The sequence below is a fragment of the Carassius auratus genome, chromosome 7 (genome assembly GCF_003368295.1).
Source record: "Carassius auratus strain Wakin chromosome 7, ASM336829v1, whole genome shotgun sequence".
In the NCBI taxonomy this organism is placed as follows: Eukaryota; Metazoa; Chordata; class Actinopteri; order Cypriniformes; family Cyprinidae; genus Carassius; species Carassius auratus.
The window spans coordinates 5,231,881-5,350,378 of record NC_039249.1 but is presented as its reverse complement, the minus strand read 5'-3'; the positions used below and the strand labels follow the sequence as shown (position 1 = coordinate 5,350,378).

At 37.2% G+C, this 118,498-nt stretch overlaps 6 protein-coding genes and 1 pseudogene across 10 annotated transcripts; 5 read left to right on the top strand and 2 right to left on the bottom strand.

The window, feature by feature from the left end:
• Positions 1-9,223: 9,223 nt before the first annotated feature.
• LOC113105644 (telomerase Cajal body protein 1-like) lies at positions 9,224-22,388 on the bottom strand. 2 transcript variants are annotated; one of them, XM_026266843.1, is made up of 11 exons: positions 22,157-22,388; positions 21,196-21,463; positions 19,658-19,799; positions 19,451-19,546; positions 19,253-19,361; positions 18,165-18,253; positions 13,169-13,392; positions 11,770-11,981; positions 11,525-11,628; positions 11,290-11,433; positions 9,224-10,631 (listed from the first exon to the last, which is right to left on the bottom strand). In XM_026266843.1, exons 2-11 carry the CDS (start codon positions 21,410-21,412, stop codon positions 10,412-10,414), a joined length of 1,557 nt encoding a protein of 518 aa, XP_026122628.1. In that variant the 5' UTR covers positions 21,413-21,463; positions 22,157-22,388; the 3' UTR covers positions 9,224-10,411. The 2 variants fall into 2 exon arrangements, with proteins under 2 accessions (XP_026122628.1, XP_026122627.1); XM_026266842.1 differs by having other exon boundaries at positions 21,196-21,445.
• A 1,063-nt stretch (positions 22,389-23,451) lies between these two features.
• On the bottom strand, positions 23,452-50,620 carry LOC113105641 (GRB10-interacting GYF protein 1). 4 transcript variants are annotated; one of them, XM_026266837.1, is made up of 26 exons: positions 50,380-50,620; positions 46,164-46,732; positions 45,940-46,003; positions 43,695-43,824; positions 38,472-38,567; positions 38,144-38,258; positions 37,950-38,058; positions 37,544-37,737; positions 36,148-36,374; positions 35,943-36,063; positions 35,559-35,738; positions 35,322-35,467; positions 34,774-34,933; positions 34,445-34,659; positions 33,482-33,585; positions 33,292-33,392; positions 33,117-33,187; positions 32,911-33,036; positions 32,485-32,670; positions 31,104-31,273; positions 30,141-30,301; positions 29,759-29,922; positions 29,631-29,678; positions 29,395-29,527; positions 25,039-28,506; positions 23,452-24,795 (listed from the first exon to the last, which is right to left on the bottom strand). In XM_026266837.1, the coding sequence occupies exons 3-25, from the start codon at positions 45,972-45,974 to the stop codon at positions 28,439-28,441; spliced, it is 3,060 nt and encodes a 1,019-aa protein (XP_026122622.1). In that variant the 5' UTR covers positions 45,975-46,003; positions 46,164-46,732; positions 50,380-50,620; the 3' UTR covers positions 23,452-24,795; positions 25,039-28,438. The 4 variants fall into 4 exon arrangements, with proteins under 4 accessions (XP_026122622.1, XP_026122624.1, XP_026122625.1 ...); XM_026266839.1 differs by having other exon boundaries at positions 32,485-32,667; XM_026266840.1 differs by having other exon boundaries at positions 34,493-34,659.
• Positions 50,621-50,840: 220 nt separating this feature from the next.
• LOC113105642 (mitochondrial fission 1 protein-like) lies at positions 50,841-54,340 on the top strand. Its single transcript, XM_026266841.1, has 5 exons — positions 50,841-51,096; positions 51,514-51,646; positions 51,766-51,842; positions 52,213-52,318; positions 53,507-54,340. Exons 1-5 carry the CDS (start codon positions 51,052-51,054, stop codon positions 53,605-53,607), a joined length of 462 nt encoding a protein of 153 aa, XP_026122626.1. The 5' UTR covers positions 50,841-51,051; the 3' UTR covers positions 53,608-54,340.
• Positions 54,341-59,199: 4,859 nt separating this feature from the next.
• On the top strand, positions 59,200-62,432 carry LOC113105277 (claudin-15-like). The gene is made up of 5 exons (XM_026266332.1): positions 59,200-59,617; positions 60,457-60,621; positions 60,782-60,863; positions 61,643-61,750; positions 61,918-62,432. Exons 1-5 carry the CDS (start codon positions 59,401-59,403, stop codon positions 62,006-62,008), a joined length of 663 nt encoding a protein of 220 aa, XP_026122117.1. The 5' UTR covers positions 59,200-59,400; the 3' UTR covers positions 62,009-62,432.
• A 1,182-nt stretch (positions 62,433-63,614) lies between these two features.
• Positions 63,615-71,638, top strand: LOC113105640 (dnaJ homolog subfamily C member 3-like). The gene is made up of 13 exons (XM_026266836.1): positions 63,615-63,702; positions 63,936-64,085; positions 65,051-65,161; positions 65,751-65,875; positions 66,008-66,082; positions 66,206-66,349; positions 67,691-67,872; positions 68,137-68,256; positions 68,756-68,861; positions 69,022-69,142; positions 69,217-69,349; positions 69,477-69,625; positions 70,405-71,638. Exons 2-13 carry the CDS (start codon positions 63,989-63,991, stop codon positions 70,539-70,541), a joined length of 1,500 nt encoding a protein of 499 aa, XP_026122621.1. The 5' UTR covers positions 63,615-63,702; positions 63,936-63,988; the 3' UTR covers positions 70,542-71,638.
• Positions 71,639-71,931: 293 nt separating this feature from the next.
• Positions 71,932-75,081, top strand: LOC113105639 (cytochrome b5 domain-containing protein 1-like; annotated as a pseudogene).
• A 1,357-nt stretch (positions 75,082-76,438) lies between these two features.
• Positions 76,439-114,705, top strand: LOC113105638 (chromodomain-helicase-DNA-binding protein 3-like). The gene is made up of 40 exons (XM_026266835.1): positions 76,439-76,781; positions 78,840-78,970; positions 79,294-79,461; positions 80,203-80,327; positions 80,405-80,643; positions 81,474-81,601; positions 81,680-81,809; positions 82,583-82,758; positions 82,960-83,214; positions 84,214-84,417; positions 84,502-84,719; positions 84,790-84,921; positions 85,049-85,139; positions 86,319-86,510; positions 86,598-86,798; positions 87,021-87,158; positions 88,460-88,581; positions 88,772-88,945; positions 89,099-89,240; positions 89,433-89,564; positions 89,890-90,007; positions 90,855-90,979; positions 91,140-91,371; positions 91,507-91,676; positions 92,604-92,781; positions 94,044-94,130; positions 95,421-95,506; positions 95,905-96,038; positions 96,164-96,308; positions 97,081-97,246; positions 97,326-97,480; positions 98,913-99,147; positions 99,242-99,376; positions 99,626-99,754; positions 103,352-103,460; positions 103,740-103,872; positions 107,049-107,244; positions 109,516-109,679; positions 110,403-110,529; positions 113,771-114,705. Exons 1-40 carry the CDS (start codon positions 76,616-76,618, stop codon positions 113,974-113,976), a joined length of 6,294 nt encoding a protein of 2,097 aa, XP_026122620.1. The 5' UTR covers positions 76,439-76,615; the 3' UTR covers positions 113,977-114,705.
• Positions 114,706-118,498: the final 3,793 nt, after the last annotated feature.

Below are 118,498 nucleotides of genomic sequence, written 5' to 3'. Positions count from 1 at the left end.
GCACATAGTTTTTTTTCATACAACAATTTACAGTGATAATATCTAGTATACTGTATTTGAATCAGTGGGTAACTAACAATACACACAGCACATGCTAATGTAATTAAAACAGGCCTACCAATAACAATGTGTAAGCTGCTTCAGGACATTATTACATATTTAATATGTTATTCTTCAGAAATGTCACTCACTACAATGTAAAATATGATTAAGGGTTTTAAATATTCAGAATTATGTTATCTGACAAACTATTATTTCAACATAGTTTTACATGCAGACAGAGAAAATATGCTGTACTCACTTAAATCTTACAAAACTGCAAAGATTAAATTTTTTTTTTATCTTTATTTTTCAAAAGAAAAGCATTTATATAACATACCGAGGGAAAAAAAAATCCCCGATTTGAAGGTTAACACATTTTCTGTATACGACTTTCTTTTAAACATTTTTCCACCCACCACCCACATAGGGATATAACAACAAAGATTAACATTTTAATATAAGATTATAAAGTACACTTTTTACATAACCTACTGGAAATTACAGGTATAATATACATACAGTAATATATGCAATTTCCCCTATTTATCATGCAACTGTCAACACATTTCATAGCTATAAAATAGGTTGTAAAGATTTCAATCTAGGGACTGAGGAAGATGAACGCATGAAGGAAAGTATATTTTAGATGTTTTATATAATTTCGAACCACTTTCAAGCGGTTGCAAGTGCATCAAATATATTTTCAAATGACAAATATTCCTAAAGTTACTAAAAAATGTTAGACAAATGCTTAAAAATGATTTTGCATGTACTGCAGGGCATGGCAAATACCCAGACGCTGTGACGTGAGCCTCACAAGATCACAGTTAGGAGGTGATCTCATCAGTCTGTGTCGCAGTGTCCATGAGACCTGGCTCTCTCCCCAGTCTGCGCAGCTTTAAGAGGTAATCAGAGCGGAGGGAGGAATCTGTCAAGTCCACAAACCGCCTGTAACTGGCCTGCACCTTCTGAAAGACAGCAAGAAGATGGAAACACACAAACATGCTGATTGCATTTCAGTTAGACAGGTGGATCATCATAATGACAAAAGTTGGAAACGTCTTCAAGACAAAGGTCAAATGTCAATACTGTTGTCTATTGCGGGGAAACAAACTAAGCTTAATAAGAACCAAACATCAGAGGACGTGCTTGCACCGGAAAAGAGAAAGTTCTGTTATTCCGTCATTTTATTGCAGGGTGTTGCAGATGCTGGATTTGAGCGGGTCCCCTTTTTAGAGCTGTTCATTTATTCATGATGACCTCATTACAAGAGCTGACCTTAAACTCTGCTTTATACCGAATGCGCTCCCTGCAGGCCTGCTCCAGACTGTCCCGCAGCTGCTGTATCCTGGAACACACACACTCCGTCATGCACCATTTCAGAACATTATTCAAAAGAAAGTGAGTGTTGGTGAAGACAACAAAATCTATATATTCTAGGATTCTTGAAGAAAAGGGAGAAAGCATACATATACAAAGAGAGAAGCTAATGAAATTTACAAAAGGTGGGAAGGAGAAAGAGAATAGCTGAGATGCATCACAACAGGAAGCTGGGGTGAGCAGGAGGGGTGTTTCATGGGTATTTTTACCTGTTTTGTAACTCGTATATCTCCTCTTCATGTCTGTCCTGTAGAGCCCGTTTCTCTCTTTCTGCCTTCATGTCACACTCCTCACGAATACTTCTCTCAGCATCCTGCACACACCTCCTCACACACTCCTGAGAAGCAAAGAGCAAGGTGAATGAATCACAGCTCTACTCGAGTCAGATTTTAAAGTTTGCAAATTTTGTTTCTTCAACTATTTACATATAGTAGTTAAATCAGTAGAAACTGTTGATTATTATTGATTTGCATACAACAGAACCTTATGCAAATGTTCAGTATGCACATCATTGACCCATGCAATGCTATTCGTTATTTAAAACTTTATGGAAGCATTAAGGTGCTTTTTGGTGTCCAGTACATAACTCATTTGCCTTGATAACATAAAACTAACCCAAAGGTTGGGGGTTCGAGTCTCGTACCGGCAAGGATTGTAGGTGAATGGTCATATTAGGAAATCCGCCCCTTTAAGAAAAGGCCATCCCCTTTAGTGACATCAGGACAGCAACAGATTTTTTTTTGTGTGTGTCTCTTTGGTGGGAATTTCAACAGCTGAAGTAAGTTGGTGACTTTTCAATTGATAAATTTTCTTCTTCTGAGTTTGCTTACTTGCTTCTCCAAAGCTTACCATGTCCACCTAGTCTGCATAAAATTTGCCAGAAGGGATTAGAATACACTATTTTCTAAATATGTTTAAATTTACCAAACTGTGTTCAACAACCAGACTAAATATTTATCTAGTCACAGTTTGTTGTAAGCCATGCTCATTGAAGCTCAAAGTGTCAATGAAAACATATTTAACAGTAATATATATGTCCATGACAGGGTGGACATATCTTATAGTTAATGATTCAAATAATGGCCCATAATTTTCAAAAAAAAAATATTAACAATAAACAATAAAAAATGACATGACATAAAGCAAATGGGAAATTAAAACCAAAATTTTTGAGTATTGTGAGGGTTGAAAGGCACTCTATGGTGATATTTACCTGGGAATTCAATAAAATCTTCTCATTTTATTTAAACACAATTAGCTCCATCTTACAGCAGCCAGGTTTAATTTAATATTGAAACATTACTGTTACAGTGTTCATTCATTCTGTGAACATCCACTTAATTTATGATATAAATCATGAATAATTCCCTGGAATGCACTAGGAATATTTCATTTTTCTCCCCCAAATCCTCCTGTCTTTCCAGGTTTGTTTTCACACGGATGCTGTATAATTTAATTGTTAAAAGATATTACTATAATAATATTGCTGCGGATAGAAAGGAGGATTTTTGGGAGTTATTCATGGTATGTTGAAAGTAATTTGTTAATGCTTTTACACTTTTAAATTTCCTTTTAGTGATCGACGGTTAAAGGGTGAGTTAAATAATGTCACCTCATAGTACCCAGTTTTTAAAAAACTTATTATTGTGTTATAAGGGTGAACTTTTTGCTGATTGTTAAGTATAAATGGAAGTTACTCCCATAATTGGCGCAAAGTATCATGGTGCGTAAGAAAAAGATGGATAGACCTTGTGTAACTCTGTCCACCTTTTCTGCCCTGTAGTCTTTGCAATGTGTTCAAGCACAACTATTTGTCCCAGACACAAGAGACGTGAAGCGACAACACAGTCGGCTTACTTTGCAGCTATAGTGTGTCACATCCTTTACGAAGCTGGCCTTAAGGCAGGTCATCCCAATGTAGGTTTATCTGATTAATCTATACTGTGGGAAGCAAACGTCCAATAACAACGACAGACAAACTAGACCACAGACACACACACCTGTGTCTCTTCTCATACAGTGTGTATTATTTTCCCCTTTGTTTCTTTGTGCTGCTGTTCTTGCAGCTTCCTGCAGGCCTCCCCTACGGCCTGGACCTTCTCTTCCTCCATCTGAGCCCTCAGGCTTTCACAATGAGCTCTGAACTGGGCCTGGAGCTCCCGCCTCATTTCAGCCTCCAGCCTGTCCCTTGCTCGCAGGGCCTCTCGAAAACTGGCCTGCAGACTCTGGGGAAGAAGTGATGGAGAAGAAATACAGGGGATAAAAGAGAATAGGGAGGACAGAGAAGGATGAATCGAGAATGGGAGAGACGAATAGATGATGAAGATATTGGGATGAACCCGGAAAGTGGGAGATGGAGAGGTAGAGAGAACACAAGGAGACAGCGGGCGTTAGGGAGGGAGAGAAAGAAAAGGACGGATGATCAGTGTTGGCAGGGCAACTGTACTGGGCTTTTGAAGAGGAGAGTCATCTTTGAGTTTGGCTGTTGCTTGCTTTCCCTGGAGAGCAATTACACAAGCAATTACACCCTATTACAAAAGCTCTTCTCATTTCTCTGACACAATGGCAAAGCTTTGACTGCTACTGGCGTTGGAGTAGCAACCGGATCATTCATTAAATCTGACACTCAGATGCAACGAGGAGAGAAGTTAAGGATTATGCTGCTGCTGGACAGGGAAAACGAAGCCGACTCTTTTTATCAGAAAGTTTTAATCAAGTCCTAATAAAATCTCTCTGGACCGCTCCCCTGGAGACTGAAATATGGCTTTTTGAATTCCAGGAGACAGAGTTTTACAGTCTAATATGTCTGTATTAATTACTTTTTTGACATGGTTCACTTGAGGATTACAAATATTCACCTCCTCGTGGAGTCTAAGGGCAGCGTGTTTCTCCTTCTCTGCCAAATGCTTTAATTCCTCCATTAAAGTCAGGGTGCTCCTGTCCAATTGCAGTCTGTAAACTAATTTTTTGGTGGTCCTCTGTTGTAGCATTGAGAGATGACCATGGACTGAAACAGTTCTGAAAGAAGACATGGCTCAAACACGAAAATCAATGTTTGAAACAGATTGTAATCTTCAAAAATACATATGGCTGTTAAATTATATATGTTATACTGTAAATAAAAAAAGATCTTATGCATGCCTCATGAGGAAATGTCTCAGATGCACATAGGAAAGAAAAAGCATAACTGTTATCTCTAATATCTCACTCGTTTATCCTGGACACTGACAAGATTTAATGGAGAGCAAATGAAAACTTTGGTTTAAGTCTTTCCACATGTCCCTCCTGTGGAAAAAGAGCCACATGTCTCCTTCTAGAGTTTCAGAATGAAAAACTTTCAAACTGATATGCCAAGATACCAAAGTAACAGGATTTTTAGAAATATTTCTCATCAAATTCTTCCAAGACTAAAGTGTGTAAGGATTTTGTCCACATTAATTTATAGTTCTTTACAGGTAATGCTAACAACATTCATATGTGTGTAAACTTATTATTTATTAACACAATTAATACATTAATGAAACATAACCAAAAATGTGATATGGATAGTTCACCCAGAAATACAAATAATGTCATGTCGTTCCAAACCTGAATGATTTTCTTTCTTCTGTGGAATATTAATGAACACATTTATGAAAACTCTTTTTTTTTTTTTCAGTCAATGGGGTCCAGTTTTGCTTTCGCGAAAAAATGCAAAGTGATGCAAGTTGAGGGTGAATAGAATTTGCATTTTGGGGTAAAATATTCCTTTAAGACTTTGAGTGAAATGTCTTTTTGAGTTTTGAAAGACCAACTTCTAAATAAAGTAGACTTTCCTTGGGGTGAATATATATATATTTTTTCTTTCAAATACATAATCTTCCTTCTTGTGCATGAGTATAATTTTTGACCTCTCTTTTGACATTTCTGTATTTGTTAGAAAAATGTCCAGTTGCAGACACTGTGGTAGTAAATGGCAGAATCATTAGGCTGGACGTCGTGGGGAGGTTGATGACGCTGATTGCTCTGTGTTTTGTTATGGTTGTCCAAGGCAGAGAATGTTCTGTGCCGTCCTTCAGAAAGAATTCAGATTATACTACTGGAGGAAAACCTAGATGTGCCCTGGTACGTTCTAATGAAGGCTTGAAGAGACCATATGTTTGTGTCAGTGTTGAGTACTCGAGACTCGGACTCGGTCTTGGACTCGGTCTCGAGACCGTATTTTAATGGTCTCGGTCTTGTCATGGACTCGTGTGCATTTTGACTCGGTATTGACTCGGACTCGAACATATTAGGAATTGGACTTATGCCCGAGTCCACTCGAGTCCCAATCAAAATATTTCATGATTATTACTGTATTTTAATGTTTCTTTAAATTGATGTATGTTTGAGACATCCAATGACCGGTGATTTTCTTTTGACTTGAGACGTTATGCCAGCGACACACTGGATGCATATGGCGCAAGCGTCTCAGCTGCGTGGCGTGTCTGTTTTTAATTCGGCTCCCATGTTAACAGGTTAGAGCTTGCAGACTGCCTGCGTGAGACGCGCATCCCAGGCGCAGCTCGAGCCGCGCGGAAAACGCGTGCATGCTAGAAATAGAACCGACGCCTATTTTCACGCGAACACGCGCGTGTTGGAAGCGTTTCCAGGCAAAATAAACTAGGAAAATATGTTTATATGTCACTTGTGTCATATAAACACAAATACATATTAATTCATGACATTTTGATATTTGAAAGTCTATAGGTTGGCATAAGTTCAGATATAAATGTAATTAAAAAAAATAAATAAATAATTATCGATTTTCAAATATTGCACCTGTCAAACATACTCTGTTTTGCAAGAGCCTGGTTTTTCGGCGGCCTCTCTCTATGTCACCTATAACAGAAGCACGCATCAGGCACGCTTCTGGTGTGTAAAGACACAGAAAACGCGAAGCAGCCACCACGCTTCTAGCACGCAGCAGAGACGCCACGCAGCCAGTGTGTCACCGGCCTAAGTTACCGTCCTGCCATCCGCCTGTAGTGATCCCGCTTTCCAGAAAGCCACATTGCTACATTATTTCTCTCAACTGTGTTCTTTTTACAAAGTAGGACAAAATGGTCACAGAAAAAAAAAACAAATATTGTTTAATTAAATTATATAATGAATACAGACACACTGAGACTGACTGTCTCAACACTAAACATCTCCCTCCAAAAAAATGTCTGACAGAAGGCATTGAACTTATATGGCATTTCAACCAGCTTTCTTCCCCTGGCACATACACACTTTTGGATGAAATTTTCCTGGACAGTCAGTCGGCTCTTGTGTGTATGCCCTCCATAACTAAAAAAAACTTTGACTAGTGTGTATTTTACCCTGCATTAAAACCCACCATCCTGTGAAATTAGCATTAGATTATCCATTGCTGTTACAGAAAGTGATGAAATGGTAACTGTTGTCAGTCCCCGCTTCCTCTGCGCCAGTAGAGAGTGTTTTTAGTCTGGGTGGATTGATCATGAGACCACATCGTGCTCGGTTGGGTAGCAGGATGGTCTCCTCACTTATTTTTTTGAAAAGTAATTATGCCCATCTTTAATCTTCATAACATCTAAAGTGCACATAATCCAAGACATTTTCAGGATATTAGCAGTCATTAGTTAAGCTTCAAGGTTAAAAGTTATGTAAAAGCTGTTACAGTTGAACATTTACAGGTATAGTGGTACAGTAATGTTACTTGTACTAGAAGTGTTATGTAGAATTACAATATAGAGTCGTACAGTAATATTATGTGTACTAGAAAGGTTATATGGATGTGTATAGTGGTACAATGATGTTATGTGAAAATGAGCACTTAATATTGACAAGTGACAATTCATAATTCTAATAAAATTACCTTTACACCGAATACTATGTGGCCCTTTTACCCTTTATTGTTTCCATCATACATTTTACATACTCTTGAAGATTTCTTTAGGTCTTGTCTCAGACCCAATCTCTCTGGTCTCGGTCTTGACTCGGACTCGACCCTTTCTGAACTCGGTCTTGACTCGGACTCGACCCTTTCTGAACTCGGTCTTGACTCGGACTCGACCATCTCTGGACTCGATCTGGACTCGGACTCGAATGAGCCGGTCTCGACTACAACACTGGTTTGTGTAGTATTAAGACTACACTCACCCAGAATGTGTGTGTGGAGCACTCTCTGTGTGCTTAGAGTTGTCCTGTTCACCATCTTCTCGAGAGACCTTGTGTCCCACATTTCGTCTTCACAAACACTGCACCCTTGGTCCACACAGAAGCACCAGAGACTGGCTCTTAAAAACTCACAATTTCCTGCCCTCCACCACGTCTCGTTCCCTTTCGGGATTTGTCTTTTCTTTCAGCTTTTGACTTGCTGATGGTCGCTTAGCAACATGGACAACAAAACAACAGACTGTGCTGCTTAGCATTCAAGAATGATTTGATCCAAGATCAAGATTTGAGACAAGATGCCTGCCAGCGTGTGTGTGTGTGTGTGTGTATGATTGTGTGGAAGTGTTTTATGAGCAGCCTCCCACTGCGCTAGTCATTTGAGATGTTTTGCTTCAGGGTTCATGCTCATTTGTGGGTCACATTTTGTGCAATATGAAGAGCACAAAATGGAATATAATGCCCAAAATGGAAGTTCACAGTTATTTGGAATCCGAAAGATGTAACAGAAATATTCTGAAACAATAAATTAAATAAAAATAAATGAAATTGAAAAGCTAAGACGTACTAAAAGAAAAAAAATATTTTTAATAATAATACATTTATAGAATTAAATGAGTTTTACATTTTCTAAAAACAATATAACTGTTGCGTGCCCATGCAAAAGTTGCTGCCATTATGCTAGCTGTCCCTATGGCAAATACCCACTGGAGTGCCACAGGGCTCAGTACTTAGATCGCTTTCATTCTCCCTTTACATCAAATCAGTTATCCTCACCTCAAACAAACAGGTATCCTCTTGAAGTTGAATCACAGCATATCTGGTATTAATGCCTGGAAGAATGCCCATCATGTGAAGCTGAATTTATCAAAAAAATGCTGTTCATTCCTGTGAAGAACAGGCTTTGCCAAGACCTCATCATTCTCTCTTTTCACCCACACAAAAAGCAAAGAACCTTATTACACTCAACAACTGCCTGTCATTTGTACCCACGTACAAGTCAAGTCACATTTATGCTTTATACAATACAGTTTCGAAGCAGCTTCACAGTAATAAATAGCAAAACAACGTCAAACGTCTTTAAAATTTAAAAGAAATTATTCTGTGATGCAGAAAACAGTGTGATTATTGAGCGCAAGTCAGTTTAGTGTTGATTCAGTCCAGTAACTGTCAATGCTGCAAAATCCATCCATAATTAAACAAATTCAATTCAGCTGTAAAGAACTTATCAATAACCATACCAGAAACATCTAATATTTTTCAAAAGTTTCTCCAGCATAACATCCAGTCAGACTTTTTCTTAGACGAAAAAAAAGTCCACTTAAACCCTGCACAATCGGCTGCAAGCTTGCAATCATTTTTTGAAGGAAATTCCCACTTAATCCAATAAACAACAAAGTCTCTGCCATACATATTTTTCTTTTCTATTTTCTAATCTATTTGCTATCATATTGCACATAATACAGAAGAGCACATTTAGAGTTACTTCCATTCCACTATGACTTTTAGATTTAAAACTGAATATCCACATGATATCATTAATGTACACAGCACAAATACAGGAAGTTACACACCTAAGCCTGAGCAATAGTAATAGTGATTACTACTGCCTTTAAAAACCATTAATTACAGAAACACTGTGACATTTTAGATTTAAACATGTTTATTAATATTTTCAGCCACAAAGTGATCTAGCTGTTGCAAATGGTTCCTCTGAGCAGAAGAAACCAGAAGCAGACTTGGATGATGTGGCTTACAATCCACAGAAACAGTACAAAAAAAGGTTTGCATTACACATTTGTACAAACAACTGATGCTTTCAGCAGTGAATGTAATGTGATACTCAGCACTCTGACTAGAACATGTTCGGCAAGCCTCAAACATTCAAACCCACTGCTTTAAAGAGTAAATTACAGACATACATGCAAGATAAAGCTGTAAAAAGTGTACATTTTTTAAAAAATGCACACCATTGTGTCAAGATGACAGCTAACATTAGAATATGCAAAGGCTCTTTCTCTCCGACACATACACAAACAAACATAAACACAGGTTATTACAAAAGGGAATGCGCAGCCTCAGCTAAAGAATCAAGGACCACTGAGAGGCAGGAAAACAACCACACACACACACAATGAAGCAGATTACTGGCTTACAAAAATATATTCACAGCTGCCCACTGTAGCTCTATAGCACATTTAACATAAGATAAACTGTCAGAGTCAATCACACACAGCCTTCCCATAGTCAAAATCATCTCATACAGGGATTAAACCTGCTCCTGAAATAACTCTTCTGTGTTCACTAGCAGTCCTTAAAGTAAGTCCTAGACAAGGCTCAACGTGTTTCCTGAAACCGGCTTTACATGGTGAAAGGAAAACAAACCCAATGCAAATCGCAAAGGCTCCAATGCTGCATCAGAAACCTGAGAGGCATCCCACTCCAGCGACGTCTGGGCATCCTGAAAGCACTGCTGGTAAACAACGTAAACATCAATTTAGGTCCCCGTCCAAACAAAACAAAATCTATGAATGAATTATTCATATTTCAGATCAGTGTCCCAAGTGATGGGAATAATAATTTGCTGTCAAGACGGTTTAAATTCAATGGACTTTGAAGGATTTCACTCTTGATTGTTACACATTCACTGATTGAGGTTTACAAACCCAGCAACATGCAAAGAACAAAAAACCTGCAGGATTTTAAAAAGGGACTATTCTACAACTAAAATCGATGCAGATTTACAGTCTCACCACTCTTCACCTAAACAATCATTATAGGTTTGGCAGTAGATTACGGGTCATCAGAAGTGATGATTAGCAATCAAAAAGATCTAGCTCTCAATAACTGCTGGCTCCTCCTCCTGGACCCTCTCATTGGTTGAGCCCAATGGGCCGGCCCACCACAGCACCAGAGCATTGTCCTGTCGAACACTGTTTGATGACATCACATTCCCCTCATCCGAATCAGACTCAGATTCCTCACTGTCAGACGGCCAACAGAACTTACGCTGACCACTGGACGAAGCCACCAATGGCATGAAAGGATGCACGCTGTCGAAAAAAAAGAAATATTTACTCATATGCATTGAATTATTTAGCAGGTGCTTACGCTTTTTGTGTTAAAGATGCCATGCTTTCAAATTGATCGTAAGTGTCCGTAAAGACATTTACATTACAACAAAAAAGAAATGCTCTTCATTTTTTAACTTTCTATTCTTAAAATAAATAAACAAAAATTATATATAAAGCAGCACTACTGTTTTCAACAGTAAAATTAATATATATAAGATTTTTTATCAGATTAGCATATTATAATTTCTAAAGGATCTTGGAGTAGTGGAAAACAGTTATTTTTAAACTGTAATAATATTTGGCGAAATCCACTCCAAGCATAAAAGACTTCTTTCAAAAATGTTTAAAAACCTTACTGACCCCTTGTTTTCAACGGTAGCGCATGAATGCCAGATGAACTGACAATATGCTTTTTAAGTTCTTAGTACATAGTACACATTAATAGTTTCTCTAATTTTAGTAAATGTATTTCAGAGAAGACTAAAGGCTGGGTAAGGGACAAACCCAAAATAGAGAAATTCCAAATCAAACTTAACCTTTTAGTACTCCTAAAATTGGGAAAATTAATTACAGAGCCACAATATAAAAGGTGAAGTTTTTCCATTTTATAAATGTTATTTAAATTCTGTAATTATACCTGATGCCATTAGTGCAATTAGTGTGCGCCTGAAACTGCAGCGCAGGTTGTAGTGTCTCCTCGTTCCCATCAGGTGGCGCTGTGAGGGTGTCCCACACCGACACCACACCATCTGTGTCCCCACTCAGAAGATATCGGCCAGATCTATTTCAGACACAAATATCAACATCAGCAAATCATAAATGCATCTAATTACTGTGCTGTCCTTCGAAGTAAACTGGTAGATCTCTCTTACTGGTCCAGGTCAAAGTAGATGCGCTGGTTTGTGTTGACGTTCCTGTGCATGGAGAACAGAACTTGTCCCGGATCTCTGAGGTCCCAGCAAAGGATCTCCGAATCCTGAAAGCAGTGACACATAACATTAGCTGGAAATTCAAAACATGCAACCAAATTAGAGCATTTTTGATTGGTGGATGCATCTGACATACTGAATTTAGCCATATAAACCTGTAGAAGTACAGCACACATGAGCCCACTGACCTTACGGCCGCCCGTGAACAGGTGATAGCCGTTGGGTGAGAACAGCAGGTGTGTAAGTCCTCCGCGGTGTCGAGCGGGCAGCAGAGCCAACAGAGAACCGTCCTCACATGAGTAGAGACCGGCCGAACGAGAGTATGACCCACAGGCGTACATGGACTGACACGAACTGAAGGCTATACAGGAGATAATGCCAGTCTGACCCTGTTTCTTGACTTCAAAAAGTTACGAGCGGGAAGAAAAACAGGAACAACAGTATTAAGATCAGTTTCATATTAGAAAACCATGATAAATCATTGAATAATGAGAAAGACATTTTTCAAGACAAGGAGAAGCTGTCTTTACTTAGTTGAAGCTCACAACTAATTACTACAGTATGTATAATTACTATAGAATTATTAATATAAGACAATGAGAATAGAATTCATCTGATCTGCAATCACTACTGTGCAAAAGTTTGGAGTTTATGTTTTTGAAAGCCTTTTACGTTCACCAAGCCCGCACTTATTTGATACAAAACAAAGCTGTAAAAACATGAATAAATTACAGTTTAAAAGTACTGTTTTTTTATTTGAATATATTTTAATGTCACTAGTCTTTAGCGTCACATAATCTTTCAGAAATCATTCTAATATGCTGATTTGAAATTATTTTTTTTCCTCATCATTAATTAAAAAGGTTGTGCTACTAAATATTTTTGGGGAACTGAGATTTTTTAATGAATAGAAAATTCAAAAGAACAGCATTTTTTTGGAAATGGAAATCCTTTGTGACATTATAAATGTCTTTACTGTCACTTTTGATCAATTAATCAATTAAGTGCATCCTAAAAACATTAAAGAAAAGATTATATCTATCAGCTCCTCTGTAACAACTTGGCATGTAGTTCATCTAATCAGAACATATCAATTTTACAATATCACTGAGTTTTTTTAATTTTTTTGTAAATAAAATGTTTATGAAAAAAAAAAGTTTCTTTCATTTGCATCCATTTAAAATAATATAATACAATATAAACACTAGGTGGTATCTTTCAACCCTTCATCAGTCTGAACAAAGATCTTTCAAGTCAAATCCAGACCATTCATTAATTACAATAGCAGTGTTGAAACACCACGAATGAGTCAGTCACTACAAACACCCTAAGATAATTATATCCACAGCTACTGTCTCGATCAGAGGCATGCATGCCGTGTTAGCTTAATGGAGCCAAATATGTGTTTCCAGTCATGAATGTGTTTGGAATGAATCCACCCAAACAAACAAAAAGAAATGAAATGGGATTACAGGCATTCCACAGCCATGCCAGCCAGCCAGCCGTCTTAATGACCCCGATTAACGAGCGTTTGAAGAGTGAGAGTGATTGATGTAGTGGTTATTCCTCTACAAGAGGGATCCTCACCCATGGTGGGCCTCTGCTCGCAGTCTCTCCCAGGACGCTCGGTGTGGAAGACCCTGACGGTTTTGTCAAAGCCGCAGTAGAGCTGTGAGCCGTCGGGAGAGAAACACAGCGAATGGGCCGCTGTCAGCTCATCCAGGTGGTTGTAGGGGCGAAAAGATGCCCGGAGGTCCCCGTAAAACGCATCCCATATGTGGACGGGGTTGTCTCGGCTACTGCTGGCAATGCTGAAGGGAGAAGAAAAGAAGAAAACTGGATTATATGGCAAAATCTTAAAACTTTCCCCCAATGAAATCCATTGTTTTGGGGAAAACAAGAGATTGCGACATCAGACTTGACAGTCAGACTGGCTTTCTTTCAAACTCACAACACAAAAGACCCATTCACAATAGATCATCCAACAAATGAAGAGCCAAACAATTTGAAGTGAAAGACGACATCTACTGCTAGATAAAAAAAAAAAAGAGGAGGCATATGAACACATGCCATTCAAAAGTTTGGAAAATCCCTATACACGAGGTTTTTGGTATATCAGAATGAATCTTTATTCATTTGTGATGACTTTGCATTGATAATGGACAATACAACGTATTAAACCCGTTTTTAACCTAAATTCAAGAACAATGAAATTAAATACTAGAAAAATCCTATGTTTGTAAATCATCTCTGTGCTTTGGGATGGAATAAAACAAAACAATGCAAGTTCTCATGTGAACATTTAGGGATCATACAATAAAAACAATGCTACTATTTTACTGTAAAACTGATACATTATCGGGGGGGCATAATCACTAAATTCAATCTAAACACTTGGAAAATGATCAGCATTTTTTTAACCACATTATTACAATGCGGTCACATTAATGAATGCAAAAAAAGTAACAATTTTGCCACCAATTTCAATTCAAACAGAAAGCTGCTTGTTTTTAAAGTAACTTATGTGTGCTGTGCTTTATACATTATCAATAAAAGACCTTTTATGTCTAAATTTAGCTAATATGACCACACATTTAAGTTTATTCATATTCCAAAACAAGTTTATTCATATTCCAAATTGTAAGAATTGCTACTGAAATGACTTAATTTTGTGTGTGAAAATCCATCATAGATACTTTATTAAGCGTTAAAGTAAGTCATCACCATACACTTCCATTAAATTAATGCTAGTCAACCGGATATTTATTAAGTTTTCTCCACTTGTGTTTCACAGAATAATGTCAAATGGATTGGGAATGACATGAGGGTGAGGAAAATGAAGTCAGAACTTCTATTTTTGGGTGAACCATTTCCTTAAGTGCAGATCCGTCGTTTGGTCTCAACAGGAGGGCAACATAGTTTAAAAGTGTGTAATGAGAAACTACCCCAAAATGACTCGAGTCGAGATGGAGGAAAGAAGATGACCTGAATACTAAGCACCTCCCCTGGAGGGAACGGCCAATCATAAGTCAGAGATAATGATCAACCCCTGTGGACACTCAAGCTGCTCTTCAGCCAATGGCAGCGGTACGAACGCCGAGAAGAGCTTTGCTCGGAAACTGCTGCGTTTCATGATGCTTCAGAAATACCTGTAAACAATATCACTACAACCAGACGCAAGATGACAGATTATTACTGAGCATGTCTCGTCTTGACTCCTTTAACCTCATCCTCTTCATCTTTAGGAGTTCTTTATGAAGTTACAGTTTCGTCCTTCACCCACGACTTGTCATTCCATCATTTTCTTTGTCATTTTCGGTCGCTGCAGGGCGGATTCTGTAATCCCAAACAACGTTTGATCAGAACTGAGGCTGTGTGTGGGTGAAACAGCACATGCCACAGTTAACGAGCCCTCGTTAGTAACCTGCCGCAGCTATCTGTGACGACTGCCATTGATTTGGACTGATTTCTGTTCCATTGCCTTTTGTCACACAAAAAACATAACCATCAAAGAGGACATCATTAAACGAGAACTGAAGCGACAGAGGACTGGAGAGGAAGAATAAGAGACCACTTACTTCCTCCCTAAACAATTCCAGCACTACTTTTAGCAAACCCTAACACACACATAGTTATTTACTGAGAGCTGGGAAAATTAACATGTCAATTTATGTGAAATTGGTAACACTGCATCAATTTTCACCTCTTGAGGTAGCCATGCTATTGTCTTTTTTTCACTACCTTAAGTAACAGTACATGACCAAACTTATTGTATTAATTGTAAAAATGAATGCACAAAATCAATCAATGGAAAAAAATTCAGCTGACCGAACACTGACAGAGGCAGTGTACTATAAAGCCTTTAAAGTTGTCCAAATGAAGTTCTTAGAAATGCATATTATCAATCAAAGAATTCAGTTCTGATATAATTATGGTAGGAAATGTACAAAATATCTTCACTGAACAAGATCTTTACTTACATTACATTTATGCATTTAACAGACGCTTTTATCCATTTTTTTACCAGTATGTGTGTTCCCTGGGAATTGAACCCATGACCTTTTGCGCTGCTAACGCAATGCTCTACCACTGAGCCACACTAACTGACTTGATGCTAATGATTTTTGGCATAAAAGAAAAATCAGTAATATTGTTGGCTATTGCTACAAACATACCCCAGAAATTTAACACTGGTTTTGTGACCCAGGGTCACATTTATTGTAATGCGTTTATAGTAATATTGTTTTAAGATCACTTAAAAGTTATAATTTTTTTATATACTGCAAATATTAATAAATAATAACACATATGATAATTTGTTTATGCTTGTTTTTTAATTACACTGGTATGTTGATGTTGCAATCAATTATTTAACTTATTCTAACTATAACTAACTGTTATATGTGACCCTGGAGCACAAAGTCACTGGGGAATATATTTTGAGCAATAGCCGAAAAAACATTGTATGGGTCAAAATGATCAATTTTTCTTTTAAGTCATCATCTTCCATGAAGATATTTTGTAAATTTCCTGACATAAATATATCAAAACTTAATTTATGATTAGTTATATGCATTGCTAAGAACTTAATTTGGACAAATTTAAAGGTTGATTTTCTCAGTATTTAATTTTTTTTGCACCCTGAGATTCCAGATTTTCAAACAGTTGTATTCCAGCCAAATATTGTATGATCATAACAAACCATATATCAATATTGTTGATGTATTAATCTTAATTTCGAAAATATTTACACTTAAGACTGGTTTTGTGGTCCAGGGCCATATATATGCAAAGATCGGTCATATTTCAGAGCCAGAACTAACAAACAGTTTTATAAATGTATGCAATCAAAACCACTCAGTCAATCGAGAGGGTTTCACAGAAGGTACAGGAAATGTGAGCAGCCTCAATAAACACAAACTTTGAAATGTACATTCTGGGTTGAATCCAACAATCTCCGCCGGAGGAGGAGACAAGGCTCATCAGCACTGATCATAACAGAAGGGAAACACAGCAATGTTGATCCAGAACAATAGCAGCTTAATTAAACAAAGCACACTCTCTTTAAAGACGTGCCATGTCTCTGGAAAGAATTAACTGGGCCACTTTGTAAACCAGGCAATAGAGATTGTGAAAAATGTGAGTGTGGCCATCAGCAGTGATTAAAACTTGACCATGGTTAATCAGAGAGCGTCCATCTTTTGGGGGAACCTTTGTCTAACCTTTCCGGATAGCCATGAATATCACATTAGTCTTCACTAAGTATTAAGTGTAGTTTTGCAAAGTGAAATGCACCAGAAATATTGGAAAGAGATTCTTTTGATCTTCCTCTAGATCAGGGGTCACAAACATTGGCTTGTAGAGCCTGTTTTATTTTGTTATGAGCTGAATGAGAAGCCAAACACAATTATTCTCTGCAGCACAAACAGAATCAAGGATTCACACGTTGCATATCAATTTGGACACTGTTACACAGGTCCGACTTTGTCAGCAGAACTGCAGAGTAGATAATAGCCTCCGGTTTGTTCTGCTTTTTTCCTCGCCTGCTAGCTTTCAAAACAACTATTGAGGTAAATACGAAAAGAGCAGTATTAATGAACGGTTCAAACCAGCCGGCAAACACAGTCCTTAACAGTCCCCTCACAGACCACAATGACAGTGATTCTCCAAACAGCATAACTCTTAACACTCTTAACTCAACGCAACAGACATGATCAAAACTAATATTTTGTAAATAGCTACACTAGAGTTAAAAAGTCTGGGGTCAGTACAAAGCTTTTTTTTTTTTTTTTTTTTTTTGAAGGCTCATGTGACAATGAAAATTGGAGTAATGGCTGCTGAAAATGACATTTTATAATACATTAAAACAGCTATATATTATATACTTAAGAATAAAACAATGTTACTTTAAATTTCAATAACACTACACAATATTGCACAATATTGGTTTGCCTTATTTCTGTGATTAGCCATTTTTGTGTATGTGTGTGTGTGTGTGTATATATGTGTGTGTGTGTGTGCTCGTTTTTGTGACATATCAGGACACAACTCTGTATAATGACATGGGTATGACACAGGTATTACAAGAAGAGGGTGACTTATGAGGACATAACCCATGTCCCCATTTTTCAAAACGCTTATAAATCATACAGAATGAGTTTTTTTGAGAAAGTAAAAATGCACAAAGTTTCCTGTGAGGGTTAGGGTTGGTGTAGGGCCATAGAATATACAGTTTGTACAGTATAAAAACCATTACACCTATGGAATGTCCCCACTTTTCACTAAATCAAATGTGTGTGTGTGTGTGTGTGTGTGAAGACTTCAGATGCAAAAACCTCAAAAAGTCAAATCTAGCTATTTAAATGCTTTATTTTCAATTATTAAAGTGCTTTATTTTCAAAAATGTCCAATGCTATTTTCATAGAAGCCTGATAAAAATGCCAATTTAAAATAAAAAATCTCAGATAGACTCACAATACATAAGGTTTAAATAAATAAAACGTGTTTAAAAAAAAAAACTGGTCTAGATGCTTTTAACTGCTGATTTAGGATACCTTGAAACAGGACAGACAGAAAAACTCACAAGCATGTGTCTGGGTCCATAGACGTCATCTTCGGGAACCAGCAGTAGTCATAGATGGTGTCTCCTTCAGCCATCTTCAGCACTGGACTCTGAGTGCACACAAACAGAAACAGCATTACAAGCGCATATTCTGCGTACAGAATATCAGACTGCTTACTGATTTATATGCATTTCAAGGGTTAAATAAAGAAAAAAGTGATTTTTTCACTCCAAAATGTAAATCCTGTCATCATTTCCTCACCTTCAAGCGGTGTCAACCCTGTATAAGTTGATTTATTCTGTTGAACACAAATGAAGATATTTATTTAAAAAAATAATAATAACAAATAAAAAAAGCTGATGTTCCCCATTGACCTCCATAGCATTTCTTCCCACTATGGAAGTCAATAGGGAACATCAACTGCTTAATTACCCACATTCTTCAAAATATCTTCTTTTGAGTTCAACAGAAAAACGAAACTCATACAGGTTTTTGATTAACTTGAGGGTGAGTAAATGATGAGAGACTGAACTATTAAAGTAAAATCTTTCTTTAAATCGTGTCACAAGCCATTTATAATCTTGAGCATTGGCCTGAAATCAGTTCTACAAAGGGAACTGATCTTAGCTTAGTATTTCTACTTATACAGGTGCTTCTCAATAAATTAGAATGTCGTGGAAAAGTTTTTCATTCCGCTCAACTTTCTGTTAACATGCTTGGATACAGCACTCTGTGAACAGCCAGCTTATTGGCAATTAATTTTTGAAACTTACGCTCCTTGTAAAGGGTGTCAATGATTGTCAGAGACCATTTTGAAGGTTCAGGAAACCTTTGCAGGTGTTTTGAGTTGATTTGCTGATTGGCATGTCACCATATTCTAATTTGTTGAGATTGGTGGGTTTTTGTTAAATGAGAGCCGAAATCATCACAATTAAAAGAACCAAAGACTTAAACTACTTCAGTCTGTGTGCACTGAATTTATTTATTACATGAGTTTCACAATTTGAGTTGATTTACTGAAATAAATGAACTTTTCCTCAACATTCAAATTCATTGAGAAGCACCTATATATAAATACACATGACGAGATATTGTAGAAGAGGCTGACCATTTCAGAAAGCATGTCCCAGTGGCTGCTGTACAGCTCAGGCGGGAGGTTATACACACGAAGAACATTATCAGCGCTGTTTGAGACAATGCAGGAACCATCCGGAGCCCTGCAGAGAGACGTCATGAAGAGAGACAGACAGTGATACCGTTTACTCTATACAGCCATCAGAAACAGCTCGCTTTCATCTCTGCTCACCATTTGCAGCCTCTGAGGTAATTCTCAGCGGTGTGAGTGTACTCGGCCCAGGAGCCCGTCAGCATCTGAGGGCTCTGGCTGAAGTCGAGGCCCTGACTGTGAAGACAGCAAAGAGACAGCACCGAGCAGCTGAAAATATCCCTGTCTCACTGCAACTGTGTCACCATGCATTTGTTCCTACCATGTTCTGATGAGCTGTACACTTACCAGCTCTGCTCTTGTGAATTGTACTTCTCAGGCTCATCTGCTATGTCCTCCTCAGTCGGTCTGAGTGTTTCTCTGTCCCCATCTCCTTCAATGTCCTCAGGCCCCATAGCCTGTCCTGTTTCATCAGTCTGATGACAGGCGACTGACAGAATCAAAATAACACAGACACCTTGGTTGACGAGTCAAGTAAGAGGCTTACTTGTGGTACTTTATTTACAGGATTTAGAAAAGCACATTTCTTTAAAAAAAGAGGAAAATACACAAAAAAATCCATTAACATTTCCTCACCTTATAGATCTGAACACATTTGACATTCTTCTTCCATAGATAAGAAAGAAATGAAGTATGTTGCATGATATTGTTCTTTTCCAAACAATTGCAATAAATGGGGAATGAGGCTTTCTAAGATTCAAAATCTTGTGTGAATTTGAAGTTCTACAACAATCTTCTCTGAAGCTGCAAAGCTCTATTTCTCTATTCATTGAGATGGCATAGAAAAGAGATACGAAAACATTTCAGTACAGGTTTGAAGTTTCATAACTTTTTAATGACATTTTAGTTTTTGCATGAACTATAACTTAAAAGGTGTGCAATAAAGTATGCTGTAGTTTTTTTATTTTATTGTGACAAAATGTCATTTTTTGTGTCAAGTATCTGTTACTTAATTCCTCTTAACAGGTTACTAATTTAATTTAATTAAACATAAGCCAATGTTAACCTGTGTGTTTGTAATAGGGTCAGGTTTTTTTTTTTTTTTTTTTTTTTTGTGGATCCCAGGAACTAAATAATTAAACATACCCCTTTTTTTTTTTTTTTTAGAGTATATACTGTACATTCATTTTTCCAGTATTTCTAATTTCACGTATAAGCAATGGCCTGATTAAATGTTGTGAAAACTGAAATTGTTTTCTAAATATTTCATATTCTGTCATGATGTAGACCTCATATTAGTAGATTTATAAATCTGTCACATCATATTTTATATTGTAAAAAAAAAAAAGACTCTTAAGATCCATCTTTACTAAAAAACAAACAAACAGCTAAATTAAATTATTTCTTCTGGGGGTTAAAAAGTCCACAACCAAATCCAATTATATGCATATATTTAAACATTAATGCACCAGTCCACTATTCTCTACTTTAATGTTTCCTGACTATCTGTGATTAAAGGCACATGTCATACTGTCCATGTGAACAACATTCAATGGCATTCACTTGATAAACCATGTAAAAAAAATTAAAAAATAAAAAGAGCCCTGAACTGTTTAATCACATTTTATTTCAGATCCAAGAAAAATAACATCACATCCAAATTTCTGGAAGGAACCGGCAGTTCACTTGCATAGGGCTGCCTAACTACAAAATTGAACGCATATGAAGAACTAAAGGACAAGCTCCATGTAATTCTTTAAACATGGCAGTAGGAGTACCGCATATGGAGTTTATATCACATATTAAGACATCAGAAAGGCATATTGACAGTGTGCCAAACAGGACGTTATAAAGTGCTTTAAAAATAAAAAAGACAACGTCCTCACCTTCCTCTGAAGTCGCAGCTGCACCATGGCTCCCACATGTGTCTGCTGAAGGCACCACAGCCATCTGTATCATTTCTAACTCAAGACCTACATCTTCCTGCTCCAGTCGAGGCTGTTTTGCTGCTGGCTCTTCTCCTTCTGCCTCACGAGGAGGTTCCCCATCAGCTTCTGTGTCGTGTCCTGCTCCACCATCACCGCTCTGAGCTGCACCGGACATCACGTTTTCAGGGGGATCTCTGTGTTTAGTGCCCTGCAGAACATGCACAAACTATATAATTTCAGTTGTGGATTTCTCATACAGATTACATACAGTGGCACTGAGGGCTTAACTATCTGACAACAACATGCAATAAAATAAAAAATTACTTTGTATTACATATTATTTATATTAGAATCAGTAAAATCAGTGATATCACTTACAATAATATGAAACCCATAAATTCCTTACTAAATTAATAGTTTCTGCTATATGCATATCAAAATTTCAAAAGAAAATAGGCTATCTTAGGAGTACTTTAGAAAATAATGTATAATTTATAAACGATAATGAATAGTGATGCGTCAGGCAGGGAATCTTTTACTGTTTTATTGCGTGTCTGTGTATATATAATTATGTTTACTACAAAATTACACAATTTTACAAAACACATTTAATATAAACGTTGTAAAGAAACATGTATTATTGACTATAATAAGAGGTTTTTTTTACAATAAGTTATTTTTATACACAGACATATAATGCATAATTTTACATGTATCCTATATTTATACAAGGTAATTCGTTTATTATCTCCAGAAACCACAAATGCTAGATTACGTGGAGCTACTGTCCTAATGAAACTAATATTCATATTCTAACATATAAGAAGTTTGCAGGGTTTTGTGGTTGCATTCTTAAAATTACTAATGTTTTTCAGTGGAACAGCATTTTGAATCGTCTAGCCAAAAACAGTGACTCTACCTCTTGTTTCTTTAATTCGTATCGGTCGTGTCTTGTGCTCTGGATCTTACAAAGCAGACAAAATTCCTCAGTGTATGTGATTTACTAAATCCAGATGACAGTTTCCGAGCATCTCGACCATAAACGCGTTGGGTTCATCCTACAACACACAGGAACTCATGCGCCGTGTTTGTAAGCGCAGGGCGCCGCCATTGTTGCATAGTGTGGGTTGCCAGGTCACTTGACTCTCGCGATATTTGCGTCATTCTCCGCTTCTACAACAGTGTTGCCAAATTAGCGGTTTCCCCTACTTCAAAACTCTTGCCGCGGATTGTTTTTCACGTCCGCGGGTTGAAACGACATAAATAACGTGATATTTAGCCTCTGAAATGCGAATTTTACTGGAGATTCCCCATGATTTTTTTTTACCAGGGAACTCCCCTCGAAACGCGATTGGGCTAGTTTTGTGTAGCAATTGGGCGGGTTTTGTTGCGGAAACCTGGCAACCCTAGTTGGGACCCCTCGGTGGGCCACCTACTTTTACTTCACTATATTAAAATTAAATCCTAATATAATCATGACAAATTATATATCGTTGGAGATGTCTAAGACTCCTAAATAGATATTTTACCAATCTTTTTTGTAAAAAATTATGTAGGAAAAGTAATAGATTCATTTATGGCAAGAGTGCACCTCAAAAACCCAACCTTTGTCAAGAAACAAAACAAAAACAAAGTCTTCTTTGTTGCCTTTTTCTCTATTACACTTTAGAAATCATCAGAAATTATATATCACTTGAAAACATAAAATATCAAAATCCATCATTTAAAACCCATTTTAAATTCAAACATATCATTACCACGAAAATGGTACATCAAAATCACATTACAAAATGTCTTCAGTCATGAATTATAAAAATGTAGGTTTGGATCATGCACTTTCAAGTCTACGTTCAAAAATGCAAGTGAGAGTTGACAGGATAAACAGAAATATTAGAAATTCATGAGTTTTCCAGGAACAACTTAGGCTAAGACATAATAATAATAAAAAGGGTTACATTTATATGTTGATTACTATATTTCCAACACAGTATTTAATTAAAAAAATTTAATCAGTATTTCAGTTATTTAAACGTTTTGTAAACTGTCCTTCGAAAAATGCTTACTATTATATACCCTCACGTGAGAAGCAGACATGTAATCAGTTGTTATATAATCGTACATTTGACGTAAAGCAGGTTTATGAAGGTAGAAAAATGACCCCCTATTTATTTATTTAGTCAAATGCTAAATAGAGAAAAATGTCCACACAAGTGCTTCTTTCTGAAGTATTTATTGTTTTTCTTCAAACAAACCAGAAACCCCAAAAAAACTATTTACATAATGAATTTTCAAACATTATTGTCAAAATGGTTTCTTATGACCTTTCTTGAATTGTTGCATATCTGGAAATTTCAATGGACATCCACCTCAGATGCGTGTGACAGCAGTGATAACTAGTATAAGATCTTATGATTTCGAATCAGCCAGTTATGCAGTTGATCACTTGTTCACACAGCTCTGTGACAGTCAATACAGTATTGTTGCTTCACACACTGAATCAATAAATATGTCTGTATTTTTATCATCATTAACATTTTAAAACATGGATTTTTGCATACCAGTCAAGACATTCATCTGACCTGCAACATCACACAATTAATCATCTTAAAAGGGCAACACCGTACTCACAGAGTGACAGCACCCCCAACCAACAGATCCCATCCTCTTTCTGATCTTTAGCTCAGGAACAGTTGAAGCTGACACTCAAGCACGTGTTAGTAAAAGCACTTCTACACAGCCACGCTGATTTTGAGCTCAAAAATCAAAACATCTGGCACAATGCTGACTTGGAAACTTTTTTTGCATGGACTATTGAAAATGAAAAGCATAAGGGTGTATCCTCATAACAAGAATTAATTACACGTCTTTTGTGGGGATCATTTGTAATGTTATAGAAATCATTTCGCAGGTTCATAATGTTTCAAGGGTTTCTTAAATAAAAATCACACGCTATTATGTCACTAGAGCTAGTCTCGATGACAATTAACACTTTTTTTTTTTGTTTTACTCATCTTAAGTGTGCCTTAATAGGCAAAACTGAACTGTTAAGGCATGTCATAAAAGAGAAGAAAAAAAATCAAACAAATCTGAAACCAAACAGAGACAGGGAAAAGGTTTTGGGGTTATATACATTATTTACATGGCAGCCAGAGATGAAGTGTAGTAGAACTGTGTTAAGTCATGTCTGTGTGTGTGTGTGTGCAGGTGTATTTCAGTTATTAATATGTGTGTGTGGTGTTTGGCCCTGGCTGCACTATTCTGTGCAGGTTTGAGATCTCATAGTTCGCTCTTCCAGCATTCACAGTTCACTCCCTCCTCCTAGCAAGGAAACACGTTCCTCGGAGTAGACCGAATACGGTGCAACGAAACTGCAGGTCTAGACCTCCTCCTGGGCTTTTAGTCCTCGTCATGCACTCATCTTTTCACATGCTGTTTGAAATTCCTGTCCTTGGGATCTTTCTCTGAAGGATGAGGACAAGAATTAAGGGGGAGGTGGAGACGCAACACGAAACACTGGAGAGTCTCCGTCTTCATCCGAAGATGTGGAACAGCAAAGATCTAAAAAAAAAACACAAAAAAAAAACACACATCACATAATTTAAGAAAAAGCTAAACAAATCAGGAGTAGATCTAAGTGTAAAAACTTCTCTAAATGTTCTGGGGGTTGCCAAGTCTTTTCTTATAAGTAGAACAAACCTTAACCTAAAGTTGCTCAACAGTTATTACTTTTGAAAGGGATAGGGGATGAAAAAAATCAATAAATGGATGAACATATATAACCAAACAAATGTATGTTATTACCAAACAGACGGTCTTGTAGCGCAGTAACCACTTCAAGACAAAGGTGAAGTTCAGCCATGCAGTCAGCAGGTGGCGATAGAGCTGACGGAGCTTATTGGTTCTCTCTCTCCAAAACAAAAAAAAAAAAAAAAATTGTCCTCCAGTCCTTTTTTTTTTTTTGTCTCCATAAATATTTTTCAGTCATCAACTAAATAATTCCAATCCACAAAACAAAAAAAACAAAAAAAAACATTTTGCATTGGCTAGCACCCTGGACCAAGCAGTTTAATCCTTTTTACATAACGGAGAACACTGTTGAGTGAATCTGTTCTGAATCTCCACATTGTAACCAAGTTTGGAGACTGTATGTATAAGTCATATATATCAACATTGTTCAGTGAAAATCCTCCACGGGGAAAATTCCAAGGATTTTTCCAGAAGTCCTAATGTGTCTGAAACTTCCCTTATCCATTTACGGTAAAGCTTGTGTGGCGTTGTTCTCAAGCAGACCGAGAAACAACCACCAGAAGGAAAATTAGTTTCATGCAAGGGCGTCGAAATCTCTCCAAGAGTCCATCTGCTGACAGAAAGCGGGCATCTTGCGTTCTGTCTGCGCTCTCCGAGCCCAAGTGAAAGTTCCTCACAGTTTTAAGCAAAGGAAAAGTGCATAGAGGGCATCAGGGCAGTGCTAGTCCCTTTGTTATCTTTATGAAGACACCCCACAGAGAAGGAGGGGAGGAAACCAAAAAAAAGAAAAGAAAAAATACAATAAAACGCGAGGAATTATCAAACAGATCTGAGGTCACACATATGCTCTTTTGTTGTTCTTCTCATCAACACCCATCACAGATATGTCCATCCAAAATAATCCACAAGCAAAAAGTTGACTGGGTAAAAGGGAAAAAATGTTAAAGCATTCAATATGCATCTTACAGTACAAGTACCAAGAGGTCTTGATTTTTGTCTTCTTTCCAGGTACATAAAGCATTTCTTCTGTCTTGATCAATTTGATTCCATTACAAAAAAAGATTAGTCAAAGGTAAACAAACGAACAGAAGTTCGGTAAACAAATATGGTCGCCTTTCCGAAACCCTTTCTGTAAGATAAAGGTAAGTGAAATCTTTGATGTAATTCCATTACTTGTGTTCCAGCGATCCAAGTTTGTTTCAGTCAGCAAGTTATATAGGCTGCGCTCATATCCACATGCAAAGGAAGGGTCTGACGTCATGCCATTAAAGTCTCAACTGCAGAATCGCATATTCAATCATCACAAAAATAAAGGGGAAAAAGCACCCACAAATGTCTGGGTGGTTTGTAAACAACCAAAACTCCAGTATGGAATAGAATATCTTTTAAGTTCTCATTTTCATAGTCAAAGTCTGTATGAACAGGATTGTAGAGGCAGTGTGTTATCGATTTCGCTCCGGATGATGTCCCGCTGAATACGCTTTAATATCCTGTGTTGAGCAACTCCATCGACACAGTTACATTTTTGGAATACATTCAACATTTCTTTTTTTTTTTAAGAAGAAAAATAAGTACACAAATGCACTTCACATGGTGGCAACTGAAAAAAATCCAAGGATAATTTTCTAAACGAAAAAAAAAAACAAAAACAAGTAGCAGCCCCAGGTGCTCTTCCTTTTGTAGTCCAATACTTTGCTTCTATTCATAGATTCATATATAAATCATATATAACATTAAAAGAAAAAATAAATCACCATCATTGTCGTCGACAACAACAATGAACAAGTAACAAAATATACAAACATTTTGTGCACCGCTGAGTGCACTTGCACAGTTTGTTGTGATCTTTTTTTTTTCCTTTTCTTTTTTTTTTTTCAGCCAGAAATAGTCAAAACCTCAGTCACTCGAGAGCAAGAGAGTGGACAGAAAGGCAATGTTAGGTCACATCCTCCAAATATCAAACATTTTTCATCCAAGCATCCCCAGGCTACAATAGAACTGTACAGAGATAGGCTCTTGGTTCAGAAGCATGGGAGGCATGTGGGGGCGGAGCCTTCCAAAGGAAGCCACGCCCCTTTGCTAAAATATAATGTCTCAATGGCAGCAATGACGTCTAATCATTCGCCCTTTAGTTCTTAGGCACACATGTGGGGACAGAAACACACACACACACACACACACACACACACGATGCAATGTATGTACCACAAGTAACCAATTCCTAAAGGTATACAAGATTGAGCTCTTCAACAAGACACAAACAAAACAATGATGCTAACGACACGTTCTTAAACCTCACAGAGGCAAAGATGAAGCAGCGGAGGCAGGAAAACAGACGTCTCTTGCACTCCCCACCATAAAAACTAAAGAGTGCTGGTTGGCGTAAAATGGGCTAAAGCTTTTGTGTTTGAATCTAGAGGTTTCTTAGTTGGGGAATGGAAGGGCTGGTGAAAGAGGATATGTTGTGCCGTTGCCCCCCTCTTTCTGTCTTTCTTTCATTCATTCGTTCGTTCACATACTGCACATTTACAAGAGGAGTAATACACACAGTTCCTCTTGTACACAAGCATTCACATTCACACATTCAGTTCATAAAAAAAGAAAAAAGAAAAGAGAAATCACTCTGTATGACGAAATGGCCTGTTTTGATCATACGTCTAAGTAAGCGATTTAAAAAAAAATACATTGTGCAGACTGGTATGTTTTAAACGCGCGCACACACTCTCTCTCGTTCGTCTCAAACAAACATGCGTGTATAACATACACGATCACAAAAATATTCATCTCTATTATGTCTAACGCTTTTTTTTTTCTTTTTAAACTTGCATTTTATTTGAGTGCAAATCTTCAAGTTTTATAATCAAAGTTTTTTTTTTGAATATCTTTGTTTTTTAATAGAAACTTTATATATACGTATATAAAAAACAACAGTGTTTGTCTTTAAAGAGAGGATTTGTTTTTCTGATAATGTCTGAACTGAAACACACAATGGTCCCCCAATCGCCACCATTTCCTCCCAGCACAAACTCCAGTTCTGATTCAACACACACACACACACACACACACACAGTATATATATGTGGTAACATTTCTGAAGCATACCACATAAATATACAAGTAAATCTTCTGGAAAAAAAAAAAAAAAAAAAACTATCTTAATAAAGTGCATTAGTCTGAGTGTAAGGTGCTTAATGCTGTAAGTGCCAGAACTTTATCACCCCCCCCCACCCCATCCCCGAAAACACACACACAAAAATAAATTCACACCTGCTCCCCTTCCCTGTTGAATTACATTCTTCTATTCCCAGAGCAAAACCCTCCCGCCCCTAAACTGATCCCTTACTCCCGGCTTATGCCCGAACCCCTCTCCCTCAAAGCAGTGCACATTCGACTTGCGGAGTCTGATTAGGTGGACCCGCGGGTTTAAAGGCCTCGTGTAGCTATTGCTGTGGATTCAGTAATCCTCCACCATCTCCATCTCGTTCAGACCATACCGATCAGGGCCACCGTGGAATGAGTACCCTAAAAAGAAAGGGAGAGTAAAACTAATTCAATTTCAAATACAGTAGAAAGTTTTCCCTAGAGGACGCATGGCAAATGAACAACAAATCAAACAGCCAACAATGAATCAAAAGTGCACTACCATTCAAAAGTTTGGGGTTGTTAAGATTTTTTAAATATTTTTTTTTAATTAGTCTAAAATTATTTGGTCAAAAACCGAATAATTTTTTTTTGTGCGTGAGAAATATTAATACAGTTTAAAATAACATTTCTATTTAAATATATTTTGAAATATAATTTATTCCTGTGATGGCAAGGCTCCAAATTCTCCAAATATGCTGATTTGGTGCCCCAGAAACATTTATCATCAATGTTAAAAACAGTTGTGATGCTAAATATTTTGTGTCAACAATTCAGCATTCTTTGATGAATAGAAGAGTAAATGTGTGGGGGTTTATATAATTTTAAATCTGATCACTGTCACTTTTGAATTAAATGCATCTGCCAAATTTTTTAAATACCTTCCTAACCCCAAGCTATTGAATACTAATGTAGGTTTTCATTAATGAAATGCTCTGTTTAACTATGAAAAGTTCATAGTTAAACAGAGCATTTCATTCCAGAGCAAAATTTAATTTCACAAACAATAAAAAAATGTCTCATTCCTCTAAAATGTTCCTTTAGAGCGTGTTATAAAAAGATGTTTGGAAAAATGCAATATCATATGATGCCATTTAAGACTTATGCACAACATTACACAGCAAGTTCTAAGCAGTATGCGTTTAATTCACTAAAAGTCAATGTTTTTCAAAGTTTTCAAACGTCTACTAAATGCATGAATTCATGAATAACCAGCTGACAGGAGTCATTTGTAAGTCATGCTGTAAGCAGAAGAGGAAAATAGGTTACCTAAGATGCTTGGGTCAGAGTGCAGCATCGTGGGCTGTTTCTTCTTCAGCTTTGCTGCCTGATCGTAGACCACACCCCCCTTCCCAGAAAACATCGACTGCAGGGCACTGGGGTTCATTCCACGTAGGTTATCCTAACAGACAAAAACATTGTGAGGCATAATCTGATAAATGACAACCCAGACTGGCTTCTGCCCTCTGTGTCAAATAAATCCCCTTTTCTAAATCCACTCATACCTGCAGAGGGATGTTGTTCATGCTAAGTCCAGCCATCTCTTTGGAGAGCTATGAAAGAGGCCAGAGAGTTGTATTAGGAGAAGCAAACAGCCGTGCACAATGACTCTATATCGTCCTGTCACACACACCTGCTGCTGCTGTCTCTGGTGGTTAGCTTTCTGTTTGGCACGGCGCTCCAGGAACTGTCTGGCGAACTCTTTGGCTTCGACAGTGTCGCCCAGGTAGGAGCAGATAAAGTTCAACACCTCATACGGGGACTCCACCTCCTTCAGGTACGCCACAATGGTAGGCACTGTGAACACAAACACACACGCTCCCATATCTGCTTTAGAAACTCTCGAGCCTGCTAGGCTAACAACTGTGTGTTTGTTTCTACAAAAGTCTAAATCACTTTCCACCATAATCCTCAGCTCCAGCAGATGTTGTCAAAAGAGAATTTGGACTTCAGATTATTTTTTAATAATGAGATGAAAGCTGGTGCATGCAAATCCTAAAAGAGAGATGTCTCACCGTCCTGGGAAGAGGAGGAGTTATTGGCGGAGGTGTTGAGAGCATGCAGCATCTGTTCACACCAGGTGGTGAAGCCATCCTGAGACTTCATCCCCTGCAGGAGCTTCAACAGCCGCTCCTCCTCCTCAGTGTGTTTACGGCCTCTCATCATGTACTGCTCGCTGTAGAAACACACACACACACACACACACACACACACACACAGTTCAGCTAGAAGCACTTTAGCATAGCGCTAGCAAAGCCAAGGTCATGAGTTTGATATACTTTATAAAATATAAACAAGAACATTTTTTTCCATGACCTTTCTGATTATTAATGATTATGGTATAGTAGGGGTATGACGAGACACTTTTCCCAAAAATGGTATTTTATTCAAATGAAAAACACAAAATGCAAAAAATTATTTTGAAATCAAATTGTACTCTATGAAATTAAATGTCTATTTTAATACATTTTATGCAGATATAAACAACATGTAAACAATGCAAAAAGGTTTTGCCACAAACTAAACTGACAGGCAAGTAATTGCACAAAAATTATTTAGTATACATAAAAATAAATAAATAAGTCAGTCAAGTTTATAATTCAATAAACTGATTTCCACTTTAATAAAAAATATAAGATTTTTTACACATTTAATTTTCCTCAACTCCTTCTTAATAGAATATACATTTCACATCAATTTATTTAAAAAAATACATTTTTAGGGCCCTATGAAATGTTATATTTTTTTCTCACTATATTATTTATATTTTTCATTGTTACCAAATTGTCTGTTTTAGCATGTCTAATCATTTGAATCCATAACACAACTTAATTTTTTTTTTTTTCTTAAAGTAGCCTTATGAATTTTTTCCCCTCAGAAATTGTGTTGTGTATCTGAAGTCCCACACATCATCAGAATCTTGTGATTACTAGATATTGGTCTATGCCCCTGAAAAGCCGTCAGTGGTTTGTGTTTACCTCAGTGAGGGACTGCTGCGGCTGTTCTTCAGGCCCATGTTGTTGCGAAGTGTGCTCTGGTTCTTGAGAGCCTCGTCCCAGACTCCCATCCCTCCTCCAGAGGGGCTTCCACCACCCACCTTTCCATCCAAAGATCCAGCCGCTCCCCACAACGAAGAGGCATCACCCCACTGTAGAGCGAGGCACCCATGATGGATTTATTTTGATTATCAGGACTGCAAACCAGTGATGTGTGTGTGTTAGGGATGGGCATTCAAATAAATTTTCTTAGTCGATCGTCGGGAGAATTAACGATCGACTATCGATTAATCATTAATATTTTTATAATATAATTAATTATTACATTTTTATAATAAAAAAAATGCAATAAATACAAAAATACAGCGTGTTTTTCCTCGGTGAGACCTTTATTACAAGAATAACTTGTGGCAGACAGTTAAATTATACGTTCAGGCAAACCTAACATATATCCTCCGCGTGCATATGCAGTGCTCTAAAGCAGCGGAACCTGCACGAGCCTACGGATTTTTGTTGAGAAATACCGTATAAGCATGTTGACATGATCTGGTGTCAGACGCGACCGCAACCATGGTGACCGTCAGTCCAGCCGCCGAAAACACCCACTCTGAGGGAACTGACGTTGCCGGGATGCACAGGTACATCATTTGAGTCGTGGCCGTGTTGTACTTATACACGGCATCGCAATGTTTGCAGTTAACTAGTTCGCTTTTTAAATCAAAATGGTCCCACGGCCACGCCACACTTCGCCGTGACATATTCATGATGATTCATTTGAAATAAAAACGGAAGATCACAGATAACCAAGTAGGGTGTCAAATATTGCACCCTGGTGGTAAAATATTTAAATATTTTTGCTTCAAGACTCGCACTACGTAACGCAACCTGCATTAGATAAAAAAATGCTTTAGATTAATCGATAACAAATTAACATGATCGAAGAAATTCTTAACGATCAATTATCGATCGTCGATTAATCATGCCCATCCCTAGTGTGTGTGTGTGTGTGTGTGTGTGTGTGTGCATGTTTTTGTGACATATCAGGACACAACTCTATATAATGACATGGGTATGACACAGGTATTACAAGGAGAGGGTGACTTATGAGGACTTAACCCATGTCCCCATTTTGGAAAACAATAATAAATCATACAGAATGAGTTTTTTTGAGAAAGTAAAAATGCACAAAGTTTCCTGTGAGAGTTAGGGTTGGTGTAGGGTTGGTGTAGGGCGATAGAATAAACAGTTTGTACAGTATAAAAACCATTACGCCTATGGGATGAACACACTTTTCACAAAAACAAATGTGTGTGTGTGTGTGTGTGTGTGTGTGTGTGTGTGTGTTTGTGTGTGTGTGCCTCACCCTCTGCTGCTGCTGGACTCTGTGCTGTTGTTTGTGCATTCTCTCAGCCTCCTGCTGGACATCCAGGAGATTGAGGGGCTTGGTCTTTCCCATCCCAGGCATGGATCCTCCGCTCCAGCTCGACCCGGAGCCTGAGGAACCCTGACGCTGAGTCTGCTGGAGCAACTTCATCAGCAAATCCTGCTGCTAAGAAAAAAGAAAAAGCAAGACATGAAGAAAGAGTTGGAGTGTGAGAGAGAAAACTACACAAATAAATAGCAACTAAAACAAAATTAATCTTAAACTACCATTCAAGAGTTTAAACGAGTTTTTGAAAGATGTCTCTAATGCAACTGCATTTATTTGATTATATAATATTTAATATAATGTCAAATGCATAAAAAACCGAGATGAAAAAAAAAGAATTTTAACACACTGCTGTAATACCTGTTTGCGCCTGTAAAGCTCCTCCTCCTCTCTTCTTTTCTGCTCTTCTCGCCTTTTTTCATCCCTCCGTTTTCTTTCCTCTTCCTCACGCTTGGCCCTGAGTTCAGCTTCTCTTCTCTCTTGTAGCTGGAACACGACACAATGCAGTGCAATGAGTCCAGAGCATTTCCTCAGATCACCAGCAGAGGACATCAGCGGCAACTCACCTTCTGAAGCTGTTCTAGAATTGGACCCTGAGTTGAAGAATTCATTAAGTCCCATAGACTGGCCTCACCGCCTGCTCAAGGAAAACAGAGAGAGAGCACGAAAGAAAGTTTGTTTTCAGATGCAAGCGAGTGAGTAATGAAAGGAAGACTTGTGGAGTGTTTTGTGTGTGTCGACCTGCTGGCTGTGAGGCTGAGGTATGCATGTCCCACATGGACCCTGTATCTGGCACTGACATCGACCTGTTTAACGAAGGCATCATACCCTGCTCTCCACACCTACAAGACAAAAACACACACATAGAGGGTTGTAATACAGTCTGAAGCATACTCAGTGACACAGCAAAGACACACAAACACACACTCACCTGTTGATGAGCTGGAACAGCTGCTGTTGCTGGAGTTGCTGGTAAAGAGCCGTGGCAGCCGCTAGTTCCTGCTGCTTCTTCAGCCGCTCCTGATCCATATTACCCTGATAGACAGAGACGAAACAATTAAGCCATGACAGTGACATGCATTTATTCACGAGAGAGACACACACGAGCACATTTATAAAACACAAGATATCCACATGTTATTGAAGTCATCAAGACGTTTATGCAAACTGTAAAAAACAACAACAATATAATAAACAAAATATCTCTTATACTTTTCGTATTTATATTGATATTTCAACACCAGATCAAAAAGAACCAGTTTTTTGGGGGGGGTTAAGGTTCTCCAAGATGATTAAAAGAATATTATTTTAGCTTAATGGTATTTACTTCATTTAAATCAGTATGATAAATGCAGTCTATAGCAAAAAGTTACACTGCTAAATTTCACGTTATATACAACAACGCAGAATGATTTGTAAGCTTTTACATTTGTTAATGCTCCAAAATAGCAATATTATAGTAATGCAAAAAAAATAAAAAAAATAATAATAATAATATTAAATATAATTTTATTGTATCAGAGAAACAGTGAAAATACTAATCTTCATGGCTATCCTAATTTCCCTGATTGATTTCAAATGTTAAAACAGAGCATTTATTTTAGTAAAACAAATCTAGGACCTACAGAAATATTACAAACTTTTTTGTGTTTTGCTAATTACAAAGTTTTTAATAGTTTGACATTTTGAAAAGAAAGAGTTAACACATTCCACGTGAACAGGAATGCAAATTTAGACAAATGCTTGCAGTGATACACAGAGACAACTTTACAAACACGCTTATTCCCTTTTGAATAAATATGAAAACTAATGGATGAGAAAAAGCTCCCCTAGAATGCAAATGACCCTATGGAAAATGATGCCCAAGCATTCACCCTTCCACCCAGAGACTCACGATTGGCCCCCGGGGTGGGTGAGGGCGAAGGTCGGCTTGCTTCCTCACCAGGAGGGGCGGAGGGGAGGGGCCAGGGGCGAAAGGCACACGCCCCCACATCTTAATGACTTCTCCCAGCGGCTGAAATCCCTCATCACAACCACGTTTAACAAGCAGGTTCATGGCGAAATACCCCGCCTGAAACCATTCACACATCTCCACTGTACTGAAAGGACCTGAGAGACAGAACAGACAAAAAACAGGCACAAAAGAGATGCTATTAACGGACTTTACTCAAAGCACTGCTCCATATGCATGAGTTGACCTCCTATGAGAGAATGCGTGCGTACCCTGAATCTCTCCTTGTGGGTCTTTGTAAAACCATTTCATGGCAGAGTCATGGGAGAGAGGAAGAGCAGAGGCCGTGTTTCTGCTCTCCTGAAGAGTCTGGGTGAAACACTCTTCCTCTAGAGATGTGTCCTGGAGCGCCGCCACCATCTTCTCTGCCTCCTACACACAGAAAATCACCATCAAAAACTCATTTCCACTAAAAGAATGAGAGTGCGCTATAAGCAATGTCATTTATCTAAAAAGGAGACCTATTCTACACTTTTAGTAGCATTTTTTCATAGAACTTATACTTGTTGATCCAAGTTTCTAGACCAATAATAATAATGAGCCATTACTTAAAAAAACATTTAGTTTTAATGTAGTCATAATCTTAATGTTAATCCACATTTCTAGATCAAAAGAATATTATAAATACATACAAAAGTTAATCAATTTAGTCATAATACTGAGCATCTACTAATATAATCAATGCGATCAATATATGCAGATGATATTATTACTATAAAACGTTCTAAATAGCCCATTTTTGCATCAGTTTCTGTGGTACCTGTTGCAGGTGCTTCATGCCCTCATCATCCTCGATATCACCCCCCGGTGGTGGGAGGTCAGTAGCAGCAGAGGACGAAGAGGGAGGCGATGAAGGCAGACTGGAGGAGGCACTGGGGCTCAAATCAAGCATGGCCTCTGATAACACTACAGAGAAGACAATTCACATGTGAAGCATCACCCATCTTCATAGAAATGTACATAGAAAAAAATTATATATATGCATATAAAAAGGTACCTTCACTTGGTAGTTTGTTGGGAATGGAGGAGGCAGGTTGAGGCTCCTCCAGGCCAGAGGGGGCAGCAGAGGGCACAGTCTCAGTGACAGGAGCAGGAAGAGACTGAGGGAGAGGAGAGGGAGGGGAAGGAGAATCCGGTTTCACTTCAGTTTCAGACACTGGAGCAGAGTCAGTGCCATCTGTAGAAAGAGAAAAAAGAGAGAGTGATGAGATCGATGGAAGCAAGTTCGATTTCCTTAAACATATTTTGATTAAATACTTTGTAAAACTTCACAGCAGTGATTAAATTGTATTTGTGCGCAAAATAACTCAAAAAAAAAAATCCTATACATTTTTGCAAGAACGGTGCTTGAAGCGTCTACTTTTTCAATTTTTGTTCCCACCTTTCTCGCTTTTTTCAGCACATGTGCCATTTTTCTTCTCTTGATCAGCACAGTCCTCTTCCTCATCTTCCAATCCCTGGAAATCAAACTCCTCTTCTGGAATTGGGTCTTTCGGGCCCTTCTGAGACAATAGAAGAGTTGAAGAACGCGAAGAAAAGAAAACCACAGATTATAAATCAGTAGAGAGTAGATCTTATGGGTTCACCTTAAGAGACATGAACGCTCCAGAAGAATCAAAAGTTCCCATTTCTCCATCTTCCTCATCTGTGCACCACTCCGGCAGACCATCCCTCTCATCCTCTGCTCCTTCGCTGCCTGTTCTCCGTCGGCCTCCCTCATTCCCTCCATCCCGGAAGTCGAAGTCAAACTTCCTGCGGCGAACTTCACCCGGACCAGCGTGTTCGCGCCAACCGGCAGAGCGAGGACCAGCATCTAGGATGTTGAAAAGTTTGAATATGTAAAAGTGTGAGGATGGTAAAATACAGTAGATCACAAATAATAAACAATTAATGTGACTTGATTATTATTTATTTTCTTACAGATGCCAAACTCTTGAACTTTAGAGCCTGTTTAACAAACCTCAAGCTCCATTTACTTATGGTACACCTCAAGTAATCCAGTACAAAGTGTTTAGCCAAAACAGATGGTTTGTTTACATCTAATAGTAACTAGTGGAGAAATAAAATACACTTTTGGGTGAACTATTCCTTTTATATGTTGGGCCCTATGAAATCAGTTTTATTTTTTCCTAAATTCCATTTTATTTTTTCAAATTCCGTGTTTTTCCATTTAAATTTTCCTCAACTCCTTTTTAATGGTTAAATTTAATTGTATAAATAAAAAACCATGTCTAATTGAAATCATAACACATACATTTTCACAAAAATGTATTAAAAGTTTAACAAAAATAACATGTTTAAGGCCCTATGAAATGTTTTATTTTTTATTCACCGTATGTTTTATTGTTACCCTAGTCTGTGTTTTAGCATGTCTAATTATTTAAATGCATAACACAACTTAATTTATTCTTAAAATAGACTTTATGGGGTTTTTTTTCCCTCAGAAATTCTGTTGTGTATTTACATTTTTCTGGTTATCAAATGAAAGCATAAAACAAAAATTACATTTTTCTTTGAATTATTGAAAATTAAGCATACTTTATTTTTTGGTAAACAAAAGGGATTTACTATTAAAAATAAGACATGGAAGAAATGTTGTGTGATTATTTAAAAAATAATTTTTGTTTCTTTTTAGTAGTAGTAAGCTTTGTACATTCTATAGAACAATAGTACTACATTTCTGGCAAATACTTGTCTTGAAACTAAACCGGACTTTTATTTTGAAGGGTTGCTGTGAATACCTTTACAGTTCTGTGTATGTGATACGACGCTAGTTTTACTCAAATCAAACGGACGAATGCTCATGAAGTGACTCTGAGTGCAGTTCTGGAGATGATGTTCAGGTGTTTACATCCTCATTTAGTGAGACGGCAGACGCTGAAATCACCGCGAGCGTGACGCGCACTTCCGTGTGTGTAATTTTCTGCATCGCGGAAATGATAGGGCCCTATATATGCAAAGTGTAAATGTGTTCTGTGTTACCATCTCTTCGTGCGCCGGTGAGTCTCCAGCTGTTTCCAGTCTCTCCTGTGTCCTCCTCCTCCTGCTCCTCTCTCAGGATGCGCCAGTTGTCGCTATCAGAGCGCATGAACTCCTTTCTGCCACCCGGACCCACTTCCTCGAAACCCAGACGCACACCTTCCCTCCGCAGAGGTTTCTCAAAACGTCTCTCACTTCTGCAGAGCCAAAGGTGACGAAGGCTTATTTAGATGGCTTTTGATTTCTCTAAACAGTCATCCAGATCCAGATTGATAAAAGGATTTTATATCTATCGAGGCAAGAGCTTAAGCAACAAACGGAGGCCACAATAGACTCAAATCATTGTGGTATGACTTACAAAACTACAGAAATAATTTACAATACAATAAAACAAAACAATTAAGAATACCTGTCATCCCAGCTCTGACTGCGATGGATCTCTCGAGCGCTACGACCAAAACCGCCTTCTACTTCCTCACTGCTTCTTTGGTAGAAACCACCCTCTCCTCTCCCTCGACCTAAACACACAGCGTAACAAACCTCAGCATCCTCGCCGATACATGAATAATTTACACGCATGTACACGTAAATAGATAGACTTGCCTCGACCGCCTCTCACAGTGCCTCTGCCTCGACTCACCCCAGCAGGGGCGGCCCCGCCACCCTTACCCATAAGCCTCAGCACAGCCACACTGTTGACAGACATGGAGAAGTTCCTCTGCAAAGAGAGAAAAGCACATGAGGAGTGAAACCAGGACCACAACAAAAACGGTGGAGATATATAAGATAGTGTTTTGGTTTCTGGAATATGTGCTTGGTCCACCTCACCCCACCATTACTTCCACAGGATAGTATGTGTGTGTGTGTGTGTGTTGCATGTCTAATCAGCCCCAGGATCAGAATGCCAGACGAGTAAGTGTGCGCCTCTCACCTGCTCCTCTTCAGTGAGAGGCAACAGTGCCAGTGGCAGCTGAGGCTCATCCTGTAGAATAGCAGCAAACTCTTTATCCTGCATTTCTTCAGGGACCTGAAAACACATACAAGAATGGGACTCGCTCTACTGTTGTAAATGATGGACTCAAAACTAGGAAATGTACATCTGGAAAGAGAAACATTTTAAATAGACAAAGTCTGGACTGTGCACTACCGAGTCAGGATCACTTCTGCCCTAAAGAACTGGAACTATTTAAGAGTTAAGTTTGCGTAATGCTGACGTGGCTTCTTACAACAGATCAACTTTTAGAAGTAACAATCACTATATATATATATATATATATATATATATAACAGGGTATATACAGCAATCCTTAAGTTAAATTTACTACTTTTTAATACCTTTTTCACTACCTTCAGAATATTTTTTAAAACCATCACGACACTGAATTGCAAGTGTTAATCAGCGACCTTTCTATTATTTACACAGATTTTGACATATATAACATACAAAAAATAATAGATTTAGAGACTGATGTTGACAGCATATTGCACATTTATTTCACTTAGTAAATAAAAATAAAACAAATACCATAAAATGTGCAATGGAGAAAATGGATAGACCGAACAATAAGCCTGCCTGTTAGTGTTGTCACGGTACCAATATTTCAGTATTCGGCACCGATACCAGTGAAAATCCACGATTCTCGGTACCAATTTCGGTAACAAAGCAAAACACAAAAATTTGGTAATAAAAAAAAAATAACTTTTTAGCACTAAAAATAAAACCAATGCCATTCTTTATACTTATTTAGAATTGTGTTTAAAGTTTTTCTACAAGTTATATAATTATGAAAAACAGTAAACAAGTTTCACCCAAATTTAATTTGTCTTTTAATTTATCAAATTTAAACACATTTTATGTTTGGTAAATAAAGGGGATTTGCTATTAAAATTAAAACATGGGAGAAATATTGAGATTTATTTTTTTTTTAAATAAAGTTTTTTATTTTTTTGCAACAGTGGTAGCAGTATCACATACGTTTTACTAAATAATAGTAATATTTCTAACACAATGCCCTTATGTAAAAATTTTCTTTTAGGCCTAATGAATGCATATTTGTCATTTTTAAATTTCTATTTGCCCATTAGCTCCGCCCACTACCGGAGAAACCGGTATGTCTTCTGCTTTTTCGAAAGTGAATATGAATAATTCTAAATTAACTCGATTATTTTGACAGGAGAAGACAACAGATGCTGAAATTAATGCAAGCGTCATGCGCTTCAGTCTATGTAGTAAATAAACCTGCACGTCTCTGTCATTCATTAATTCACACAGAGACGCGCAGAACACAGATTCATATTTCAAACAACCTTTGCGGCTTAATACTACAGATACTGGTCCATATGGAGATTTGATTTGATTAATTTATGCTTTCACAAATTCCATGACTGTCCATATTAAAATGTAAGTTTAATTTACATGACTGGATTTTGAGATTCCGTACTGCTTCGCGGAAATCATAGCGTTGTATGCGTCAAGAACCGGGTTTGAACGGGACCTCGGTACTACCGGTCGTTAACCCAGCTATTAGAAAACTTGCATTTGTCCAAGAAGACGACGATGGTTGTCCAGTCATTGAAGATATGCCTTGAAGCAAGTCTAAAATAAAACGTAAGCCAGCCACTTCTGTTGAGCGCGCAGTGTTCTGAGATGATGCCGAACGACCACTGAATATGACGTCAGCATGAGACGGAGACGGAAGATCTTTGATTATGTGCCCAGATATGCTAAAGCCCATATAAACGAACTAACACGAACGCAGATAGAATTTCAATCAGAATAAGACACCTGATAGTCTGGAAAAAATAATACCTAATTTGGAAAAAAATAATACCTCTGAGACCACATTTAACACTTTTAATGGCCTTAAATTTGACCATTTTGATTTATCACTTTTTAATACTTTTTAAAACCCCGCGGACACCCTGTATAAGGATTTTTAAGAAATATAAGGATTTTTAAGAAATCCAGTCACTCATGTAAGGCAACTATTGTGGAAAATTACAAATCTAAAACTGCTTTAAAAGAGAAACCTGAGATGCTTTGATTTATATATGCATATTTATTTATGCATCTTATATATATATATATTAGGGATGTTAACGATTAATCGATGATCGATTAATTATCGATAAGAGATGCAATCGATTAAGGCTATCGATGGTCGGTTAACCGATTCAATGTTGGGCTGCGTGCGGCTCATGCGCACTTAACACGTGCGAGCGGCTGTGAGTGACGGTGACGATATATAAAAGCATCATCATTCATTCACAATGTACAAATTAAGCTTTTAATGTGATTTAAACTTTAAAGTACATTAAAATAGAAACAACATAAAAGTTCTTCAACATTAAATGCAATAGAAATGTAGTTACTAATCATTTCATCAGATAACTGTTTTATATCGTGCGCTTTGCAGGGCTGCGGGACACAGTGACAGGACAGGTAGTCTATTCATTCCTACAACTTGTTAATTCATTCCTACGAATTATTAATGTGGCAATTGTCCATGTTTCATTAATTTTGTTCCCTAAATAACACATGATTTAAGTGAAATAAGGGAACAAATTAATAAATCGAACGAATTCTTAATTCATGAAATGTTTAATTTCCCTTCCCATTTTTACCACAGTAAGAGATGCGAAAACAGTTATTAAAAGCGAAAGATAATAAAATAAACCTGGGAAATTAGAGGGTTAGACTATGAAGATTTAGGAAAAGAAACAATGCCTAAATATACTGAATTTGTGGAAATTCGTGACCAACCGGCAAACCGGAACAAAGCCGCGTAAATGAAGACTATGGGGTCCAAAAGCATGGTCGCGATCTAACATTTTCCAGTTAACCTATTATTCCTCTAATAAACAAAGCTTTTATACCACACTTGCCATAATCATATCTTATCATTTCTAAATAAATAATTGCTGGATTCAAAACAGCGATTAATAGGCGCTGTGACCGACACATTCCTGGAGCATTCAGTTTAAATAGACCGTAGTATACCGGTCCACTCTGCTGTTATGCCAAGGACGTTTTTGCTCATATGAAGAGGATCATCTTTTCCGTCTATATGCGAATGCGTGTTAAGTACAAGCCTAGTTTACATTATAAATAATAGTTTAACATTCAAATACATTGCGAATATGGAAACATTTCGATTTGTGCCGAATGAGACATGAGCAATAACCTCCAAATAAATCTAGCCAAATCCGCGCTCGCTCATCCTCGACTGCACGCATGCACTGTCACGATCTAATGCGCTGAATGCCGAATTTTAAAAAAATCTGACATTTTCTAGGACAGAATCCAGCAGGATCAAATTAATGTGAGCAACTGTGTTTTGGTGCAGCAGCGCCGATGTAGTTCACTTAATGTGCAGCGCAGTCACACGCGCTCCACATTTAGGATAATTTTATACAATAATGTCAGTTGAAAACATCGCAATTGTGCTTTAAAATACAACAACGAGCACCACAAAACCATTTAAAGAGGCGCGTTCAGCGTTCTCCGTGCGGGATTGGAAGCTGTCAACAAAGTAAAATGACCTCAAAAGTATGGCGCGCTCTCTTCATTTTATCAAATGATCATAATCGCATCTATTCATTTTATAATCCTGCTACTAGCATTTTATTCAGACTAAAACCTCTTTAATTCAAGTGAGAAAGCGTTTTGTGTGTGTGTGTGTGGCTTTTGCACATCCTGTCATACCGCTGACTGTGTGCCTGCAATAGACGCATTTTGCAGTATTATGGTTAACGATTAATCGATTAATTGATCGTTAATTTAAACGACGATCGATCATGGAAATAATCGAAATTTGACATCCCTAATATATATATATATATATATATATATATATATATAAGATGCATAAATAAATATGCATATATAAATCAAAGCATCTCAGGTTCCTCTTTCAAAGCAGTTTTAGATTTGTAATTTTCCACAATAGTGGCCTTACATGAGTGACTGAATTTCTTAAAAATCCTTTTCCAACACATTGTAAGTGTAATTACAACAAATATCCTTGCTTGATTAGTGCACACTGAATATTTCTTTTGCAATATAAAAGCATGGTAAATCATTACCTTAAGGCACAGTTTCTATAGTCTATTTTGGTTATAACAGAGCTCTGCCGCCGCTGTTGCCCGCAGAAACCTTTATGACTTGTGTCAGTACTGGCAAGAATTTTTTTGCATTTTAAAGTCAACCAGTGGAAACATGTACTAGACACACACTGCATGTTAAACCTCAGGCCATATGAAAGCCACAAAAGGCAACCTGCTAAAGCTCCCTCAGCACTCTCTGAGCACACAAAACACTTACGGAGTAACATTTACAAACACAAGGTTTGAATTCTAGAAGCATCACAGAGAGATTAACAACGTCTAAATATCTAATCATTCAAATTAAAAATTTAATTTACAACACTAATAAATTGTTCAACCAAAAAGGAAACAATTCTGTCACTCAAAATACTCATGTTTGTACTTTAGCGTTAACCAAAAGAGTTATTTTGCAAAATGTCCAGGCTGCTCTTTTCCATTTAATGGATGTGAACAGAAATAGCCCATAAAATTTGTGAGAGTTACATTTAAAGCTTTGTGTCAAAAACTGACCTTGAATTTAAGCCAATGACAAAAACATATTTAATTGTATACTTATGTATCATTACCACTTCCATTGTATGCACAAATGCACCACGACAAATCAGTATTGAGCTCCACAGAACAAAAACCTGTTTCTAGCAACATAATGGTTATTACATACTTAAAAAAAAAAGACCAATATGTTTTTTTTTAATGACTGCTGTAGATACTAAAGTCCAGAGCAACCCACAGCCAATGTATAACACAATTTACTACCAGCAATTGAGATGGACAAATTTCCTCTAATGAAATCTTAGTAACTAACACAGCGTCAGTAGATTGAATCAACCAAGCAAACATGAACAACTGATGCAAATAATCTGAAAATGCCCAATTACCGGCAGATCAATTGGACTAAAAACACATTTTTTGTGTCTAAACAGTCCTTCTAACATCATTGTCAAGCAGTAAAGCTGTAGGTACAATCAATGCAAAATGAATGTTTAGACATCACCTAGACTTAAAAATAGACCAATAGAGCCCAGAATTGTTTTAGGCATTTTCCCACCTTGTTGTCTTTGACATAAAGTGCTAGCATCTCCTCTCGGCCATAACGGTACTCGGCCAACTTGTACTTTGGCATAGCAGGAGAGGCAGGAGGGGAAGACACACTGCCTCCACTGGAAAGTGCACGGAGCCTGAGAGAGAGAGAGAGAAAAGATACAGCAGAAAAAAAACGTGAAAGCGCCATTGAGAAATATTCTAATTCTGGCTAGCATTCAAAGACAGCCCAGTCAATGTCAACCCTACATCCAGCTTTATTTAGGATCTCTCACTCCCCTTTTACAAGAAAATCATGCATAAGCGTGGGCTGATGCTTGGGTAGGGGAAACTCTCTTAAGAACTAAAAAAAGATAAATGTTATGCCCAATAAATCCACATCAATCAATTTATATATATAGACTACTGTTCCAAAAGTGTTACGAATTTTTAGATTTTTTAAGAAATCAATGTTATTCATCAAGGTGCATTAAATTTGATCAAAAATAACAACAACGACCTTTAGAATGTTACAAAATATTTCAAATAAAATGCCGTTCTTTTAAACTTTCTATTCATCAAAGAATCCTGAAAAAAAGTCATTTCCCACCAAAATGTTTAAATTAAATTACATTTATGCATTTAGCAGACGCTTTTATCCAAAGCGACTTACAGTGCATTCAGGCTATCAATTTTTACCTATCATGTGTTCCCAGGGAATCGAACCCCTAACCTTGCGCTTGATAGCAGCACAACTGTTAATACATCGATAATAATAATACAAAACGTTTTCAAGCACATCAGCATATTACAATGACTTCTGATAGATCATGTGACACTGAAGACTGGAGTAATGCCATCACAGGAATACATTTGGAAAGAAAAGAAAAAAAAAAACGGTTCATTCAAAAACAAAACCAAATCTTACGGACCACAAACTTTCGAACAGAAGTGTATATACTTGTACAATATTTCATTTCAGACAAACCGGCTGGAGTTGCTGTGTCAGATACTGTATATAAGAACCGTGCTTATAGTGTAAACATCTCTGATGATTATATGGGAGAGATCTGGTTTTGTTGGGTGTCAGAATCACCAGAGCTATTGTTGTTTTGACAACTTTACTTGGGGCTGACATTGTCTCGCCCCCGGCATCTGGTGTTAGTAGTTCCTGGTTCAAGCCCAGCAGCTTTGAGGGGCCAGTGCGAAGTTGTTTTTCCTGACTGAAACCACTCTTCTGCGGTGGAAACATGCGAAACGGAACCGGCTGAGGCACCTTGTTGGTGGAAAAGGGGTTTCAGGGCTGTGGCTGGCTTTGTTAACTTTACATAAATAATACCCCGCTGAGATAAGCGGATGAAGGCTTTGAGGAAACATACCACCCCTACATTGTACATGTCAAACTCAGGAATTCACTTTTGTTGGCCGAGGACCAACTATGCACAGAAGAGCCTTAGTTCAGGACCACGCCTAATGGTTTAATTTCTACATAATCGTTTAGTGTGTGCCAAGAGGAGACACAGGGAGAGAAGGGAAGGACGGTAAAGGAAGAGAGCAGTGCTGAGGAAATATCCTTTAAATTGAAAAAACTGAATGGTAAGATAGCATATTTGAAGCTCACTTCATTGAAGTGATTTAGGAAGGAAATGCATTTTCAAAAACTGAGCTTTGAGCTGTGACAAAAGATAAAAAAAAAAAATTTTGTTCAGGATTTCCAATACAACATTTTTCCATAATTTCCAGCATTATTCCTCCAGTGTCAAAGGATCCTTCAGAAATCATTTTAATATTCTGCTAAGGAAAACATGTAATATTATTATTATTATTATCAGAGATAAAAAAAAAAAAAAACATCTGCGCTGCTAAATATTTGAGGAAACTGTGATTTTTCTTTCAGGATTCTTTGAAAAGTAAAAAAAAAAGAACATTACAAATGTCTTAATGGTCACTTTTGATCAATTGAATGCTACCTTGCGGAATAAAAGCATTCATTTTTTTTAAATAAAAACATCTAGCCGACCCCAATCTTTTGAGCACTAGTGTATGAGTAAAAAGACAAAAAATAACAACACTTATCCCTTTGCCTAAAGTAGCTAGCTACAGGAAAAGATAGCATTACTTCTTGCAAATTATTAATTCCTCCAACAGTGACAAAGAATGGAACAGAGAACATCTGTCAAAGGACGGTGATGAGAAAATATTTCGAGGAAAAGAGAAAGGGAGATCTGACAACAAGAGAAGGAGACACGGAAATAGAAAGGATCAGATTTTACCATTCTGGGCCAAAGTTGAGTGTTTCAGCAGTCATATTCTTCCTTCCTTCTCAGAGGTGAAAGTCTACAAACAGAAATACCTGAATGAGAGTATGCAACACACTGCAAGCATACTTCTGTTCATTAGCACACACAGATTCTTTTATTTTATTGCAGTATAATGCACACATGACTGACAGTCATATCTTTACATGTAAACACAGCAGTTCATGTGTTATCCTTACCCTGTCCGGGGGAGTGGCGCAGGCAAGACTAGGCTGGACCAGGTCTGGGTGAGAGGGCTGAAAGGTGTGTGTGTAGTTGTGTGTGTGTGTGTGTGTGTGTGTGTGTGTGTGTGTGTTTCAGAGTAGCCAACTTAAGAGAGAGTAGGGCTATAGCTGCCTTCTTCAGGGTGTGTGTGACGGAGAGCAGAAACACACGGTAAGAGCTCTCTTGTTCACAGCCGATGAAAACAAAAAATAAAAGCAAATGGAAAACAAAACAAACAAAAAAAAAGAAATCAAACCCCCCTAAAATGAGTAATACCTGTTGGACTGCAAAAACTGCAGAGCTTTGATACTGACGTCTAAAGTCGATCGACTACAGGAAACAAACAAAACAGACAAAGAGACAGAAAAAAAAAAAAGAGACAAACTTGTTGATAATACAGCTGCCAGAAGCAGTTATGAGCCCAATAAGCTTCTCTCTTTCTCTATATGTGTGTGTCTTTCGAACTCTTTCTGTCAAATCTGTATGGACCAGGTCCCAGCTGGTGACCCCCTCCTCACGCCGACAATCCCTCTCCCTCCTTTATCTGCAGGAGAAAACAAGAAAACCACATAAAACTATAACATAGTGTGGACTAAATTAGTGCTGCGTCGACACGTCACACTGTTTACATCTCGCGTAATAGCATACTGGAAATGGACAAAGTTGCATTATATCACAAAAACAGAGACAGAGAGAATAAAGTAAGTCTGTGTTGGTGCGGGTTTCGAATACGCGTTAGGGGCCGTTCACATATCGCGCCTAAAAACGCGTGGATAACGCTAGTCGCGACAACTGCCGCTTTCTCCTTTCCAAAGCGCTCGGGCAGTAACGCCCAGGCGGCAAGGTAGTCTCCATTTGTCCGTTATTTATTTCCAAAGATACACGACAATGTATAAAGGGCTCCATTACCTTCTATGTTACATTATGGCCCCGCAGAAACAGTTTTTGTAAAAATAGGCTAACGATTGCATCATAACCACTCGACTCTCTGTCGCACAGTAGAGAAATTACCGTACAGACAGGAGGAGAAGCTTGCAGGCAATTAACTTAATATGGCGTACTGGCGTTAAATTTTAAAATACTACACAAAATAATTAATCAGAATACATACTCCTGCTCACTCACGCCAAAGAACTCCCCGCTCAAGCTAGCCGTCTCTGCAAGATTAACGATGGCACACACAGCTACTAGAAGATTTACATCTGTCAGACAGGTTGCTAACGTCATCAAGCTTAGTTTGAGTCTGGGCGTCAGAAACGGAAGTGCTTCCATTATGAGCGCCCATACCGCGCGCCTACATTGGAAATAACGAACTTGTGAATATGTGAATGGCCCCTTAAAAGACAACAGTCACAGACCACCGAGCTACTCCGAGTCAGATCCAGATCTCTGGAAACCATGTTAAACCATAGCAGAACCCTGACTACATTTTATGGTTTGTGATGCTAAAGAACATTTCATGACGTCTCAGACAACTGTAAATTTGTGGCTACTGTGGTTTAATTATAAACGTGATCATAAACTCAGATTTACCATAGTAAAGTATGGCCTCTTTATTTTTGTATACTGTAAAAACTTCAACCACATTGGTTGAAAATAAAGGTTGAAATATTATAAGTTGTACTTATATTTTTTTGTAAAGTTATCCAAAAGATTCATTAGCTAATCAAAAAAAAAACATTAGATTAATTATTTATTTTAATAAAAATTATCGACAAAAAAAATTATCGTCAGTTGCAGTTCTAGACTAAATGCAAGCTCTTCTGACACCATTCAAACTGAGAAAAGGGGGCACTAGTGTTATTTCAGTATTATATATCCCTGTTCTGAATTAGCTTTTATTTTATGTTGATTTAATTTCAGTTACATTTTAAGTAATCTTTTTATTTGCTTTGGTCAGATTTACTTTTTGTTTAAAATCACCATATTTATTTATTTTATTGCAAGTAAGTTATTGTAGTGCTTCAAATTTAAATGAAAATAAGAAATGCGTCCTTGGCTAATTAAATGGAATGAGTTTAAGGTTTTTGTTTTATTTCAGCTTTGCTTCAATGAACAAAAATATATGTTTTACTAGTTTTAGTTCTCCAGCTTTAGTTCACGATAACAACCCTGCAGCGCACATTGCCCAACACACTCCTGTAACAGTATCCCATCAATTTAAAGGCCAAGTGTGCATGAAAATAACCTCTCTCTCTTTTTTTAAATATTCTGAAACATTTTCTTTAAGAAAAGAAACCACAAACAAACCATGCCTTAGGAAACGCATAGTAAAAAAATAAAATAATGCTCATTTGTGGCAAAGTTTAAAAGCACAGTATATTTTGGAAAGGGCAAGTGTGCAAAATGTGTGTTTTGTAGATAGATTTAAGTGCAAATCTTTCTAGACTGGCATCTGCACAACTAGAATAGTTATTGCAATCAGGATAGTATAGAGATGGAAAAGAAATATCCCAGGGGTTTAATCAAGAGCACCCACAGATATCATAGCAACAGAAATATCTAAGCAACAGAACAAACCGTTGGGAATAAATAGTATTCACTGGGGAGCCTGGCTCTTTAGCATAAAGTACTACATACATTAGAATCTATGTCATCTCAAGAACAATTAAAGACACCTGTAACTTCAGAAGCATTTAGAGAAGCATCAGTATGCCTGAGAGACCTCATAATTAAACTTAAGCATTTGCAACGGCCGTCATGTGAACAGCTGCCAAATATCAGCAAACCGCTCAAGTACGAAGAGATGAAACGGTTCAAATAACTGGTGAAAAATGATTCAGCAATTCTTTTTTATGTCAACAGGTGATCCATGGCAAACACTGAATGCACTAATCAAGCCATGCACAATGACAAATGCATGTTTACTTTATATTAATTATGATTCTAATATGTAATTCCACTAATAAGGGTGTCTATTGTGATTTCATGTGCCATGGTTTAGTATGTTGCAGTCTTGATTCAGTTCACAAAGTCAATATGATGTGTGTGTGTGTGTGTGTACATTGATTGACATATCTTAGTTTTAAAATGCTTTGACTAGTGCATATAGCTAACAATGGGCTACATTGAATAGGTCAAAATTATAGATTTTTCCTTTATGCCAAAAATCATAAGGATATTATGTAAAGATAGTGTTCCATGACGATATTTTCTACCATAAATATATCAAAACTTAATTTTTGACTAGCAATATGCATTGCTAAGATCTACACTTGGACAACTTTAACAGCAATTTTTTTTTTACACCCTCAGATTCCAGATTTTCAAATAGTTGCATATCAGCCAAATATTGTCAGATCCAAACAAACCATATATCAATTGAAATCTTATTTATTCAGCTTTCAGATGGTGTAGAAATAAAAAAAATACCCTTTTATGACTGGTTTTGTTCTCATATTTCCAGTACATTTAAATTTGTAACAATTACTAAGTTTTTGCTGACTTGGAAAAAGTTTAAACAACTTAACGTTACTTGACTAAAATTTTCGATTCGCTCCAAATGCTGTTAACTTATGATTCTCGACTAAATACGAATCGGACCGTTTGCGATTCAGTGAGCTGATGACTCGACAACCGTTCAGACGGATTCAGTCCGGAATCGGTTCAATCGATTCATCGAAAAGATCCGACTCAAAAGAACGAGTCGTTGAAGAATGGGACACAACTACAACCCGTCCCGAATACTCGCCATTAGGCCATTTCTTCTCGATGTATCCTCACGTCGCGACGCAAACGTAATCCCAGAAACATACATATTGTTACATACGCAACATTTCGGAGTTTAATATTTACCGCGTCAAATGAATTGAGCACTGAAGCAGCTCAGTGTTGTTTTAATATTGATTGGATGAGTTTTGAGGGGCGTCGCGTGCATGCGCGTGCACTGCCTGGACACTCCCCCTCCCTGCGCACGCGGCGTCCCTCCAAAATCCACTCCGCGGCTTCCCTTGGCCTTCAACCCGCGGCCACAGCTGCCTTGGATACCAAACATACAAAAAGCCTCACAATTTAAAACAGCAAGATGTATTCCCACACATGCAAGCGCTGGCCCCATAAAGCGCTAAAACTCATTCGCTGTTCGCACACACGCTGTCCTTCCCCTTCCAAGTTTGCATAAAACTTAACGCAACACCCATCTGCCATTAACGCTTCAGACATTCAAGCAGAGAGAGGCACACAGTTGCTGACCGTATTTCTGGAGCTGTCGATGCGATTTCACTGTCCAGTCGCCCCGTCAAACTCGACGATCTTCACTTCGGATGCATGTGCAGTTGTTTGTGTTCTGTGCGCCTCCTCGAGAATCCCGCTCCGTTTTTACGGTTTTTTAGCGCTCTCTCTCTCCCTCTCCAACGGTCGCTGCGTGTTGATGTCTGGTACGCTCTTGTTGTTTGTGTTTTAGGGAAGATGGCCGTCCTACTCGGTCATAACACGTGACCACAGTGTCGCGTTGCTTTGAGAGACGCGCGAAGATAGCGACCTCTATCGAAAGATAATTTTTAAAAAAAGACCGTTGGAAATGGTTTTGTCCAAAATAAAAGCCATGTTGACTAAAGTGTGTGTGAACCGAAACAATACGTGAAAAGAAATTAATAAATTACGTTACACGCACAAAAACAAGCAAATGCTCATAATAGTTTTGCATAGTGGCCGTTATTTATTTATTTTTTATTTGTTTGTTCAACTATAGGTCCTGCCAGCTAGAAACTTTGAACACTTCACATTCTCGCTGCTTTATTTAATTAACAGCGTTAATCAGTGGGCAATTCTGTTATTTATTTATTTATGAAACTGAGTACGTCATAATCACGGGCTTTTACTTTGACAGTTTCGTGAACGCGCTTGTGTGGTTTTTTCTCGAACATGGAGGCGATTCTGTCAGATCTTGTGGCACCAGAAGATTTAAAGGTAAAACATATTATCCTTTTACTTTCATGACTGTAAATCCAAAATGACATCGATGTCGTATTGAGGTATGTAGTGAAATGACTGATATCGGGGTTGTCGGCGGAGACATTTCTACTGTAAGTTACGTTACTTAATCAAAACAACAAAACACTGATGATGACGTATTGTTGTAACTCATAGACTTATACAGAGTACAGTTGCTATTATACGCCTTTGCTTATTGGATAAAATACCACGTATTGTTGTTATCCTACTATCTTACCTATTTTTTACGGAATCAGACGTTTGTCTGCTTTGTTCCTGTTGTAAAAGTTAGTCTGTGGTTATCGTCAGAGGGAGCACGTGATCCTGACATCAGCCATCTACTGATTCAATCTGATTCTCATCAATCCGTGGACATTAATTGTTGTCTTTCAGAGGTTTGAGAAGAAGTACAACGATGAGCTTGTGAAAGGACCCGTTTCCAAAGACACGACCTTTGAATACGCCTGGTGTTTGATCAGAAGCAAGCACACAAATGACATCGTAAAAGGCATTCATTTATTAGAAGGTCAGTTCTTCAGCACGTCTCTTAGTTTTTGGTCAGTTACGTCCTTCTTGAGCTTCAGCTGTTATTTGGCCTGTTCTTGGTTTAGAAACTCTGAAAGTGATTCTGTTTTATTTCAACAGAACTGGTTCATAAAAGCAAGAAAGATGATCAGAGAGATTTCCTCTTCTATCTTGCTGTTGCAAACTACAGACTTAAGGTGCGTTTACCTTTTTACTTATTTTGATATTTGATGATTTTGTCACTGTTAATAATCATTATTTATTTCATGAAGCCATGTGTGGCATCTAGTTAAAAGAATGTTTCTCAACTTTGTTGCTGGAAGCCCTGGAACATTGGAGTTAAATAATTTTATTGTCACGTCACCATATAAACAAGTGTAAATGGTTCAATACATTACCTTTCTAACGTTTTAGTAATATATTTTAAATGTTTCTGAAAGAATTCTCTTATGTTGCATTTGTTTGATCAAAAATATAGTATAAACTGGTCTTAGAGATACTTAGATTGTTTTTAATTGGTTTCTATTAAATCTCTCTCTCTTTACCGCCTTACCATCATACTTTCAGGAGTACGAGAGAGCACTGAAGTACATTCGTACACTTCTGAAGAATGAACCGGAAAATAAACAGGCCCTGGAACTGGAGAAACTTATCAACAATGCGCTAAGAAAAGGTAAGGTACAACAGGACTTAAACCAGGGAAAAAAGACATTAAATGGTCTTTTTAATTAGGATTTTGTGACTACCCTTTAAAAGTTTGAGGTCAGTGTTATTTAGCAAGGACTCATTTATTTATTCAAAAGTGACAATTAACGTTTACGTTTACATTGTTAAAATACATTTCTATTTTTAAGTTATTAAGTTATTTTGTTTTGAACTTTATATTCATAAAATCTTTAAAAAAGTATTGTTGTTTTCAGAAAAATAGTAAGTAGCACAACTGTTTTCAGCATTGATAATAATCTGAAATGTTTCTGGCGCAACAAATCTGCATAGTAGAATGATTTCTGAAGATCATGTGGCACTGAAGACTAAAGTAATGTCTGCTGAATATTCAGCCTTGCCATCACACGAATGAATTCCACCTTTAAATTGACACAAAGAATAATTGCTCAAGATCTAATTAGAATGAGAAGGTTTGATAGGATGACTGCATTTACATGCATATCAGTATTCTGATATTAATCACAGTTTAGTGATTGGTATTCAGTCATGTAAATGCCTCAATCAAATTGCCGTTCTTCTACATTTTTGGATTCCGCAAATTCCAATTCCCACACTAGGAATAAATCAGAAATGTGTTGCATGTAACTTATTCAGAAAAACCACTGCAAGGAAATATATTTGCATGTGCCGCGAAACCTCCCAATTTGATGGCAACATGCATTACAACAGGTTTCATCAGATTCTTCATGATTGCAAATTTTGTGGAATGAGCGTTTCAGGATTCTTAAATTGCTTTGCCATTCTTCATTTGTAAGCTGTAACATCACCGCTTTCTCCTACCAGTCCTCGCTGCAAACTTGCATTCACTATCTCTTCGTTTGCTGAGTTACCAGCACGTGACAGCATGCGCCTTTTGGCGATTGCTTGATTATTACCATTTTATGACAGTGTTGTCAGGCGTTTCTAAAGGCGAGAAGTGGAGGAGTCTTTATTAAATTATAGACTTGGTTATATATTGTCAAACCTGCAACAACCACGTTTATAGAAATATTCCAATCTGTACGTGTATAAACATAAATAAAGGCCTTAAGCTGAATGTAATGTGCATGTAAACAAATCTCAATGTGATAACAGCATAAGCAATAGTGGATTCATCTCAACAAAGAAATCATTTTTTGTACTTGTTCTTTTTCAGATGGGTTAGTCGGCATGGCTATCGTCGGCGGTATTGGTTTAGGTGTGGCCGGATTGGCTGGTCTTATTGGTTTGGCCGTGGCCAAAGGTGCAAAGTCCTAATATGGAGATCCTGATGAGTGTACTGTGGTTCCGTTCCCCTCCAGACTTAATCATTTCTTATAATCACCTAAAACCATAAGGAGGCCTGTGCCTTTTTATTATATATTTTGCTGCCAAGATTTTCATAATGAGCTATCATATTTGACCACATTTCTTTTGCTTTATGATTCTCCAGCTCTTTCTGGTATGTAAAGAGATGTGGGGTTGAAATAAAGTAAAAAATGTTATGCCTTTGCTTTGAAACTTCAACTACAGAGGTTTGCCAAGGATTTGCAGTACAGAATAAGATGTATTGTATGTACTTTTTTGGGGTTTTCTCTTTTTTAATTAAATATATCAATGTACTTACACTATAGATGATCAATATGGAACACTTTTGATAAACTACATTAAAACCTCACATCTGTTAATAAATTAAATTGTGTGCTTACTGAACTTGTAAGGTGTTTTTACATGCGTTGTACATTTGATTTGGAAGTGTCATGCATGACCGTCCTTGTAATGCATTTTCTTACAAGTAATCTTTGTTAGCACCGTCTTTATTACACACTGGTTAACATGTACTGTCAAGTGTTTCATCTTCCCTTCCTTGAGTGTTTCCTGTGTGACTTATTGTAATAATATACTGAAACATCTGCAAAGAAAAAGCACAACGTGTTTTCTTTGTTTTCCACACATTGTTAAGATGAACAAGTAACTGGAGTCAAGTCAATAAATTCAACAAAACAAGGTATTTTAAGCCTGAAAAAGGTTAATGAAGGGATTTTTTTTTAGTTGGATATGCATCGTGCAAGTCTTAAAATTCTTTTATTCCCAGATATTTTGTCTTCAACATATCTGTGAATCAAAGTGAGAAAAACAGATTACTTTAATAATGAATGCAGACTGAATCTTTTGGTTAAATAGTTACTTAATGTCAATGTCCTCCGTGCATCATTAGCTTAAACTCTCTCAGATGTGGGAGTATCTCCAACATTGATTTAAGTCAACAACTATCAGGCCTTGAAAGTAACAAATTAATTGTAAAACATGTTTATTTAAGATAATAGCTGATAAAGGCATTCAATTAATGTTGGGTACATTTCGCACATTATTAAACTAAGGGACTTATGCATATCTTAAGACATCTCAGCTTTACAATGCTGGCTTTAACCTGTTAACTTTCACTCACGTTTTTGAAGATAGACATGAATGTGCATGATACAAACCTAAATTTTTATAATTCATGACTGAAAACATTTTGTAACATGATATTGATGTACCATTAACATGGTAATGCAATGTTTGATTTTAAAATTGGTTTTAAAGGATGAATTTTGAGATTTTATGTTTTCAAGTGATATATAACTTCTGATGATTTCTAAAATGTGATAGAGAAAAAGGCAAAGAGGAAGTCTTTTTTTTAAACAAAGGTCAAAGCTCCTTTTGTAATGTAGATTTCTCAGGGTGCACTCTTGTCATAAATTAATCTATTACTTTTCCTACATAATTTTTAACAAAACATATTGGTCAAATATATATTTTGGAGTCTTAGGCCTTTCCAACGATATATAGTTTGTCAAGATTAGATTAGATTTGATTGTAATATAGTTTAGTCAACGTAGGCGTCCCGTATACGGGACGGGGTGACAATTAACAGGTTGTCATAACTAACATCATTTTATAACGCAATATTGAGGTTACTTATTAACCGGTAAAGCAAATGATGAAATGAAGTCTGATGCACAGGCTAGTCTTTCTTCTATTTGCCTGTCTGTGACTTTGCTGGTGCTATGTTCTATTGGATGTTTCCAAACTTTGCTCATGAGACTTATTGTAATTAGCCATAAAACAAAAGGGAGAACAAAAACAAAGACTCAAGTCAAGCTCCGACTTGGACTCAGAAAAGAAAATGTGCAAAACTGTCACTGGGGCTGTATTCTTTTAAAAGTCTCTATTGTGTACACTTTAGATGCTAATATGTACTTTAAGGTACCCATATTTGCATTTAGGAGTTCATAAGGAACAAGGTTGTACCTTTCAGCTATTGAACCTTAGGATACTTCCTCACTACTTTTTTTCTTGAGCGTGCGTTTCATCCTATAAATAAATATAAAATAAGAAAAAATATAGAATAGAATAAATATTTTATTGATGCATTTATTTATTACAGAAAATCCAAGTAGCCCATCAACAGTACAAGTGTAGGGGCATTTTAGTATCAGTCAAACTATATAAATATTTAATAATAGTTTTTGATTTGGCTCACCTCTTGATGTTAAAGAGACCATAAAATAAAGCCTGGGTTCAATTCTCAGAATCATAATTTTCTTGCTTTCCTTGTTCACACATTAACAATTTGCTTAAAGCAATTACACAACACTCTGTATGTGTACAACAGTCAAGAAAATCTCCTCACAGTTTATTCTTCTTTACAAACATCTATTATATTTGTCCTGTCCACTACCACGTTATACTCATGACTCAATCCTGCTCCTGTAAATCCGCCTTCCTGCAGAGACAACAAACATTTTTCTCCAGTTAGTCTATTGTGTTAGAATTTGTTGACACTGTGACAATTAAATTACGCAATGTCATTTAAACCCAGCAGACTTGGCAAGGATCCTACTCTCAGAAAAACAAAGCTGTCAATGGGGCGGTACCTTTTCAAAAGGTATGCTTTTGTTCATTTATGTACTAATATGCACACTTTAGGTACTAATGTCTACCTTTACCAATATGGACCCTTCAGGTACAAATGTGTAAGTTTTGAAAAGGTACTGCCCCAGTGACAGCTTTTTTCTTCTGAGAGTGAGATCTGAATTAACCCTGCCGAGTTTGCTGTGTGTTAGAGCAGGAAGTGCAAAAAGTCTGTTTCTTAACAGAGCTATTTTATGAGCGCTTCTTATGGTCCCCATAAATGTCAGATCTTTGAAAGTGTCATCATCGGTTTTAGGAGATGCATAAGCATGTGGGAAAACGATTGTGTTTGTTAAAGACCATCAAAGATGACTTATAGCAATAGTCAAGCAAGCTAGTCATAAACCTGACCTTTAAAACCGAGAGCAATCATCTGCTTATCACACGCAAGCGATTCACTTTTATTTTCTGATAGCTCACGTTACATGTGAAAGAGTTAAACATTCATTTCATCTACATATATATTTGTTACATTGACACATTATAAAAAAAAGCAATAAAATATAATTGTAAATGATGATGTATTTTATTGTATGATATTTATGTATGTATTTATAGATAGATAGATTATAGACAGATAGATAGATAGATAGATAGATAGATAGATAGATAGATAGAAAGACCACATCCCAAGTGTTTCCTTATGACAGTGGCATTTTTTCCACATAATTTTACTGTATTTGATCCTTTCTTTTATCATAATTTACAAAGCCATGTATTGCAACAGACTTACTTCCTTTTGCTGGGAATCGATTAACAATTACATTTTTATCAGTAAAAACATCTTTTCTTCACAGATGGCTAATTTTTCGTTAAGCCATTAAACATTAATGGAAGAATCACATCATGTGATGTTTTATTTAAACTTGTCGAATTTGATCTTTGTAGGCCTTTCTGTGTTATCATCATGTGTATAAATCTGATTTCTTGTTAATGTTGACACTGAGATATTTGCCAAGTGTGAGACATGAATATAATGCAATACTTGCTTTAAAATATTGTTTGCAGTTATAGTAATCTTTTTGTAATAAATTGTTTAATATATAATTTGTATAAAGATATGTAGAATCTATTTGTAAATGCTTCATTGGGTAGTAAGATGTATCTCCTTAAAATTGTGAAGTAGGCATATATAACTATGTCACGTAAGTATCTATATATATATATATATATATATTTCAAAGTGAAGATAAACTCATTGTGACATGATACATGGTGATCTAATCCTGGTTAAAAAAATAAAATAAACATTGTGTTCAACTTAATGCACATTATATATATATATATAGATTAGATCGCCATGTATCATGTCACAATGAGTTTATCTTCACTTTGAAATATATATATATATATATATATATATATATATATATATATATATATATATATATATATATATATATATATATATATATATATATATGTATCACCATACTGTGGTGCCGTATGTCCCAGAGTGATGAGACAAAACCAACAAAACCCTTTACAAACGAGGCATTTGTTGCATCAATTGGAGACATAATTACTGATTATAACTGCTGGTTATAACTGCCCCACTTTATAGAAACAGACGCCGGTGTTGTAGGATACTCTCACAGGAAACAGTCCTTCTCCTTCGTAAAATGAATATTTGGGTTGAACTGTTCTGGAACAGTGTTGTAAATACAACTTAACCACTGATTTCTAGTTGTGTCCTCTTTTGGAAGACCAAACAAAGTAGTTTCGCTTTCACTGCGAAACACACAGCATCTCCACAACATGGTGGCCGCAACAGCGAGAATAATAGTTAAGCCTTCTTTCTTTGCGTGAACATTTGGGCGATGTTATGCAAATCTTCGCACCTCAGGATGCAGAGATGTGGGGGTGTGTTAGAACGTGCCGTCTTAGGAGGGCATGATTGACTCTTAACTTTGATAAAGAATATCTCTTTGGATTTGAGACTTTAGTCTTTGCAACTTCACAGATCTTCTTTATGCACCAAGAGCTTGAAACACTCCAAAGAGAAAGAAAACATTAAAATCGCATCATATGACCCCTTTAAGATGAACACAATGTTTATCTCCTCACAATCTTTTCAATGCTCAGTGAACCTTGAATAAACTGTTTAAATGAGAAATAAATGATTATAACAAATTTAACCATAATTCCTGAAGTGAGGTTTCATTTGGTGATTGTGAACGTGATCTAGAGGCCACCTGATGAATATATGAGAATGTGTGACATAGTGTGACAGATACTGAGAAACAGATAAAGGCAGTAGATAAACACTGTCAACAGCTTCTTCAGTTGTTCATTTAATCACTGCACATAGTTCCCCTTTTCCCTCTTTTGATAGTGTCCTCTGAAGACAATTCCATTTAGCTGAACTTCTTAGTAGACTATTAAAATCTGTTATTAATAGGCCAGAGTAATGTTCGAAAGGGTTTCAGACATTTGGTTTACTCACAGCTTGTTTAACTGACATGTTCCACTTTGTAACATGTAAAAGCAGTGCACAAAAATGTTTTCAACAATGATGATATTAAATGTTTCTTGAGCACCAGATTTCAGGAGACTGGAGTAATGCCTGCTGGAAAATAAGCTTCGCCATCACAGGAATAAACACTTACCAACCCCAAAGTTTTGACCATGGATAGTTATTTCAGATATAGACAACAAATATTTTTAATTTGGAGAGAACTTTTTTTTTTTTTTTTTTTTTTTTTTTTTTTTTTTTTTTTTTTGCATTTTCTGTGGCAATCTGTTTGGGTGCAGTCAGCAAATCACACTTTACAGTGTGCAATGTGTTTGAGTCTATGGAACATAAGGATGCATTGCCAGTGAAGGTCAGGGAACGACCATTGGACTTTAGTGATAACCACCTGTTGAGTTTCGAGGTGTAAAATCATGCACACGAGAAGGGAGGGCAAACAGATCCTATAAATGACCCATCGCTTTTATATGTCGATCTCCGTGGAAAAACCGGCTCAGCTCACAGAGCAGCTCGAGAAATTAATAAACCCTGGATATTTCTCAGCCAACGCAGAACACATTAAAAAAAACATAAAGGCTACATAAAGCAGGGAAGCTCAAGAATTACTAAAGTCGATTGTGGATGACTTGTATAAAGCAGTAATGGATCCGGTTGTCGAAGTCGTTGCTTTAATTCTCGGTTTTGTGAGTTGGATAATGGTTGGCGTCACAATCCCGAACCGTTACTGGAAAGTATCCACACTGGACGGGACAGTGATCACCACCTCGACCCTCTACGAGAATCTGTGGATGTCCTGCGCCACGGACTCGACGGGGGTCCACAACTGTCGCGAGTTCCCCTCTCTGCTGGCCCTGTCTGGTAGGACACAATCACCACAATTAATCTTACTAATTATTTCATTATCACACTTGTAGCAATGTGATATCAGCCACCACTATAGATACATTTCATTTAGGTTGAAATGTGGTTACCATTATTTTTCCCCTCACAACTTATTCCAGGTGTTTTGGAATAATTTAAATATATTTTTTTTTATTTCTTTCTTTCAGTAATATATTTGTTTACTACTATTAACTATTTATTTATTTTCTCTGTCAGTCTGATTTAAGCTATTTGTCTTATAAATGCATTTCTTTATTTAAAAATATAGCTATGTTGCGATGTCTGTACATTCATCATTTTCCGTCCAGTAGGCCTAATTATTTTATACACTACTTTTAAATTAATTTGACTTTCCTTCCTTCCTTCCTTCTTTCTTTTATTTATCCTTTCAATATTTAATATTTGTTCATTTATTTGTTTACTGCTATTTACTATTTATGTTTCTCTTTTATAGTTAAATCATTATTTTATATATCTATTTGACTTTGTGCTGTTTATTTACAATTACATTTGCATTTAACACTTTTATTCAAAGCGAAATGAGGACAATGGAAGCAATTAAAAACAACAAAAGAACAATGATACACAAGTGCTATAACAAGTCCCAGTTAGCTTAGACGCAGTAAACGTAGCAAGGGCTTTTAAATAATAAATACAAAGAAAACAGAACATAAAAAAGTATAGAGCAAGCTAGTGTTAGAGGTTTTTTATTTATTTATATATAATCCTAAATATTTTATATCAATACTGAATTCAGATCTTTGAGTAGGTTTGTTAATATTGTAATATAATAGCAGATCTTTCTGTTTCTCCAGGTTATATCCAGGCGTCGCGCGCTCTTATGATCGCGGCAGTGATGGCGGGCACCTTCGGCCTGGTGGCCACCCTCATCGGCATGCAGTGCTCGAAAGCCGCCGGGGACAACTACACACTGAAAGGCAGAATCGCAGGAACCGGAGGCGCATTTTTCCTGCTGCAGGGTAAGACACATTACTAATTAAACTCAAACCTGGACTGAGATCTCTTATTGGTGCATGTGCTTTTTAAGTTATGCTTAAAAGAGTTCTTATCAGATGCGCATTCCGAAAGCTTTATTGCTATTGCATCTGTTAAACTTTATGTTTTTAATCCCATCCAAAGGTTTGTGCACGATGATTTCAGTGTCCTGGTACGCGGCCAACATCACTCAAGAGTTCTTCAACCCGCTTTACCCTGGCCAAAAGTAAGAGCTCTTCTGGAAATGTAAAGGGAAAGGCTGCCACCTGCCGTTTCAACTCACACACAGTCTGAAGTATCAGAGTAAACTAAATTAAACTTTACTATAGGCCTACATGTATTTGGACACTCTCAGAAAAGAGTATACTAAAGCTGTCTTAAAGCTGCAGAAGGTAACTTTTGTAAAAATATATTTTTTACATATTTGTTAAACCTGTCATTATGTCCTGACAGTAGAATATGAGACAGATAATCTGTGAAAAAAATCAAGCTCCTCTGGCTCCTCCCAGTGCTCCTATTGCCATTTGCAGAAATCCATCGCTTCCGGTAAGAAACAACCAATCAGAGCTGCGGCCCGTAACTTTTTTGTGTTCAAAATGTAGAAAAATGTATATAATAAGCGAGTACACCATGAATCCATTTTCCAAACCGTGTTTTTAGCTTGTCCTGAATCACTAGGGTGCACCTATAATAAGTGTTTATATTCGGACTATTTTAGATTGCTTCGGGGATACCGCGGCGGAGTAACCCAGTACCTTTGGTGATTCTTCATAGACATAAACAGAGAGAAGTAGTTCCGGCTACGATGTTCTTCCGCAAGACGCAAGCAGTTCTGTTTATTAACCGCTAGAGCGTCAAAAGTTCCCTACCGCAGCTTTAAATGTTACAAATATTTAACATTAGGTTACTAATGTGCATTATTTATGATCCTGTGTTTGTGTAAAGTTTGACTAAATTTGGTTTGAGTGAAACCTATGCACATGTTGTTTTTGTGGTGTGTTTTAGGTATGAGATTGGAGAGGCTTTATACATCGGCTGGGCCTCTGGTGTTCTTGCCATCTGTGGTGGAGCTTGTCTCATGTTCTCCTGCAAACTGGCCACAGAGGAGAAGGCGTGAGTTTCTTTCACACAATCTCTAAAACTCACTCACATGCTTCTCTTTCACATGCGTTCTCACTTCTCGTTCTTTCATATAAAACATTGAGCCCTTTCTTGTTATTTTATGCATTTGTGCATGTGTTTTGGGGCATGTTTCTTACATTCAGCATCTTCTCTTGCAGTTACTACCAGCCCACACGTGAAACGGTTTACTCAGCGTCTGCATCCATGAGAGAGACACAGAGCACTTATGGAAGAAATGCCTATGTCTGAATGAAGCAATTCTGGTCAATTTCAAGTCCAAACAACATTATATTACATTACATGAATAGTCGACTGTTAATATTCTGTCCGGTGATGTTTTATCAGTGCAATTATGTAAATATGTATAAAGTACCAAACGCACAGGTGGTTTTGTGGTCATTAGTCATTAATCAAGAAAAATGTTACCATGTCGGTTTTGCTGTGCAAAAACACCTCAGAGAACATTATACAGAATGAAATAGTTGAAATTACTTCAGTTTTGTTTAGAATTTTGTTGCCGTTACATAAATCAAGATTTTTAAAAAAAAGAAAAAAAAAAGATTTACAACATGTTAATTATCTTTTCATCATTTATTTGTACAAATGACCCTGTTTTATATGATGTTTTATACAAACAATAAACAAACATTAAAAAAATATATTAAAAAAGCCATTATGTATTGGAGATATTTTATTGTTTGAACCAACACACTATTACAATAATACAACATTTCATATTTTATTGTATTCTTAAAAAACTTTTTTACACTATTAAATAAAATCCTATAGTATTTTATTCTGTTTTTGCAAATTAGTAATAATAGCATGGAAGCCATGGTTACCATGGTAAATACTTGAAAGGGTCTATTCTATTCTAATCTATTCTATTCTGTTCTATTCTGTTCAAAACTTCTTACATTGTTTATAGAGGGTCCCTGATTCATTTACTTCAAATGTTAGTGCTAAGTAAAGAAATAATTTAAAATTAAATAAGAACATGCCATTTAAAAATGTCATCATATATTTGAGAATGTTTTATTGTTCAACAGTTCACAACAGTTTCACAGTTTATACAAAAACAATACAGTATATCACATTTAATTTGATTCTTCTATTCTTCTTCTCACTAATAAAATCCTATGTTAATTTATTCTGATTATACATATTGACAACAGCAATTAGTTTTGGCAATAAAAACCACAGTAAATACTTGATAGGGTCTATTCTAATAAATTATCTTTTATTCAAGCATTTTAGTTTGTTTTATTTATTTATTTATTAATTTTCAGTAATAATGATAATTTATAACTAAACCATCATTTCCATTTCTATTCTGTTCTTTTAAGCTGCATTATATTCCATAATGCTATAAAACAGCATATATTCATAGCAGATGAGAGTATAACAGAATCCAAATGCATTAAACAAACCATGGAATCATATAACAAACATGTTTAACACAGTAAATATTTGAAAACCTCACTGTTCCTAAAGGGATTTAATTTATTTGTATTTTGCAAAATTTAATGTTAGAACTTAAGTGCAGTGTGGTATTTTGGTGGAAGGTTAACATGGGATATTGATAAAGTCATATTCTTTTTTTCAGTTGTGGTTTAATGCTGTAAGAACATAAGGGATAGAATAGAATAGAATAGAATAGAATAGAATAGAATAGAATAGAATAGAATAGAATATTTGCCATGGTAACAACGGTTTCCTTTACTGAAGGCCAGAAGAGAACACACGTTTCCTCACAAGTGATGATGATGGGTCATATCAGCTGTCAGTCCATTGCAGGACGTGGGCGTGTCCGTCCAGTGCGCTGAAATAATTCGGCCAATGGGACGGGACCACGTTTGTCGGCAAACACGGATGTGAGCAGCCAGTCACCGCGCTGAAATGTAGGGCGATTTGAATTGTACACCTAGGAGCTTCACCAAAAAGTAGGTGACCACCAGCTGTTGTGCACGGTCACTGTCACACTGGGCTAAGAAACACCTCGCTATAAATTACAATACACGCAGAGAGACACACGGAACTAGAGTTTCGCATTGCTTTATTCCACTCGGACGTATTTATAATCCGGACAACAGAAACATCGCGTTCTTGCCAAGTGTGCCGGATATATGTCGCTGTTAGGATGATCTGAGTGTAAATACCTGTTCTGTCCTATTAGGCGTTGTGAATCCCAGTGGAAAGACACACGGTTGTATATCGGGGGAGTGATAAATGAATGTCATGATGGATTCGGGACGGCGGAGAGGTTTGAGCAGTGTCCTATCCTCGCTGTCTCTGCTCTGTGTGCTCCTGGATCTACAGCTGGACGGTGAGAGATCACTTTACATTACACACCTCACCTATTTATTAAAAAGGAAATCATTTTTTCCGTTTTATTTTCTTCAGCTGTCTGGGAAGAACCGTAGTATTACCATGTTTTTGGAGAAGAACCATGATAATACTATGGTGTTCTTTCAAGTATCACTTTAAATTATGGTTCAGGAATATGGTAATAATATAATCTATATTTTAGAATAACACAATTCCATCATCTGGCACTATAAGCATTATAGCGGGGTACCTCCACAGGTGCTCAACAGGAAGTGTCAAGGAAGAAGTCTCTAATAAAATCTTTTAAAACTTAGTAAGATGAGTATCTAAACAGCATTTTGATGGCATCTGACACTGTCTAGGTTGACAACTCAATTTCTCTCACTTTAGAATCTGTTTTTGGTCTAACAGAAGAGCAACATAGCACTACCGTGTCTTTTAATAATTGTTTTTGGACACAAATCATTATTTCTTTGATGTACTTCACGAGAACTAGAAGTGATAGTTCGTTTTTAATTCATGCGTGGATTATTGTGATAACAAAAGATATATAATTGCCTTCTACACTATACCTTGGAGTTATTAATATATCGTAAATATAAAGCTTTTAAAGCTCTTTATTGGTTAATATAGAAACAGAAGCCGTTTCTATAGTTAAGTAGAGAATTTAGTCCTTTTAGTTTTACTTTTGTTTTGTTTTCCATAACTAGAGGGTGGAGTGCTGTTTGCATGGTTTCACTTTTTGTGCTATCATTGTTAACCGAAACATAAATGCAGTGGAAAACCGTGTTGAATTCCCTTTAAGGAGTTTGTTATTATGACTTGTTGTTTTGGGTATGTAAGTTATGTAAAAACATTGTTTTGGGTATGTAAGGAATGTAAACTCACTCCCATCAGGCAGAAGCTGTCTCATTATGAAGTCGAGCAGGTGTCACGTGTAAGTCACCTGTCTCTTTGTTTCAGGTGTGTTAGGAGCAACACCGGTTGAGATTGAGCATCATCTGGAAATGGGTCGTAAGCTGCTGGCAGCCGGACAGCTGGCTGAGGCCCTGTCTCACTATCATTCAGCTGTGGGTAAGACATGTATGCACACACACAGTGAACGATGGAGCCTACTGTACCATTCAAAACACTGCAGTCAGTAAGAATTCTTAAACCAAAATGAATACTTTTACTTATGAAAGATGATGTTTAGAGACATTTAAAATGTTACAGGAGAAGCAAATGCTGTTCTTTTGAACATAAATTATTATTTTTTTAATTCTCAGGTTTTAAAAAATATTTAACAGCCTAACTATTTGACACATTGATGATCAGAATAATTTCTAAAGCACTAAATTGACCATATGAGAAGTAATTCTGAAGGATCATGTCACAGTTGACATTGAAGAGTGGAGAAATTATACTGAAAATTCAGCTTTGGCATACAATAAATGTATATTTATATAGATAAAGATATATCAAATTTTTACTGTATTTTTGTTCAAAGCTTATAAAAGACTTATACAAAATTTACAGACCAGACAACTGTTAAACACCAGCTTAATTTTGTTGTTTTAGTTGATGCTAGTTAGTATTAAAATGCAAACACATTCAGTGTACGTAGGTGATTGTGAATAAAGTACAGATGCAGTTTATTAGCCGATGCGAATGTGTTAAACAGAGGGGGACTCTAAGAACTACCTGACATACTACAAACGGGCCGCTGTGTTCCTGGCTATGGGGAAGTCCAAGTCTGCTCTGCCTGACCTGTCCCAGGCCATACAGCTCAAGCCAGACTTTCTTGCGGTGAGTGCAGTTTTGTGGTTGTGATATCAAACTCAGTTCTAGGTGGCAGTAGCATATATATATATATATATATATATATGTATGTATATGTGTGTATATATGTATATGTTTATGATGTTTGTGTGTTTTCAGGCCAGACTGCAGAGGGGTAATATTCTACTGAAACAGGGAAGTACTCAAGAAGCTAGAGAAGACTTCCAAGCAGTAGTGAGTGAAACAATTCCCTTATTCCTTTAAAACCTGCCAACTTCATTCTCAAACCAGGTCACATTTTGCTCCATTTTGTTCTGTTTTCTGCCTCCTGCTCTGTTAACGTTTCTCCTTTTGCAGCTGAAGCGTTCCCCGGATCATGAGGAAGCACATGATCAGCTCAGCAAGGCTGAAGAGCTGGAGTTACTCCAGGAAGAGGCACATGAAGCTCATCACCGAGCAGACTACACCACTACTGTCCAAGTGCTGGAGAAAGTCATAGAAGTGAGTTAGTCTGGAGATCAAAAATGCACATGCAGCAACAGGTGGTGTTTATATATTGATACATGTGTTAATTAGTAATATTAAAGAGATTGTTCACCCCAAAAATTTGTTTTTCCAAAAACATTTGGCTTTTTTCATTCCTCAGTGAAACGCAAAACACTATTCTTTTCAGATTCTACAATCTTTTTCATTAAAACAAAAGTGTTATGTAATGTATACTGTCAAGCTAAGGACCCGAAAGTTAGCATAAAAGTCTTCTCTAGAGCTTGTGTGCTATTCTAAATACACACAGTAGCTTTGTTTGTGTTAGGAACTGAAATTTACACTATTGTTGAAATGTTCGGGGTTGGTAAAGATTAGTGCAGTTAAATGATAAATCACATCCACAATAAAAGTTTTGTTAACTTAATATATGTACTGTGTATATTGATTATGTATATATAAACACACACATACTGAATATATTTAGAAAATATTTACATGCATATACATTTATGGTTTTTTATACTTATTTTTTATATTATATATAAATGTTTAATATATATAAAAAAACAAATTCTTAAATGCATGTGTTTGTATGCATATAAAAATAAAAAATATACTCCGTATACACACATTATGTAAACAAAATCTTTTTGAATGCAGTTAATCATTTTACAGCACATAAAAAAAGATTTATGTAATTTATCTTCACCAGGTTCACCAAAGCTGCATTTATTTGGCCAAAAGAAAAAAAGAAAATACAGTAATATGTGAAATAGCATGATAATTTAAAACCATTTTCTATATATATATATATATATATATATATATATATATATATATATATATATATATATATATATATATATATATATATATATATATATATATATATATATATATATATTTCATAATTTAATTTATTTCTATGATGGCAAAGCTGATTTTTCAGCATCGATGTCTCCAGTCTTCAGTGTCACATGATCCTTCAGAAATATGAATTTGAGAAATTTCTCAATCAATATTGAAAGCAGATGCTTAACTTTGGAAACATTTAATAATAATAAAAAAAAAGGATTCTTTGATAAATAGAAAGTTCAGAAGCACTGCATTAATTAAAAAATAGAAATGTTATTTTATACATGACTTTACCATAACTTTTGATCAAATTAAAGCATTCTTTATCAATAAAGCTATTGTAATGTTATAAAGTTATAATATAAAACTTTGTAATGAGTGGCCCTACAAATAGAATACAATACCAAATCAAATGTTTCAGTTTAAGCTTAGCATGCCTCCGTGATTAAAAAACTCAGTGTGAATGCTTTGTCCTGTAGTCATTTTTTCTTTGTTTTCCAGCTCTCTCCTTGGGATCCAGAGTCTCGAGAACTAAGAGCCGAGTGCTACATCCGACTCGGGGATCCACGGAAGGCCATTATGGACCTGACACCAGCTACGCGTCTCCGTGCGGACAACCGTGCAGCCTTTCTCAAACTCAGCCAACTCCATTACAGTTTAGGCGATCATCACGACTCTCTTAAGTATGTAATTCAGTATATGTTCCTTGGTTTATTAAATCATACAGAGCCGAGCATCTCCTGTAAGCTGCTTCAAGGACAATTCGTACAGTTTAGCACAGAGTCGTACAGTTTAGTGCATACAGTTGTCAGTCCCACACACTGACTGTGTGCATGTACAGTAGTTGGAATAGTAATACACCAATCTCATGTAATGTTGAAAAGAAGAGTTGCTTCTTTTTTTCGCTCCAGTTCACTGTGTGTTTCCCTCTTTGTTTCTGTTTTCAGTCAGGTCCGTGAGTGTCTGAAGCTGGATCAGGATGATAAGGAGTGTTTCGCTCACTACAAACAGGTCAAGAAGCTCAGCAAGCAGCTGGACTCTGCAGAAGAGCTGATCTCAGAACAGAGGTGCTGTTCTTATTTTATAATTATTTATCTTATTGCTTATTTTGTCACATTCTATACACTACCGTTGAAAGGTTTGGGAATCCCTTGAAAGTCTTTAACAATATTTAAGTCAAAACTGTTTTTTTTTTTGTGATGGTAAAGCTGAATTTCAAGCATCATTACTTGCAGTCTTCAGTGTCCCATGATCCTTCAGAAATCATTCTAATGTGCTGCTCAAGAAACATTTATTATTATTAAGTGTTGTAACCAGTTGTGCTGTTTTTTTCAGAAACCGTTTCCGTTTTCATCATTTGATGAATAGAAAGCTTAATAAGAACTGCATTTATTTTAAATAAAAAATGTCTTCACTGTCACATTTGATTAATTTAATGCATACTTGCTGAATAAAAATAATAATGTGTTTTAAAAATATTTCGGATTTGGTTTTGAATGGTTTTATACCTCCATAATGTTTATTATTTCAGGTTTTTCAGTGCTACTGGTTGTATTTTTATGACAGGTATCAGGAGGCCATCGAGAAGTATGAATCTGTGATGCGAACAGAGCCCAACGTGGCATTCTACACTAATAAAGCAAAGGAGAGGATCTGCTTCTGCTTAGTCAAAGTATGTTCCTTTATCATGTCATTTATTAATGAGGGATGGAAACCCTTCAAATCCAGCTGTCATAGAAATCACTATGCATATGGTATATTCACTTTCACATCGTTAGAGGTTAATAAGAATAAGAGCATTGAGAGTCTGGGTCTGTTTTTGGCTCCTCCAGATGAAGAGTGCCGAGCAGGCCGTAGACATTTGTTCAGAAGCCCACCAGAGAGAACCTCAGAATATCCACATCCTCCGGGACCGAGCGGAGGCATACATCTTACTGCAGGAATATGAGAAAGGTATTTCAACTCTCACTGACTTCATAACCTTTTCATTTTGTTTGCATAAACTCGTGTTTCTTCCTCCGTTTCAGCTGTGGAAGACTATCAGGAGGCACGGGAGTTTGATAAGGACAACCAGGAGATTCGTGAAGGTCTTGACCGAGCACAGAAGCTCCTCAAGCAGTCTCGCAAGAGAGACTATTACAAGATCCTGGGGGTCAGCAGGTAATGTTGCAGGCAGTGTTTTGTGACTATAATAAAGCAGAAGGCTGTTTCTGGGGCTCCTGCACTAGTAACAATGAAAGTAGATTGTTTGACTGAAATGCTCGTGTCTTTCACTTGTTTTTTTTAGGAGTGCCAACAAACAGGAAGTCATAAAGGCGTATAGAAAGCTGGCTCAGCAGTGGCATCCGGATAACTTCCAGTCTGAAGCAGACAAGAAAGAGGCAGAGAAAAAGTTTATTGACATCGCATCAGCAAAGGAAGTGCTCACAGATCCAGGTAAGATCTCAAAAAATGCTACAAATGCTTTTCAGTCCTTATCCGTCTGTCGGCAGTCCAACATTTTTGTAACATTTTTGTTTAAGTTTGTTTTATCACTGGATGTGCAACACTACTGATCAAAAGTTTGTAAATGTAAAAAAAAAAAGTCTAAAGTGTTTATTTAGTAAAACCTACAGTAATGTGAAATATGATTAGAATTTAAAATAACATTTTGTGTTATATTTTCTAGTAAAAAAAAAAATTATGATCATCAACACTGAAACCAGTTGTGCTGCAAACCATGATCGAGTACCATTCAAAAGTTTGGTGTAATTAAGATTATAAAAAAAGATAAATTAATTTAAGATTAAAGATGCATTAAATTGATCAAGGCCTAATGGAAAGACATTTATAATGCTACAAGGGATTTCTGTTTTAAATAAATGGTGTTGTTTTTTTTTTTTTATTGATCATAAAATCCTGATTTCAACAAAAAGTCTTTAAAACTGATAACGTTATTATTAAATGAGCAACAAATCAGTATATTAGAATGTCTTCTGAAGGATCATGAGACACTGAAGACTGGAGTAATGATGCTGAAAATTCAGCTTTGCTTTCACAGGCATAAATTACTTTCTAAAACGTATTGCAATAAACTAATAAATTGCATTGTATTTTTGGTCAAATACTGTATATCCAGCTTTGGTGAGAATAAGAGGCTTCTTTCAAAAACATTGAAATTCTAATTATTAAGTGTCTTCAATTTGATGTGTTATTCTGTGTTGTTTTCTGTTCAGAAATGCGTCAGAAGTTTGATTCCGGCGAGGACCCCCTGGACCCTGAGAATCAGCAGGGTGGAGGAGGCAGAGAAGGGCCCTTTGGCTTTAACCCCTTTGAGGGTGGAAACTTTCACTTCAAATTCCACTACAACTGAAAACGGAGAGGCTGATGCAGTATAAACGGATAATGATTTGGACTAAGAAACCTGGCTAGAGAACCTGCTTTATCCAAACTGAACTTTGGAGGAAACTTATCAAACGGAGTTTTTTTTTTTGTAGTTGAGACTTGAATCCAAAGGCTGTTTTGGACTTCTCCAGGAGAAAATTACTTGATCGGGCAAGCACCACTAATTTGGTGTTTGGTTTCCGGTCCTTCAGTACGGAAAAATGCAGTCTAGTTGAACTTGGAGTCTTAACACCAGATGAGTCATTTTGGCTCAACGTTTTTGATCTTTCTTTGACATGTGCCATCTTTTAACATCACTTTATCTTTCTCATACTGTCTTTTTTTTCTTTTTCTGCTGCTTATGTTTGTTTTCTTTGAATAGCACTCCAGAATTTAGGGTTGTGGTTTCTTTTCGACTGTGCCATCATGTACTTCTGCCACCAGTATGTCATATTTGCGTTTTTAAAGATTCATCTCTGACATGCTATCAGTCTTGAAATAGATTAAACAGTATTGCACAGTTTTTGGCAAAGGAGGTACCTCCTGCTTAACTACCAGTAATGAACATGCTTTATAGCCTGACAATTTCGACCTGATACCGGTTTGCACAATATAAATATATATTTTTTACTGAAATCTTTGCTCACAGTTTACATGACAGAATGTTTATAATCATTTGACAGCTGTTGCAGATGATAAATCAGATGACAGGCTATAAACCAGTTTTTATTTGGTCGAAGTTTTTTTTTCTCTCTTATATATCAACAGGTCAATGTCCCACAACAAAGCTTTGAAACTATTGTTAATCCTGCACTTTCAAATCGAAGTTCAACCAACTTAAGAAATCGACAGATATTGGAAAATACATTTATGAAATGAATAAGATTTATGAAATGTGGCAAAAGTCATTTAAAAGGTTTGCAGGTTTTTTTGGGGTAAACATGCCAGTGTCTCCTTTGACCTCACTGATGTTAAGGACATAGGTCTTCCTAATGTTTTATGCTTGTTTTTCATTTGTTTTAAGCTAAGCAAATCCATGAAAATCTCCAAGATATACTGTATTTAAGAAAGAGTATTGAAAACTCATTTGTCAAGTGTCTTTATTTCTAGGATGAGTGTGTGAACTTGAAGGTAAAGGCAAGCATCACAATTACTTTTAATTTTTGGGTTAGAGTCTTTTTATTTTTGAAAATATGATGTAACAAAAAAAAAAAATCACAATTACTCAATAGTACTTTTTAGCAAAGCACATAAAAAAATGGTAACACTTCATAATAAGGATGTATTAGTTATAATGAAAATTAAATTACTTTAGAGCGTTTGATTTTATTAATCTTCGTTAATTTCAACATTTACTTAAATATTATTAAAATCAAAAATGTTATCTCTTAATATAATTGAATGGACCTGGGCTAATATAAACTAATACATCAACGAATGTTGCCTCATTATGAAGTTTTACCAAACTGAAAATAAAAAAACTAGCGCCAATTTTTTTCCCTTATGTTGCGCGCTCCCGTCTCGTGCTTCGGTTACCACAACAACAAGTGAGCTTGTGCGCGCCATAACAACAGTAGTTTTGTACGGTGAATGAATAACGTACTGTACTCCTAAATCGAGTAAGTTAAACGGGTTTTATTTCTCCAAAACAGGAAATTTGTTAAAATGCGGCGCCCAAAGTATTTCACGCCGAACTAGGTGTCCGTTCACAACGATTTTTGGGTGTCACCGCCACCGCTCCTGGAGGAATATAAAGGCAAGTAACATTAAGTCAGCCATATCGTTAAAAAATTAAAAAGAATAAACGACTGTGTCCCCAAATATTTTAAATATGTCACGTATTAAATGATTATAAAGAGCATTGTAACAAACTCTCTGTTTCTTATAGGTGATGTGTTATTGAAACCTATCACAGAGTGTGCAGGGAAGGACATCAGTCACTGGTTTGACCCAAAGACAAAGGATGTAAGCCACTGTAATTACATTTGTCAAATATTTTCATGTTATTGACTCCTATTGGGCACACACAAATAACTAGTAATTAAGTAGGTTTTCCAAATATTTTCTTTAAATATGGTATTTGATTTTAGTATTTTTTCCCAGTATGGTTTGATGATCATTTCAAAAATAAGAAATTGGAGTTAAATCTGTATGTTTTTGATACATTCCTTCATTTTAAATAAGTATGAATTTCCCACCCTGAGAACATAACTTAAACCAAACTAGGCTACTGCATTGCTTTCTGCACTATAAAAAATGACTGCGATTTTAACTGTAAAAATGCTACAGTAACAAAACTGTTAAATGATCAACGGTAATTTGAAAACACGTAAACTGTCTGACGTTCTTTGAAATAACTTTTTCTTATTTTTCTTATCTGTTATGTTTATTAGGGTTGTATGTTACATAAAATGTTGTTGAATTATTGTTTATTGCATATTTGGGCTTTGTTTCATCACTTAATTTCTGATCATCACCTGCTTTTGGTGGTTACCAGTGTTTTACAAAGATACAAAACAGATTTCAGTACTTCAATAATTTGGTATATTAATATTATATTAGTTAAAGCCTTAAACTGTACATTTAAGGCAAAACCGTTAAACCTGAAATTGTGTATCTGTATTTGGTACAAAACCGTTAAACCTAAAACGGTGTTACCGTATTTTTTACAGTATAATTCTGCCAACCACAGCTGCCAGTTTTTTACCGTATTATTATTACATATTATTTTTTACAGTGATGGCATGAATTGACAGTATTGAAGTATTTATTATAAATGTCTCAATCACATTTTTCTTTTTATTTAATGTCCCCCTGTAATCTTTCATAAAAAAACAAAAACACTAATTTCCCCTCTCGTTGCAGTGATCTCTTCTCTGATTAGGTGTGGATCAGCAACCTGTCGCTCACCCGAGATGTTAATAATGCAGTAATGCACAAGTTAGAACATGACTGCATTCTAGTCAGTTCCCAAAAACAAAATAGTCTAGAATAGATCTACACTATTTTCTCATTCAAAGAGGTGTTTCACTCAGATATATTTCACAGTAATGGAAGAAAATAAAATCTTTAAGGGCACAACATTTTGTTTTACTTGATTATGGAGCTGATGTTTTTTTTTTTTTGATTCAGTGTTGTGTTTTCCCTTTTTATATTCTTACCCATGTTGACCTATTGACTGGCTGCATTAAATACTACACCCCTAGGGGGCGCTTTTTACACATATCCCCTCCTTGCCCTCGCACTGACTGGCCCTATGACTTCGGGAAGCCGTGGTGGAAGGATAACCGCTACGAGGTTGGGTTGCTGTCTGCCAAAACACGCAGGATACGCAATACTCTAACCTTCCAAGAGCAGAGGCTGGAGGTAGGCCAATATTAACCTGGCAGAGATTTGTAGAGAGCAGAAAATGCCGATGCTGACTCCTCTGCAAAATGATTTCAGGATTGTGCCTAAAAAAGTGTGTATTAATTATTTAAGCATTCCTGAGATAAAATGCATGAAGAGAGCACATTCCTTGTGTCAAATTGCACGCTTGCACTGCACTGCTACATACTGAAGAGGGCAGGGCTGCTTCATCACTGCTTCATCGCTTTGTAGCTCCTCTTCATCTTTTGATTTTGTCCTCCCTCCCGTTCTTTGCTTCTGAATGTGTATGTGCATTCATAAAGTGAACATGTATTTTCTGAGCAGCCAAATAGTTCTAAGCTGTTATTATCTAAGCAGGTTTGCTCTGAGGAGACTCTGGATGAGATTCTCCAGCGATACCTGCGCTACAATTCCCATGCAGCAAGCTACACCTGGAAGCACAATGGCGTAAATTTGGACATGAGCAAGACCCTGAGTGAAAACGGCATCCCTGCAGAGGACGAGCTTTACTGCGGAAGCCCGGACTGTGACCTCTTCTCTCCATCCATATGTCTGTATTTCAACGACGACCTCACTGAACTCTAAAATCGCATGCTACTAATACGAACAATGGCATATAATTTATTAGAATATCACATCCACTGCGAGCCAATTCGAGCGAGAAGCATGAACGCCACATCAACTATTCATGTGTTCAGTGTTTCATCGATTCCTGTCTGTGTCTTATTGCAGCTCTCTGGGCTTCATCCAATCAAATGCTGAGCAACAGAATAAAAAAGATGAATGCCAGCCTACATAATAAACCTCTGAACCATAAAGTCGGGTAGTTGCCATGGTAATTGCTCAGAGGAAATGCAGCAGCTACTGTATTGTAGGCCACAGCGGACTCTCTCGACCCCAAGTAGCATATGTATGCATGTAGACAGAAATGATTTCATGCAGCTAACATTTCAATTTGATCACTGCTTTATGAGACTATGCCATTAACGTCTGCAAACGTGCCTCTTTTTGGAAAGCAGTTTTTAATTTGCTTGTGCACTGTGTATTTGGCCTAATGAATTTTTGGGGATCTTTTTGTTCTGTGTGCACAGTAAAGAACATGTAGAACATCAGCGGTTCTCATCCAGTTGTTCAAAGTAAGACCAGATATGCACCAAAGAGCTAGAACTCTAGAACTCATATTTCTTGTTTAAATTAATTCCTGTTTCTGTGATCTTGAGAGACCTGGATTTATATGGAATTTAAAGTGGGATTTTTTCAAAACCTGGAAAAGTCATGGAAATATCTATAACATATATATACAGTTTTGTAGTTTCAAGCTCAAAAATTATAGTAAAATTTATAATAAGATTATTATTATTTTTTTTACAAATCACAAATTTCTACAAAAATCCAGTATATTAATTAATAGTAACGTAAATCCTGATAAACGTTAATTTAATGCATCTGTAATTTGGGAATTTTATTAAATTAATTATTTTATTTAAATATTTTTGCTATTATAAATATAATTTAGATTGTTTATATCAATATTTAAGTATATTGAACCTTCTTATATATATATATATATATATATATATATATATATATATATATATATATATATGAAAAAGTTTGAAATGAGCAGCAAAAGTACAAGAAATATCTTCAAGTGACTTCAAATATTGTTTTTGACAATTGGAGTCAGAGTCACAAAGGTTAAGAACCGCTGATTTGGATTTATACCAGCCAAACAATAAAAAAAAACTATATTAGACAAAATATGAAAAACTGTATTTAAAGCAGTAAGAAATGTATAAAGCTTTTTGCATCATCAGTACCACGGCTCACAGGATGTCACAATCCAATATGTGCACTTGCAAAATATTATTGTAATTCAGCAGCTAAAAAGACAAATGATCCATTCCATATAATTTTCCTAATAATTTATTCTATTTTGAGCGGCTCTGAAAACTTCCTTTGTTCTGTCCTGAGCTTAAATAGTTAATTTTTAAGCAATGCAACATGATGCAAGTGTGGGCATGGCTGCGGCAGCGCTCCCCCCCAGCCAACCTCACATCAGCCCTTTCGATCCACTTTTTTTTTAGATCATCATTATTTTTATCTTTTTTATTATTATTATTTTAGATTTGTTTTCACAAAGGTGGGGGCCTTAAAAGAATATAAAGCTGGCCATGTTTGTTTCATGCTGCGCCGCGTAAAGTGCGCGAGGGCGTTATACTATGTGCACTTTCGAAAAAAAGAAAAAAAAACCCAGACAGTAACCAGGCAAGTCTGAAGCAGAGAGAGAACGAAAGCTCACACAATAAAGCGAGTTGAAATACAAGTTGCAATCAGCTATACGCTCCCCTCCAGACACAATGTGATTATTTTTAAGGAGGGAGGGGAGGCTGGAGAGAGAGAAAGTGAGAGAGAAAGACAGAGAGAGGGAGAAAAAAGGCAGGGGGGGGGGGGCGTTCTGAAATAATATAGTCAGCCATTTTTATGTAAGGGGATTTTTCTTATTGGGGGGGGGGGGGGGGTTGTTAAAAAATAAATATAAGGGCGGCCATCTTTGTTTCTCTGCCTTGTAGTGTAAAATATTCCAAAACGCCCCCCACTTTTTGTGTGTCGATTTGAATATTAAACAAATATCATAATTCGGAAGGAATACACTTTTAGATCTCGCGGAACGGGGTCACCGACGGGAGTATAATGTCCTCTCTTCTCCGTTCTTGTGAGGATGATGAGGGCACGGCGGTTAATTCCGAGGGAGGAGATTTTGATGAAGAAGAAGAAGACGACGGAGACCTGGACGAGAACGCAAGCGACATAAACTCGCCGGCGGCTCCTCGAGAAACTGCAGCGAGAGCCGCGCCAGGTACCGTCACCGTACAGTCCGCGGAGCGCGCGACAACGCAGCCAAACAAACGCGAGCGCTCCGACAACTGCCACAGCGACATCTGCGCTAATGCACGCTTCACTCTGGCTCCTCTGAATTGGCTTTTGCTTTATTTACCCCGCGTGCATTTTGGCAGAGAGTTGCATGGAGTTTGGCTAAAGTTGACCGATCCCCCCTCTCTCTGTCCCGTCAGTGTCATTCATCAGGTCTGTCATATGATGGTGCTTTCTCATCTCCAGCTGTGATCCGACAAAGGATCATTAAGCCGCCACTTTGTCGTTTTGTGATTGCCCCGAAGGCTACAGTTACTTGGCACTCGAGCAGTTAAAGAATAACATGACAATGCATGAATCTAAAGAGGCGTGCTCGTCAGGACTAACGCTACAGCTTTGATTGTGACAATGTAAATAAACTTGACCCGACCCCCTGCCGCCAGGTTCAGGACGGGGCAGAGCGATGCTTTCACTTTGCAAAACGCCAGTTTATACGCTGTTACCATCCCTCCGGCTGTTTTGAGTGTGGGAACATGTCAATAAAGCGTTAAATTATTATGTATTTATCTATGGCATAACATCAACCGATAGTGATGAGTCAAAAGTTTCCACTATTTAGTCGATCTCAATAGCGCCGGCCACACAGAATGAAAAGCCTCAAAGCATGCGGATGCTTTGTCACATTAGTTAGTCCTTATGCAATTGCATTTTGTAAGATTTTACTTTTTAAAAAACAACTTGTTATTTTAACTTTTATATCACACTTTGTAGCTGTGCTGTTGTTTGTGGTCTTATATTTTGGGCCCCGTTTGGTGCGTAAAACCGCTGTCTCTCGCCTGTGCATCATTTGGCACGCGCGTCCCGTCTCGACCCCGCGACCTTCAGCTGCGGTTCATCTGGTGGTCTGCTCCCCAGGTACAGGAGTTCACGAAGAGGGGAGCATCAGCTCGGCTCGCGGCCTCTCGATCACCGAGTCCCGAGTGCGTGCTACTGCCGCCCCTGGCTGCAGCGCGCGCGGGGAAAGTGCTCTGCTTGCGCGCCCCTGCAACAAACACACAATCACATCGAACTCGTTTATCGCAGCGCAGCGGTAATAGTTCTAATCTGCGATGTCAAACATGGAATGCTGATATCTGCATTATACAAACAAACTGTATCAGGGTGAATGATACAGTGTAAAAAGTGAGAAGGTGCACTACTTGTTACAGTGAGGAAGTATTTCTATCTTATTATGTGACTTATTTGGTGTCAACTAATGCAGCCAGGTTGATTTAATTATAATTTAAATTATAAATGTAGTTATAAATGTACTTTTGAATTTAAATAGGCAAAACCAAAAAAAGAAAAAAAGGAGCTGTTCACGGGTTCTGCAAAGAGCTGTTTGCTTTAAATGAAAGAACAGACTGATTTGGTTTCATCTGAACGGTTTTACATGGCTGCTGTAAACAGTCACATGACTCGAGCTGTTTATCTCCACTTTGCCTTTCTGAAAGATAATGTCTGTGTCAAAGCGCCTTTTATGGAAGCATGTCAGACTTGTCATAATACAGGTACCTTATTTGGATGTAATGTTAACCATTTTTAGCACATCTTTAGGTGAGCTGGCTGGGTGTTTAAAAGAAAAAAAAAACATTTTGAACATTTTGTGAAAGAAGTTGCATCATTTAATTATTCTTCAAATATTTTTACTTAAAGTAATTTCTTCAGCTCACACAGTGACATTAAATTCTCATCTTATGGAACACTGCGTACAATATTTATCATGGTCTTCAAATTCACTCCGTAAATAGATTTCGGAGAGTCGTAATTAGGTCATGTTTGTGAGACTAATTCATTAAGTCCTACAGCTTAGTTCAAGTCAGAAGTGGAATGATTTATATTTCCTGTGTGACGGTCTTGGTCTCCACACTGCACCTCTCATGTTGTTCAATAATTGAAGTGGGAAATTATTTGATGGATACCTCAGAGGGTTTGCATAGAATTATGGTCACTTTCATTTCGTCAGTCCCATGTTCCCTCATTTCCCCCCATCTCTCTCACTTAGATGATGGTGAGACATCGGACAGGGACAACCTGGGGAAAAAGAAACGAGGCCCCAAAAAAAAGAAAGAGACGAAAAAGAAAGACAAGGACAAGGAGGGGAAGATGGCCAAAGCACGCAAGCGCAAAAAAATAGTATGTTGTTGCTGCTCTTTCTATCTTAATGTTGAAGTGCACTGTTTTTTAATTAAACCTTTATTAAATAGTAATTTGCAAGCTGTCAAATATAATAGCAATAAGTCTTGCATGTCAATATTTTCAGAATAAAGTCGATTGAATGGAGATAATTTCTATGATTATTACTATGATATAATTTCTGCAATCATATACTATGACTGCACTCATTTAAATGAAAATAATTTTTATAGTTTTTTTTAAAAATTTTTAATGAATGCACTATAGTGACCGCTCTAATTATTTGCTCTGAAGCCTCAGTTTTATTTCTCTGTTTCTTGCAGGACAGTGATGTAGAAAGAGACTCGGACTATGCCGTGAACTCTGACAGTGCTGCCAGCAATTATGGAGGAGAGAAGAAAAAGAAGAAGAAACACAAGGACAAAAAAGAGAAGAAAACCAAGAAAAAGAAGAAAGAGGATGAAGACAGCACGCACGAAGAGACCACAAAGGTTATTCTTTAGCACTTTCTATGCCTTTTCTTGCTCTGCCTGCAGAGTTGCATGCTATTTCCCATCCTCTTTGCTGATACAGGTTGTGTACTTCTCTTTATTCTCCTCTGTATCCAAATCAGACATATAAAAAGTGTAAAGCTCAATTAGTTTATTGAACTTAGAGTGGTAAAACTGTTTTGCTGAAGTTGGTATTCATGTAAGAAGGTGTTTCGTTTTTGGTCCGTACTGAAATCAAGCAAGTTATCCAATGCAAATCAGTTTTTTAAATAATTACATACAAATTATAATGCCAATCTTAAATAGGAGTTAATGGGTACTAGGTAATTTTACGGAGTGTCTATTTACACTAAATAGATAGAAATTGATTTTATATCCATTGAATACGTTTAAAAATAGCTGTTAGTATTTACAGTTTACCAAAAGATGAATCACAGCTGAGCTGGTGCTAGTACTGTATATGCACGACATTACACTCAATATAATGTGTTTGCAGACAAAAACCTCTCACATCCCCGAACACATATGCAAACACATCATCATAGGTTGATCTTGCACTTGCATCCAGAAAGTATGACAAGTATAAACTGTGACATGGCGCTTTTTGCTGTTGCATGTCCACGACAATGTACAACACACATAATTACAGTTCACATGTAGTGGAGTCTAGGGCTCAGATGTTTCCAGATATTTATTACTCATCCACACTGTGACAGCCATATGATGAAGCCTTTCTTCCAGCCGGTAGAGATGAAAACGTCAGCCCAGCTGGCCAGGGAGTGGGGACTGGAGGATGTCGATCACACATTCACCGAAGAAGATTACCACACACTTACCAACTACAAAGCCTTCAGCCAGTTCATGAGGTACTGTCCTGCACCAGAGGATTCATACATTGTAGTTCCTTTCAGCAACACTTCTGTAAACATATGATCCTCTGCAGACCCTTGATTGCTAAGAAGAACCCTAAAATCCCCATGTCCAAGATGATGACCATTCTGGGGGCCAAATGGAGGGAGTTCAGCTCCAATAATCCATTTAAAGGCTCGGCCGCTGCCGTCGCTGCCGCCGCAGCCGCCGCCGCAGCAGCCGTAGCTGAGCAGGTCTCTGCAGCAACAGCCTCCCCTGAACCTCCACCTCAGCCACCACCACTTCGCAAGGCCAAGACCAAAGAGGGCAAAGGTGAGAGGTCACAGAGCATGGGCAGATGCGTGGGTTTCAGTACAGGACTTGTTAATTCACTTTGTTTAAACACACAGCATCCAAAATTTGTGTTTTTGTCGGGCTGAGGGCTGCTGATGGTAGATATGCTGTTGATTTTTTTTTTTATACACTACAGGTGATAAAGGAAAAAATTTAAACGGATAAAATTTTCCCCAGTTTGTTATTCACATTGCATTAAAACAATTGTTTTGTATTACAGGTTTATTGAAATGTTATGTTTACATGAGGCACTTCCTTGTTTAAATATTCACACATTTGCATGCAATTGAAAATCTGAACTTAATGAAATCTGATAAACCCACGCTCAGAATTCTTGTTTTCTTTTTCTTTATTGAAAAATTATTGAAAAATCTATCTAAAATTTGAGTGCAATAAGCTTATATATTACAGCACAAAATGATATGGGCCAGAAAAAAAACAATAACAAAAAAAACAATAACTATATTATTTATTTAGTTTTATCTTGCAAGTGAATATTTTGTCAGGGAAGAGTTAAAATTTCGACCGGGCCAGTAGAAAAAATCAGAGAGTGAGACCTGCAGAGTAAAGCCTTTCATGCTCATATCCCATATTTTTTACATTAAGTTTGCACTTGCACTCATTTAAAGATAATATTTAACATCTTTAAATCTAATTTCATAGAAATCTCAAAATGTATATTGATAATACCTAAATTTGCCTAAAAGCACTTTTAAACTACTGATTTTAGTTTTTTGTGTTTTATTTTTAATACATCTGGACAAAATTTGGTTTCATTTCAATATTGCCTGTCTATTGGTTTTCGTCAGGTCCTGGCTATAAGAAACGCAGTAAGAGTCCTCGCGTCTCAGATAAGAAGAAGCCAAAGCCCAAGAAAATGGCTCCTCTGCGTATTAAACTGGGAGCTCTTGGTAACAAGAGGAAGAAGAGCAGTTCGGTGAGAGTTTGTGTGTAATACGTCTGCACATGTTGGGTGCAGTAGTTGTGTTTGATCTTGTGTGTGGTTGTAATTCAGAGCGAGGAGGTGGATGAGGACGATTCTGAGCAGGAGAACTCCAGTGTTCACAGTTCTTCAGTACGCTCTGACAGCTCGGGACGGGTCAAGAAGAACAAAAGGGGTCGCCCGACAAAGAAGAAGAAAAAGGGTGAGATGTTTACCTTTCCTTATTCTATTGGATCTGTCTTTAAAAACGATGTCTTAATCATCTGATGTATGAACTGAATAAAAACTCCTTTTGACATGAAAACAAGAATGTAATGTAATCTTACCCAATCTTTTCCAAAATTGTTGTTTCTTGATTCATCACTGTAAAATTAAGGGAAGTGCAAAAGAAGGATGTACACCTTCAAGTGTACATACTGTGTGTGTATATATATATATATATATATATATATATATATATATATATATATATATATATATAGCGAAGTTCTTTTTTTCTTTGCTTAGGAGTAGGAAGTTGTTTGAATACCTTTGTAGCTGTATGTCGATGACGGCCATGTTGCTGACAGCAATGTTTAGTCAAATTATATGTAAATATTTGCTGCACACGTTCCTCTCAAAAGCAAAATAAACACCCAACAAAAATAACAGGGGTGAGAAAAGAGTAGTTAAGAAAGCATCTAATCATAGAAATGTGCATATGTTTGCACCAGCTCTGTAATTCGGCGCTCTAGTCAAGTCAAACTATGTTTATTAATATAGCACTTTATTCAATAGATTGCTTAAAAAAAAAAGCAGCTTTAAAGTATTGAAAAATAAAAACTTTACTTTTATTACTTATTATTTAGTTCCTAGATTTAGTTTGAAGTATGTTGGTGCCTTTAATAGTTTAAAATCGTTTTTTAATGCAATTGAAATTATGCTTCAAAGAGTTGAAATAGATTTTGTGCCTCTCACTCTCTGTTTCTTTCTCAGTGCTGGGTGATGAGGATGGCGATGGCTATGAGACTGACCATCAGGACTACTGCGAGGTGTGTCAGCAGGGAGGGGAGATCATTCTGTGCGACACCTGTCCTCGAGCGTACCACCTGGTGTGCCTTGAGCCTGAGCTTGAGAAAGCCCCTGAGGGCAAGTGGAGCTGTCCTCACTGCGTAAGTCACATCCACCCAAACCTACAGAACTACAGACTGATTATAACCTGAAACCAGACGCCATCTGATACTTTTTACACATTTTATATGGGAAGGTCATCAAAAACATCAAAAATTGTTGTCTTTTGTATAATAAAATAAAAAGTTTTCTTCATAGGCTCTTCATTGTATGCATTTAAGTGCATGTTTTTGTTTTTCCAGGAGAAAGAAGGGATCCAGTGGGAAGCAAAGGAAGACGACTTTGAGGACTTTGAAGAAGAGTGTGATGATGTCCGGGATGTGGAGGCAGGGCTGGGAGGAGAGGAAGAAGATGATCACATGGAGTTCTGTCGCGTGTGTAAAGATGGAGGAGAGCTGTTGTGTTGTGACTCCTGTCCGTCGTCCTATCACATTCACTGCCTGAACCCCCCACTGCCCGAGATCCCCAACGGAGAGTGGCTCTGTCCACGCTGCACTGTGAGTAATGCTATGTCACAGGGCTTTATATTTATTTATTTTTGTTGTATTGGAAGTCACTTAAAAAGTATGCACTGATATTTTACGCGGTTTATTGTTTTTCCCATATCCCAGACCCAAACACTTTAAACTAAAATGTTAAACTATGCTAATAGAAACATAAACAGTATCAATATTTATTGTGAACTAAATGACTTACTGACCCATAGTTGTGGAGTCACCACAACAAACAATTTAGTCCTAATAAAGTTTTTCCAAAAGTTAGTGTACTTGCTTACCATGGAGACAACACTGTCAGTGAAGAGCATGCTTGAGATGAAATATGAGACATGTGATGTGTGAAGAAAAGAAAGCAATGCAAGGTAAATATCACTTGTTGTGAACAATGTTTGTAATTTTATTTTCAGTCCAGGTGGAATTTTGTTAAAATATGCAAAAATGTGTGAAAATATAATTTTATTGTGGGTATAAATGTATCCATAAATGATAGGAATGAATTACATCTGTGTATATACGTTTATATATATATGTGTGTGTACATATATAGCATTTTATGTAATTTTAATACACAAAATAAAATATAGCTCAGTTGAGGTAAGTTAGTTTACTTGTGCTGATTTTAATTTGATGCAAAATTAGTTTTAGTTTGAGAGATTAAGTAATTTATAAGGTTACTTAAAGGGATAGTTCACCCAAAAATCTAAATGATGTCATTAATGTCTCACCCTCATGTCGTTCCAAACCTTCAATGGAGGGACTAAGAGCTCTCTAAATCTAAATCTAAAATATCTTAAACTGTGTCCCGAAGATGAACGGAGGGTTTGGAACGACATGAGGGTGAGTCATTAATGACATCATTTAGATTTTTGGGTGAACTATCCCTTTAAGAAAAATAGACTTGGGAATTTTAATTTGTAATGTATGCTTTGCAGATTCATCAGTGATCAGTTTAGTGGAAATATTTCATATGATCTGCAGCTTCTGTTGTTTGTTTTTTAGTGTCCACCAATCAAAGGGCGAGTGCAAAAAATTCTGCACTGGCGATGGGGTGATCCCCCGCCCCCTGTTCCTGTCCCTCCGCCCCCAGACGCACCCCCTGATGCACCGCCCCCTCCCCCTATGAAGGGTCGTCCAGAGAGAGAGTTCTTTGTGAAGCTTGTGGGACAGTCCTACTGGCACTGCACCTGGATCACAGAGCTACAGGTGCGTCTGTAAGACAGTGTGAGCCAGACATCACCGTTAAACGACACACAGACATTTCCCTTATCCATATCTATCCTTCCTCAGCTCGAGATCTTCCACTCTGTGATGTTCCGGAACTATCAGAGGAAAACGGACATGGACGAGCCGCCCAGCCTGGACTACGGATCTGGGGGAGAAGAGGATTCTGGGAAGAGTGAGAAGCGGAGGGCCAAAGACCCTCAATACGCCATTCTGGAGGAGAAGTACTACCGATATGGCATCAAGCCTGAGTGGATGATGGTGCACAGGATAATCAATCACAGGTGAGTGTTTTTTGTGTTAATATACTACATACTGTCAGAATATTAGAAATGTTTTTATGTGTGTGCACAGTGTGGATAAGAAGGGCAACTACCACTACCTGGTCAAATGGAGAGATCTGACCTATGACCAGTGCACCTGGGAGAGAGATGAGCTGGACATCCCTGAGTTCAGCGCACACAAAACGCTGTACTGGAGACACAGGTGCAGTCACGCATCAATGTTTCAGAAAACTGTCACAAGGGTTTGAATCCTCTCAGAATCTTTGTTTCCTAGCAATGCATCTCGGATGATGGAATAAGCAGCGTTTTGTTGTTGTTTTTTCTCATAGGGAAGAAGTGATGAAGGAGGACCCAGAGAAGCCAAGGAGGATGAGGAGGAGAGAGGAGAATGATGAAGCCCCATGCACGCCTGTTAATGATGTTGGTGTCAGCCTTTTCTTTTCCTCCAGTGGTTCAGGAAAAATATTTTTAAAGCAAAGTAACATTTTTACGTTAAGTCAAACAAGTACAGCTTAGTCAGAATGGTGTCAGCTGGTCATATATTTAAATGTAATGTATAATAGTTTTTATTTTTATAAAATTGGTAATATCCTGTAGTTAAGATGAATCATGCGGCTGCTAGATCATATTTAATAATAATTAATAGGTTATTAATGTAAAAATTAAATGCATTTAATATATCACTACTTTTATTTTCTGTTATTGAAAAAAACTTTTAAAACAAGCAGTTTTTTTCATAATTACATGAGAAATATCATATATATTGTATGGGAGGCCTGTGAATCAAAAAAGTATCTTGCAAAAAAGTAGCATCTAAAAAGAAACACAACAAAATGATCATATTAAGAAAGAATTTCACCGTCATAATATAGCACATTAATATGCAAATGTTGCCGTTCAGTGAACTTCAAACTTGCCCTCGTGAAAACTAGCATCTAGTTGCTTAGATAATTAAAGGCCAGACATAACAATCAATAACACACTATTTGTTGATCGGCTCAGTTGTCTGCTGTTTTCTTTTCAGTGTTAATTGTATAATAAATTGTGGCATGCAATGCTGCCAATGTGTAGCATCTTAAATATTCATGTCCTGAAAAATGTAGGCTGTTAATTACAGCCTTAGACACAAAAAGCTATATTACCATCATAAATAGATTGGAAAAAATAAATATAAAATTACAAACAGAATACAATGTTAATATTATTTTCTATGATAATCTAATGTGTGCATTTTAAGATGGGGTGGCCAATCCTGCTCCTGGAGGGCTATCATCTAACACACCTGCTAGGACGTTTTGATTTTGATTTTTGAAGCTTTTAAAACTATTGTTTGTGTATCATATCACAGTTTGAGAGCCACTCTTTTATGCTGTTGATTCACTTTTATTTTCTCATACTATCTACCTGTTAATAGTCCACAAAATTGGGTCCTACCATCTTTTTCTGCCTCCTTGCCATCTGTTTTAAATAGCTCTGATGTTACTTTATTTTTAACATTTGCTTTCTAACACAAAGTCCTCAGTTCATTCAAGCTTTTAGGGCATGTAGGACCACCCTTCTTGTTTCTAAAAAGTTCTCTACCTAACTCTCTTCTCTCAGCCTACCATCAAGTACGAGGAGCAGCCGGACTTTGTGACAGAGACAGGAGGGACGCTGCATCTCTATCAGCTGGAGGGCCTGAACTGGCTGCGGTTCTCCTGGGCACAGGGAACAGACACCATCCTGGCTGATGAAATGGGCTTGGGCAAGACCATCCAGACGATTGTTTTCCTCTACTCGTTATTAAAAGAGGTCTGTGACGCTCAGCTTACAAAAGTGTACTTTAAATGACATGTAAACTTCTAAACCTCATGTCTGTCTGTCCATGTCTCTCTCCAGGGACACACTAAAGGGCCGTTCCTGGTGAGCGCACCGTTGTCCACAATCATTAACTGGGAGAGGGAGTTTGAGATGTGGGCTCCTGACTTCTACGTTGTCACTTACACCGGGGACAAGGACAGCCGGGCCATCATCCGTGAGAACGAATTCACCTTTGACGACGCGCCGGTGAAGGGAGGAAAGAAAGCCTTCAAATTACGGGTGAGAAGGAGAGGAGATGAGCGCTGGAAGGGGAAGGAATGACTGCTGATTGGAGAGGTGAAATGCAAAGATGGACAATGTAGAAGGAAAATGAAGAGAAATGTGACGGAAAGAGAGAAGCCATAGTAATAGAGAAGAGGCAAAGGATGTCATTCTGGTGCTATAGGAAGAAGTGATTTTACTCTAACCATTATTTTCATTTTCTACCCATCATCCCTCTAGAGAGAAGCGCCCATTAAGTTCCACGTGTTGTTGACGTCCTATGAGCTTGTGACCATAGACCAGAACGTCCTCAAGTCTGTTGACTGGGCCTGTCTTGTAGTGGATGAAGCCCACCGACTCAAAAACAACCAGTCCAAGGTACGCCTACTTAGTTAGGTTTTCCTGTGCTTTTGTCCAAGTTTTGTTTGGTTTGAGGGAGCGTGTGTGTGTGTGTGTGTGTGTGTTTGGGTGATTCATCCTAATCTAATACAGCACATGAAATAACTTCTTGGGTTCTTTGCAACAGGGTAGATTAAGGACGACAGATATAAACTTTTATAAACCATTATAAAAAAGCCATTACATGTTTTCATTCAATGAGTCACTATCTAAGAAAGAATTTGGGGTTATTGAAAAAAATTTGCATGCATTTGATCAAGCGCAATAAATTAATAATTGTTTGAATGATGAACTGTTTTGTATTTTAATATATTTTATAATTGATGAAAAAGCTGAATTTTCAACAGCCATTACTCCAGCCTTCAGTGTCACTTGATCTTTTAAAAGTCATTTTAATAAGTTCATTTATTGCACAAGTAACTTTTTTATTAAAGCTGCAGTAGAGAACTTTTGACGCTCTAGCGGTTAATAAACAGAACTGCTTGCATCTTGCGGAAAAAACATCGTAGCCGGAACTACTTCTCTCTGTTTATATCTATGAAGAATCACAAAGGTACTGGGTTACTCCGCCGCGGTACCCCCGAAGCAATCTAAAATAGTCTGAATATCAACACTTATTATAGATGTACCCTAGTGATTCAGGACAAGCTAAAAAATGGATTCATGGTGTACTCGTTTATTATATACATTTTTCTACATTTTGAACACAAACAAAGTTACGGACCGCAGCTCTGATTGGTTGTTTTTTACCGGGAGTGATGGAGTTTCTGCAAATGGCAATAGGACCAATGGGAGGAGCCAGAGGAGCTTGATTTTTTTCACAGATTATCTGTCTCATATTCTACTGTCAGGACATAATGACAGGTTTAACAAATATGTAAAAAATATATTTTTTACAAAAGTTACCTACTGCAGCTTTAATACTGAAAACAGTTCTAAAATATTAAATAATAACCGAGATATAAGAGTCCTTGCTTAAAACCAATATTAATTACTTTTTAAAAATCCGTAGCGAACCCAAAACTTTAAAGTGGTAGGATGATCTATATTAAGAATAATCGACACATTCAGAAATTAAATAACAACTAATTTTACTCATTATTGTACACGTTTTGCAAAAAGATATAAAATAGTTTAGTTAGACTGGCACATCATGGTTTCATAATGAATCTATAGTAAGCACCTTTATATATTTCCAGTTAAGTGAAATACAGATTTTGTATGTGTGTGTGTGTGTGTGTGTGTTTTATTAACTGAAGATGGTTGTTGTGGTGTGTTAGTTCTTCAGGAGACTCAATGACTACAAGATAGACCATAAGCTGCTCCTAACAGGAACTCCTCTCCAGAACAACCTGGAAGAACTTTTCCATCTTCTGAACTTCCTGACACCCAACCGCTTCAAGTATGACCATACGCATAAAAGCACATTTACTGTATATGCTTAAACAGATTATAAAAGTGTCCCAAGAAGTATGTTATATAATGCAATGATATACATTTTTTTGATACATTCTGAGGCCACTGCACATCAGCACAGACACGTTTTAATACTCAAAATAATTGTACTACATCGCTTTATCTCTGTCCTTCAGTAATCTAGAGGGGTTTCTAGAGGAGTTTGCAGATATCTCTAAAGAGGACCAGATTAAGAAACTGCACGACCTGCTCGGCCCACACATGCTCCGGAGACTCAAAGCTGACGTGTTTAAGAACATGCCGGCCAAAACTGAGCTGATCGTCCGAGTGGAGCTCAGCCCCATGCAGAAGTGAGTCCTCAAAGTGTCTCGACGTGTATTTATTATCTCAAGATAATCAGCAGTAGAAGGAATATACAAATATTGAATTTGTTTAAATACATTTCTTACTATGCGTGCTAGCTTTTTTCATATGTTTTAACGTGCACATTGTGTAATAAACAGAAAATACTACAAGTTCATTCTGACGCGTAATTTCGAGGCGCTGAATTCTAAGGGAGGAGGAAACCAGGTGTCTCTGCTCAACATTATGATGGACCTCAAAAAGTGCTGCAACCACCCCTACCTCTTCCCCGTCGCTTCTGCTGTAAGAGCACACACTGTATTTCTGACTGACACAACAACAACAAAAAAAAGTAGTGTGAAATCCTGCCACCTGCTGTCAGAAAATTGGATTTGCTTGATGCTTTCAAAATGTTTGGCTAATAGTAGTGTTTAGTGTTTGACAAGGTTTTTTTTTATCGTGCATATGGGTGTCATAGATTGTCTTGTGTTACAGGAAGCTCCCAAAACACCAAGTGGAGCGTATGAAGGCGCAGGTCTCACTAAGGCTTCTGGGAAACTCATGCTGCTGCAGAAAATGCTCAGAAAACTGAAAGAGCAAGGCCACCGAGTGCTAGTGTTCTCTCAGGTACAAACACACGAGAGAATGCTTTCACTTAGCTTGTGTTTTACACATAATAAGCTGGAATGCACACAGTATCCCAAATTGTGGGTTTATTAGTGCCCCCAGGTGGTGTGGAGCACACCTCTGGAAATGTGAGAATATTGCAATATATATGTGGTTTGAATTTTCTGTTCTCTGTGTTTCTAATCATTACAATCTCATTTGGAGCTAGTGGCAAGCTAGGTGTTTCTTGAATGGTCTGATTTGATCAGATGTGGTACTTTGCATGCATTTTAATTTCGTCACGTCTTACTATATCTTATTTTAACTTACACTGGTTCCTCCCCAGATGACAAAGATGCTGGATTTACTGGAGGATTTCCTGGATTATGAGGGCTATAAATATGAGCGAATTGATGGAGGCATCACTGGAGCTCTCCGACAGGAAGCCATCGACAGATTCAACGGTAAGAGCAGTGCAGATAAACATATTTAGGTAATATTACTGTAGTGTGTTTTGGCGAGTTGTGATCCCGTCATGCTTTCAGGTCATTAAAAAAAATTGTATAACCTGAATGCAAAGCAAATCGCTTTGGATAAAAGCGTCTGCTAAATGCATAAATGTAAATAAATGTATATTAAAACATAAGGTGGTACTTAGATGGTCTGATATGAAGAAAGGTGGTCTAAAATGTTTGAGAACCTCTCAGCTAGAGATTTGGTTTTAATAGCTATTCAGATGTCATCACAAAGCCATCTTAGCGCTCTCCTCTCTCTTCCCAGTCCAAATGTTGATGATAAATGTGAAGCTCATTGTTTGTAAGACTCAATCCATTCTTGGAGCCGTCGAGTAAGTTGTTTTCAGATGTGGAGGAAAGTTTATGCCAAATGCCGAACGTCTTATCTCGAAACGGCAGTTGATTTATTTTATTGTCGTGGAAGCAAAGCTTGCAGTTTACAAGGGCAAAATTACTTGAGGACAGACACGGTTGGGACATCATATCACTGTTTAAAGCATTTATGAAGTCTGGAGTCATTGCTGAATTTGAATATTACAACGTTTTGAAGGATATATAAACATTGTTGCTATAATTAAATCTTTTGCATTGTGCTCCGGTGAGAGAGGTTGTGTTTGATTGATTGTGTTATAATGACTTGATGACTTTTTGGTTGGCCAAAATTTATGAGCAAATCTTTAAAAAAATCGCCCAGTGAGCAATTTCATTTAACTTTAAGGAATTAAGGAAGTTTTTCCTCATTTTGACTTGTTTGGGACATAATATTTTCTAATTTCTCTCTCTGTCGGTCACACAGCTCCTGGTGCGTGTCAGTTTTGTTTTCTTCTCTCTACTCGAGCGGGCGGTCTGGGAATCAACTTGGCCACTGCGGACACAGTCATCATCTTCGACTCTGACTGGAATCCGCACAATGACATTCAGGTAAATATAAAACAGGAGTGTCTCATCTGACAGGTTTGTTCTGGGGTTTTCTTTGCCGCGTGCCACCTAGAGGACAGTTTGAGTACTGAAAACCTAGAACAGCATCAGTGAGGTTTCACAGCCAAATATATTTAGAATCGTATCTCTTGTCTCCTCTTAGGCCTTCAGCCGAGCTCACCGTATTGGTCAGGCCAATAAAGTGATGATATATCGGTTTGTGACTCGGGCCTCAGTGGAGGAACGAATCACTCAGGTGGCCAAGAGAAAGATGATGCTCACACACCTGGTGGTGCGGCCCGGTCTGGGCTCAAAAGCTGGATCCATGTCTAAACAAGAGCTGGACGACATCCTCAAGTTTGGCACGGAGGAGCTTTTCAAGGATGAGATCGAGGGTGGGATTAAGACATTCAATTGAGATTAATGAACTTGAGCGTTTGTTGTTGAAATGTTGTGAAAAAAACTTGCTCTGTAACTCTCTGCAACATGTTGTGATACTGAAGGTTCACCAGCTTGTTTCTTGATTTCAGCGGGTGAAAATAAGGAGGATGACAGCAGTGTAATTCACTATGACAGTACCGCCATCGAGCGCTTGCTAGACCGCAGCCAGGACGCCACAGACGACTCTGACATGCAGAACATGAACGAGTATCTGAGCTCCTTCAAGGTGGCCCAGTACACCGTCAGAGAAGATGACAAGGTGGGAGGAGCTTTTCTGGAGTATATAAGAGTGGGGCTTTTGAGGAAGTTGAGAGATATCACCAATATTTCAACAATAGTCCTGAAAAAATGAGCCATAAAGCATGTTTTGATTTAACAACTATCTGAAGTATGTGCCACGTATGTCTCTAACTTTCCCTGCCAGAGGTTTTTTTATCATTATAATAATAAAAAAATAATTATAATGATAAATATAAATATATTTTTTTAATTTCAAGACTTAATAGAGGCCTCAGATATAATACATTTTTTGCATTGACTTTTTCTGAGATGTTTCTCCTAAAAAAAATGCTTTAAAATAAAGTGACAGTAGGTGCGTTTATAACGTTGCAATATTCAGAATTCAACTAACTGCTGCTCTTTTCAATTTTAGACAAAATTATTCAGCAGCACTTATATTGATAATAATAAGAAAAATTAGCCTAAAGGATCACGTGACACTAAAGATGCTGCAGAAAACAGCTTTGCCATAACAGGAATAAATTACAGTATATCTGAAAATACATAAACACAATAATATTTCACAATACTACTGGTTTTACTGTATTTTGGATCAAATATATTTAGCCTCGGTGAGCATAAGAGACATAAAAAAATCATACTGACCACAAACCTTTGAACAGTAGTGAAAAATAGACTTAGAGATAGAGATTTTTGGCTTACAGTAATTAGTATACAGTTATGAAAGTAACGTGTATAACGTGTCTCATATAATTTAGTCTTGCATGAATGTAATTCGAAATGTTTGATCTTTTTGGAAACTCTGTTCTAGGATCCTGAAGATTACTAGGGTCTTTTTTCAGGAGAAACATCTTAAAAGCAAGAGACTTGGTCTCCATAGAATATTGCTGGTGTCTTTGAGAAACAAATGCGATATTAAGGAGATCTCATTTGTTGTTGTGTCCAGATCGAGGAGATCGAGAGAGAGATCATTAAGCAGGAAGAGAATGTGGATCCTGATTACTGGGAGAAACTCTTGAGGCATCACTATGAACAGCAGCAGGAAGATCTGGCCCGTAATCTGGGCAAAGGAAAGAGAGTCCGCAAACAGGTCAACTACAATGACGCGGCTCAGGAGGACCAAGGTAGCTTCTCCCACATAACAATTTAAGTGAAAGGTTATACAAATGAATGTCAGTACTTTCTGTGCAATGTTGCAGTTTATTTCAGTAACGACAGCACTTGAACTCCAACTTTTTTTCATGTTCTCTAGAATAATTTGAGAACAATCCAAAGAGCAACTTTTGCGTTAAACGTAAGAACATCTGACTGTCTGAAAGGATGATCTATGTAACAATCCCCATCATTTGATTAGTGACTTAAAAAGAGTCAGTCATCTGAAATATTTATCTATCTCATGTCAAAATGTTTCTTTGTTTTAAGTTTGTCAAATTGATTTTTGAAGCCCAGATTTTCAGAGTGCTCTCAGACTTCTGGAGCCCACTGTATTTTAATTATCCAGTTTTTCTTGCTTTTTATTAGAATAAACCATGTTTGTGCTTCTCATATGAATGCAGTGCATTATCTCATATAAATCTTGTAGCAGCTTCATTCTTGGCATGTGGCTTACTACATTACTTCTGATTGAGTGGGACAGATAGACTATATCCCAGTTAGACTGCTGTTTTGGTCAGGTTCTAGCAGCCACATGCGGTTGACTCAAAAATGGCAACATCCACAACACCCAGGGGATGCCCAAGTGTGGCAGCCTTTCATTTATGTGTCAAAAAAAAAAGAGAAAAACAAAATGGTCAGGAAAAAGACAAATAACAGAAACGAAAAAGGAGGTTTTCTCCAGAAAGGAACAAAATAGAGTTTTTGGTTTTCTGATTTTCTGCGTAATTACAGTGATAACTGAGACAAACTGTTGGTACACTTACTTTTCTTTGTGTATGCATGCATGCCTGAACTGCAGGGTCAAAATGTTGCAGCATCTTCTCTGCAGAAGTTATTATGTATGCACAGAAAACAATCTGCTGGCCTTTTTAAACGTTTAACGGCAGCCTGTGCTTCAATAATTGACATTTGTGGGTTTTTTATTTTGGTTTAAACAGCCCTGTGTTTTCCTGTAGAACTAAATCATTCTCTCTGACAGCTGAATTTGAACAGGACGCTTGTGCAGGGTTAGATGAGTGGAGAGACAGAACATTTTGCCACAGAAGAGCCAAATTTGAAACGATCACATCTGTCTTTTTCCACTGTTGGAGAGGGTTACCAGACTGATATATAAGATTTTGGTTGGGCTTTGTTTGAAGGTTCTGGTGAATGGAAATTGTTTGACTACTGCTGAACATATTTTGTACTGTGGTTTATTACTGACAGTGCTCTTTTCTATCTGATTTTACAGAGTGGCATGCTGACATTTCAGATAACCAATCAGAATACTCCGTGGGCTCAGAGGAGGAAGATGAGGACTTTGATGAGAGACCCGAGGGTGAGGAGCATACAGTCTATGAATCAGACACTCTTTTAATAAATTTTCACATATTTTTCTTAATATAAATAAAATAAACATAATGCAGTGTTATAACCAATAGTTAAATATCATATTATTAATATTATAAACTAACCAAGCCTATTCCAAGTTATTTATAATTGGGGTTGCAAAAAAGGTGGAAAATGTCCAGTAAATTTCAGAAACATTCCATACATTTTGGAAGCTTTCCAGGATTTTTTGGAATATTCCAGGGATTTTTTTTTTTGGAAAGTTTCCAGATATTTTCCACCCCTTTGCAATGTTATTTATAATTAGGTTGGAATAATGTTCAACTGAACCAAAAATAAACCATATGTTTACAGTGTTAATTCATTTAGGCTATTGTTATTTCTACATAAACATGATACAGTTTTAACTTTTTAAGCTGCATAAATTGATATTAGTTCATGTATTATGAATGAATAAGAATAATATACAATATATAACAATATTGCATTTATAAAACAATACTAGTATTATTTATTAATTCATGTAAATGTTAACACTGTAAAAAATAGTTGTGTTGGAATGGACTATATATATATATATAAACTCCCTAACCAAAGTATTAAACTATTAAAACAATTTCTGCTTATACTATATGCTATTATCAATATACTATTAAGTATTAAAATATAAAAATTATATTAAAAACCATTTGTGCTATGGACATTGCAACTTAAACCATGCAGTTTATTGAGGAGAGATGCTGTTTCTGTACTTACAGCTTCACTCACAAATGTACAAATATAAAGGTAGCACTGTATTTTACAGTCCTGTTCCTCATGTACATACTATGTACTTATTATAGTAATTACAATAACTATGTAATAACTAGGTACTAACTCTGAACCTACTCCTAAACCTAACCCTACCCCATGCAGTACCTTGTGTTACCAGAACTTTCTTAGATAAATACACTGTAAGTACACTATAAGTACATGCAAGTACACGTACTGTAAAATAAAGTGCAACCAATATAACTACTAAGCCCAACATCTTTTGGCCCCTTTTAGACATTAATTAAGACATTTATTTGCTCCTTTTGGCACCTCGTTGGAACATCTTGTGGTTTTGTCAGGTTCTGCTATTCTCCAGGAGGCACGTTCACGGTTTATGTATTGCAGCTGTTCAGGATAATGTATCCTTCCTGTGCTGTAACCCTGTTTCCTGATGCTGGCTCAATGAGATGGACATGTTGAACTGATCTCTTGGCTGACTTTCCTCTCCTCCTCTCCCCTCGTCCAGGTCGCAGACAGTCACGCAGACAGCTCCGAAACGAGAAGGATAAACCACTGCCACCCCTGTTGGCCAGAGTGGGCGGCAACATTGAGGTATCGTGTGGCTATTCTTTACTTGTCCGTTTGTGTTGGCACAAGTATTGTAAATGGCCATTAAAAGATGCATGCTTAGTGTCACATCAACACAAGTCTATTGGTCACAGTTTAATGTGATTTATAGTGTATTTTCCAAGTGTTTGCTTATCTGGAGGTGGCCTGCGTGCGTCCAGTATATACAGCGTCTCTGGATGCATGCCTCTTATAATTAAATTGACTGAGCTGGAGATAACAGGGCTGCATTCTTCCAGTTTTGAGAACTGCCCAGTAACGTTTCATAATGTCAATAAAAGCATGTCTGTTTTTCGTATAAAACCTGATTAGATTAAAACAATTTACACAAAAATGCAATCTGTCATCTTCTGCCCAATCGTGTGTCTGTGTGTGTTGTTCAGGTATTGGGCTTCAATACACGCCAGAGAAAAGCCTTCCTGAATGCCATCATGAGATGGGGGATGCCAGCTCAGGACGCCTTTTCCTCACAGTGGCTCGTGCGGGACCTCCGCGGCAAGAGTGAAAAAGAGTTCAAGTATGACTTTCTTTACCAGTAAATGTGTATGGAAAATGTAACTTGATACAGAAGTGTGTAAACTTCAGACTTGGGCACCGCTGAGGAAACTTTTGTCTTTTACATTTACTTTGTTCCTCTGGCAGGGCGTACGTGTCGCTCTTCATGAGGCATCTCTGTGAACCGGTGGCTGACGGTTCGGAGACGTTTGCTGACGGTGTCCCACGCGAGGGGCTCTGCAGGCAGCCGGTTCTCACGAGGATAGGGGTCATGTCTCTGGTAAAGAAGAAGGTCAGTGTGGGTCTGCCACATTTCTGCTTTTGGATGAACTAAAAGTTTACAAAAAATGTGTTTCAAATAAATGCTGTTTGCTTATATTCATCAAAAAATACTAAAAAACTAAAAGTGTGATGGTTTCCACAAAAATGTAAAGCAGCACTGTTTTCAACATTACTTGAGTTTAGTCTAATGGCTGCTGGAAAAACTATCAGGAATAAATTACATTTTAAAATAGAAAATGGTTGTTTTAAATTGTAATAATATTTTTTCTGTATTTTTGATTAAATAAATGCAGCCAATGTGAGCATAAGAGTAATAAAATTGACTGACCCATTTTTGTGACTGGTAGTATCTGTTCTTAATATTCATCTTTTAATGATGCTTTACAGTGCAATGCATTATCTTTTATACAGCTGAAAAAATCATCGAGCTATGCTTTAAGCACCACTGCTACATCCATTCACATTCAGACAGACATCACGGGCCATTGCATCTTGTCTCATGCCATTTTTAAGTGTCTTGTCCTGATTTAAAGGGTTTGTTCACCCAAAAATGAAAAGTAGCCCATAAATTACTCACCCTCAAGTCATCCTGGGTGTATATGACTTGTTGCATGCATCAATCCAAAAGAAGTTAAATAAAAAGCGCCCATCCGTTAAAAAAAAATAAAAAAGGTGTCTCACACAGCTCAGGGGGTTGAACAAAGGCCTTTTTTGCAAGAAAAATATCCATATTCAAAACGTAAACATGTTAAAGAGGCAGGTGTGTTTTACATTGTGTGCAGGTGCAAGAGTTTGAGCACATTAATGGGAAATGGAGCATGCCTGAACTGAAGCCAGAGATTACTGTGGACTCCAAGAAATCATCAAGAGCTTCTTCGCCTGCCATTAAGACAGACACTCCCACACCTGAAATGAGCTGCAACAACACACCGTGCACCTCCAAACCAGGTACAAACCCACCCAAAACCCTCATACGAGAGAATCTCTCACACACAGAGACCTTACCTGACGTAACCTGTTCCCACAGCCACTCCCTCTCCACCCGACAAGATAGAAAAGACCTCAAAAGAGGCGGAGAAAGACGAGTGTGAATCCATGACAGAGCCAGAAAGAGAGAGAGAGAAGGAGAAAGCAAAAGAAGGAAAGGAGGGGGAGAGTGTGGAAAGCACAGAGCCTGGAGAGGTAAGTAAGTGAGTGTGTGTGTTGTGAGGACCAAATGCAAAACCTGAAATCACCCGCATTGTGGAGAACATCCAACAAGGAAAACAACTTGATAAGCATAATAAATGATGTCTTAATGAAAATAAATGAAAGGTTTGTGCAGTGGTTAGGTTTAGGGGTTATAAAAGGCCATTATGCCTAATATAACAACAAGTAAGAACAATAGAAAAACATATCCAGCATGATAAACAAATGTGTATGTGTCAGGGTGTGTCAGGGATTGTTTTATTATATTGCACTATGCGAACCTGTCTGTTTAAATCTGTTGTTTCAGAAACTGTGGAGTCTGCTTGTGTGTTTCATGGAGATAACATTTCTGAACGCACATAGTAATCATGCTTCCAGGTTCTTCTGACAAGCTGCTTTTAGTGATGGTTCTGAAGATCTGTAAAACATTATATAATGTAATTTATCATGAAGTTATAATACAATTAGAGTCTGGCATAGACTACTGTTCAGAGGTTTGGGGTTTGGTAAAATATGTATTGTAATCTCTTGTGCCCCCCCCCCCCCCCCAAGGCTGAATTTATTTGATCAGAAATGAATTTATTTTCTGTAATATCGTGAAATATTATTACAATTTCAAATGAAAAATGTAATTTATTCCTGTGATGGTAAAGCTGAATTTTCAGCAGCCATTACTCCAGTCTTCAGTGTCACATGATCCATGAAATCATTTGGTGTGAACCATTCACCCACTTGTGAAACATAAGAGAAGATATTTAGAAAAATGTGCTAGTGTTGTTGTTTTTGTCTATGCAGTGGATGTTAATGTGTACCAAAACGCATCAGTTAACAACATTCTTCAAAGTATCTTTTGTGTTCCACAGAAGAAAGAAACTCATACAAATTTGGAATGACATGAGGATGAGTACATTATGACAGAATTTATAATTTATAAATAAGCCATATTTATAATGTCATTGTACATGTGTACTGTATAATGATGACAATAGACAGGATTCTTTCATTCAATCACATATCCTGATGGAAATCTAAAGGCCCAAACCTTTACAAACCCCATACAAAAAGCACTTTTTGGATATTTTTTCTCTTTTTTTTTTTTTTTTTTCATGTCATGTAATGCAAACCAGCTCTCTTCCAGGATGCCTGAAAAAGCAGGAAGCAAACAGTCCCAAGCCCTTCGTTAGCAACTGTCCTTTGCTAAACATCTGCTATAATGTAATATAATGAACATCTGTTATAAAATAATGACTTTTTTATTTGATTTATTTGTTGCTTGATACAAAATGATTTTGGCTGGATACATCTTAAATGGCCATTCCGGCGTGCCTGAGGAAGCTAGAGATGCCTCTGCAAGCATTTGCTTGTAAACAGTAACTTCATCCATACGATGCTCAAATAAAGAATGTGTTTATTTCTCTTCTTCCAGACTTCCACCGCAGTAAAGGAGAGTGAAATAGAGCCTGTAAACAGTGAAAAAGCTCAGACATCCGAAAGTCCAACAAAAGCTTCTGAAAACTCAAAAACAAAAGAAAGCCCTGCCGTCTCTCAGTCTTCTCCAAAAGAAAAGAGTGAGACAGAAATACAAGAGGAGGAGAGCACTGAAAAAGAGGCCTTCTCAGAGAAAACATCAGATTCTCCATCTGTTAAAGATGAGAGCAGAGGTAACTGCGGCCGCAAATGGTGGAATCTGATTGGCTGTAGCACCAGTCAGTCGTTTTATTGTGATTTGGGGTTAATTGTTGTCTGTCATTACAGAGGTTTTGAAAGGGGACAAGGCAGAGAAAGGAGAAAAGGCTGCAGAAGAAAAAGAGAAAAGTGAACTGACGTCTCCTCCCACCGAAACAACAGAAAAGAAAGAGAAATTAGATCAACCCTCAGATGTCAAAAAAGGTGAACATTACAATGCTACTTCTTCTTTGCTTTTTGTATATTATATATAGATGCATAGTGAAGAATGAAAAAGTGTTGGACCAAAGTTGTGTATGCAATCTAACACATACATTCACAAAAACAGCACCTAAACTCAATGGTGCAACCTTCAGTGGCACTGAATTTAAGCCTTCATTTTTGTGTTTTAATGAATGGAATAAATAACTAAACTAAACATTACTTGTTTTTCTTTTTTCTGTCGTGTCATAGAAGAGGTGAAGGGTGAAAAGGATGCTGTGAAAGAGGTCAGAGGGCAGAGGGAGGAGGTCCCCAAAGGTAACGGCAAACCCACAGAGCGTCCCCGGTTTATGTTCAACATCGCGGATGGAGGATTCACAGGTAAATACAAAAAAAATTTATAAAGCTGCTGTGTGCCATTTTGTCTGTGTTGACATGTTGAAGGTGTCTTTAAGCATTCCCATTTATCTGCTCAGTATTTGTTTTCGATTTTTGTTTTAATCTAGGGCTGCTCACGACTTCATAAGTGGGAAATAGGAAGTTTTTCAAATATATTTAAACTTCTTATTCTAACATAGAATGTCTTTAAAATCTCAGAATGGCTCAGTTCATAATAAATGCAGTGAACTTGTTTATTGCATGTGCTGTGCGTTTAGCGCACATTTGGAAACCCAATGGCCACCAGTTATGCTTTATTTTCACGCCAGACGATTACAGTTTGTCACTAGATTTTTAAATAATCAAAATAAAAGATAAAAAGTGCAGAATGAATTGCTAGTTTAAATGGTTAACGTTTTAAATATTGGAATAAATATTGTACACTGGATTTCATAATGAGATATTGTATTGTGAGATTTTGTTATCATTGCATCCCAAATATATATATATATATATATATATATATATACAAATTTTTTTTTTTTGATGGCTGCAACACTTTCCAAAAAGGTTGGGACAGAGATTAAATAAAAGTAAAAAGGTTATAGAATATCCACGTTAAACTGTTTTGAAACAGTTCACAAAAACAAGGTGAACTGGTAATATTTCAAGGTATCATGTTTGGGTATTAAAGGAGCATCTCAAGCAAACCCGGATCAAGGCTCATCACTTTGTGCCAAATTTCATAAGAGAAGTGTCAAACAAATCAAAAATCACATTTCGCAATGCAAAATTGCAAAGAATTTAGCTCTTTCGCCAAGTACCATACATAATATTTTGAAAAGATTCAGGGAATCCAGAGAAATCACAGTACATGTAAAGCAAGGCAGGAAACCTCAGTTGAATGTGCTTGACCTTTGAGCCCTCAGATGGCACTGCATAAGAAACTATCATCCTGCGATGTTAAATATAGCCACATGGGCTCAAGAGGGCTTCAGAAAACCACTGTCATTTACCATAGTCTGCTTCTGCATCAAGAAATGCAACTTGAATATGTTACTCCAGGAGAAAGCTATACATTAATTGTATGCAGCGATGCTGGGTTCTCTGGGCCAGAGCTCATCTCAGATGAGTCCAAAACACAGTGAAAATGTGTTCTGTACTCAGATGAGTCCACATTTCAGCTTGTTTCCGGGAAAAAATGGATTTCGAAGTCCTAAAGGCCAAAGTGACCATCCAGACTTTCATTAGTGACAGAAGTAAAAGCAAACGTCTGTCATGGTATGAGTTTCCATTGGTGCAAACGTACTATTGAAATGGAGGCATAAATTGGGATTGTACAGAGAAATATACAGCCATCAAGATGATGTCTTTTATGGGAAGTCTATGGTTATTAGATCAAGACGATGCCAGCTCTCATTCTGCATGTGCTACAACAGAGTAGGTCTGTAGAGACAGAGTGAATGTGTTGGACTGGCCTCCAATTGAAAATGTATACCAATCATGAAAAGGAGAATAAGTCAACGACAAAGTCTTGTATAAAGCAAGACTGTTTTTTGCTTGCAAAACTAACAATTAGTATACACACTTCCCAAACAATAAAACATTACAATTAAAAGGAAGGTAGATGTTACAGTGTTAAACATGCCTCTTTCCTGACTTTTTTGGAGTGTGCCGAGGCCATCCAAATCAAAATGTGTACATATTTATAAAATACATTTACATTGGTCAGTGAAAACTTTGGAAATCTTTTGGGGTTGTACATGAAATATATATAAAAATGAATTAGTAATAGTTGATATATATCCTGCATTGTCAATATCCATTACCATTTCTAGGGCTATTTTGAAATATTTTTAAATATATGTATGAAACTATATATTTTCTTGCAGTTTGGCAAGACCTTCCTTAGCACTTTCATGAGCTTTGGGCAAAATACACATCACAAACACAACTCATTTTGAAATGCAGTCAATGGAGGAATGGTGTAATAATGGCATTTTCGATTTTGTTTGGCGCTAATAGCTCAGAAATGACACCCTGCTGCTTGAAGTTTGCAGTGTCAATAAAAAATTATTAAGTAACAATTGTGTCACTTAAAGTGGCTGGCCATCCTACTCATTGCCACATCTTGACCTTTATCCATTTTTATCCTTGTAACATCACACTAGTTCTTTGTTTACCAAGTATTTACAAGCACAGTAATTGTGGCAGGTAATTGTGGCAACATTACGTAAAGGTGCTAGCTCATGTTAAATAAAGCATGTACCGTTATGATAAAACACAATGTAACAGTGTGTTGTCGAGGTAACATGACAGTGTGGTCACATTCTGAAGAGCAGTTTAGCTTCTGTTCAGCGGTTTTACCAGGAACGGCAAGTAGTTATTTCATCTGTCAGTGGTTTATAAAAGCTTCCCTTAGATTAGTTTCCATCGTTCACCATTGATTATTTCCTAAATTGCTGAAATACGAAAACCTATGATTTCATGCATTCTGCTTATATTCATGGGCAATCAGTATGTAAACGCACACTTTTGTGTTTATGTTTTGTGTGCAGATACTGAATAAGTGCATACATCAATATTTCTCTGTGAGACTAATACTATGAATAATTGGTATGTGGTAAGGGTGGATACTGTAAAGGGAGTATTGGGAATATAAAGGGAGAGTTCAAGAGTAGGAGTGCCATTTTCTCATCACAAATTCTGGGAAATTATTTGAAGATGATTGTAATGACCAGCGCTAAATTATTTTTCATCTACTATGAATCATCACCTGACAAATACCATCAATGTCACTTGAAAAAAGTGTTTGCTTTTTCTTCCATTTCAAACTGTTAACTGCTCAGATATGCCAGAGTTGGTTAACTAAATCATAAAACTCACTTGTAAATATTTTAATCAAGGATGCATGTTGCATTGGTTATCGAGCAGATATTAAAAGATTTTAACCTCAGTATTGCATATTTAATTGTGCATGCTCATTTCTCATTTTTACATTTGCCATCATCTAATACTCACTTAAATGTTTATAAAATAAATTTTTTAACATTTAAAACTTAATTTTTTTTATTATTAATATAGTCAAAGCAGCATCAAAAATATCATATTCTAATTAATTTATTAGTATTAGCCTTAACACTTAAAAAATGTATTGGCTTATCGATATCAGCCATAATTGTATTATCTGTGCAACCCTGATTTAATATTTTAACCCCTTAATATTTACCAGCCCTCTGTTAGCAGTCTGGTGCTCATTTGTTTGGTCTATTATTTCTTAGATTTTTCTTTCCAAGCCCCAGCCGCTATAAATAGTTACAGTTCCCAGAAGCCAATCACTGTATATAGTTTAATTTACACTTAAAAAAAAAACAGCTCAACAACAAGGGGTTTATGCATATCGTTCATAAACATTTCACCAGCGCTGAGAAAACATTTCAAGCTAACACTAAGCACACGCTGGAATAGTTTATAGCTCCGTTTACATACTTGCTAGCTTTGTTGTCGGAAGATTGTTACCTATTGTTTATTTCTTCGTCTGCAGGTATAAACAGATTGTAAGTGATATGTGGCCGCGTTGTGTGTTTCTTTTATCTACAGAGCTCCACACTCTTTGGCAGAACGAGGAGCGGGCGGCCATTTCTTCAGGCAAGATCAACGAGATCTGGCACCGGCGACATGACTTCTGGCTGCTGGCAGGCATCGTGTGGTATCCTTGTAGATAGGCTGCTGTCACCGTAGAAATAATCCAGTTCCATTAATGTATATTTATACTGCGTTTGCTAAATGAACAGTTTGTTTAGAGCCCAAAGCCAAGAAGAACAAGGAAAAGCAGGGTTCCTACAAATACATCCGTTTTCTTTAGCGAAACTACAGACAGCAAAATTGTTATTATTTTATTTAAAAGATAAAGATCTTTAGATTTGAATGCATATCATGGTCTAGTGTAAGTTGACGGGTTTGAACTTTGACCCTTGACCTGTTGAAGCCATGGCTATGCACGGTGGCAGGACATTCAGAACGACCCGCAGTTCGCCATCGTTAACGAACCTTTCAAAACTCAAGTCAACAAGGGAAACTTCTTAGAGATGAAAAACAAGTTCCTGGCCAGGCGCTTTAAGGTATGTTGTAAATAAAGAATCTTAATAAATCTTTTGTTTAGTTAAGTTTCTTTTCTTTTTGTTTGTTGTGATATCCGTGGTGGAGTTTTATTTGGTTTTCACTGTGGCTTTTTTAGTTATGTTACACGGTTTGTCTTGCGTTGCGGTAGGTCATTGTTTGAAAGCTGCTTCTTTTGTTCTGTCATTTGTATCATAATTATATACTTGCGTGTCTTGTTTTGGCATGCTTCTTACTCTACCTTTTGTTCTGCTGTTTGTGTGATTTTAAAGATCTTATCTCTACATCTCGACACGTCACATTCGCAAACCCAAACCTGAACATGCTGACACGCGTTCTTGTGAAACAGCCTTGTCTCATTGTTTTTCCTGTTTTTCATTTCATGACATGTTTCACATCCTTTTCTCTACATCCTCGTTTTTCTTTTCTCAGCTTCCCTCGCTCTCTTTCTCGGTCTTTCTCTTCTTCTCTTACATAATTCCGAATGTGTTGAGCAACCTGAGAACCGCCGTTATTCCAGTGGAACTTTTTTCAATTGGAAGCTGGTGCTTTCTCATGCTCATAAATCACTGGAAGGGTTTATCGTTCCAGACGTAACTTTTCTGACAATTCTGTTCAAGAAATTTCTTAATTACTTATTATTTTGCAGTCTATCTTTCTCCCAGTTTCACTCTCCCTCAGTCCAACTCTGTTTTCTCAGTTTTTGGCGTCTCTTAATCGGTTTTCTTTTTTTCTCTCAGCCTCTCACCCATGATATTTTTTCCATTGTCTTTTCTTCACTCTTTTAAAGCAGGAATTTGAGATGACTCTTGTGCTTAGATGATGTAATGAAAAATTGACTACCGTTCAAAAGTTTAGGGTCAGTAAGATGATGTTACAAAAGATTTATTTTTCAAAAAATGCTGTTCTTTTGAATGACAAAAAATAAGTTTCCACAAAAAATATAAGCATCAACTGTTTTCATTGTTGATAATAAGAGGTTATTTCTGAAGGATCATGTGAAAATGCAGACTGGAGTAATGGCTGCAACACAGGAATAAATTACATTTATTATGTTACATTTATCTCACCAATCTATAAAGGAATAAAACAGTAATATAAAAACATATCATAAGGATAATAATCATTTAGTTTGAATATATAGGGTCCTATTTTAATGATCTAAGCGCACGTCCCAATCCACTTTTGCTAGTTTAACGACAGGAAAATGGTCGTCATGCCCAGGCGCATGGTCTAAATGGTTTGTCCCTTTCTCTTAATGAGTAATGGGTGTTTTTGGGGCGTAACATGCAATAAACCAATCAGTGTTATCTCACATCCCCTTTTAAAAGCCAGTTGCGCTCGCGCCATGGTGGGTTCGCTATTTACATGACGGAATGTAATTTTTCCATTTTAAAGATGTGTGTGTAATAAGCAAAGTGTATGTGCATTGTGCACCCTCCTATAGACGCATATTACTAATGCACTCTTTAAATAACAAATAAAGACTTTAGACCAGTTTTGAGTTGGTCTATGGCACAGTCTATTTTCAGTTCCTCAAAATAGCAACGTGTTAACAATGCACCTGAACACACCTCTTTTTTAGACCAGCATGGGCGCACAAATTAGCGCAAATGCATTTGCTATTTAAATAATGCGGCACATGGCGAGAATATGAGAACTGTGTCAGGCTGAAACTAGCAAAAACACTCGTGCCGCATTGCGCCAGGTGTAAGATTATGGAAGCATATTCAATTTGGGATGTAATATGCAAAATGACAATGCAATATGTAAAATGGCAATGCATTTCTGTATTTACATTTACATTTTCCAATACATTTGTGCAACGTTTGGTGCAAAATGAAAATGAAATTTGCCATTTCATACACTAGTTTTAATATGTAAAATGAATACAACTTTTAACGCTTTATAAGTTGCAAAATGTAAATGAAAATGTATTACAGAAATGATTAGATATGTGTAACATGTTCAAGCAAAAACTTTGGCAAAATGATTATTCAAATGTTAATTTTCTTAATTGCATTTACACTCACAGTCAAGACGCTTACGATTGTATTTTCATTCAATGTCCCCCGATGAATGTAGCAAAATTCAATGTGCACAGTTAAAATGCATTCTGAGCCGGCTACAGCGACTGGAAATTTGCTGTCACACCACCGTAGCCAAGAACATAAAAATCACTAAGCAACGGTAAACAGGACAGCGCAACGCAGCATTAATTCATTTATTGAGATACAGAAAAATGTCATTTACAAAAGCAAGAGAAGGATTGCTTTTGGCATTAAATGACAATCTTTTTTCAGAAGGGGAGTTTTTAATATTGTATGATGTAAATAAGTCTAAAAACCTAGATTTACCATGTAAGCAATACTTGCCTTTTAACCTTGATTACATGGAGGAAGACGAATGCTTAAATAAATTTCGTGTCAGAAAATGTGACCTACCAATTCTGGTAGATTTTTATTTTATTTTTTTAATTCATTTAGAAGACGCTTTTATCCAAAGCGACTTACAATGCAATCAAGCTATAATTTTTTTTTTTTTTACCTATCATGGTAAAATAAAATATTTTTTTATCACCTGTATAGATGTTCTCGGGATTCCCAATGAGATCGTTTGTGATCACACAATCATAAACTGATGCAAATTACAGTGTCATATGCCATAAAACATACAATTTATTTACCTAATCTCTCACGTTGTAGCGACTCCGGCAAATCAGCTGGTCTCCCGTAGTAGACCGTTAAAGTAGAACGTCACAAAGTATCAGTTAAATTCACGCATGCGCAATACAATGCCAGAATGGCGTTGCCGTTCCACCAGAGGCTGTTGCTTAAAGTCCCTAATCACTGGGTGAACAAGGCGGGGCTTGCAGAAGGTCAAGAGACTCAAGACTCAAGAGGATTCAATTGAGAGAACATGGACAAGACAGTTGGTCCGTGTACGTTTTTATTATAAAAACGTGTGCGTTACAAATCGGTTTATGGCTTCAAAATTTCATTCGCACTTGTGGGCGGTGCTGAAATGATCCTTTCATCAGCACCATTGTTTTATCCATTCAAATTTAGTTGGTCATTTTCAGCTGCTGTGCCAGATCGAGTAGTTAGTGGGTTGCCTGAACAGCTAGCTGACTAATTTAGTTTTACACACAAGATCTCTCTCTCTCTTTCTCTCTCAGTTGCTAGAGCAGGCCCTAGTGATAGAGGAGCAGCTGCGTCGGGCTGCATACCTCAACATGACCCAGGACCCGACTCACCCGGCCATGGCCCTGAACGCTCGATTTGCTGAAGTTGAATGTCTAGCCGAGTCCCATCAACATCTAAGCAAGGAATCCCTCGCAGGAAACAAACCTGCCAATGCTGTCTTGCATAAGGGTGAGGAAAGTTTGTGTGTGTGTTTGTCTCAAAAGTAATCTTTAAATGAAAAATGAGAGGGAATATGTTTGTGTGTAACTGGCGTCTTGAGCGTGTGATAAAAGGCTTCTGGATAGATCCAGTGGGACCAGTGCTCCTGCCAGCTCTGATATGAGAACAGTTCGAGAACTCAAGGAACTTTAAATATCCTGGAGTTTTCTCAAGCGTGTTGTTTAATCTTTGCCGATAAACCATTTATTGGATACCAGTTCACTTGGCTTGTCACTCTTATTATTGTCTGAAATTTCTGAGAGAACTGCCAATAAATTTCACATGTGACAATCAGAGTTCACTGTCACATTTAGTTGAACTGTCAATTGGCTTTCAAAGCTGAAAGTGATAAAAAGGTCTTTGATTTGCTTCAAAACAAGTACTAATTTAGTATTATTTATTTAAAAAAATTAATATTTAGTATTGATACATTTTTTACATTTAATATTTTGTCATTTTATGTAAAGCTTTAACTTTTTTATACATTTTCAGTTATATTTTTATTTAATTAAGTGTTTATGTTTTAAATATTTTATTTTATTTACTCGCCTAGTTTTTAATTTAAGTAACATTAGCACTTCAGCTTATTTTATTTCAAATTTCCAGTTTTTCATCTAATACTGTATATATACACTGAACAAAATTATAAATGCAACACTTTTTTTTTTTTGCCCCAATTTTTCCTGAGCTGAACAAAAAAATCTAAGACGTAATCTTTGTATACAAAAGGCCTATTTCTCGCAAATAAATTTCACAAATCTGTCTAAATCTGTGTTAGGGCCGTTACATAGTCAACGCGAGAAATGCGAGCGACGTGCTCCCTTTCATAGTCTAAACAGTGGACGCAAGCGTCACGGGCGATGCGTGTATGCAATACACCGCTCACTCAACAGGGGGTAGTAGAGTCGTGTGATATTAGTAGAGTCACTGGTCGCGTGATATTCAGATCACAATGGCAACTGAAGAGGAGTGTATTCTGTTGCTGATGAACTATCGTATAAATGTGGATGAATACGTATAATTGCGCATAATTTTTCCTCTTCGCCCGCCATTGTATTCAAACCTTCTTCTTCTGTAAACACTACTTGAATTAATGTACAATACTTGCAATGTCGCCCCCACCGACAGCGCATAGTATTGCGTGCATCGGCGTGTCGCGTATCAAAAACTAGGACGACACATTTGGCTACGCACCGACGCATAATGGCATCCGAAAAACAGTCAATATCTGGTGTGACCACCATTTGCCTCACGCAGTGCAACACATCTCCTTGACATAGAGTTGATCAGGTTGTCCACTCCTCTTCAATAGCTGTGTGAAGCTGCTGGATATTGGCAGGAACTGGAACACGCTGTTGTATATGTCGATCCAGAGCATCCCAAACATGCTCAATGGGTGATATGTCTGTTGAGTATGCTGGCCATAGTCAAAAACGTAGTCAAAAACAGGCAATGTTCAGAGAAACAGGAGATCCAGCATATGAACTAATAATGACAGACACTTAACAGATTCACTACACAGAATATATCTCTCTGATATAACACTCACTACCAAACGACAAAGATACAAACAATAGCATACAGTCAACAAGGCTCAAAAGGCCTAGACGAGTGTTTGGGGCGGTCCTTATATCTGGTTCATGTGTATAGTTGGACCAATAACCATCTTCAGAAAGAAAAAAAAACACATACAAAAAAAAGAGTACACAGATGCATAGCATATTTTAAAGGTCATAACACAAGAACTGGAATGTTTTCAGCTCCCAGGAATTGTGTACTGATCCTTGCAACATGGGGCCGTGCATTATCATGCTGCAACATGAGGTGATGCTCGTGGATGAATGGCACAACAATAGGCCTCAGGATCTCATCACGGTATCTCTGTGCATTCAAAATGCCATCAATAAGATGCACCTAATCAGCACCTTGATATGCCACACCTGTGAGGTGGATGGATTATCTCGGCAAAGGAGAAGTGCTCACTAACACAGATTTAGGCAGATTTGTGAACAATATTTGAGATAAATATTTGTGCACATAGAAAAAGTCTTAGATCTTTGAGTTCAGCTAATGAAAAATGGGGGCAAAAACAAAAGTGTTGCATTTATAACTTTGTTCAGTGTATATTTCATTTTATTTCAGATTTATTTCTATTCAATAAAACTTAACTTTAACTTTACAACCACATCCTTTATGTTCCTGTTAGCATGCTGTATGTTGTAATGATGGACATTTTTGTAGTTCTTAACCAACTGGAGGAGCTTCTGAGTGACATGAAGGCAGATGTAATGCGGCTCCCAGCCACACTCTCTAGAGTCCCGCCGATCACGGCCCGCCTGCAGATGTCAGAGAGAAGCATCCTCAGCAGACTGGCCAACAAAGGCAACGAGACACACACACCACCGGTAAATACACAAGTACATATGAATGTACATATTCATACAGATATTAAATTATTACAAAGTATACTACCGCTCACAAGGCTGCGGGCAGTCTTTTCTTCAGTAAGGATGTATTAAATTAAACAAAAAATTGTAGTCAGCAAAGAATCCTAAAAGAAATTGCATGGTTTCCACAAAAATCACAAGTTTCCTGAGCAGCTAATCTGCATATTAGAATGATTTCTGTAGGATCATGTGACACTGAAGACTGGGGTGAATTCAGCTTTGTCATCACAGGAATAAATTACATTTAAAAATTTACTAAGTATGAAAAAATCATTTGAAATCATAATAATATTTGCCATTTTTACTGTATTTTTATCAAATAAATGTGTTGAGTATATGACACATGTGAAAAAAAAAAAAAAAACATTTTTACTGACCGACAATAGTGTACATACACTCTTCACAATTGGTAAATGCTTAGGCTTGTAAATATTTAACTATTTATATAATTGCATCAGTATATTTAAAATCTAAACATATTCCATACGATTTAAATTTATGTATGACTGACACAGAAAATAATAAAAAAATAATATAAAATAGTAAATATGCTCACATTTGGTATTAATAAAATGTGCAAAGAAACTCTTGAGTTAAGTTTCTTTTTTTTTAGCTGCTTAAAATGAAATCCCTTTGCATTCTAAGGTTAATAACACTCTCTCTTTTTCTCTCTTTATCTAGCCTATTCCTCCAGGACCGTACGCCACCCCACAGAACTACGGCCCTCCCTTCACACCTGCACCTTCAGTGGCTCTCACTCTAGCTGGGGCCAACTACAGTCAGATGTCCCCTGGCGCTTTCATATCAGGTCAGTTTTGCTGCTCCGTCCCCAGAAAGGCACCCCAAAACAGCCTCCAGTGATCTCACACTCTGGTTACCCTGAACCATTTTAAAGGCTTTTCATTAACACTGACCAAAAAGCAGATCAGCGTTTGTTAACTGCTCGTATTAAACGCAAAAGCACATCAAGGTTGAAAAACCGTTGATTAGAATTTTTGTGATTTAAAAAAATAATAATTGTGTTCTAAATTCTAAACATGAAGTTCTAAAATGACACGTTGAATTGAAATCTGTTTTGACCAGCTGGAGGTACTGATGTGTTTGTTTAGTTGGTTTAAATTTGAAAGGCAGATTTGCTTGCCATCTGTTGATTATGGAGTATTTCAAAATGTGAAAACAAAGTGCTTCTTGTAAGCAGCTCTGGATTAGAGCATCTGCTAGATGGTGAAACGTTGAAGTCAATTTTTCTGGATGTTAAATTCTCCTGTCACAGCTTAACATGGAGAGACAGCTATAAGTAGGCCATTCATGGGGTGATTCTGCCTGAAAATATAAACACACTGTGGCTCTGTGGTGCTATCAAAACATTGAGATCCAATGCATGAGTTAGGGGCGGAGCCAGTGACAGATAGAGAGGGGAGTCTTCTGAAAACCTGTTTGCAAACAGTTATTATTTTTGCTGTTCCTTTTGGTGACACAGGTGGGGTAGAATGTACTTTACCTTTAAGGGCTGAAGAATTCTTGGTGGCATTAGTAAAATGTAAGCAGATTTGTAAATATATGCACCATTCGCACATATAAAACACCAGTGAATAAGTGAAATGAATGAATGATTTTGCAACCGAGTTGTAGCTACATACCCAACAAAACAATAATGAGTTTTCAAACTTTTTAAAATTAAATTACCGACACAATGCACATTGTCCTACAAACATCCGGTCAGGATGAGTCTTTTTAATCGATTCATTAAAAGAATCAGTTCAAAAGAGTCATTTGTGAATCAGACAACACCAGTTAAGTATTGTTTATTGAATATTATAGATATTTTGAAGTGGTTTTTATTTTTATATTCTCAGTTTAAAATTTTCATTTTTAGTTATGTTATGTATTTGTCATTTTGTAAGTGTTTTTAAATTTTACTATTTAGGTTTCCTTGATTATTATTTCAGGTTCAAATTATTTCCAGTTACTAATCCTAGTGATTCATCCTATTTCAGTTAACTGCCAAGACAGCATTTCTAATATTTATAACTTTTCAGTTAAACGTTTTTTCATCATATTGATGTTTCACTTTATTTCAGCTTCATTTTAATGAACAGATATGTTTTTAATAGTTTGATAAATTGAGAAATGGACAATGCTTTAAGCTGTAACTTTACCATCTTACGATTAACGTGGCAAAATCCAAACGATTCAACTTCTCTCTGTTTTTCTCCCTGTTTTTTTTTTTTCTTGCTCTTTCTCTCTCAGTCTATTTGTGTTTATGTGGGCGTACGGATGCTCTATTTCACAATAATTTGTGAGGTCAGTGCATGAGAGGCTGGATTTGACATTTGGTATGTAGTTTCTCCGTAAAACACTGAATCTTGAAAAAGGTTTAAACAGTTATCAAACTTTCAAATGATTTGTGTTCCACAGATTTCAGTATTCAGTAGCTTAGTATTTAATACTTAAATTGTAAAACAAGGTTACAGATTTAATCCTTGCTCAGTATGTCACTGTTCAGAAATGCAAGCACATGTTCTGTCCTAAGTGGAAAAAAAACTACATTGACACAAGTCACACTTGATGTATTCATATTTCTGCAAAAATATGATTCTGGTTAGTGCACTTAATTACATTTTAATTTGAGAGGGCCCCTGTGGAATTTTGGCTAAATGATTTCCCTTTCTCCATCTTTGGTCCAAGAGAACAGATTAGCCCTGCCAGTGAGTTTATTGTTTCAATATTAGCTCTGTAACAGCATATGTGTGCAGGAAGCACTGAGAAGGACAAATGTAGTTGTTTTTGTTTGCCGTTTTCTGTTTATTCTATCAGAGGCCAAACTCCGTCCATCGTCATGCCTGTTTTTACCCGTGCAGAGTGGATTGAGTGTCCTGATACCAATCTTTCTACCACAGCGTCTAAGGGAGGCATATTTTCTTGCATTGGTGCTTTTTCTGAAAATGTCATTACAGTTATCCAGAACGTTAGCCGTGCCAGGAATCGCTCAGCCGAGGGAACATTTTTTTGCTTTTCTACTCAGATATTTTTAAGAGAGAGAAAAAAAACCATGAAGAAACATAAATGTGCCTGTGCCTTTACGCCGGTTTTTTAAACCCCCTGGAGGCAGAGCTAGATGCTCGCTCTTTGTCTCTCTCTTTCAGTCTCTGTCTGTCACCGAAATAGCCCTAGACTTCAGATCCTGGTGGGTGCAGAGGCTGATTGGGTCTGTTGAGGCTGTACACACTGAACCCTCGCCTGGCTAAAAATATGCCCCGCTTGGGGCCCATTTGAACCCTCTGGTCCCTGATTAAGACAACTGCGGTGACCCCAGTTTAAACCGAGCCAGGGAGCGAGATGAAAACAGCATGCCAGACTAAACAAAAAAACGAGAGAAAGAGATAGAAAAGAAAATAGAAAGCTGAAGGACAGACTGTGTTGATCTGTTTAATGTACTCCATAATAGGACATTTTTGGACCCGGTCTGAAATCTCTCTAAAAGACAGAGGAAGAAGTGAGAAGGAGGAGGAGAGAGACAAAATGGAGTGTGAGCTCCGCTTTGCCTCTGTAAAAATCCTAGCGGACCCCGTAACATCTCACTCAATCATTCTTAAAGTTGTCCGAAATAAAGACCTTGGCGAGCATGTCTTGTTTTCTTTTTGAAGTCATTGCCACTTAAACTCTTAGCGTTTTACATGTCATGAACTTCATAGAGCAAAAGGTTTTAGACACATTATGTCAACACAGATTTCTTTGGCAAAAAAAATGCCCGAATCTCTCTCTCTCTCTTTTGTTTTTTTTCTACCTTGTGAAAGTTTGGTGCTTCACTGCTCTCACAGCCAGTGGATGTCCTGAGTCTGGCTCTCTGGAGTATTTGTAAGAGTGGGAGACACAAACTGGAAGATTTTATGCTTTTTCTTTGTTCGAGAGAAAGCCACCTTCCAGCCTCCTGCCTACAGTTATGGGTTTTTCTCTGTTTTCTCAATATTGAGGACTCATGCTATGCCACTGATTGACCGCTCCCTACCCCCCAGTGTCTACAGTCTGCCCCCTTTCTGCCTCCACAGAAGCTCCATCCTGCCTGAAGACCAAGGAGCATGATGTGCTGCAGCGCCAGAGGGTGGTGGACCTGTGGAAGGACGGCAAATCGGAAGGGTCAATTGGGCAGGAGCTTCACATGCCCAAATCCACCGTGCACAGCATCATCGTCAAGTACCGACTCAGCAACACGGTGGAGAACCTGCCGCGCAACGGACGTCCCAAAAAACCATGACCTGAAAGAGCCATGGATGGAGGACGGGAGGGACAGAAAGGCTAGGAAAAAAACGATAAATAAATTAGACCGGATTGGTGTGAGAATTCTGTAGCCGAAAGAATATTGTAGCAGGCTGCTGGACTTCTTGAGAAAAGATACTCTTCAGGTCAAATGGTTTATAACAGATTAACAAAAGAGAGAAATGAAGTAGAGAAAAGGGAGCTGAAACAAGAGCCGTTTGGACGATGAAAACACTGACCTCTTCTTCCACTTCTGCCCTTTCCAGCACTCTTTTTCTCTCTCTCTGTCTCTCTTCCACTCTTACTCTCTCTCCCCTTGCCCCCTCTGTTCCCTTTCTTTCATCTGTCGGTCCGAGAGAAGTCCCAGCAGATTAATTATTCATTTGGCTGAATGAGCGAGAGTGCTCGTTTAAGTGCCCGAAAACTTCCCTCCCTAATTCCACCACAAATCACTCTTTCTCTGCATCCCTTTATACAATATCTCTCTTGCTTTTATCATTTCTCCACTCTCCTTCTGCCGTTCCCTCTCACACACACATGCACACACAGTGTCAGAAGTGAAGGATTCCAAAGACGGCAGTTTTTCCAAAATACCATAAGTTTGTTTTCTGATCCAATCAAAACTGTTTTGGAACTGAGGCACAGTGGAGTGGAACTATCTTTTTTCCTGGAAACTGCGGACCTTTTGAAAAACTCTCCAGCCACGGACTCTCTTCGTTTCTAAACCAGTACTGTGAAATGTTCATATATATATATATATATATATATATATATATATATATATATATATATATATATATATATATGAAGACTGACTTTTCATCAAAGAAACCTGTCCACTGGGGTGATGCAGACAGATATACATCTGCACCTGAACTGAGATCAGTTGCATGATTTTCCAGAGCTAACTTTTTGAAAAAGGCACTGATCCTGGATCAGAAGACCTTCATGCTGAGCATGCACACAATTCAACCTGTCCGACCAAATTCCTGTGCTGCGCTAGAGCCAGATTCAATCCCCAGCAGGACTGTTGTATGAGAACTCTGCATTCTACAAAAATTCACAAGCACACCCACGTGTGCACACTCACGCACATTTGAGAGCCACTTAAGTAGCTCTGTATTTTCCACCACATGCTGTGTTTTATTGTAATGGCTGAGTGAGCGTGTGTGTGCATGCAGTACCAGTGAACTGAAGCTAATCATGCTTATGTTTGTGTTCGGTTGGGGTTGATTCTGTACGAGTGAAGATTCAGGGCTGCTGGTGTGTGAGTGATTAATTGTGTGTGTGCGCTGGTTGTTTGAATAGGCTGAGGCCAGCTGCCATCTCTGCATGTTTTACTGGTTTACCGAGACATCGAGGCGAGCTGGTGTGCAGAAGCAAAACTTGAGAAAGTGACATACAGAGAAAGATGGTGGAAAGGGAGACTAATCAGGAGATTAATGTGCTGATTATATCTTTAATGAATTAGGATGAAAACTGCTCATTTATTTTCTGTATTTTATATAAAAGCAAGTTAATTAACATGTTGCCCAGTGTTCTCTTCCAAACACTGTGCAAATTGAAGGCTGTAAAAACAAATATAGATGTATAAAAGTGGGCTTTACTTAAAACTATGGCCAGTAAAGATGAAATCAAATAAATTAGAATGTTACAAAAATGCTGTTTACAGGAACACAAACACAAAAACATTCCCAGACATAGAGTTTGGGGTTGGTAGGAATTGTGTTTAAAGAGACATTTCTGATATTCACCAAGACTGCATTCATTTGATATATCATTCTAATATACTGATTATTTCTTATTATTATCAATATTGAAAATAGTCGTGCCACTTAATATTCTTGTTTAAACCATGACACATTTTTTCAGGATTCTGTGATTGAACAAAGTTGAAGAGAAAAGCTTTTTTTTTTTGCAGAGTAACAAAACTATTCCTTTCTTTAAAAAAATACAGTTTGAATGGTACTGTAGTAACATGTCAATATAAGTTTTCCTGTGAAGTACTTCTTATATTTCTATGTCATTACAGTTACTGTTCTGTTAAAATATTTTTTCTACTGGTGTTGCATATATTTCAATTAAACAATTAATGTGACATTTCAAATCTAAATGTAACATCCAACAAATTTAATCAAAATGAATTATTTAATTATTTTCTAACTAAGTGAAGTCTTAGCTACACAAGGCCAAATTAATAGATAATGACAGTTGTTTTTTCATTTGTTTGGATTGTTATGAATATTCATTATTATTGATTTTATCAAGTAAACATTTCAGCTCTAAGTACGAGAGACAGCTAGTCTGGAAAGAGAGACAAATCAAAAAGAAAGAATCAGTCTGAGAGTGAATCAGTCCAAGAGGGACAGAAAGGCAGTCTGACGTTCATTCTGGAATAGAGAGAAAGTCTGAGTAAAAGTGGTAATCTGAGAGAGACGCTCTGGGAAAAAGAAGAAGCCTGAAAGACGGTGAGACAGTCTGGGCGAGAGACAGTCTGAGGGAGAAAGCCAGATTGTTGATTGTAGAAGCAGAGAGTCAAGTCACTCCGAGATCTGAATCTGAGTAATGAATTATTTTCCTTGGCTCGTGTTGTATGCAGTACAGCGTTCAGAGATATGAAAGTCACCCGACGGGTCTCTAGCTCAGCATTTCCCCCTTGTAAAGGAGCCCCAATGCATTCCATGCTCTCTCCAGACGCGTTCCCTTCTGAAGGCCATGCATTCTTCTTCTCTCATTGCTTGTTTACGAAACGGTGCCAGTCTTAATCAGATAATTGAACTCAAGCGTTACCATTACCCTGTTCCAGTGCACACATTTCTTTTTTTGCACACTCCAGAACATTCATCTCAGCCAAAACCTGTAGCACAACAAACGACTCTAGCATTATTTTCCTTGGAAAAACTTTGGTTGTGTAATTTCGAGGAACACATGCCAAAAGGGATTGTTCCTTTGTAGATCTTGCAACTATTCCTCAGTTGCCTGCATGTTTAGGCCTGAGACAAAACAGGTACCCCGAGTGCACAATCAAGGTGGCTGTCAATCACCTGTTTGGGATGTTGTGCAACCAATAAATGAAATTTAGACGTTTAGAAATGTCTTGAAATAAAGATGCATTTATTCAAACCAAAGGTATAAAGTGCTGTAACTGCATTTATAGAATAGAATAGAATAGAATAGTCACATTAGCAAATTTTTTACGAAATTTCATGGACAAAAATGGTCCATTGTCAATAGTTTAGCAATGCATGTAGCACTCCTCAAATAGAAGTCACTTTCAAACCAAGCAACTTTGTTTTGCATGACCATCTTGAACGTGAGCGAATCTTACGCAAAACTCCCAATTGTGCAGATTCCTGTCGAAATGTCTTCGCCCATGTGATTTTGCTGAGCAGTTTTAGGCTAAATATAACTGCAACTTTACATTGTAGGCCATTTATAGTCATTTTTAGTCACAAGGTACTGTAGGATGTTCCTGGCAGGACAGTTAGACGTGACTCAGAAGTTTATATGTGACTCAAATGATGGCATCTGTCATGTCTGTCTGAGTCATACTGTGAAAGAAAAAATCTACAAGTACAGCGAATTAAGCTAAAGAATTTCAAACACTATACACTCACTATGTGCTTGTGTGTGGTAAACTAAAATACTCAGTACTGTTGTCCTCAAAATCATTTCTTTATAGAAGACAAGGTTTTGTATTATTATTATTATTACTGTGTATGCTATATTATACTCTGACTGTATGCAAGTTTACCCATTAAAGGATGTCCATAATGGAGCGCAATGTGGTTTCTTTCGTGTTTTTATACACATTTACGACTGTAACCATGACACGTGCGTGCATTCCAAATATTTATTTCAAAATACCTTAAATTGATATATAAAGTTGATCCTTAAACATTTAAAAATGACTGAAATCCAGAAGGTTTCTTATTCCTGTATGGTAATGAGACATTGCCATTGTGCTCTTGATCACATCGCACTGGATTGATGCTAAATGACTGCTTTCTAAACTATGTTAGCCTTCAAGTACATAATGTACAAACATATTGCTGCCTGGTATAATAGACATAGTGGGCATGATGGGCATGAATACCCTGCAATGACTGATCATCATGATGACTTTTTTACCACATTTAGAAATGAGGAACAACTTCATCCTAAAATTAGAAGAAAAAAAAAACAAGCTTATGGATGATTCATGATTTCTATGCGAAAACATTCACACATGGTGTTTTATATTCACGGTTAGCGAATGAAACCTAATGAGACAGAAAGGGAAAAGAGGAAAGAGAAGACAATGGAAAATGTGATATAATAAAGATTAGAAGGTCAGACTCAACTTTCAACTGTTTTGCTGTTTTGATATAAACGAAAAATGGCTAATTATAATTAGCGTACAGATCATTAACTTCCCTTTCTTTATGTTTCCCCACAGTGCTGAACGGACCCCCCATGTCGGTAAAGAAAGAAAGGGAGGCAGAGCTTCTTATGGCACGAAGGGAACAGCGCAGCGGGGA

Excerpts from the sequence above, each read along its gene's own strand:
- LOC113105644 (XM_026266843.1), bottom strand. The coding sequence starts at position 21,412 with ATGTCCGGTGCAGCTCAGAGCGGTGATGGTGGAGCAGGACACGACACA. Across the intron at positions 19,547-19,657 it reads AATTCACAAGAGCAGAGCTG|TCAGGGCCTCGACTTCAGCC; the intron begins GTAAGTGTACAG and ends CTGTCTTCACAG. Across the intron at positions 10,632-11,289 it reads AATTGCACTAATGGCATCAG|CGTGCATCCTTTCATGCCAT; the intron begins GTATAATTACAG and ends TTTTTTCGACAG.
- LOC113105641 (XM_026266837.1), bottom strand. The coding sequence starts at position 45,974 with ATGACTGCTGAAACACTCAACTTTGGCCCAGAATG. Across the intron at positions 33,188-33,291 it reads CTCAGCCTCACAGCCAGCAG|GCGGTGAGGCCAGTCTATGG; the intron begins GTCGACACACAC and ends TTCCTTGAGCAG. Across the intron at positions 30,302-31,103 it reads CGCAGCAGTCCCTCACTGAG|CGAGCAGTACATGATGAGAG; the intron begins GTAAACACAAAC and ends GTGTTTCTACAG.
- LOC113105642 (XM_026266841.1), top strand. The coding sequence starts at position 51,052 with ATGGAGGCGATTCTGTCAGATCTTGTGGCACCAGAAGATTTAAAG. Across the intron at positions 51,097-51,513 it reads TGGCACCAGAAGATTTAAAG|AGGTTTGAGAAGAAGTACAA; the intron begins GTAAAACATATT and ends GTTGTCTTTCAG. Across the intron at positions 52,319-53,506 it reads CAACAATGCGCTAAGAAAAG|ATGGGTTAGTCGGCATGGCT; the intron begins GTAAGGTACAAC and ends GTTCTTTTTCAG.
- LOC113105277 (XM_026266332.1), top strand. The coding sequence starts at position 59,401 with ATGGATCCGGTTGTCGAAGTCGTTGCTTTAATTCTCGGTTTTGTGAGT. Across the intron at positions 59,618-60,456 it reads CTCTCTGCTGGCCCTGTCTG|GTTATATCCAGGCGTCGCGC; the intron begins GTAGGACACAAT and ends CTGTTTCTCCAG. Across the intron at positions 61,751-61,917 it reads CTGGCCACAGAGGAGAAGGC|TTACTACCAGCCCACACGTG; the intron begins GTGAGTTTCTTT and ends CTTCTCTTGCAG.
- LOC113105640 (XM_026266836.1), top strand. The coding sequence starts at position 63,989 with ATGAATGTCATGATGGATTCGGGACGGCGGAGAGGTTTGAGCAGTGTC. Across the intron at positions 65,876-66,007 it reads TCAAGCCAGACTTTCTTGCG|GCCAGACTGCAGAGGGGTAA; the intron begins GTGAGTGCAGTT and ends GTGTGTTTTCAG. Across the intron at positions 68,257-68,755 it reads GAGCTGATCTCAGAACAGAG|GTATCAGGAGGCCATCGAGA; the intron begins GTGCTGTTCTTA and ends TTTTTATGACAG.
- LOC113105638 (XM_026266835.1), top strand. The coding sequence starts at position 76,616 with ATGTCCTCTCTTCTCCGTTCTTGTGAGGATGATGAGGGCACGGCGGTT. Across the intron at positions 88,582-88,771 it reads CTGACACCCAACCGCTTCAA|TAATCTAGAGGGGTTTCTAG; the intron begins GTATGACCATAC and ends TCTGTCCTTCAG. Across the intron at positions 88,946-89,098 it reads GAGCTCAGCCCCATGCAGAA|AAAATACTACAAGTTCATTC; the intron begins GTGAGTCCTCAA and ends TGTAATAAACAG.